We start from the raw sequence: 144,179 nt of genomic DNA on the forward strand, positions 1-144,179 counted from the left end.
GAGATGATCTGATGCTAGATTGAGATTGTGTGATTGTAATAGTAATATTAGACATAATAGACACCCCCTTTTATTGTTATTTTGGGGTAATAACTTTTGACATGTGGCTCATTCACATGGTACTGTAAAGCAGACTAGTATTTTAGTATATGAGATGGTTTTGTGGTTATTACTGAGTACTGCCTTGTCAGGCACCGTTAGGCCAGCTAAGAGGTTTTAGGGGTCGTCACTAATTACCAGAGCCACACAGTCATAAACCCTGCCCATTTCTTCAATTTCTCTTATTAAAATGTTATTTTAAACCTAACCTTAACCACACTGATTTCAGGTGAGCAAAGATGTCCTTAAGTGCATAAAAGTGTTAATACATTCACTTGACATGTGTATTAGCAAGTAAGGGTATCAGGGAAATATGTGATGCTGAGAAATAGAGAAATATACCTACAGATGTAGGATCTTAATTTGACACCGTTTACTACAGCGGGGAAATAATCCTGCAGCAACTGGAAATGTGAATTATTATGTGTATTATAATTAATGGACATTTTATGAAGGGGTTGATACATTTTTTGTTAGGGCAACTTTAAAGTGGACATGACAAACTTTAGAAGCCTTTTTAAATCTTGAATACACGACAAGTTTGCATTTCCTGCAGCGCAGGGAAATTCTCAGCAACAAAAGAGTGATCAAATTAAGATCAAACAGCTGTACTGTGTTTTATCCTAAGTGCCTAGCTAGCCAACTGGCTAGGTGGTACGTCATAGTGAGTTATGAAATTAGCCGTCTGTAACCTAGAATTTGAGTGGAAATATATAAGTTTAAATCCTTTAAGAGAATGAGAATTGACATATTTGTGATTGAGATGATTGACCATCAGTAGGAGACCTAGTGATGATAGAGGCAGCATGTCTGATGTACCCCGTCTGTCTTGGGATTTCAGAATAGAGAAGTACACGTTCTAAACTGCGACAATAGGACCCCCTTGCTTCTCCAATAAGGTCGACATGTTGGATGAGAGTAGAAGAGGTTTAAGACAAGAATGTTTGCTCTCTCTCACAGGGGCTATGCCAGGAATGTGGGGAATCCCATTGATCCCAGTGTGTCCCGGTATGGCTCCGAGCATTCCCGCAAACGTCATGGGAAACCCAAGCCAGCTACCTGACTGGGTGAAACGTGACACCTGTTGGAACATGGTAGACAGAGACAGGAGAAACTGCACTACGGGTCCTGAGAGGAGAGTTACCTGGAGGAAGGGCTCTCTCGTTCCTTTCCTTCTTTGTCACCTTGTTTTCTCTTTCTCCCTCTCTCCCTGTGATTCCTCTCTCTCTCTCTCTCTCTCTCTCGCTCTCCCACTGCATGGAGGAGGTGGAGGTTGCATTTGCCCTCTGACCCCTCTCTAACTTCATGTGACGGGGCCACTCAGTAGCAGCAGGGGATTGTGACTGTCGGTGGAGAGGCCAATAAGAGCCCTCCTGAAACTCCTCCAGATCAAGAGCATCACTACCCGAACGCCTGTTCTTCATCCGTTACCCTGGCAACAACACAGCACGAGTTCTTCTCTTGGCCAGAAAGTGTGTGTATGTGTGCGTGGGTAGCCAAGGTTCTCCCGAGCTGTTCAGCAAGCCTCCCTGCTGTACGTTGCCATACAATTCTAGCAACCGCTAGATAGATAGAGATGGAGTAAAACAAAAGAGCTGGAAAAGTAAATGTTTACTGCATGGCCTAAATGCAGAATTGATGTTTCTCTCTGTCACTGAAGTTAATCTCAAACTGGTCCTTGGACAAGATTCTGTCATCTATTTTAGAAATGCTTAGAAGATCCGGAATGGTTTGTGTGTGTGTGGACAGCAGTAGCCCCGTTACATTGGTGTGGGTTGTATTTGGTGTGGGTTGTCTTTGGTGTGGGTTGTCTTTGGTGTGGGTTGTCTTTGGTGTGGGTTGTCTTTGGTGTGGGTTGTATTTGGTGTGGGTTGTATTTGGTGTGGGTTATATTTGGTGTGGGTTGTATTTTGTGTGGGTTGTATTTGGTGTGGGTTGTATTTGGTGTGGGTTATATTTGGTGTGGGTTGTATTTGGTGTGGGTTATATTTGGTGTGGGTTGTATTTATTCATAGTTGTGTTGATCCACAGGCTTAGATGGTCTCATCTCCCTCTCTCCCTTCTACACTTGTGAATTTGGAACACGTCTGGGCTTTTGTGTTCTGTTCCGACAACCCACGTGTGTGTGTGTGTGTGTGTGTGCCTGTGTGTGTCTGAGAGAGAGTGGCCCCATGTTCTCCATCCCTCCTCCTCCTCCTCCTCTGTCCACTGAAGACACTTCTCCTTCTCTTAAAATGAGTGGGCTTTAAGGCTGAACATTGAATGTTGTAGGATCAGGCAAAGTTCGACACATGCACAGGTGTAGGCAGGATAGCGGGCTAGAATCACTCATGCAGATCAATGTCTAACAAGACATATTATTCAAATGACTCATTGTCGATCACTCATATTGTGTAACACCACTAGTCACTGCAAAAAAGTACTCTTTCAACAACTTTTTGAATGTATCATTGTTTAACTTCCAAAACATACTTTGTGACTTCAGCTGTATGACAACCCAGGGCACATCTTGATGCTGTTAAGAGCCAGTCACACCAACCCCTGGCATGACTTAGCCCGGAGCCCTCCATGAAGATCACAGCCCCCTCACCAGGTGCTTCAGAAAATGAGGGCGTCTTCTTCTTAGCATTTTAGCAGCGTTGCTTGGCAACCGAAAATTAGCCCCGGCTCTGTCAAACACAACATTGTGATTGGGCAAAAATGGTCACTTGTTGTCAGTCGAATTCTGATAATGCCTGTTGATCCAATGACAATGTTTCTCTGCTCAGAACATGTGCTCTTCAACAGGAGCGGGGCTTGAGGGGGGCACTGATTTGTGTGTGTTCACATGAAAGATATGTCTGTCTTGCTTTGTGTTGTATCTATTCATCCATGAAAATAAAGGAGAGCCGCACACTCTAGGATACACGCACACACACACACACACACTCCTTGCTCCTTGTGCATTCACACTTCTCCTTCGTTGCTATGGCTTCGGGAGTCATATCTCTTTGTGTACAATTGATGTCTGCCCGTCAAGGCTGTTGTCTGACAAAGATATTGTCTTGAAAAGATGAATCATTTTGCTCCACACTGTATGTGCTGCCTTGAGACTACTGATGGAGAGAGACTCATATGAGAGTCCAACACAATTCTCCTCAAATACAGCAGTTCAAACAACTGAAGACGATCGGAAATCTTTGTGGCTCAACCTTTTTGATCGAAAACATTGACATCCTCAACATCGACGTCGTATTTATGAAATGCTCAGACCTGAACTAAATTACATTGTTGTCGTGTACAGCATATGATACTTCACATCACAGCTGTTGAGGGTTTGCAGTGTTACAATTCTGTCCACGTTTCATTTTCAATTTCATTTTGATCAAGTTGATCATGTTGATTGTGCTTATAGACAGCAAAAGGCAGTACCTCCAATATTTCCTGCTTTTTTAAATCCAGGAGTCAAGAGAGTGGTTCTTTGCCAGTATACGCCTACACACCCCATGTGTTCTTTCTCCCTCTGAGAACACACACACACACACACACTGCATGTTCACAGATACATATACACACATTCATACATAGCATGCATTTCAAAAAGCGATTGAATAGGCTGTTCAGGGTCAGCTCCCCAAGGCAGAGATACATCCCATGGTCTTTATATGGTATGACAGAGCAAATACTACTCACTTACTTTAGATCCTATTCTAATATCCTATACCAACTTAAGATATGTTGTATAAAGCACACGTGGGAATTAATATACATTTAAATTGTGTCCTTGTACTTAGTATTGTTTTGTAATGTATCTTTCAATGTGTCCTTCCATTATCCATCTATTACATGGTAGTTAGTGTTTGCAGCAGTAACAGTAGTAGTAGTAGTAGTAGCAGTAGTAGCAGTAGTAGTAGTAGTAGTTGTGACAGTGTAACTACTGATATCCAAATAAAGGGATATATTTTTCATATAACATCAGTATTTATGCTGCAATTAAAGTAATACATTATTATTATTATTACCAGCCCTATGAAACCGTCAGTTCCATTTCAGGGTGATTCCTCCTCTGCCTGTAGCAGTGTTCTCTCCACAGACCGCACTGTGAGTCAGTATCACACAGAACCCACGCCTGCACCCACACACACCCACCGGCCGTATGCACACACACACTCGCATACGTACGCACACATACACACAACGTGTTCTCACACACACACGTACTCTCCAACAGTTATGTTACAGAACAGTGGCTATGTGAAATCCTTCAACGAGACTCATTTGACTGTTACTAAGGTTTCAGCTGCAGCAGTCATCCTCCTGGGTCTGGTGGGTTCTTGGCCCCTCACCAACTACAGATGCAGGTTGTGGAGGTGGCCAGAGGGGGATTCCCACACATTCCTCTGTGTGTGTGTGTGTGTGTGTGCGCACGTATAATGTGATTGTGTGCATGTGGTATGCATGTGTGTGTGCGTTCTTGTGCATGTGTGTGCATGCATACAGTATATGATTGTGTGTGTGCAGTACCTGGCTGACTCTAGCTTTACGTGACAGTTGCGGACCTTTAAAAAGGCCTCTCTCTGAGGTCACAGGGTTCTCCTGAACAGTACATCTCTGCTCCTTTTGTCCTGGGCGTTGTAAAGCACATTCCATAGCAAGAGGCTGACCACTCAGCAAGAGGAACTGGATTCGCCGCCCGCCCGGGGCGTCCACCAAAATGCCTGCAGAAAAAATACCAGCCCACCTAAAACCAGTAGGATGAGTGTTCCAGCGCACCCAGCAGGATGAGTGTTCCAGCAGGATGAGTGTTCCAGCGCACCCAGCAGGATGAGTGTTCCATCAGGATGAGTGTTCCATCAGGATGAGTGTTCCAGCAGGATGAGTGTTCCAGCGCACCCAGCAGGATGAGTGTTCCAGCAGGATGAGTGTTCCAGCGCGCCCAGCAGGATGAGTGTTCCAGCGCGCCCAGCAGGATGAGTGTTCCAGCGCACCCAGCAGGATGAGTGTTCCAGCGCACCCAGCAGGATGAGTGTTCCAGCGCACCCAGCAGGATGAGTGTTCCAGCGCACCCAGCAGGATGAGTGTTCCAGCAGGATGAGTGTTCCAGCGCACCCAGCAGGATGAGTGTTGCAGCGCACCCAGCAGGATGAGTGTTCCAGCAGGATGAGTGTTCCAGCGCACCCAGCAGGATGAGTGTTGCAGCAGGATGAGTGTTCCAGCGCACCCAGCAGGATGAGTGTTCCAGCGCACCCAGCAGGATGAGTGTTCCAGTGCACCCAGCAGGATGAGTGTTCCAGCGCACCCAGCAGGATGAGTGTTCCAGCGCACCCAGCAGGATGAGTGTTCCAGCGCACCCAGCAGGATGAGTGTTCCAGCGCACCCAGCAGGATGAGTGTTCCAGCAGGATGAGTGTTCCAGCGCACCCAGCAGGATGAGTGTTCCAGCGCACCCAGCAGGATGAGTGTTCCAGCAGGATGAGTGTTCCAGCGCACCCAGCAGGATGAGTGTTCCAGCAGGATGAGTGTTCCAGCACACCTAGTCCATATTATTGTGTACTTTGTGTGCCGGTGTGGGAAGTGTATCCTCTCTTGTCTTCTATTGTTTCACTGTCGCTGACTGTTTTTTGTAAAGAGGGAGGCCGCCCTCAACAAGACTCTCCAAGCTTTGCCGCAGAAAAGAAAACATTGGAATGATTGGCAGAGTTGTCTATTGCAGTTGCAAAATACAATGTTCTCTTTGGAAATGGACTACCTCTCGAGAATGGCAGGAATTGTACTAAATCGGTCAAATTCTTCCAATCATGACACTGCAGAATCTCTAGAAGGACTATTTATATACAGCTAGTGCTGTATTGAATTGACTGTTTTTGGAAAATGATATTAAAATAGAATAGTGAATCATCATGAACCATACTCCAGATGTAGAGAAGACATAAGAGAGTGAACCGACCCTCCGTCTTTATCAAATAAAAACAGGCTGCACATCTACTTCAGCAGTAAAGTTTGAGGTTATGCATGACACACCACAGGACATGGTGAAACTGGTTCCTTGTTTGCCCTTCATTTTGAAACACCTACACATCTCCAAGCCAGAGACACAAAAGGGATGGTGTAATTAATACGGGGCAATATTAACAAGCCCCAAAAATGATACTGTCTAAAATGGGTTCTTGTTGTGCTCTGTCAATGTTCTGTGCTTGCATGCAAAGCATTCTCCCTAAACACATGATAACACTCCTCTTCTCATTTTGCCCAGTGCCCAACAACTACCTCTTAGAGAGTACTCTTTCCTTCCCAGCGGTGATTTGAAATGTAATTATTCGTACATTCTGAGTGACTTAACTGTCTGATAGCCTCCCCCCCTTTCTCTCACTCTCTCCCCCCTCTCTCTCCATCTTACTCTCTCTCTCTGTCTTTCTCTCACCCCCCTCTCTCTGTCTTATTTTCTCTCTTACTCTCTCACTCGATCTCTCTCTCTCTCTCTCTCTCTAACAGTCAGTCTGTTTTCATATTCCGGTGAAGAAGTGTATATTTTCCACCCACCCAGATTTGAGCCCTTTAGACACCAATACATTACCTGAATGTAAATGACTATGGTGTGAGCCAGCCACTCTCTGGGAATATTGCTAAAACATTCAGTGAGATGATTCAAGCTACACCGCACAGAGACTCGATAACGCATACTTTCATTACATAAGTCAGAGTTACTGTCTTTTTCCATACAATTGTCACATACTGTAGGCTGTACAGAAAAACATTGGATTCCTTACATCTAGAGTAGCTTCAATAACATTGGTCTAGTTTCACCCGTTTGGGTCGAGGCACAGCAGGTCTTCTGATCCATGGATTTCTCCCCAAACTGCTGGTTAATTCATTCTAATTAGATTTGACCCTTGTGACTCTTGAGGTTAAATAATTCCCATTGATTGTGTGCTGGTTGCTGTTGCTCAGATAGTGGATGGAGCAGAAAGAAACTGTGGCTGTTATATAATGGTTATAGCTAGTCAAAAATCAAATAAAATGTATTTATATAGCCCTTCTTACATCAGCTGATATCTCAAAGTGCTGTACAGAAACCCAGCCTAAAACCCCAAACAGCAAGCAATGCAGGTGTAGAAGCACGGTGGCTAGGAAAAACTCCCTAGAAAGGACAAAACCTAGGAAGAAACCTAGAGAGGAACCAGGCTATGAGGGGTGGCCAGTCCTCTTCTGGCTGTGCCGGGTGGAGATTATAACAGAACATGGCCAAGATGTTCAAATGTTCATAAATGACCAGCATGGTCAAATAATAATAATCAGAGTAGTTGTCGAGGATGCAGCAAGTCAGCACCTCAGGAGTAAATGTCAGTTGGCTTTTCATAGCCGATCATTAAGAGTATCTCTACTGCTCCTGCTGTCTCTAGAGAGTTGAAAACAGCAGGTCTGGGACAGGTAGCACGTCCGGTGAACAGGTCAGGGTTCCATAGCCGCAGCCAGAACAGTTGAAACTGGAGCAGCAGCACGGCCAGGTGGACTGGGGAAAGCAAGGAGTCATCATGCCAGGTAGTCCTGAGGCATGGTCCTAGGGCTCAGGTCCTCCGAGAGAGAGAAAGAGAGAGAGAATTAGAGAGAGCATACTTAAATTCACACAGGACACCGGATAAGACAGTAGAAGTACTCCAGATATAACAAACTGACCCTAGCCCCCCGACACATAAACTACTGCAGCATAAATACTGGAGGCTGAGACAGGAGGGGTCAGGAGACACTGTGGCCCCATCCGATGATACCCCCGGACAGGGCCAAACAGGAAGGATCTAACCCCACCCACTTTGCCAAACCACAGCCCCCACACCACTAGAGGGATATCTTCAACCACCAACTTACCATCCTGAGACAAGGCCGAGTATAGCCCACGGCACAACCCAAGGGGGGAGGGGCGCCAACCCAGACAGGAAGATCACGTCAGTGACTCAACCCACACAAGTGACCCACCCCTCCTAGGACGGCATGAAAGAGCACCAGTAAGCCAGTGACTCAGCCCCTGTAATAGGGTTAGAGGTAGAGAATCCCAGTGGAGAGAGGGGAACAGGCCACGCAGAGACAGCAAGGGTGGTTCATTGCTCCAGAGCCTTTCCGTTCACCTTCACACTCCTGGGCCAGACTACACTCAATCATATGACCCACTGAAGAGATGAGTCTTCAGTAAAGACTTAAAAGTTGAGACCGAGTCTGCGTCTCTCACATGGGTAGGCAGACCATTCCATAAAAATGGAGATCTATAGGAGAAAGCCCTGCCTCCAGCTGTTTGCTTAGAAATTCTAGGGACAATTAGGAGGCCTGCGTCTTGTGACCGTAGCGTACGTGTAGGTATGTACGGCAGGACCAACTCGGAAAGATAGGTAGGAGCAAGCCCATGTAACGCTTTGTAGGTTAACAGTAAAACCTTGAAATCAGCCCTTGCCTTAACAGGAAGCCAGTGTAGGGAGGCTAGCACTGGAGTAATATGATCAAATTTGTTGGTTCTAGTCAGGATTCTAGCAGCCGTATTTAGCACTAACTGAAGTTTATTTAGTGTTTTATCCAGGTAGCCGGAAAGTAGAGCATTGCAGTAGTCTAACCTAGAAGTAACAAAAGCATGGATTTTGCATCATTTTTGGACAGAAAATTTCTGATTTTTGCAATGTTACGTAGATGGAAAAAAGCTGTCCTTGAAACAGTCTTGATATGTTCGTCAAAAGAGAGATCAGGGTCCAGAGTAACGCCGAGGTCCTTCACAGTTTTATTTGAGACGACTTTACAACCATCAAGATTATTTGTCAGATTCAACAGAAGATCTCTTTGTTTCTTGGGACCTAGAACAAGCATCTCTGTTTTGTCCGAGTTTAAAAGTAGAAAGTTTGCAGCCATCCACTTCCTTATGTCTGAAACACAGGCTTCTAGCGAGGGCAATTTTGGGGCTTCACCATGTTTCATTGAAATGTACAGCTGTGTGTCATCCGCATAGCAGTGAAAGTTAACATTATGTTGTCGAATGACATCCCCAAGAGGTAAAATATATAGTGAAAACAATAGTGGTCCTAAAACGGAACCTTGAGGAACACCGAAATGTACAGTTGATTTGTCAGAGGACAAACCATTCACAGAGACAAACTGATATCTTTCCGACAGGTAAGATCTAAACCAGGCCAGAACTTGTCCGTGTAGACCAATTTGGGTTTCCAGTCTCTCCAAAAGAATGTGGTGATCGATGGTGTCAAAGGCAGCACTAAGGTCTAGTAGCACGAGGACAGATGCAGAGCCTCGGTCTGACGCCATTAAAAGGTAATTTACCACCTTCACAAGTGCAGTCTCAGTGCTATGATGGGGTCTAAAACCAGACTGAAGCATTTCGTATACATTGTTTGTCTTCAGGAAGGCAGTGAGTTGCTGCGCAACAGCTTTTTCTAAAATTTTTGAGAGGAATGGAAGATTCGATATAGGCCGATAGTTTTTTATATTTTCTGGGTCAAGGTTTGGCTTTTTCAAGAGAGGCTTTATTACTGCCACTTTTAGTGAGTTTGGTACACATCCGGTGGATAGAGAGCTGTTTATTATGTTCAACATAGGAGGGCCAAGCACATGAAGCAGCTCTTTCAGTAGTTTAGTTGGAATAGGGTCCAGTATGCAGCTTGAAGGTTTAGAGGCCATGATTATTTTCATCATTGTGTCAAGAGATATAGTACTAAAACACTTAAGTGTCTCTCTTGATCCTAGAGTTGTGCAGACTCAGGACAGCTGAGCTTTGGAGGAATACGCAGATTTAAAGAGGAGTCCGTAATTTGCTTTCTAATGATCATGATCTTTTCCTCAAAGAAGTTCATGAATTTATTACTGCTGAAGTGAAAGCCATCCTCACTTGGGGAATGTTGCTTTTTAGTTAGCTTTGCGACAGTATCAAAAATACATTTTGGATTGTTCTTATTTTCCTCAATTAAGTTGGAAAAATAGGATGACCGAGCAGCAGTGAGGGCTCTTCGATACTGCACGGTACTGTCTTTCCAAGCTAGTCGGAAGACTTCCAGTTTGGTGTGGCGCCATTTCCGTTCCAATTTTCTGGAAGCTTGCTTCAGAGCTCGGGTATACCAGGGAGCTAGTTTCTTATGACAAATGTTTTTAGTTTTTAGGGGTGCAACTGCATCTTGGGTATTGCGCAAGGTTAAATTGAGTTCCTCAGTTAGGTGGTTAACTGATTTTTGTCCTCTGACGTCCTTGGATAGGCAGAGGAAGTCTGGAAGGGCATCAAGGAATCGTTGTGTTGTCTGAGAATTTATAGCACGACTTTTGATGCTCCTTGGTTGGAGTCTGAGCAGATTATTTGTTGCGATTGCAAACGTAATAAAATAGTGGTCCGATAGTCCAGGATTATGAGGAAAAACATTAAGATCTACAACATTTATTCCATGGGACAAAACTAGGTCCAGAGTATGACTGTGGCAGTGAGTAGGTCCAGAGACATGTTGGACAAAACCCACTGAGTCGATGATGGCTCCGAAAGCCTTTTGGAGTGGGTCTGTGGACTTTTCCATGTGAATATTAAAATCACCAAAAATTAGAATATTATCTGCTATGACTACAAGGTCCGTTAGGAATTCAGGGAACTCAGTGAGGAACGCTGTATATTGCCCAGGAGGCCTGTAAACAGTAGCTATAAAAAGTGATTGAATAGGCTGCATAGATTTCATGACTAGAAGCTCAAAAGACGAAAACGTCATTTTTTTTTTTTGTAAATCTGAAATCCGTAAATGTTAGCAACACCTCCGCCTTTGCGGGATGCACGGGGGATATGGTCACTAGTGTAACCAGGAGACGAGGCCTCATTTAACACAGTAAATTCATCAGGCTTAAGCCATGTTTCAGTCAGGCCAATCACATCAAGATTATGATCAGTGATTAGTTCATTGACTATGACTGCCTTTGAAGTGAGGGATCTAACATTAAGTAGCCCTATTTTGAGATGTGAGGTATCACGATCTCTTTCAATAATGGCAGGAATGGAGGAGGTCTTTATCCTAGTGAGATTGCTAAGGCGAACACCGCCATGTTTAGTTTTGCCCAACCTAGGTCGAGGCACAGACACAGTCTCAATGGAGATAGCTGAGCTGACTACACTGACTATGCTAGTGGCAGACTCCACTAAGCTGTCAGGCTGGCTAACAGCTAGTCTCTGTGTCCATACAAGGCCGGAATTAAGAACACATCTTCCTAGTATTAAGGCTGTCAATATAATAGCTGATGAAGGAAGGGAAATGGGTAATGACGTTCAATACTAAGATGTGAATTGTGTGTCGGCGCTGGAGTGCTTTGCGTGGGGTATGGAGTGGTCAGCTGGCGAGTGTTTTCTGGGTAGGTACTGTGGAGGCTAAAAGCTCTGGAAAGCAGTGTGTGGGATGGAAGTCTCCTCTCTCTCACACACACGCCGACACGCACACGCCGACACACACGCTCGGGAGTGTTAAGCTGAGGGTGGGAGGCGCTAGGTAGTTAAGCTTGCTTGCAGCTAGCCCATTGATCAGTATGGACTGGGACTGCCACAACAGACACTGCTCACAGACAGACTGACCAACAGACAGATGGACAGACAGACAGAGGACAGCACCTATACTCTGTAGGCTACTGCAGAGAGAGAGAGAGAGAGAGCAAAAGAGAGTGAGATTGCCACAACAGGTTTCCATAGACTGCTCCATAGAGAGAGTGAGAGGGAGACGGAGAGGTGAGAGAATTGAAGATCAGATAATGAAAGAACAGTGACCAGTGAATGGAGAGAAGAGATAGAAGATAAATAATAACAGAAAAAATATGCAAAACAAGACTAAGAGAAAAAACGACATTGTGAAGAGAGCGAGAAAGAGAGAGAGAGAGAGAGAGGAGCCAGAGCACGTTGTTCGGAGTGTTCTGAGCAGACACTGTCTGGACCATGTGCACAGGTAAGAACTCACAATCTCAGCTGTGCATGTGTCTGTGTGTGTGTGCATACTGTATGTGGATGTATATGTGTGTCTTTGTATTTGGAGCACTGCAGACGATTCACAGCTACAGCTGTGTTAAATTTGCCTAGATATCGCTCTGCAGTCAAACAGTCACGCTGCTGATTACTCTGAAATCCTATCAGTACTGTTCTGCTTACAGTACTCTTTCAAAATGAGCTCTACCGATCATGTTGTAGGAATGTGATAAGGATATTTGTCTTACCAATGTCTCCAGTATTGTTGAGATGAAGGAGAAGGAATAATTTACCATTGACAACAGCTGCTAAGGAAAAAGATGGTGTTTGTGCGTGTGTGCGTGTGCATGTGTGTTCACTTATGATTTGTTCCCGGACATTTCTTTCGGAAGCAATGATATTGGGAAAGTCATGAGAGTGCCGGTGTGTGTGTTGGGGGGTATGGTGAAGGCTGAAGAGGGTGGGGCCCAAGATAGGTGGTTGATATTGCCTTTTTTTTTTTTAAATATACTTGTCTAAGTAGATTTCACGTTAGTGTTCCTTATAGCAGAGTTTTGCCACTTTAGAATCCTTGATGTCTTTTGTGTTTATGAGTGTCTGTGGGTTTAGACTTGGCAGTGATAGCGCAGGTGTGTTAGGGGGAATAAATAACAAGTAGTCTGCCACTCACCCAAGAAATGATTGAAGAAGAAAGGCTGTGACTCTGCAGATTGACTACACAAATAATTATCACTCTCTCTCTCCCAGTCAATTGCTGAGATGTTGACTCACATCTCATTACCTTTTGACTTCTTTGATTTTCAATTTCTAATTTATTTGAAGCAATCGGTGTGTCATGTACTTGCGACAATATACTCACATTCTCGATGAACCGTCTGTCTCCGTCTTCATTACCAGAAGTCGAATAACCAACCATGGCATGAAAAACACATTTGATTGTGACATTGGTTAAGCCTATATTGACCTACAAGAGACCCCTCCCTCGACTGGCCTGGGGGTTTCGGAAGTGTTTGCGGTAGACAATGAGATCAGCGGTAATTATGGAGAATGTATGTCTTCTGTGGATAGGCACCAACTTGCCTTCGCTGAAGGCATTGCGAAGCGCGGCACTTCCGACCCATAGCCTATTGGTGTGCGGTCCATAAAAGAAAACCCTCGAGGCGCAGGGCGGGCAGGCTAAGGATATGGACGGGGAATAGACACGAGGAGGAGGAGATGGGAGGATATTGGTAAGACATCATGAGGTAGCCTTGGCTACATTCTCGATAATTCACTTTTTACGCATTTGTAAGAACTTTCCTGTCCACTTTCTCCTGGCTGCTTCTTGGAAACAGAAGTCAGTTTGTTTCTCAATGTTTTCTCAGATCGGCTACAACTCGACGTGGACCGTTCAACACATGCAGTCACAAAAGGTAGGCTGGTTGAATGGATAACCCATTTTCTTTAGCTTAGGGGTTGAGCTACTTTAGTGGTGAGAATAATGGCTAGATTTTCTGAAATCTGGTTGTTCTGAAAATAATGTTATATAATGTTTGCTTGCAGGGCAAAATAGAATGACACATTCCAATGCACTTATCACATTTGTTTATTCTGTCAATTAAACTGATGAAAGTTGTAAGAGTATTCTACTTTATCATTAAAGTTGTTAAGGCAATGCTATAACGAAGCTATAGATAGGCTACTGCAGAATTATGGGGAAAGTTGTGGTCCGGTGTGTGTGGTAGCGCAACAAAGTGTGTGGTCTCGCGGCTTGGCGCAGCCAGGGTCTCACGGTCGGCGAAGTTGGCTCCAGATCACTGGAATGCTCCTAGCGTTTTGATCTCTTTTATAAACACAACGGTCGCTCATAAACTAAATGACACTTGTCTATTTTAACATAGAACCGTGAACCAACCATAATGTTAAACGAAACGGGTTTTGAGAAAGGTTTCTGTAGTTAGCTGTGGGTTTTTTGCCTTTTGGAGGAGAGAATGGACAGCCTGGTCTCATAGACTAGACGTAACATATCAACACTCAAATCAGAATATGTTAAGTTTGAACATATTAACACTCAAATTAGTATATGTTAAGTCTGGTATGGTTATATAAGATAGAAGGCTACTTAATGCAAAAAACAAAAGGAGGGTGGTATAACACAAACCCAAAGGTTCATCCCAAAGGTTGCGTTCGAATCCCATCACGGGTGTCTAGCAACAAAGGTTGTGTGTTCGAATCTCATCACAGACAACTTTAGCAATTTAGCTAATTAGCAACTTTGGAACTACTTACTACTTTATAGCTACTTTGCAACTACTTAGCATGTTAGCTAACCCAAAGCCTTTAACCTAACCCTAACCTTAAAGGAAAGATTCGCCCATTTCTGAGTGATGTTCTATCCATTCCTGGGGTCATTTCATGTTTTCATGTGTATCTGAGCTATTGCCATTCTAGCAGGCAGAATTTAGGCCGGTATGACGTAGCATTGTGATAAAGTTGCTCTCACAACACTGGAAGTTAATAAGAATACAACTTTTTCGATTGCGAAAACGTCTAACGTACATGTCCGATTTCGATACAGGTCGATGTCAACGCGGGAGGTTGTCTTCTCTTGAATGAGCCATTACAGTATTCCTACCTTGAGAAATGTGTAATTTAACAGAGGGTTCACCACATTGTCTGCCTCTTCAGTCCAGGGTGCATTGCATGGTGCCATCGCATGGCCATTGTGAATGTCAGACTCCACTCTGTGAGGCACATCGATCTGCACGTTGAACATGGTGAGATTGTAGTCTCCTAAATTGATAGTGCAGTTTGTTTAGGCTATTTTACAGCCAACTAGCTACTTCACATGCTGATATTGACTTTGGTATTATTGTGTGTGGCTACGTTTGCTAGCTAGCCAGCTAGCCAGCCAGCAAAAAGAGAGGATTGCATTGTGGGTTTTGTAGTTGACTTGAGCTGCAACAGATTTCCATAACGATTTTCACATGTTGCTACCAACCTTATTATAACGATAAAAATAAACATTTGTTCACAAAAGATATTGTTCTCGCATATAAGTGTTATTTAGCACTGCAAATTATAGGAATTAGTGGTTTTGGTGGATTTGTCTTTTAACCCTAACTTTAACCCATAGCCTAGCTAATGTTAGCCACCTAGCTAACGTTAGCCACAACAAATTGGAATTCGTAACATCATACGTATTGCAAATTCGTAACATATCATACGAATTGTAAATCATAACATATACGAAATGGATGATTGACTTCCACAAATTAATACATATCATACTAATTTGAGTATCTCGGATGTTCGTTTACTATGTTACGTCTACCCCTGAGTCTAGGTTGGAAGGGTGGTATGTGAGGAGAGGGGGAATTCTTGTGTGTTTTGGAATGCGATTACCCAGGGGAGAACCCATGACTGAAAAGAGGGAGAGAAGGGGCCAGAAGGAAGAATGAGGCAAGTTCTGAAAGGACTACACACATTCCTCGGCTTCCTCATTAGTTCTAAACGGCATTTGGGTTGCTGACATGTTGTTTCGTCTTCACATGATACTGTCTATGCTGATGGATCTGCTGACTGACAGTCCAGTGTCCAAGGGAAAGTAGTCAGATGACGAAGACTAACTAGGCTACTAGCACTCTCACCTATTTTACACCAAAACTACTGTTTCTTTCACTCAAAGGTCAGCCTTTTAAAGAAATAGAAAAAAGCACATGATTATGCTACCACCAGCACATTTCTTTGTTTGCACTGCAACCTTGTAGATATAGCCCGAGCCTAATGTAAATGCTGTCACAGTTAGAGGTTAGTTTGGATTTCCGGCCTGTTTTTTTCCAATCCTTTCCAACAGGTAGAGAGGTATGGTGGGCTACTGAGCTACAGGTATAGGTTATTAATTTGACCAGTTTCTCACAACAGGAAAATAATCCTGCAGCAACAGGAAATTTATATTATTGTGTGGATTATAATTAAAGGACATGTTTGTAGGTGTTGATACAAACTTTAGAAGTATTTTTAAACCGTGAACACATTACATGTTTGCATTTCCTGCGACAACAGGGTGGTCAAATTAAGACCCTACACCTGTACAATGGTTTTCGCTAAGGGTCAAAATACCTGACAATGGAATCTCCTAAATATCCCAACTATCCACTGTCATAAAGAAGGTAGACAAAATGGACATTTTATCAAAGCATATTGACAGTTAGCCTATGCTCAGTGGTGTACTTAAGTAGTACTTTAAAGTATTTTTACTTTAGTTGTTTTTTGGGGTATCAGTACTTTACTATTTATATTTTTAACAACTTTTACTTCACTACATTCTTAAAGAAAAATAATGTACTTTTTACTCCATACATTTTACCTGACACCCAAAGTACTGGTTACATTTTGAGTGCTTAGCAGGACGGGAAAATGGTCCAATTCACGCACTTATCAAGAGAACATCCCTGGTCATCCCTACTGCCTCTGATCTGACGGACTCACTAAACACAAATACTTTGTTTGTAAATTATGTCTGAGTGTTGAAGTGTGCCTCTGGCTGACCGTAAATGTAAAAAACAAGAAAATCATGCCATTTGGTTAATATAAGGAATTTGAAATTATATTTTAGCAATTACATTTACTTTTGATACTTAAGTATATGTTAAACTAAATCAAATCAAATGTATTTATATAGCCCTTCTTACATCAGCTGATATCTCAAAGTGCTGTACAGAAACCCAGCCTAAAACCCCAAACAGCAAGCAATGCAGGTGTAGAAGCACGGTGGCTAGGAAAACTCCCTAGAAAGGCCAAAACCTAGGAAGAAACCTAGAGAGTAACCAGGCTATGAGGGGTGGCCAGTCCTCTTCTGGCTGTGCCGGGTGGAGATTATAACAGAACATGGCCAAGATGTTCAAATGTTCATAAATTACCAGCATGGTCAAATAATAATAATCACAGTAGTTGTCGAGGGTGCAGCAAGTCAGCACCTCAGGAGTAAATGTCATTTGGCTTTTCATAGCCGATCATTAAGAGTATCTCTACCGCTCCTGCAGTCTCTAGAGAGTTGAAAACAGCAGGTCTGGGACAGGTAGCACGTCCGGTGAACAGGTCAGGGTTCCATAGCCGCAGGCAGAACAGTTGAAACTGGAGCAGCAGCACGGCCAGGTGGACTGGGGACAGCAAGGAGTCATCATGCCAGGTAGTCCTGGGGCATGGTCCTAGGGCTCAGGTCCTCCGAGAGAGAGAGCGAAAGAGACAATTAGAGAGAGCATACTTAAATAAACACAGGACACCGGATAAGACAGGAGAAGTACTCCAGATATAACAAACTGACCCTAGCCCCCCGACACATAAACTACTGCAGCATAAATACTGGAGGCTGAGACAGGAGGGGTCAGGAGACACTGTGGCCCCATCCGATGATACCCCCGGACAGGGCCAAACAGGAAGGATATAACCCCACCCACTTTGCCAAACCACAGCCCCCACACCACTAGAGGGATATCTTCAACCACCAACTTACCATCCTGAGACAAGGCCGAGTATAGCCCACAAAGATCTCCGCCACGGCACAACCCAAGGGGGGGCGCCAACCCAGACAGGAAGATCACGTCAGTGACTCAACCCACTCAAGTGACGCACCCCTCCTAGGGACGGCATGAAAGAGCACCAGTAAGCCAGTGACTCAGCCCCTGTAATAGGGTTAGAGGCAGAGAATCCCAGTGGAGAGAGGGGAACCGGCCAGGCAGAGACAGCAAGGGCGGTTCGTTGCTCCAGAGCCTTTCCGTTCATCTTCACACTCCTTGGCCAAACTACACTCAATCATATGACCGACTGAAGAGATGAGTCTTCAGTAAAGACTTAAAGGTTGAGACCGAGTCTGCTTCTCTCACATGAGTAGGCAGACCATTCCATAAAAATGGAGATCTATAGGAGAAAGCCCTGCCTCCAGCTGTTTGCTTAGAAATTCTAGGGACAATTAGGAGGCCTGCGTCTTGTGACCGTAGCGTACGTGTAGGTATGTACGGCAGGACCAACTCGGAAAGATAGGTAGGAGCAAGCCCATGTAATGCTTTTTAGGTTAGCAGTAAAACCTTGAAATCAGCCCTTGCCTTAACAGGAAGCCAGTGTAGGGAGGCTAGCACTGGAGTAATATGATCACATTTTTTGGTTCTAGTCAGGATTCTAGTAGCCGTATTTAGCACTAACTGAATACTTTCAGACTTTTACTCAAGTGGTATTTTACTGGGTGACGTTCACTTTTACTTGAGTCATTTTCTATTACGGTATCTTTACTTTTAACTCAAGTATGACAGTTAGACAGTTAAGGAAGCCCCCCGCACCTCTCTGGTGGAAGTCACATTTCAGTTGAATACATTGTTGGACAACTGACTAGGTATCCCCCTTTCCAATTGGGTACTTTTCCCACCACTGCCTACGCTTCCCCTAATATTTCAAGTAGATAAATGCAGAAATGAAAATATGAGACACACGTAATAGATATCAGTAATGAATATAATAGTGTAGCATCAAAGGCATATGTCTACCAGAGTTTACTGTGGTTAGAGCAGTAATGGCGGTGCTGGATTAGCATAAAATCATCTGAGATTGTCCACTCTTCGACGCCTGCCTACAAAAGCAATCGCCCACTCACAAATGACAATTATTCCAATGAGCAACCCAATCCTGAAGTGGGATTCTATCAGCTCTCAGCACCCACATCAGATTGGAATGACTAGTCTACCACACATTCCTCAACATTTCATGTTGCATTGAAAAGAGGAGAATTTGTGTGTTGACTTGTGGATGTGTGTTGCAGTTAGTGATGTGCAGGCTGCAGTATCTCCTGTACTGTAGGTGTGTTTGTCAGATGTTTGAGGTGGATGACTTGTTTGAGAGGACTAGTGAGTGTCCATGTGGGCAGTGTTTAACTGTTTCCCTCCCCATAGAGGCAGTGTTTAACTGTTTCCCTCCCCATAGAGGCAGTGTATTACTGTTTCCCTCCCCATAGAGGCAGTGTATTACTGTTTCCCTCCCCATAGGGGCAGTGTATTACTATTTCCCTCCCCATAGGGGCAGTGTATTACTATTTCCCTCCCCATAGGGGCAGTGTATTACTATTTCCCTCCCCATAGGGGCAGTGTATTACTATTTCCCTCCCCATAGAGGCAGTGTATTACTGTTTCCCTCCCCATAGGGGCAGTGTATTACTATTTCCCTCACCATAGGGGCAGTGTATTACTATTTCCCTCCCCATAGGGGCAGTGTATTACTATTTCCCTCCCCATAGGGGCAGTGTATTACTATTTCCCTCCCATAGGGGCAGTGTATTACTATTTCCCTCCCCCATAGGGGCAGTGTATTACTATTCCCTCCCCATAGGGCAGTGTATTACTATTTCCCTCCCCATAGGGGCAGTGATTACTAATTTCCCTCCCCATAGTGGCAGTGTATTACTATTTCCCTCCCCATAGGGGCAGTGTATTACAATTTCCCTCCCCATAGTGCAGTGTATTACTATTTCCCTCCCCATAGTGCAGTGTATTACTATTTCCCCTCCCCATAGGGGCAGTGTATTACTATTTCCCTCCCACATAGAGGCAGTGTATTACTATTTCCCTCCCCATAGGGGCAGTGTATTACTATTTCCCTCACCATAGGGGCAAGTGTATTACTTACTATTTCCCTCCCCATAGGGGCAGTGTATTACTATTTCCCTCCCCATAGGGGCAGTGTATTACTATTTCCCTCACCATAGGGGCAGTGTATTACTATTTCCCTCCCCATAGGGGCAGTGTATTACTATTTCCCTCCCCATAGGGGCAGTGTATTACTATTTCCCTCCCCATAGAGGCAGTGTATTACTATTTCCCTCCCCATAGGGGCAGTGTATTACTATTTCCCTCACCATAGGGGCAGTGTATTACTATTTCCCTCCCCATAGGGGCAGTGTATTACTATTTCCCTCCCCATAGGGGCAGTGTATTACTATTTCCCTCACCATAGGGGCAGTGTATTACTATTTCCCTCCCCATAGGGGCAGTGTATTACTATTTCCCTCCCCATAGGGGCAGATGAGGGCGGCGCACAATTGGCACAGCGTCGTCCGGGTCAGGGTTTGGCCGGGGTAGGCCGTCATTGTAAATAAGAATTTGTTCTTAACTGACTTGCCTAGTTAAATAAAGATTAAACAAAAAAATCCATCTCTACACGCACACACACACATAACTCCTTCACTTTGAACAGCCAAGTACCCTTGGCTCCAGGTTTCCATGGCAACATACTGCAGAAACGCAGCACGGGAAGAACCAATGGAAAACCACCTAGGTCACCTGATGGCCAAACTCAATTTGACAGAACTACCGTAGATGAATTGTATTCATTTATTTGATTAAAACACTGACACAATGAACGATCAAGAGTCAGATGCAACACAATATGATTGCTCTGTACTTCAGATCATGGCACCATCATTCTTTTCATGGCACTTTCTCTGGGTCAGTTGCTACACTGAAAACCAACTCCCTTAGTTTTTCACAATGAGTGTCCTCTTCCAAGCCTCCCCATTCACAAACATGTCAGAGTTACTTGCGCCTCCGGACCAGTCATTGGCCAGACTGAGAAAGCCCAGCCCCCTAATGCTACCGGCTCCTTTTAAAGAAGTCTGCCATCTCCATGTCACACTGCGTGACTGAGTGACTTTCTGTCACACATGCATACTGAAGTATGTGGATTCATTGAGAGATAAAAGACTGAGAAATATAGGATAGGAGATGTACACGATGGACACAGGTGAGAAAAGAGCCAAAGAACAGACAAGTAGAAAGAAAAAGAGAACACTGGGCCCTGCCTCAAGAATGACACATCTACAGCTCATTACTTATTGAACACACTGGAATGCTGTTTCACATGGAATCTCTCTCTTTCTTCCCCTCCCCCTCTCTCTGCCCCCTCTCTCTTTCTTCTTCCCCTCCCCTCTCTCTGCCCCCTCTCTCTTTCTTCTTTCGCTTCCCCCTCTCTCCTCTCTCTTTCTTCTTTCCCTTCCCCCTCTCCCCCCTCTCTTTCTTTCTTCCTTCCCCTCCCCCTCTCTCTGCCCCCTCTCTCTTTCTTCCTTCCCCTCCCCCTCTCTCTGCCCCTCTCTCTTTCTTCCTTCCCCTCCCCCTCTCTCTGCCCCCTCTCTCTTTCTTCTTTCCCTTCCCCCTCTCCCCCCTCTCTCTTTCTTCTTTCCCTTCCCCCTCTCCCCCCTCTCTCTCTTCCTTCCCCTCCCCCTCTCTCTGCCCCCTCTCTCTTTCTTCCTTCCCCTCCCCCTCTCTCTTTCTTCCTTCCCCTCCCCCTCTCTCTGCCCCCTCTCTCTTTCTTCTTTCCCTTCCCCCTCTCTTTCTCCCCCCCCCCCCTCTCTCTCCCCCCTCTCTCTTTCTTCCTTCCCCTCACCCTCTCTCTGCCCCCTCTCTCTTTCTTCCTTCCCCTCCCCCTCTCCTGCCCCCTCTCTCGTTCTCCGCAGAGGAAAGAAAGGTGACAAGGAAAAGAGCTGCCACTGAGAGAAAGAAGAGAAGAGAGAGTGTGAACGGTGAAGCTGGACTGAAAGAGATGCCAGGAGCCCTGGGTCTGGGAATCACACACATCAAACACAGTGAGTACAAAACCTGTTGGGGTGAGTGTGTGTCATCGTGGTTATGTATCCGTCAGATGTTTTACTAGTTGTACAGGTCTCTCTCATGTGTGCAGCAGTGTGTGTGTGCATGTGGTTGTAACTATTGTTATGTATGGTAATGTTTAGGGCTTGGTGTCACTCGTACACCCTCTGAGCATATGGCTGTGTTATGAATGAATGGACTTGGCCTCTGGAGGAACAGCGTGTGCCATGTTCTATAGGACCCTGACTTTATCAATGGGCTACATGAGAGAGACCTGGCATTGGCTGGGGACAGGAGCCAATCAAAATACAGCATGTTAGTTGTAGAAGTCAGGATGAATGAATGAGTCAGAGATGATGAAGGTGAGTGTGTGGGTGTACGTCTGTGTGTTGGTGTGCGTGTGTGTACGAAGAGAGTTGTCCGACTGACCCCAGCTCACACACTGAACCAGTTGGTTGATTGCAGGCCCATAGCTGTGAGAAACCCATCGGGACAATGAACAGGGCTAAAATTAGCAGTCAAGGCCACCTGTCTGCAACACGGCCAGAGAGAGGAAACAGGAAGGAAACGAAGAGGGGGAGGGAGAAATGGGAGCCATTAAGGGCACAGCTCACACTTACCCCTGCAGAAAAATTGCCTCTCTCTTCAAATACCTCTCACGTCGCCAACTCTCACAGAGGAGAGAGAGGGGAGTGAAATGGGCCATGACCGTTGGTTAGTGCTCACATGGTGGTGGAAAGACATATTCAGTGTTATGAGTTCTGCTAACTCTTTAACATCGTATCATGCCCCGCTACTTTCCTGTCTACCTGATAGCAGACAAGCCAGGGAGTCTCCTCTGTCTCTCACCTGCTGCCCCTACCTTTCCCCCAGTCTCTACGACAAGGGCAAGTCTAGGAGAATTCAATCATCATGGGTAGTAGGAACCTAGCCATAGACTGCGTTTGCAGAACTGGTTGTAAATGGAACTAGCATTTAAAGCCTCCATTCTAAGAAGCCTGCGAGTCACATGATCCATCTCATGGTGGACTTGACTATTCATTTAGTGCTCTATTCAATCAGATCCGCTTTGGCCGACATCTGCATAGCGGTTGTTTTGGCGGTGTCGGTGGTGGAGCTGTCAAATCCACAAGCGGCTCCTGGCATTATACCAGAAGCGGACATTGCCATTGGCTGAACGGAGTCGCATTAACAGAAATCCCATGCAGCCTTGTTTACAAGTTCGAACACTGGATTGTGTATTACGTTGAATGATTTTTAATTTGAGCGTAATTATTTCTATATAGCCTAAATGTTCTCCTTCTGAATTTCTAATGCGTGGGTGTGGCTTCGTGACAATTATCGCAAGAGCAGCTGCTCCCCGATTTGAGGGCTCCAACCCAGTTCCACCTCAACACCGCCAAAACATCTGCTATGCGGGTGTCTGCAATCGCTGTTTAACCCTGGATCTAGGCCTTGGTGTTGTCTGCTCTGTCCATTATAGCTAGACAGGTCAGAGGGGAAAACAGAGAAGTCAGTGGATAGCAGTTAAGTTGTCTTGACATTTCAAGGTCATTTCAGATTGAGCCAACATCTGCAGCGTTTAACATGAATTGTCGGCAGCACTCTACCGGCGCGATCGTATTGAATCCTAGCCTGTCACAAGTGATAGTCCCTCAACACACAAGCCTGACTGTTTAGTGTCTCTATACCCATATATGGCAGTTGACCACCCAATTCCCTTACCTGGGCCTCAAGATTTCAACCAAAGAGATACAGTAATAGAGGGGGCCACCCCATAGAGATAGATAGAGGACTCATCATGGATATAACCCGTTTTAGCATGGACATTGTCACTGCTATTGGACATTGCCATCATCCACCATTTTAAAGTAGTCAAGTAGTAAACTGGGTGGGCATTCCTATGGGTTGTAACCTCAATGGCGCTACCCAAGCTGTCACAGATGCTATAATGGCACAGATATAAAGATGAGTCCTCTATCAATCTCTATGGGCCAGCCAGGTTCAGTAGCGTCATGCAAAAGTGCTTTGTCACTCTAGTGACTAGTCTACTTAACAACTGCACCTGGATCAGTGTCATAATGATTAAATCAGCAGTTCAGAGCAGACATGTCTAGGTCTAGGGCAGGGGTACTCAACTCTTACCCTACGAGGTCCGGAGGCTGCTGGTTTTCTGTTCTACCCTATAATTCATTGCACACACCTGGTGTTCCTGGTCTAAATCAGTCCCCGATTAGAGGGGAACAATGCAGTGGAACTGGCTTCGAAGTCCAGAGTTGAATTTGAGGGGTCTAGGGCATCATATTGTATAATCTCCCTCCTAGTGCGACCTATAGCATGTGTAAAATTCACTCAGACCCCATCACAGTCACACTGCACAAACATGTGGGGGAGGGGCTAAATGTGTGTGAAAAGAACAGGGTTTATCACTAAAACCTGGGGATTGGGGTTTATCACTAAAACCTGGGGATTGGGGTTTATCACTAAAACCTGGGGATTGGGGTTTATCACTAAAACCTGGGGATTGGGGTTTATCACTAAAACCTGGGGATTGGGGTTTATCACTAAAACCTGGGGATTGGGGTTTATCACTAAAACCTGGGGATTGGGGTTTATCACTAAAACCTGGGGATTGGGGTTTATCACTAAAACCTGGGGATTGGGGTTTATCACTAAAACCTGGGGATTGGGGTTAGGTTAAGGTGGGGTAGAACTTTGCTCCCGTTTGACTTTCCATTTTCTTCGATCTTCTGTTTCCATGTCACAACAGGCTGATTAAAGGAGAATCAATCTCCCTCCAACCAGAAGTCCTCAGTATAATAATAAAACAGGAACTATTCACCTGGAAGAGATGTGGTCAACTGAGCTCCATTGACTGCATGTCAATTTCTGCATTGTAATGTCAGTTCTATGCAACTGACCTCTCTTCTCTGTATAGGTATGAAGCTGCCTGGACCGGATGACGGCGCTGCTATACAGACTGGCCATGCAGAAAAACTCCCTCTTTTTAGGTGAATGAGTGGCCCAGTCAGGATTACTTACTGCAAGGGTCTTAACCCGCCAACCAGCAGTACTCCATCTCAGAGGCTAAAAACAGACACGGAGACACACTTAACAAGGCCTTATTAGATTACTAGTGATCCTCTGCTGAATGTGTTTAAATAAGTCACAAGCTCCCAGGTATTCAGTGCTAACCCAGTGACAAGAGACGGCCGTCTTTGCTTGGACTGTGCCAAGCAAGGTTGTCCTTGTGGGCAGCCGTGTCGGTGTCTGTCAGCTGCTCAGTAGTCAGTGTAGATCCTGTGGGGCAGTCAGCAGCTACATCTGGCTACTGGGTCGCTGATGGCTACCATGTTCTTCGTGTCTCAAATATTGTGCATGTATCAATTACATGTACTGTGATTGATTTAGTATAGCTTGTATTCTAAATTTACGTTCAGTGTGCTGGTAGGTTGTTGACCTGGCATACAGTGTAGAATTCTGTGTGGGTGATTCTACAGCTACATTGTCTGCTGGGTTTTAGGCCCTACTCAAATAACTCACTCAATCTCACGGTAAGTATTTTCTCCCAATTCAGAGACCGTGTGACAATGCTTTTGTATCATCAAATAAATACAAGTTATAGAAGTATTGTTGTGATTTCTAATGCGTTAATGAGGTCCGCTGTATTTGGATTGGGCCCGGTTGTCTAGAAAGTACAATATTTTACTGGGATCCTTTGTTCACCGTGGCCTTGAAATGTACATTATGTCGTACATTATGTCTTAGAAGTTGCAGCACAAAATAAATGAATGCAAAACAATTCATTATTTCTGCAGACATACTGTACATATGTCTGCACTGGTGAAAGTAATTACATCCATGGATTATTTGACAATTGTGTTTAATGACTCGTCATAAAACATTCTTCAAAACAATAAAACAATTTTAAATGTCAGTTTCTGTACAACGCTTGCTAAGCAGTTTTATTTATATATAGAAAATGTACGAGGAGTTGTGTTAAAATGACAACTCCTTCAAATTTAATGGCAGGTACTCTGGAAAAAAATAACAGCATTCCATCAACAAATATTTTCAAGCAATAAATATGTATTTATAAATAGTGTAAATTTACATCAAGATTAGAAACATAACAAAAATCACAAATCAAACTTTAATCCTTAAAAAGGAGAAGTTAGCTCTTCTTTTTTTTTAACAACCAAATCTGTATTTTGATGTAAATGGCATGTTATAGAAGTCCACATTTTTATGCGATTTCACTTGTTTGAAAAACTTAACACAACCAGCGAATCATTTCCTCATCCTGGTTGTGCAGTATGGGGGCCCTGAAAAAACGTGAAGCAGGTCTTTGAAATTGTGTCATGCCGCAATACTATATTCCATTTTGTGCGTCTCAAGACGTTTCCCATATCCAGCTGTTTCATTCTCCGTGTAGACTGCTGTTACAGGTAACTGCCAAAATAAAGGAAACACCAACATAAAGTGTCTTAATAGGGTGTTGGGACAACAAGAGCTGCCAGAACAGCTTCAATGCACCTTGGCATAGATTCAACAAGCGTCTGGAACTTCCTGTGTGGAAGCATCTCCTTTCAATACTTTGTATCCCTCATTTACGCAAGTGTTTTGGCTGTGACCTGTAGAATGGACGGAGGTATCGCTTGAGTCGCAACAAAATGGAATATAACATTGCGGATAAAGCTCAGAATGACAACGTCATCTGTCCACTATCTAAAGACCTGCATCACTGCTGAGCGTTTCCGTTTCAAAAAGGACATATTGGGGTGTTTTTGGAGCCTTTGTTCATTTTCCAGAGCCCACATACTGCACAACGAAGATGAAGGAATTCAATCGCTGGTTGCGGTAAGTTTCTCAAATCCAAGTGAAATTGCAAAAAACTGTCTGGACCCTTCAATAACATGCCATTTACATCAAAAATATATTTGGTTATAAAAAAAAAAGCTAAATTCTCCTTTAGGTCAATGTGCAACCCATTTTTCTTTGTGACTTGGCTATTGATTTCACCCAACATTTTTGCTCTTTTTTTAAATCTAATAAACAACCAAAAACTGAACGTCATAGCTCCAAAATAACAAAGATAAAACATAAAAGCTGTAAAAAAAAAAAGAAAGGATAATCACCTAAACTCTTCACATTACAATTTTTTTGTAGATTTTGCCATCCAAAGAGTCTTAAAATTACTATCTACCATAGAAAAAGACCAGTTAGGCTAGTGCTCCTTAGAGGGAAGGAAAACACCTGGAGAATTCAGGAAAACAAAGGGATCACATCTCAGCCTGTTAACAGAATAAAAAAAAAAGAGAACAGGTTGTCCAGTCAGTAGTCTTTTAGGGTGGTGTTGCCAGTTGTGACAGATACAATATCTACAAAACATCTTCACTCAATAATAATTCCCACCCCTTTCCCAAATGTTTTTGGATTAAGTCCTCCATTAAAAAGAGCTGAACCATTGTTACAAGGAGGGGAGTCCTGTGTTGGGAAGTGCGCTCTCTGGCGCCCCCCAGGGGGAAGAGGGGGGTTGACACGGCGCACTTGACAGGTTGCATAGACACACGCAGCCGCTGCTGCCTCCAGCCGTCGCTGTGGAGAACAGCCATACGGGGAGACTGTCTCGACTTTCCTGAATATCAGAAATGGTCCATTTTTCCTTTGAAATGAAAGTTCCTGTAATGCTTGGTCGCCCCACAGAAGCCGAAGGGATGTCTAATGTCAAGATGAAGATGAATGCAGAGGGGCCTGGTGAGAAAAAGGGGGAGAGTTCAATACCGATTCAACGCATGAAACAGGAAACAAAATAAGGTATTTTTTAGAATTCCATTTAATGAAATGCACATGGAACTCACGATACAAACACTGGCCAGTATACCAATCAAATGAGGAAGTAGTCCTTTAACAGGATCTATGTACATCCCAACAATGTCAATAGAGCCAAATCAAAGTGTGACTTACTAGTGTGAACTGGTCGTAGACCTGCATGAGATCATCCATCCGGTGTTTTTCTACAACCACAAAGTTGTCCAGCTCGGCGCTGCCTTTCCGGGCACAGTCCTGGCAGTGAACCACATACTGCTTCTGCTTCCTGGAGAGGAGCTCGCTCCGCACAAACAGCAGGTTAAACACCTCCACCTTGAACACAGTCAACCAACACACACCAGTCAGTAACGCAGTCAACCAACACACATCAGTAACTAGGGATGGGCATGCGTAATAGAGTAGTGGACCTGAGGTGAAAACTCCACCCTGAAGCTGTTCAGTCATATCCCTGTAAGCCGGGGGAGGGTTCTACTGAGCTGTAGGGAATTGGTGTAAGGTCATACCAAGGACCATCTAGCTATTTCATTTAGAATTTTAACACCCCTCGAAGTACATACTACCGTTCAACAGTTTGTGGTCACTTAAATTCCCTTGTTTTCACTTAAAATATACATGAAATGAGTTGCAAAATGAATAGGAAATAGTCAAGATGTTGACAAGGTTATAAATAATGATTTTTAATTGAAATAACTGTCCTTCAAACTTTGCTTTCGTCAAAGAATCCTCCATTTTCAGACCTTTGGCATTCTATTTGTCAATTTGTTGAGGTAATCTGAGATTTCAGCCCATGCTTCCTGAAGCACCTCCCACAAATTAGATTGGCTTGATGGGCACTTCTTACGTACCATACGGTCAAGCTGCTCCCACAACAGCTCAATAGGGTTGAGATCCGGTGACTTTGCTGGCTACACCATTATAGACAGAATACCAGCTGACTGCTTCTTCCCTAAATTGTTCTTGCATAGTTTGTAGCTGTGCTTTAGGTCATTATTCTGTTGTAGGAGGAAATTGGCTCCAATTAAGCGCAGTCAACAGGGTATGGCATGGCGTTGCAAAATGGAGAGAGTCTTCCTTCTTCAAGATCCCTTCAACCCTGTACAAAGCTTTACCACCACCAAAGCACCCCCAGACCATCAGTTTGCCTTCACCATGCTTGAGATGGCATCAAGCACTCCTACAGCATCTTCATGTTTTCTGCGTCTCACAAATTTTCTTCTTTGTGATCCGAACACCTCAAATTTAGATTTGTCTGTCCATAATACTTTGTCCAATCTTCCTGTGTCCAGTGTGTGTTCTTTTGCCCATCTTAATATTTTTGTTTTATTGGCTAGTCTGAGATCTGGCTTTTTCTTTGCTACTCTGCCTAGAAGGCCAGCATCCCGGAGTCACCTCTTCACTGTTGACATTGAGACTGGTGTTTTGCGGGTACTATTTAATGAAGCTACCAGTTGAGGACTTGAGGCGTCTTTCTCAAACTAGACACTAATGTACTTGTCCTCTTGTTCAGTTGTGCACCGGGGCCTCCCACTCCTCTTTCTATTCTGGTTAGAGCCAGTTCTGTGAAGGGAGTAGTACACAGCGTTGTACGAGATCTTCAGTTTCTTGGCAATTTCTCGCATGGAAAAAACATTTCTCAGAACAAGAATAGACTGACGAGTTTCAGAAGAAGTTCTTTGTTTCTTGCCATTTTGAGCCTGTAATTGAAACCACAAATGCTGATATTCCAGACACTCAACTAGTCTAAAGAAGGCCAGTTTTATACAACAGTTTTCAGCTGTGCTAACACAAATGGGAAAAGGGTTTCCTAATGATCAATTAGCCTTTAAAAATTATAAACTTGGATTAGCTAACAACGTGCCATTGGAACACAGGAGTGATGGTTGCTGATAATGGGCCTCTATGTAGATATTCCATAAAAAAAAAAAAAAAGTAGTTTCCAGCTACAAAAGTCATTTACAACATTAACAATGTCTACACTGTATTTCTGATCAATTTGATGTTATTTTTTATTTTTTTTAAAGGCAAAAATGTGTTGCTTTTCTTTCAAAAACATGGACCTTTCTAAGTGACCCCGGTAGAGTGAGAGCGCGATAGATATATAGCCCATACAAACACAATGAATAACAGATTCACTACATGGAACAGTTCCCAAAAATAAACCCAATGAAGTTTGTTCTGTAGTGTCTGTCCTATATCTGAGATATAAGATCAGTCAACAATTAAAAAATAAAAATAAATTTAAACCTTTATTTTTGGCACTAAACTGTCTCCATATATACTTCCATTCATTTTTTCAACTGGTACCGGGGCACATTCAGTCAAGTCTTGTGAGGCCTGTGGGCATCCTAGAGCAAAACCTTTCCACAGAGGGGTCATATTAGTGTGTAGCCCAAACAGATGGGCTACAGACAGACGTTGGCATAATCGGCTGTACAGACTTCAGACGAGTCAAGGTGCTTTTGGGGTCCGAAAAGCAAAACGGAGAACACCATGTTTGTGAGTCTTATCTTTCCATATAGGGGCTGTGTCCCGCAAACAAAAATGTGCTTAAGGTTAGGCATAAGGTTAACAGTGTGGTTAGGGATAAAGGTTTAAAATAAGAGATTTTATGAAACTAAATGATGACTTTGTGGCTGTGATAACTAACTAATGACAACCCTACCTTGCAAACTGCTAGAATTGGTTATTCAACACTATCACCCCCTAAACATAGACAGGTTCCACACTAAAAACATGACTTTGATAAAGACATTTATCAGAATCATTAAGCCTAGGCCTATTCACCAAACAGATGTCCTGGCCATAATTCATCCCCATGCAGTGTTCAATGGAGAACTATTAACCCATTAAAAACATTCCAAAGAACAGGCATAATAACTAAATAGAACTTCTGTATATCCAAAAGGTTTGGGTCTGTAACCCTGAACTGGCAAAATTGAGCCCCGTTTAAAATGATCCCTGAGAATAACTGTTCCAGACGCAAGACGCAATTCACACTATTCTGTTCTATTTTATTCTGTTAAATACATTATTTTTAACTATAAAATACACATGGCCAAACAAGTCAGTTCATCAAATTTCTGCCCTGCTTGGGCTGCCCTGGTCAACTGTAAGTGCTGTTATTGTGAAGTGGAAACATTTTGGAGCAACAACGGCTCCGCTGCGAAGTGGTAGGCCACACAAGCTCAGAATGGGACCGCCGTGTGCTGTAGCTCGTAAAAATCGTCTGTTGCCGGTTGCTCACTACCAACTTCCAAATGGCCTCTGGGAGCTACGTTAGCATCTGTTCATCTGGAGCTTCATGAAATGGGTTTCCATGGCTGAGGAGATGCACACAAGCCTAAGATGACCATGCGCAATGCCAAGCATCGGCTAGAGTGGTGTAAAGCTAGCCGCCACTGGACTCTGGAGCAGTGGAAACACGTTCTCTGGAGTGATAAATCACGCTTCACCATCTGGCAGTCTGACGGACAAATCTGGGTTTGGCGGATGCCAGGAGAACGCTACCTCCCCGAATGCATAGTGCCAACTGTAAAGTTTGGTGGCGGAGGTATAACGGTCTGGGGTTGTTTTTCCATGGTTCGGGCTAGGCCCCTTAGTTCAAGTGAAGGGAAATCTTAATGCTACAGTATACAGTGACATTCTAGACGATTCTATGCTTCCAACTTTGTGCCAACAGTTTGGGGAACGCCCTTTCCTGTTTCAACATGACAATGCCCCCATGCACAAAGCGAGATCCATACAGAAATGGTTTGTCGAGATCGGTGTGGAAGAACTTGATAGGCCTGCACAGAGCCCTGACCTCAACCCAATCGAACACCTTTGGGATTAATTGGAACACCGACTGCGAGCCAGGCCTAATCGCCTGATCTCACTGAGGCTCATGGCTGAATGGAAGCAACTCCATATTAATGCCCATGATTTTGGAATGAGATAGCCGATGAGCAGGCGTCCACATACTTTTGGCCATGTAGTGTAGGTGTCTTGACTTTGATAAGCGCGCGGGAAAGAAGAGTCTTGTCTGCTAAATTAACAAAACAAGGCTATGCCATTCTACAAGCAAGCGCCACATTGCTGAGGTTACTACTTTTTCGAAGACTGTGTTCCATGATATAATATAACCTGTTGATATTACAGTTAACAAACTCATCTTAAATGGCACTTGGTTTTTTTATTCACTGAATAAATATAAGGCAATTTAGCAATTAGGATTCGTTATCTGTAATGGTTATGTTATTAGGAATTGTTGTTCACTGTTTGCAAATAGATAAATGTGCTTTTTCCCCATTTGAGTACTCAAAAAAAATATGAACAGTCAAAACATGTAAAATGTCCATTCCTATCTGTAATACAATCAAACCAACACACGCACACACGTCAGTAACAGTCAACCAACACACACACTGAAGTCAAAAACTGTCATTTACTCAGTCGTCAACACATAATCCTGTCAGTTACTCATATGATAGTCATGGTCTGTAGTCAATTTCTCAGTCGTCAACCAGAACATTACTGTCAGTTACTCAAAACAAACGTATCAATAGTGACAATGTAACGACTGTGTGGGGTAGCAGCTTGGGTAAGGGACTAGGGGTTGAAATGGGCCGGAGCCCCTGACGTACCTCACAGATGGTGCAGTAGTGCGCAGGCTCATCCCTGTTCCTGCCCTGCAGTACCGTCTCCTTCCCTGCCGCGGCTAGAGCCTCCTTCACCGACTGACACTGCTTCAGCGTCCTCAGCAGGCAGTACCTACATCAAACACACCATGACATTAAAAGAAACTCAGACACCTACACGTTTTAAGGTTACGTTTTCCAGCAGCCACGTCATCAAAATGCACGTCATCATCCAATCTGAAGCCCCGTCTCTCCAGGGATGCAAACTGCTGAAGGCACAAAAAGGTAACAAATCCCTGCTAAGGGGAAATGCAGGTTAACTAATTAAACAACAAAAGAACATGATCAGTCTCTGTGTGTAAAATAAGTGGTTAATGTGAACCTAACACAGCAAAAAAATGTAAGGAAAGCAATGCAATATTATTTGTTGCCTAGACTTTACTGCAAACGACACTCGAAGTCTTGAGGGAAAAAAACAATACACTAATATTGCAGTTAGCCATGACAGCCTTTATAATAGAACGCTTGTGAGCACACACACACCTAAATATTGCACGTGGGGAAAAAACTATGTAGAAATAGAATGAAACAGGCATACTATTTTTGCTCTAATATAGTGGCCAGTCTAGTAGACGTCGATCAAGGTCACAAGGCTACATTTGTACAAAAATAACGTTCACTGAGTAAAAAATGTAATATTACCCCCTCACTCACAAAAGTTTTACTGTCAAATTCAACACAACAAAAGCAATATCTTTGGGTTACACTGCACGTTATTACATTGTACACGTTCTGCCTGTGGACATCTGTTCTACAATGTACCAGCAGAGCATGATACTCTTTGTTGACATAATTGACCTCTTTCAGGCAGAGAGTACACCTGGCATACCTCTTTTTATCCACTGCAAGGAGTTATGTACCAGTTAATACTACAGCGAATTGGTTAGGTTACTAACGTTAGCTCATCTGATGTAACGTTATCTAGCTAGCTATCGGACTTCATCAGGCAGAACATTTTCAAAACAAACTCAATTATTTGATCAGTTAAGTTGGCTAATGTTGCTCAACATTTTTCTGGCTAGCTAACGGAGAAGTCGATCCAGCTACCACAGCAAGATATTTAATAATGCTTACAATTCTTGATCCACCACACTTCTCCCTCACCTCAAAAACTTTCCAAACGCCAGCTGTTTTTCAGTTTTGCTCACCCCGTCTCCGTGGTCAAACTTCTCACCTACCTCTTCGTTATCGTTCAGGGATGCGCTACTGTAACTGGCAAACTGCCTTTGCACCCTACTGCTGTCTTTCCAGAGCGCGCGCTGATTCTGTAACTAGCAAATTGATCATCTCTTCTCTCTTCAGTCGCGTGCTGCGCTGCATTCTGTTGTTATGTGAATGATTGGCTGAGCCTTGGATACAGCCAGTATTGCGCCTAACGCACATCACTCGTTCGCTTACAGCCAGTAGTGATCCAAAGCACCCCCCCCCTCATCGGATCTACACGAATCACATAGGTCACCTATTTTGGCGTATTTCGCAGAGAGGAAACTAGTTTGCATCCCTGTCACTCTCCACCCCTCATGACAGAGTGGACACACAGTTCTAACATGTGGCAGGAGAGATGCTCACAGTGTGAAAATAAACTGTAAAATACGGTGACTTACTTGATCATCTGGAAGAGCTTGTGGTCGGACACCTTGATGTTGCGGGCCATGTTCCAGGAGAGGTGCACCATGGGTACATGGGACTTGACGCTCTGGAGCTTGTTCCACTCGTAACGCTCCACGGCCAGCTTGTACTGGTGGGCTGTGGATGTTGTGAAATTAATTACAACACTTTACAGGTCTAGAAACAGCTGACAAACTGATTCTGGAGTCAACTATCACTTTAAGAGATAATATCCATGTATTAAATTGTATTCATAAATACATGTCTTTTTAAAATTACTAAGTGTTTTTACAGTAACTGAAGGCGCAAGTAAAAGCTGCATCAGAGGCTTACCACTGAGGGGTCCTACGTTCCAGGCGATGTTGTTGCACCAGCCGATGGCCTGGACCCAGTGGACGGTGCCCGTGTTGAGCCACACCAGGTCCCCCGGCCGCTGGATGAACCGGTAGACAGGCACATCTGCCTCATACAGGTCCTCCAGGTTAGGCCACCACGAACCCATCAGGAAGTTGATGTTGTTTCTGATGGAGAGCGAGGGGGAGGAAAAGAGCGAGGGGGAGGAAAAGAGCGAGGGGGAGGAAAAGAGCGAGGGGGAGGAAAAGAGCGAGGGGGAGGAAAAGAGCGAGGGGGAGGAAAAGAGCGAGGGGGAGGAAAAGAGCGAGGGGGAGGAAAAGAGCGAGGGGGAGTATTTATTTTCAGTCTTTTCTCATTTCTGTAAGAGATGTGGAATTAGGACTCGCATTAAAGACCATCTAATTTCAGTATTTTCTGTCTTCTGGGCCATTCCTTTGTCTGTATTTAAAATCAGAATAGTTTTGTTGTGGAAGGCCAGAGAGAAGAGATGGGTTAGTTAGATCTCCCTTGTTTCATTAATGCCCTCATTCCTGGATTCAATTCAGCTCCTTTCCTTCCTTTCACTCAATATCTCCCTGAATCACTCCTTTTTCATTCAGACAGTTTGCTCTTCGTGTTCAAAGCGAGGCACAAAAGAAGCCAACCCTCACCTTGACACCCCATCTGATGTCGTTCCTTCTTTTGTATATATTATTTTCTCGCAGACCCCCCCCCCCATTTCTCATTCACTGACAACATCACTATTGTGTAATGTATTATCACTAGCCTCTATGGTTGTTAGGTCCTTACTTTTCACAGAAGTTGCTCATCACTCCCCAGTAGGGTTCTGGGACAGCAAACCACTCACAGTCCCCAGGGCCGATGTTGATGTTGACAGAGCAGAAGTTATTGTGTTCCTGATGACCTGGACCACGGAGATAAAGCAAGACCGAGTTAGAACTGTATTATTTAACTTTTTGGGCGACCCCCAAAAAATAAATCACAGAGAAATATATGTCATTTATATGTCATTCTCACTGAATGCAAGTCTAGAACGCGCTAGGTCTGTTATGTGAGACATTTCCATGCTTCCCATTCTTAACTTATGTTTTTGCCTCTTACTTTCAGTTTTGTACACCAGCTTTAAAATAGCTGAAAATACAATATTCTTGGTTATGGAAAATATCATTTCACAGCGGTTTAATGATTCTCTACACTGTATTTGCTTGTCTTGGCACACAGTGAATTAGGCAAACTATTAGAATTTCAACCAGGAAATGGTAGAGGGATTTCTGTATAGTGCATCTTTAACAATCTGGTCTTTGTAACTCGTAAGTATCAATATAAAAAAAATCACTAGAAACTGCAACAGCTTGTCCTATAAAATTGTATCTCTGTACCGTGCTCTTGCCGGTACAGAGTGTGTGTGTGCGCGTGCGCATCTACCTGGTATCCTGCTGCCGGGGACCTTCATGTAGAGCTGGACAGTGTTCATGCCCAGGATGGTGTGTCCTACGTGGCTGAGCAGATTGCCAGCAGACACCACCCTGGCGAATGCAGGCAGCTTACTCAGCTCCTGCAGCTGTAGCTTCCACCTGGGGGACGAGGAGAAAGGGGGTGTGTTCAGAGGAGGCAATGGGGTTTAGCAAAATTTTGCAACGTGTGACCAATGCCATGTCTGACCACACAAACACGTACTTTCTTTCGTCCGACACGTCGATGTTGGTCCCAAATTTGATGTGCTTTAGGGGACCCCTCCTTTTGCGTGCCGCACTGAACACAGCAGGAAGAAATTATGATTAGAAAAAGGTTCAAAGGTTGTGAATATATCAGTGAGAAATCCTGACAGGTGTGTGTTGCTCACCTCTCTGCTGATGCTGGTTCAGTGTCTGAGGGCTCCTTCAACGCCTTCTTCTCATTCTCCTCCTGAGAGTAAAGAGGATCCCATTCAAAAAGACACCGAGCATTGGGAAACAGGTCTGTGTGTGTGTCAGGGTTTCCGTTAGCCTACAATTGACGGATATTGCCACCCCAAAAAAAGAAAAGACGATAAATAAAACAGCTGCCGGCCAAAATAAATCCCATGACAAAATGTTGCCATTTATTTTGATGGAAATACATTTTTACCGTCATGCTTATTGGTCTGTAGATTTGAATAATTTTGTTAGCCATCGTGTATCTTATTTATCCAACAACTATCACATGCACACAGAGCCTATTTTGAGTGAGATTTCCTCAGCTGGTTGCTGCTGGAGTAAAACATGTGATTTTATCAGCCCATTCAACGCACAACAATTTCTAAATGCAATCGCATGTTAACAGTTTTAGTAAATTATTAAAAAGAGCTACTATTTGTATTTTTCAACTGGTAGTTGAAGCGCGCCTCCCATTCACCATTCAAGTGCAGGTCAACAGGCTGTCAAGCACGTCACCCACCACTTTACAATGTGAGCTGGAGGCAATATGCATTTTGAAAACATACTTAAAAATGTTTGAAACCTGAATGTTTATTTCAATAATAAAGTTGTTTCTCAAAACCATTGTCACATGGTTAATCAAAAATCGGAATTAAAATGATACAAATCTAAAAGTGAAGTCAACTAAGGTGAGATCACCAGCCTGCCATATGGACACTGATACCCCGTGATCCATTGGCAGCTAAAGAAATGACTATAACGTCCATTGCTCTTTCACACCGAGGATTGGTGATTATCGAGGGGGAGATTGTCAGAAAGATTGATCAAAATCACTTACTGCAAGGAACTACAGTATAGTTTTAATGTATTATCATTCACAGTGGATGTTAAAAACAACGGCAGCAGGACAGGTACGTCTATGCATCCTCAGGCGAGTGCTCCCTCAACATTATCAGGACAGAGAAACCAGACATGCTCACATGGAGGACTCCAAACAAAACAGAATTAAAAACATTTACAAATCTCGTAATTGTTTACGAAATAAACCAAAACTCGTTTCTCACAAGTGTAGCAGGTTGTGAACTCTGCAAACAACGTTCCCACTCTTGAGAATGGTAAATGACTCATTAATACAAGCTAGGGCTGGGCTATATGACAATATACACTGCTCAAAAAAATAAAGGGAACACTTAAACAACACAATGTAACTCCAAGTCAATCACACTTCTGTGAAATCAAACTGTCCACTTAGGAAGCAACACTGATTGACAATAAATTTCACATGCACAGACAGGCCAGTACATACGCAGACGTGGAGGAGGCCGTAGGAGGGCAACAACCCAGCAGCAGGACCGCTACCTCCGCCTTTGTGCAAGGAGGTGCACTGCCAGAGCCCTGCAAAATGACCTCCAGCAGGCCACAAATGTGCATGTGTCAGCATATGGTCTCACAAGGGGTCTGAGGATCTCATCTCGGTACCTATTGGCAGTCAGGCTACCTCTGGCGAGCACATGGAGGGCTGTGCGGCCCCACAAAGAAATGCCACCCCACACCATGACTGACCCATCGCCAAACCGGTCATGCTGGAGGATGTTGCAGGCAGCAGAACGTTCTCCACGGCGTCTCCAGACTCTGTCACGTCTGTCACATGTGCTCATGTGCTCAGTGTGAACCTGCTTTCATCTGTGAAGAGCACAGGGCGCCAGTGGCGAATTTGCCAATCTTGGTGTTCTCTGGCAAATGCCAAAAGTCCTGCACGGTGTTGGGCTGTAAGCACAACCCCCACCTGTGGACGTCGGGCCCTCATACCACCCTCATGGAGTCTGTTTCTGACCGTTTGAGCAGACACATGCACATTTGTGGCCTGCTGGAGGTCATTTTGCAGGGCTCTGGCAGTGCTCCTCCTTGCACAAAGGCGGAGGTAGCGGTCCTGCTGCTGGGTTGTTGCCCTCCTACAGCCTCCTCCACGTCTCCTGATGTACTGGCCTGTCTCCTGGTAGCGCCTCCATGCTCTGGACACTACGCTGACAGACACAGCAAATCTTCTTGCCACAGCTCGCATTGATGTGCCATCCTGGATGAGCTGCACTACCTGAGCCACTTGTGTGGGTTGTAGACTCCGTCTCATGCTACCACTAGAGTGAAAGCACCGCCAGCCTTCAAAAGTGACCAAAACATCAGCCAGGAAGCATAGGAACTGAGAAGTGGTCTGTGGTCACCACCTGCAGAACCACTCCTTTATTGGGGGTGTCTTGCTAATTGCCTATAATTTCCACCTTTTGTCTATTCCATTTGCACAACAGCATGTGAAATTTATTGTCAATCAGTGTTGCTTCCTAAGTGGACAGTTTGATTTCACAGAAGTGTGATTGACTTGGAGTTACATTGTGTTGTTTAAGTGTTCCCTTTATTTTTTTGAGCAGTGTATATCGTGTGACAATAGAAAACCGTCTATCGTTTCATATTGTGCTCTATCGTTTAGTCACAAATCACTGTTTACGGCAATATTTTTTGTCAATTGGACGACGCTTTGCGTCGTGTGGAAGGAAATTTGCAACACAAACAAACATGGAAGAGAGTGAATGTGATGAATGTGATCGAGCACGGAGACACGGAGCTCGTACCTAAAAGAGGGTCAACGTTGGTCGCATGGACGTGGTTTGGGTATGAAAAGTCTGACACGGACCAGAAAACCATCCAACGCAAAATATGCCGCAGGACGGTCCCGACAAGAGGCTCAAACACCACTAACCTCTTACCACCTACGCAAGAATCATGTGAAACAGTACAGAGAGAGTCTACGGATGAGACCCCAAAAACTTTCTCTAAATTGAATTTACAGAAAATGTGCTATATCGTGATATGTATTGTTATCGGGATATGACATTTTGGCAATATCGCCCAGCCCTAATACACGCAATACCATAAAACAATGTTACCAAATGACAGGGATTAACAGTACATTGACTACTGGTGATGGCATATCACTGCAGAGAATGCCAAGAGTGTGCACAGCTGTCATCAAGGCAAAGGGTGGTTACTTAGAAGAATCTCAAATATATTTTGATTTGTTAAACACTTTTTTGGTTACTACATGATTCCATATGTGTTATTTCATAGTTTTGATGTCTTCACTATTATTCTACAATGTTGAAAACTGTCAAATTAAAAACCCTTGAATGAGTAGATGTTGCCAAACTTTTGACTGGTACTGTATGTAATGGGGAATTGCAAAAAAAAAAAAAAAAGTCAAATATTCACACAATGAATGCGTAAGATTTGGCGGGAAACAGCCGAGTCATTCTGGAGAGCGACTTGCCTCTATCTTCGCCACACACCCCTCCCCTTCTTCTTGTCTAAACATTTAAAATTATACTCAATACACATTATCTTCATATTTGAGATGTTTTTCTACTGACAGCCACAACTGAGGCTCATTGCCACGCGCGTTGCCCACATTACAGGCTCCCGAATAGGCATAGGCCTAGAAGCTTATGATTTGAAACAATCAGATATTTTTGTCAAAATATGCTAATGATCCTCGGTCCCTCTGTGGCTAAGTCATGCTTTCTGGTGAAGCATTTTGAATGATTACAGACAGGTGTCATTATTACATGTATTTCCATTTACTTCCCTATTGGACCCACCACTATGCCATCTATCTATTGGTTTTCAGATCAACTTTCTTTAGTTGTCCAGAAGCCAAGGCACCATCCTAGTCATATTAACAACCCATCCTAGTTGTTGCCTCTAGATCCCCTCCCTTTCTAAGTTTCTAACAGAGATTTTCATCGGTCACATATGGAACTGCTACCAGGTGACCTGTTTAGAATGGTGTTTCCCAACAAATTCCATTTTGGCAAATGTTTGAAAATTATGTTTTATTGTCTGCTTCATTACAGGAGTTGCATGTTCTGTTAAGCTGCATTACCATAATCTACATGTGATTTCTGTCATTCTGAGCACCGTGGGTGGATGCCTTAATGGACTACGCACCCAATGCATATGGATCCGGTAAATTTAAATCTTTCCATTCACGTTCTCCAGCGCCACATTTTCCTAACGGAAACCCTGTGTGTGTATGCATCTCCCTCTACTAACCCGTAGTGACTCCTGGAAGGAGGCAGCCTGGTACTGGGCGTATTTGGCGATGGTGGTGTGAGCTCGGCCGCTCTCGCAGCGCCACATCTTCTTGGTGCCACTCAGGTCCCAGTTCTCGTCAGCGGGCTGAGACAGCTGGGTACGACACTCAACCAGATGGTCTGGGTTAGCCTCCACTAGGGTCTTAGTAGAGAACAGACCCAGGTCTGAGAGAGGGGAAAAGAGGTAGGAGATGGTTATTAAAAAGAGAGCGAGAGAAAGAGTGAAGGGGTGGAAGCGGGCACTCACTCAAATAAAGGACATGGAAACCAGCTAATGCTCAAGCTGCATTGGGGCTTGCATAAGTGCAACATCAAAGTTAATGGTCGACACCAAGGACTCCTTCATGGGGCATTTCTCAATTGAATTGGTTCAACTCCTGCGTCCTCTCTCGCCTCCTTTCAAAAAAGGTCAAAGGTAATTGAGGAGAGGGAGGATTTTAAAGCTCTTTGAAGGAATCAGGTAGGATACTCATAACCATTTATTTTATTTAACTAGGCAAGTCAGTTAAGAACAAATTCTTATTTACAATGACAGCCTACCCCAGCCAAACCCTAACCCGCTGGGCCCTACGGGACTCCCAATCACGGCCGGTCATGGTCAGCCTGGAATCGAACCAGGGTCTGTAGTGACGCCTCTAGCACTGAGATGCAGTGCCTTAGACCGCAGTGCCTTAGACCGCTGCACCACTCGGGAGCAGCAGTTGATGAAAGATGGCTATTGAGGAGGTGAGGACTCATCTGTTCACCTACTAACATCTCCTCCACCACTTATCGGTTTCAAGGTCACTGAGGAGAGAGGGTGGTGGAAGGACTTTTGCCCAAATGAGAAAAGGCAAAACCGGTATTGTAATGACAGTCCTAACCAGCAGGTGGCAGTAGAAATGGTAGACTCACCCAGTTTGAGCGCCCCGGCCAGCCCTCTGATGACGGTGACAGGGTTGGAGGGGTTTGTGCAGAACTGGTGCAGCGGAGGGAAGAAGGCATCCCTCTTATTCTCCAGCTGGGGATCAAACACACAATAACATTTTATTTTTATTTTTAAAAAGGACATTCAATATTATTTCAATTGAAAATATATATCTCATGTCTTCAAAACACCACCTTTTGAATGTTGAGTGTATATACATTTGTAAGATTCTCATCAGAATCACAACATTGACTAAAACATTCCCCTTTCATTATTATACTATGACGAGAAGTCTTTCTTCCATACTCACATAGATGCTTGGTGTGGGGGGGTTGAGTTTGTCCTTGGGCAGGACTGGGGAGGGAGGAGGGGGCAGGCGAGGAGGGGGACACTTATCCAGCAGTATACTGCTGCTAGACAAACCGTTCTTCCCCAGGTTTCTGAAAGAGAGAAAAACAGGGAAAGGAGAGACGGACAAAGAGAGAAAAAGGTACAAACAAAATTAGCCTCTTGGTTTTACAGTATAAATATCTGCTCTGACAGTTCCCTCTACCAACAAATGCAATACTACATCTTCCCAATAGAGGGAGACAATCAAAAAGTTCCTACAGCCCAAGAAGAAATGGTACTGGGTCCCCCCCAGTCTAACCTGCAGGCCTTGAGCACGTCAGTGGAGGAGGGGTAGATGGACACGGAGGAAGAGGATGATGGGGGTGTGCGGGCATGGGGTGGCGTGGGTCTGCGACACGTGGCAGGGGGGTCCGCCTTCAACGGGCTCTGGGAGTCCTCGGAGATGCCCCCCTTGCCGTTGCCATTGATGACGGTGGCGGGGCCGGCTGATGATAATGCTGCGGTGGTGGTGGAGGGGCTGTTGAGGCCGTGCGGGCCCGTCGACTGGCCGGGCTCGGTGGATTTGGGCGAGGGAGTTGCGGTGGACATTGCAGAGATGGGGGAGGAAGCGGCCGAGGAGACGGCCGGGTGGATGTTGTTGATCTTCTTGTGGGGGGCGGAGGTGGTGGGGTCGCCCCCCTTAGGATTGTCTGAGCTGTGGTGAGGGGACCGGTTGCTCGTCCCGCCGTCTCCCGCCGCCGACTGTACGTGATTGGATAAGCTTTCCGCCGCGGCAGTGCTATTGGCCGTCGTCGTCTCCCCAGGCCCCTTTGTTGCCGTGGCTGCGGGGCCGTTGCCGAGGGGCGTGCTCTCTTTGGTAGCAGGGGTGCCAGATGCTCCACCTGAGGTAGCAGAGTGAGGGGGAGAAGGGGGGGACGGGAGGTGGTTGAGAGCCTGTTGCCGCGGCGACGGGGCGGCGGAATGTCCAACCTGATTGTGGGGCGTCTGTGGGTGCGAGAGGGGGTGGGTTGACACCCCAGAGGAGGAGAGAGACCCATCCCCATTAGGACCCGCCCAATGTGGAGCGGAACCCTTCTGAAGCCCCTGTAGGGAGAGGGGAGCAGGGAGGGAACCCCACTGTTAGATCAGAATAAGGACTATAGCTAAAGAACACATAGTAGGTCTAGTTCTCTCCTCACTAAGGAACATCTGAGATAACTAAGCAAGAACTAGCACAGAAAATAACAGCAGTTCACTCAGAGCCTATATGAGCTTCACATAGACCTGAATAGAGTGAACAGGTCCTACCTGAGTGGAGTTTAGGTGCAGGGCCCGGCGCGCTGTGTCCTGTGATTGGGTGCTTGTGCAGGTGTGAGGTAGTAGTGCGCCAGGCTGCAGGTAAGGCACGTCTCCGTTGGGTCCTGTGGCCGCCACCGGGTCATCATCATTATTATTATTGCCCACAGAAAGAGTGTCAGAGTGTCCGTGTGGTGTCCCGCCTGCCAGTGGCCCGTTGGCCAATGGTCGAGGGGAGCAGGGGGGCCGCAACGAGCCCTGAGGGGCCAGGTGGGGCCGGGAGGGGGGCAGGCTAGAGTGAGGAGGGGGAAGAGAGTTGGTAGCTGAGGGGCCGTTGGAGAGGGAGGGACGCAGCTGCCCAGATGCATTCTGTCTCATCTGTAGAACACAACATAATCACAACATCAGGGTTTAGTCTAATTAACAACAGCACTTTCAGTGGATTAACATGAATTAGTCAATATATTACTCTACATTAGAATAATTAGAAGAGACATACAGTATACTGCTTGCAGGCCATCAGGTAAACATCTGGGGGTAATAAGCGTGTGTGTATGTGTGTACCTGCTGCTGGTGCTGCTGCATTAGGTTGAGTTGTGCCTCCAGCTGCTCCAGCATCTGCAGCTGCAGGGGCTTCAGACTGGCCCGGTTACTCCTCAACTGGTCCAGGAGCTGGGAGCACCGAGGATGTACAGATTAGTGTGTGTAGAGACGGAATCAGCAGGGGGACCCAGGTGTGAGTGGCAGGGCAGGGTGTGTTAAGTGTGTTTACCTGCAGTTTCTGTGGTGACAGGTACCAGTTGGGGACTGGCTGCTGTGCCGAGTTACTAGCCCAGGAATCTGGCTGGCTCTGCAAAAGGAGTGTTTGAGAGTTAGGAGTGAGAGATTCCTCATCTTCAGCCAACCTAAAATATTTAAATGGATGCGAGTGGTATTGTAACATACTGCTCACACGATTTCCTATGCTACCTGATAGACAATCATGTCTGTTCTACAAAAACACATCAGACCTCCATCTGAATATAGTGTAATGTACCTTGGCTGGGCTGGAGGCCCTCCTCCTCTTGGCAGGGCTGGACTGGTCCTCCCCCTGGCCCATAGGGCCCACGTGTGGGGGCAGAGCCTGGCCCGATCCCCCTCCCTCCGAGCTGTGCTGGGGCTTACACGCCTACAGAGAGGGTGGGAAGGGGAGGAGAAGGAGGAGGGAGAGTGAAGGGGTTGCAAGAGGGCAGTGAAGGGTGTTGAAAACATGATAGAAGGTAAGGTAGTGAGGGAAAGTGCACAGAAAGACAGGGAAATACAGGAGGGATGCAGGAGAAGAGAGAAAGGGACAGGAAGGGGTAGATCTCAGGCAGAGATAGAGGGATAAAAGGAGAGAGCAATAGAGGAAGAGAAGAGCGTCGCAGGGGAAATTAAAGGGCAGGTAGCAAGGAGCAGAACGCAACGTGAAGGATGGAGAGGAAGTGACAGAAAAGGGATAGGCAGTTAGAGAGGGAGAACAAAAGCAGGAGGGTGATGTCGGGACTTCAAAACACATACATATTTCTTCCCTGCATTTTTATTTTTTACAAACAATCTGCAATGATACCCTGAAGACGACCGGTAGAGTGGAATTTCTCATCACAAACTGTCAACCCTTCCACGTTGACGGAGTGTCATCGCCAACAAAGACGCTTGGCCATACAAAGGCTTTGCCTGCTCATACCACAACGCCAAGCCCTTGGCAGATGCAGCTTTTAAAACAAAATAATCAAAATGTTCAAAAAGGCAACTCCAGGTGTGAATTGTCATCCTCCATTCTACATGAAAATGGATTTGTGGAAAACATGGGTTGTGGTCATAATCAGAACACCTGAAACCATGTCAACCTGTTTTCTTATGAATACAAGTGATAACAACCCTCTCCCATCTCCTCCCAAAAACAAACATCTGAAGACGGCTTCAGTTTGTATAGTCTGATGCTGAGAATTACATTGTACTCAACGAACACACACACACACACACACACACACTAGAACTAATGTTGTCTATAATGAAAGTGAATGAATGGTACTGCAACACTAGGGGGCGCCGCTAGGTTTCAGAGGCAGCAAGGCACCTGATGACCTCAGGATGAATGAGAGGAAGAATGTCAACCTGGAACTATTCTACTGAGGCACAACCTCACCAATCACAACGACAATCAACTGACGTCTTGCTAATCGTCTTAGTGTAGAATAACACATTTTATTTTTAATCTGGTAAAAATACATTAGTATTTTTTTTTAATATGTATTTTTATATTGTGTAAAAACTCTGGATGTCACAATTAAAATATATTATTTTTGAATGGAGAAATTAAATGAAACCAATTTAATTTAACCAAATTGGTTCTTTGAGCTGTGAAGCCATGATAACAGATACTGGTAGACAGTGGGTAGTGAGGTTGGCCTGTGGCTGTGTCAGGGAGATTGAGGAAGGGAGGAGGGGATTGGGATGGGCAACACTTCCCTTGATCCTGTCAGTCATAACAAAAGCCCTAAGCAGTCATAACAAAAAATTGTGGCAAATCACGTCATAACATTTGCATGTCATGTCTCAAGCCACTGTATGACTAGTTTGCCAACCATGACTAGATCGCTGCCTTAACAAGCTACACCTAAAAATCCCACCAGGTACAGCTATATGAATGACTTTTACCAGGGGTTTTCCCAGTCACTAACTTTTCCAGATTGTGAGCATAACTTGGTTAAATTGGTTCTTATGACTGCTCTAGGGCATTGGTTACTCCACAGGAAGACTCATGGAGAAGCTCCAGGTGATGTGTTGCCCGTTGGCGGTGGGGGTGGTGTGTGTAGAGGGTTGTGTGTGGGGGGAGTGGTCTATCTGGTCTCACCTGCGGTGCAGTGTTCAGGCCACCCTGCCTGGAGGTTAGCTCTGCTGGGATTGGTAGACTCCAGGCCTCATCAATAAGAGGAAGCATTTTACTTTTACTCTGTAGACTAGTGACCTGGGGGTTACTCAACTGAGCCTATGGAAATGAAAACGTGTGAAAACAACATTTTAATGACTTAAAATGATCTTGCGATCAAAATATTATTGTCTTGTTACGGTCGCTCTCATGTAGCCAGTTAGCTACTAGCTTGGCATATCAGCGGCCCCATCTGTTAGTGAGGATTGAATATGTTTGCCCGTTATGGTCTTTAGTAGAGTGGTCAACCAAACAGGGAAGTCATGTTGGGGGTCATATGTGCACTTTGAATGAATTTACACAACACATAATCATTAAAACAAACCATCACGTTGTCTTAATGCCAGGGAATTATGCTCAAATTACTGGTGACTGGAGAATGTTCCCTCATTCATACATACAGATGAATGTGGGGTAATGTTTTTACATCAAAATGGACAAGACACATGGGGTATGGAACTGGAGGAGCCAGGTTCCACTGTGAACACACACAGATTTGCCTTCTGGTATTCAGAAAATGGTTTCCACAATCTGTAGTTCAGAATAGTCAAGTTTGAGTAGCCCAGCAGCTCGGATCATAGGTCTCTCCAGCAGTGAGATTCAAAGTGGTTCTTCAGACCTCTCCCACCCAGTCCAAAATCAACTCTTAGCCCCTGAACACCCATTTTAGTTCTGAAAGGATGGGAGCAAACATGGTGATAACCTAGTCAACAGAGGGCTAGATTAAACCATTTCCACTTTGCTGACACCTGTCCAAATTCTTTCAGATCTCCAACAGGTAAAAAAAAAAAAAAAACACCCAACCAGTGGTCAGTGAACTCAGGAGTATCCCCTCCCTAGGGAGCTAGAGGTTGATTTGGGACTGAACACCTCCCTCCCGAGTCTCTCCCCCTCTCCTCACCTGCAGGCATTTGATGCGTTGTGTGAGCGCGGTGGCGTTGGAGCAGGCCTTGCTGCGCATGGCGTTGATGTAGCACTTGATGGCGTCATGCGGCTGGCTGCAGGACTCGTAGAGCGTGCCCAGGTCCATCCAGGCGGCCGCGTGGCCGTGGTCCAGCTGCACTGCACAGATGTACGCCTGCAGAGCATCCATGGGCTGGTTCTGTTGCTGGTACAGAACCCTAATGGAGAGAGGAAATGATTGAGGAGAGGGGAACAGGGAGAAAAAGGGATGGGGAGAGGGTTGAATATAGAAAGAGGTGGAGAAAGAGGGGTGGAGAAGGTTAAATATAGAAAAAGAGGGGTAGAGAGGATAGAGCAGTGAGAGGTGGAGGGTTAAATATAGAAAAAGAGTAGAGGACACAGTAGTGTGGGGTGGAAAGGGTTAAAGAGAGAGTGGAGTGGAAAGGGTGACAGACAGAATGACAAAGGAGGAAGAGATATGGGATGGTGAGAGGGAGAGGAGTGGAAGAGTGATAGCAGAGCAAAACAAAGATGGATCGAGAGAGAGAGAAGACGTACGGTCTAATGCGTACCCTATTGAACACCAAGTGTCTGCACTGGCTTCTGATTTGTCTATGGACTGCCTGTAGGAGACGAACGCATCCTGGACCTTGCCAATACTGGAGTAGCACCTGCCCAGGAAGTACCAGGACTGTCCCGAGTTGGGGTCTGCCTCCAGTGATTTCTGCAGACACTGGATGGCATAGCTGTCCTTGTTGGCTCGGTCTCCTAGCTGCTCCACCGTGTGGTGCATCCAGCCTAGTAGAGGGGGAGGGGAGGACACAGAACAATAGGTCAACCTTCCCTTCACTAGCCATCATCTCATCCATCCATTTATTCAGTGCCAGACCCAGTCATTCTTTTCATCAGCTGTGTGTGATCTTACCTAGCTGCTGCAGGGTAGTGGCCTTCACCTGTGCTGGAAGATTCTCCGTCTGCAGAAGGCTCTCGTACGCCTCCTTGGCAGCCCGGTATCTCTTCTGCAGAAAACGGGAGAACGAGAGCGAGGGAAGGAGAAAGAGGGAAAAAAGGAGGGTGAGAATAACAAATGACGTGCCATATTTGACAGATTAAGCAGTGTCCCTAGCCTAAACCAAGACATTATACTCCCAACAGACTGCTGGATGAAATGACTCTGCTGCAGCAACGTCCTACTGACACAGCAGAACACTGACTGACCCACAGCTCTGCACTCCTGTGGTGCTACTGCAGTCAGTCAGCCAACATGGTCCGATTATTAAGAGCTGCTGCTTAAGCCAAAGCAGTGTGAAAGACAAATCACACAGGCATACGAGAGATAGGGACTCCTGTTACCATGGCAACCACACGGAACTGGCCGATAGGGAAACCCATCCATTTTCTATGATGCGTGGTCATTTGATCACAACACAAGGCTCTCTCGGATCAATTAGCCTAGCTGCTAAAACGCTAGCTAGCAAAGAATAGTTGTATAGTTAATATTTTAGGGTAAGTTATTCTTGAACAGCGTTGTTGAATACTTACTGAAAAGGAAAGCACGTAGATACAGTACAAACACAATTCAATGAGATGAGAGGAAAAGGACAAAGCTTACCTGAATCTCATACAAATGGGCGATGTGGAACTGAACTGAGGAAGAGAAGGACAAAAAAAATACAAATTGTTGGCTACTTCGGAGAAAAATTCCAACATTCAGCATCAAAATTCTGGTCAAAATGGAACGACTCCAATAAACAGAGAAACGATTGCAGTTAATCCACTGTGTTGAACAGATGAGCTGCTAGGCTGTCTCCTCCGGTGGCAGCAGGTTGACTTGTCTGTAGAGCAGTGCTGTGTGTCTCTGAGCAGAGTGAATGAGCCCAACCAGACTGATACACAGAGGTGAGACTGCCCTTGATGTACCCGTGTGTGTGAGAAAGACCGAGAGAGGATGTGTGTGTAACAGAGATAGAAAGGACGGGTGTGTGAGAGAGAAAGAGAGGGAGGATGTGTGTGTTTGTCCGTGTGCCTGATTGGAAACACTCCAGCGGGACGGGTATTGGGGTCTCCTAGGTAACAGGTTCCAGGCGATAGGAGCCAGTAGAGGGGGAGAAAGCTGAATGAAATAACAATAATATCATGCAGTGTAATGTATTCGGTATGCTAGATAAACCCTACCACGCCACCTCCTTTCACTCTGATCAAATACATTGTTACACGGAAACCAAACTGGCTGCGTGCGTGCGCCAACGTGCGTAAATGTATTTTGTCACCCTACACCAAACGCAATCACAACACGCAGGTTAAAATATCAAAACAAACTCTGAACCAATGACATTAATTTGGGGACAGGTCGAAAAGCATTAAACATGTATGGCAATTTAGCTAGTTAGCTTGCACTTGCTAGCTAATTTGTCCTATTTAGCTAGCTTGCTGTTGCTAGCTAATTTGTCCTGGGATATAAACATTTAGTTATTTTACCTGAAATGCACAAGGTCCTCTACTCTGACAATTAATCCACACATAAAACGTCCAACCGAATAGTTTCTAGTTCTCTCCTCCTTCCAGACTTTTTCATCTTTGAACTTATATGGTCATTGGCATCTACACTTTCATAGTATTACCACGACAACCGGCAAAACATTGTCTTTCAATCACCCATGTAGGTATAACCAATGAGGAGATGGCACGTGGGTACCTGCTTGTATAATGAGGAGATGAGGCAGGACTTGCAACGCGATCTGTGTCAGAAATAGAAATTACTTCTATTTTAGCCCTTGGCAATGCAGATGCTCGTTGGCGCACAGGAGCAGTGTGGCTGCAATAATTTGAATAACATAGATGTCTACATTTATTTTGCGACGCTCGCGCATGCGACGTGTCCGGTCTGGTCAGCATGTTACAGTTGTTGGGTTAGCTACAGTGCCTTCTGAAAGTATTCACACCCCTTGACCTTTTCCACATTTTGTTGCATTACAGCTCAAATTTAAAATAGATTAAATTGAGATGTGTTGTCACTGGCCTGCACATACATGTCACGTGGCGGCAGGTAGTCTAGTGGATAGAGCGTTGGACTAGTAACCGAATGGATGCAAGATCGAATCCCCGAGCTGACAATGTAAAAATCTGTCGTTCCGCCCCTGAACAAGGCAGTTCTTTTTGCCATGTTTTGAAAATAAGATTTTGTTCTTAACTGACTTGCCTAGTTAAAAGGTAAAAAAAAAATATGGATATCAGTTTTAACAAATTCATTTTAAAAAATGGCACTTTTTTTATTGCCTGAATATGAGGCAACTTAGCAATTTGGATTCTTTATCAGTAGGGATGCACAATATATCAGTGAACATATCGGAATCGGACGATATTAGCTAAAAATGCCAACGTTGGTATCAGCCCGATGTCTAGTTTAAAACAGATGTCAAAGCTGACGTGCATATACCTATATAATGTATAAAGACGTAATGATGCCAAGTAAAATTGTGCATGACACACGCAACACAGCATTCCTAACCTAGCCCACAATGTCTGCTGTGTGGATCGAGCAGTTATTTGAAAGAGTAAGAACATTTCAGCGAGACAACTCAAAGGCCAAATCCATTAACGCCAAGATTATGGAATTCATTGCCCTTGACAATTAACCATTCTCTGTCGTGTGTGATGTTGGCTTTCGCGACTGGTCGAGCACCGGTACACACTACCAAGTGCGCTATTTTTCAGATGTTTCCCTACCGGAGTTACACAGTAATAGCATCACTGCTATTAGCTTGACGACATACTATGGATCACTGTTTGGGTCTTGGCGTGTCAAAAAAGATGCACGTTAAATAACAGTTCTATTATAGAATGTTGTGTTGTGAATTTGCACGTGCAATCCAAGTGCCACCACTACCATCAGTAGCACTGTCAAAGCTGTACAAAAAAGCAAACACCGGCCACGAACTATGTGTTTACAATACCCCTTTGATAAGAAAGCATTATTTGTTCGACTGCAACTTCTGGGGTAGCTAGCTAGCACCAATACAACCAGCCTGAAAACAATGACCAGTAAAAACTGCAGTCATTTTTACTATTCTTAGCAATGATTTAGGAATCCTTTTAAGTAGTAGCTAGGTAGCCACTTGTTGTTCACCTATTGAAATTGAACTTCAGTTCATGAAAATAAATAGCTAGCCAGCTACTTAACCCGGTTGCCCAAAAGCTAACTTTATAAGCAGCCAGCTAGCATCATCTGCCTTTTGACGCTCGACCAGATCGGTTTGTGTTGTGAAGCTAGCCACAATAAGGATTAGGCACAATAGTGTAATTTGCAATTTGCCTTAAAAATAAACGTACCTCTTTGAAAGTGATGTAGAAGGTTACAATTGGTGGAATCATAACATATTTATACTAGATAATGTTAAACAAGGTTGGAATGTGAAGCAATGAAATGCAGTATCAGTCTACTCAGTGCCACCCACAGAACACAACTGAAGAGTTTAGGCAAACATTGGCGTTGTAGCTCTTATCGTGGGACTGTGACTGAAATCACCTCCCCAGTCAGCCTATTGTATGTATTGGCATTCATATTGCACTGTACAGCTTTACCTAAGGATTGGGGATCAATGAAATGGTGTATCAGTCTACTCAATACCCAATATATTTTTTCCCAACGTCCTCCTCAGAGTTATCAGACTCCAAAATATCCACCCAGTTTTGTTTTCCCTCGGGAATAGTGTTCAATACACGTAGGTTGACAAACCTGTGGCTCAATTCATAGTTGTTTCAGAGTCCCGCAATAAGAGCTAAGACGCTAATGCTCTCTGGGTGTCACTGAGTAGAATGATACCACGTCATTTATCCACAATCCATAGGTAAAACCGTACAGTGAAATAAGTATGCCCACAATGCAATTCTAAAGTATAATACATCCAGTGATTTCAAATCAACAAGTTGATTTTATATAACATTCCAACCTCGTTTAGCATGATATTAAATTATGGCCTAATTCCACAGTGATGCAAATGAATACAATGACATACTTTACGTCAAACACGTCATACAATAATTTAACGCGTTCATAATTTTTTTACATAGTCATTACACCATCACTAATATTTCATTTGTTTACAACGATTCATCAATACGCATGCTATGATGCCGGTAAAGAAAAATATTGCTAGCTTGCTAACAAAGTCCTTCCCCAAAAACATAGCAAAACGACATCCGTTTCAGTAGCTATAGTTACCTAGCTATATAGTTAGCTAGCTGTCAACATCTAAAATAACCCTAACTTATAAGACAGTTCTTATTTGATTAAATGGTGGTCGGACCCATCTATGTGAAGCTAGCCACAATAAGGATTAGCCACAAGTGGCTTTTGCGGTTAGCCTTCAAAATAAAAAAGTAGCGCATAATTATACTCTGTATTCATTTGCATCACTGTCAAACTTTTATTTTGAAGGCAAACATCAAATTCCACTATTGTGCCTAATCCTTATTGTGGCTAGCTTCACAACACATAACCCGGTCAGGTGGAGCCTCAAAAGCCAGCACTCCTACGTTGTCTTGGCTGTGTGCGCTTAGGGTCATTTTCCTGTTGGAAGGTGAACCTTCGCCCATCTGAGAACCTGCTCCAGAGTGCTCAGGACTTCATCAAGGATCTATCTGTACCTTGCTCCGTTCAGCTTTCCTTCAATCTTGACTAGTCTCCCTGTCCCTGCCACTGAAAAACATCCCCACAGGATGATGCTGCCACCACCATGCTTCACCGTATGGATGGTGCCAGGTTTCCTCCAGACGTGGCATTCAGGGTTCGGGGTGGCAGGGTAGCCTAGTGGTTAGAGCGTTGGACTAGTAACCGAAAGGTTGCAAGTTCAAATCCCCGAGCTGACAAGGTACAATCTGTTGTTCTGCCCTTGAACAGGCAGTTAACCCACTGTTCCTAGGCCGTTATTGAAAATAAGAATTTGTTCTTAACTGACTTGCCTAGTTAAATAAAGGTTAAATAAAAATAAATAAATTCAGGCCAAATAGTTTCATCAGACCAGATAATCTTGTTTCCTCATGGTCAGAGTCCTTTTGGCAAACTCCAAGCGGGCTGTCATGTTCCTTTTACTCGGGAGTGGCTTCCATCTGGCCACTCTACCATAAAGGCCTGATTGTGGAGATGGGAGAACCTTCCAAAAGGACAACCATCTCCGCAGAGGAACTCTGGAGCTCTGTCAGAGTGACCATCGGGTTCTTGGTCACCTCCCTGACCAAGGCCCTTCTCCCCCGATTGCTCAGTTTGGCCGGGTCGCCAGATCTAGGAAGAGTCTTGGTGGTTCCAAACTTCTTCCATTTAAGAATGGAGGCCACTGTGTTCTTGGTGACCTTCAATGCTGCAGAAATGTTTTGGAACATTTCCTCAGATCTGTGCCTCGACACAATCCTGTCTTGGAGCTCTATGGACAATTCCTTCGACCTCATGGATTTATTTTTTGCTCTGACATGCACTGTCAACTGTGGGACCTTATATAGACAGGTGTCTTTCCAAATCATGTCCAATCAATTAAATTTACCACAGGTGGACTCTAATCAAGTTGTAGAAACATCTCATGGATGCTCAATGGAAACAGGATGCACCTGAGCTCAATTTCGAGTCTCATAGCAAAGAGTCTGAATACTTATGTAAATAAGGTATTTAAGTTTTTATTTTTTAATACATTTGCAAAAATATTAACAAACCTGTTTTCGCTTTGTCATTATTGGGCATTGTGTGTAGATGAGGAATTTGTTTTATTTAATCCATTTTAGAATAAGGCTGTAACGTAACAAAATGTGGAAGTCAAGGGGTTTGAATACTTTCTGAATGGACTGTTTTTAATTGGCATTTATTTCTGTAGGCGCACACAGCATGCGTCGGTACGCAATTGAGTGAGAGAGACACAGGGGAAAGGGAATTTAGCGAGCAGAACTGTGTGATGCTTGGTTTTGTTTATTTTTTGTTGTGTCCTGCAAATGCACAAATGGAACACTAGAGTCAAAGCAAATTAACGTTGTCCTCAAGACAAATATTTCACAAAATAGTATTACAGTATATATATATATTTTTTTTTGACATCAGTTTGAGTACTCCCTTACGCATGGCCATTCCTACTCTCAATCAACATAGTTGGCCAATTTGTCCAGTACATTTCTGTAGTTAAATCTCAAATGAACATCAACATGTGTTTAAACATGCATATTTAAAAAATGAAACTTGCATTACCAAATTAGCTTTATTCACACTACTTACTTTCCGCTTTGGACAAAGTGCAGGGGTTGGAGTCAATCAAAGCCAGCTGGAAATGCTGTCGACAGAACAGAATATCAAGGTATTAACATCCACTGAAAGACAAGAAATACACAGAAACAAAAGAACAATGCAAAAGGTAATTCCTTTACATGAATCCCCATGCACTGAGACACTCCTTTTCCCTGACAAGGAAATCAATTCTTCAGCAAGCTGCCTCTCTCCTTGCTCACTTTCTGCACTGCAATTAAAGAGCAGGAGAGAACGAACAAGGGAGAGGGCAACTGATGAAGAGATTGCACACTGCAAGTCCTCTTTACAGTCCCCCATTGATTTTGTTTGTCAGTCTCACTCAGATATCAAAAACTGCAAACATTCCTCTCCGCCCCATGGCAAAATGAGTAGAATTGCATGAAATTAACTACTTTGTGCGTAGGATCCCCAAAAGGCCAGGGCTGTCTCTGACTGCATGTGTGGGTATGGATGTGGGTACACAGAACCCCATAATGAGTTCAGATTTTTGATGGCCCCCACCCCCATCAGTGGCCCATCCCTGATCAATAGAATAAGGTGCCAACCTAAAAAAATTAAAAATAATTCTACACTAATGTTCCTCTCTGGATGTCCTAACTGTTGGAAATGTTGTGGTGGCTCCACTGGTGGAGGAAAGAGGCAGGCAGAGTACCTTTAGGCTTGACTCGTAGTCGGTGTTGACCTTAAACATGAGGCCGAGTCGCAGGTGGATCTCCTTGGCTCGTGAGAAACTGGGGTCGATGTAGAGCACCTCCTGGAAAGCTTTAATCGCCCTGGGGGAGGGGAGAAGAGATAGAGATAAGTATATTCCAAGTTAGAAATGGGAGACGCCACTCAGAGAAAATGCAGAATCAGCGCTGCAGTGTTGAACAGAGACCACAGTCCTCCAGAGGAGAGAATATCACATGACTAAAACAGGAGATTTTCCTGGTTTCTTCACAACATGACTAAAAAGGAGATCTTCCTGGTTTCTTCACAACATGATTAAAACAGGAGATCTTCCTGGTTTCTTCACAACATGATTAAAACAGGAGATCTTCCTGGTTTCTTCACAACATGACTAAAAAGGAGATCATGGTTTCTTCACAACATGATTAAAACAGGAGGTCTTCATCATGGTTTCTTCACAACATGATTAAAACAGGAGATCTTCCTGGTTTCTTCACAACATGATTAAAACAGGAGATCTTCCTGGTTTCTTCACAACATGATTAAAACAGGAGGTCTTCATCATGGTTTCTTCACAACATGATTAAAACAGGAGGTCTTCATCATGGTTTCTTCACAACATGATTAAAACAGGAGGTCTTCATCATGGTTTCTTCACAACATGATTAAAACAGGAGATCTTCCTGGTTTCTTCACAACATGACTAAAAACAGGAGATCTTCCTGGTTTCTTCACAACATGACTAAAAAGGAGATCTTCATCATGGTTTCTTCACAACATGATTAAAACAGGAGGTCTTCATCATGGTTTCTTCACAACATGATTAAAACAGATCTTCCTGGTTTCTTCACAACATGATTAAAACAGGAGATCTTCCTGGTTTCTTCACAACATGACTAAAAAGGAGATCATGGTTTCTTCACAACATGATTAAAACAGGAGGTCTTCATCATGGTTTCTTCACAACATGATTAAAACAGGAGGTCTTCATCATGGTTTCTTCACAACATGATTAAAACAGGAGATCTTCCTGGTTTCTTCACAACATGATTAAAACAGGAGATCTTCATGGTTTCTTCACAACTGGCTCCCTATTCACTACATTATGCGCTACTGTCCACCAGGGCCCGTTGCGGTCATGGTCAAATCTAGTGCACTATAAAATGAAATAGGGTGCCATGTGGGCTGCAACTGGTGACGGTGTCACCATGGAACCATACACATCTTTCCCCATGCTCACACACAACAGTTATAATACCATCATAATCTAGTCCTCCATACTTAGGTTGTATAAGACAGCTACTCACCACTGAAAGGCGTTGTAATGGAAGTAGACCATGCCCAGGCCATATAGGAAGGCAGCATTCTGGAAGAGGCAGATGCACACGGAGCACCATTAAGACTAATTAGTTACAGGCCACACACACGCCTACACATAAAACAATGCTTTCAAAATGGCTGCAGCCCAGACATGTCGTCTGCAACGGAGCCCTTCCAGAAACCCACTCTGCAAGGCATCCGTCTTAATCTGTCGTCATTAGTTATGGACCATTCATTTTAACCACAAACAATAGAAGTCTTTCTTTGTGCAATGATTGGTTACTGCACTACAGATGCCTTTAGGGGATCGTCTCTGCTGGCCGACGCTCAAATGGAATCACCATGTAGGCCTACCAAATGCTCACATTTTACCACAGATTTCTCGACTCAAATAGAAAACGGCAGAGAATGAGTCTAATCTGAAAGCCACAACCCACAGCGTGCCTCCAGACAAACCCCTGAATCATAACCACACACTTCCTGTGTCTGGTTGGTCGGCGCCATGTGAATGGGTTAATCTATCCCATGGCAGGTTGAGGATGAACATGAGCAGAATATAATCTGCAGTAGAAGTAGAATGGAGACATTACTACTATAAGAGCTCCACAGATAAGAGCGTGAGTGTGTGAGTAAAGGTGTCCGCATGCTTCCCCATCAGAAACTGTTGGGAACAGTTCGTTCATATATTACGACGACATTTTGTGACGTGTTTGTTCATTGTGATCTTTGGCAACGGTGGTTCAGCTATTCGTGCACGCTACATTTTTTCTCCAGGCAAGCTGAAGTTGAGCCAAAGTCTACGCCTCTTCGTCCGTCTTTGGTCAATTGTAGGAATTCTTCAATTAAGTGTTTGTCATCAAGGATAGACGACTTGTTTTCATGCACATTTCACTTGAGAAACACTGCACCAAACATCTTAGATGTAAATTACACGACTAAGATCTGACAAAAACATCAAATGAAAGACCTTGAGTTAGCTTAATTCTGACAATTTTGAGGAAGTGTATACTGGGTACTGCATCTAAAGAGGGACAAACAGAGCTATTGTCACCTTCTCTATTTTTTCCAAGCGAAGGTCTTTTGAGTTTGTGAGCACATTTGTTCAGTTTGAATAGGCGCTAGCCGAAACCAAAGCATGCAGAAGCTTTCAGAGTGTGTGTCCGTCAGTAATATTTTCTCACCTTCCAGTAGTCGGACTGTAAGCTGTAGTACCTCTGGTATGCTGATAATGCTGTGATTAGAGGGAAAGAAGAGGGATATTAAATACCAGACATACCAAAAGGTTAACACCGACCAGCTTTGTTTTCAGCAATGCCAAGTTGGGGTCAACTGCATCTAACTGAAATGAAGTTTAAGTTTAATAAAGTTTAACCCAGGTGGGGGGACTAGGTAAAAATAACAAATAAAGGAAGGAAATCGAGTGTGACAGAAACCATGTTACCATACTGTTTTTATGCACAATTCAATACCATTTTATAAACATGGATAGATAACTTGTTCTTTCAACACGGTGGGATCTTCTTGTGTCTCTAAAATGAATTATGCGAGAAATGCTGGTGGAAATGCCTTTCTGCACAAATACTGATTTTATTAACATTCATATGGAAGTAAACTTGGGAGTCATGCGATGATATGGTCCTCCCACTATGACTCGAGAAACTATGCAGTTTATTAGGCTACAGATGAAATAATCCACTGGGCACACACTGGTTGACTCAACGTTGTTTCCACATAATTTCAATGAAACGACATTGAACCAATGTGGAATAGACATCTGTGCCTAGTGGGAACTCCAGATGAACTTCACAGGGTGCTGACAGTGCACGGTGATCTTCATGCTCTGTTACAATACATTTCAAGGGGCTTGATCAATGCGTGACTGCCGTTTGACAAATATTCTCATCGGGTAGACTAGCCTACCTGCACTCTATCTGCCAGCTGTTGGCTGGAGCCCATGTGCCAAGACCAGAGTATACACTGGTGTTGCACGCTATACTGAAACTTCTGGACTTTTTCCAATACTACAACATGAAAAATGGTTCGGAACTATCATTTTTGTTACCGTTGGTACTTCTGTCAAATGTGTCTCACGGTTCAACAGTCTATCAGTGCAGCCGATGTCCACCTTATTAAAGTGTGAAAGCACCCTGCCTGCTCCACTTGACTTTAGGCTGCACTGGGAATCTGGAAGGCATCATGTTAGCTCCCCGCTGATGCTGCACAGAAGTTAACACACTTGAATAATGCCACACGGCATGTAGAAATGTTGACTTAATGTTCGCAAAACAATGTGCACACAGTGGGGGGGGGGGCGAGCAAGGGAGGTAAAGAGCACGAGGGGCGTCATCTCACCTTTAGCGTACTCCTCCAGGAGGAGGTTGAAGTGGCCTAGCTGGCAGAATAACTCTGGCTCCACTTTTCCTTCAGCCTTCAAGATGAGAGAATCGTAGGAACGAACGGCCTGGGGACAAATACAGCAAGAAGAAACTCAGCATGAACACAGACAGCAGTGTCTCTTACCAGGAAGTCTCACATGGGATGCGTCACAAACGGCCCTCTATTCCCTACATGTGCACTAATTTTGACCGGAGCCTCATATGCCCTGGTCAAAAGTAGTGCACTATATAGGGGATAGGGTGCCACTTTATTTTCAATCAGTTATCAATGTCCATATAAATGGGAGCGATGGTATGGATTTCCGTTCATTGTGTGTGTTGGGCCAAGGTTTTCATTTGGACTTCTTCCACTGGAAAATAAAAAACACAGCGAGATGCGCATCACTCACAGGGATGGCTCTGCCTGAGGCCTAATCACACACATGAAACACACCCACTCCTGGAGGACTACTGCTGAACTCTAGAAACCCATAAACAGCGTTTCCCTGCACTCTGAGTAACAGCTCTCTGAGGACATGGCTTCTGAAACAGAGCACAATCACTAAATATACACAAACAGCAACTAAGAAATGCACCAGAACATTCCTTCAGATAGTCTGTCATACACACCTGCAGAACACACACACTTACAGTTGAAGTCGGAAGTTTACATAAACGAGTTAATGACTCCAACCTAAGTGTTTCAACCACTCCACAAATGTCTTGTTAACCTCTCTAGGGTATGTGGGACGTTAGCGTCTCACCTCGTCAACAGCCAGTGAAACTGCAGGGAGCCAAATTCAAAACAGAAATCCCATAATTAAAATTCCTCAAACATACATGTATTTTACACCATTTTAAAGATACACTTGTTGTAAATCCAGCGACAGTGTCCGATTTCAAATAGGCTTTACGACGAAAGCACACCAAACGATTATATTAGGTCAGAGCCAAGTCACAGAAAAACACAGCAATTTTTCCAGCCAAAGAGAGGAGTAACAAAAAGCAGAAAGAGATAAAATTAATCACTAACCTTTGATGATCTTCATAGGACTTCATGTTACACAATACATGTTTTGTTCGGTAAAGTTCATATTTATATCCAAAAATGAGTTTAGGCGGGACGCTACTGTCTCACTTGGCCAAAAGCCAGAGGAAATGCAGAGCACCAAATTCAAATAAATTACTATTAAATCACACATGAAAGATAAAAAATTAAAGCTACACTTGTGAATCCTGCCAACATGTCAGAATTCAAATAGGCTTTTCGGCGAAAGAAAACGATGCTATTATCTGAGGATAGCAACAGAGTAAACAAAGACAGGGAAGCATATTTCAACCCTGCAGGCGCGACACAAAACGCAGAAATAAAAATATAATTCATGCCTTACCTTTGACGAGCTTCTGTTGTTGGCACTCCCAATATGTCCCATAATCACAAATGGTCCCTTTGTTCGATTAATTCCGTCGATATATATCCAAAATGTCAATTTATTTGGCGCGTCAATTGGAAGTGTACCTGTGGATCTATTTCAAGGCTTACCTTCAAACTCAGTGCTTCTTTGCTTGACATCATGGGAAAATCAAAAGAAATCAGCCAAGACCTCAGAAAAAAACATTGTAGACCTCCACAAGTCTGGTTCATCCTTGGGAGCAATTTCCAAATGGCTGAAGGTACCACGTTCATCTGTACAAACAACAGTACGCAAGTATAAACACCATGGGACCATGCAGCCGTCATACCGCTCAGGAAGGAGACGCGTTCTGTCTCCTAGAGATGAACGTGCTTTGGTGCGAAAAGTGCAAATCAATCCCAGAACAACAGCAAAGGACCTTGTGAAGATGCTGGAGGAAACAGGTACAAAAGTATCTATATCCACAGTAATAACGAGTCCTATAATCGACATAACCTGAAAGGCCGCTCTGCAAAGCCACTGCTACAAAACCGCCATAAAAAAGCTAGACTACAGTTTGCAACTGCACTTTTTGGAGAAATGTCCTCTGGTCTGATGAAACAAAAATAGAACTGTTTGGCCATAATGACCATCATTATGTTTGGAGGAAAAAGGGGGAGATATGCAAGCCTAAGAACGCCACCCCAACCTTGAAGCACGGGGGTGGCGGCATCATGTTGTGGGGGTGCTGGCATCATGTGGGGGTGCTTTACTGCATGAGGGACTGGTGCACTTCACAAAATAGATGGCATCATGAGGATGGAAAAAAGTGTGTGGATATATTGAAGCAACATCTCAAGACATCAGTCAGGAAGTTAAAGCTTGGTTGCAAATGGTTCTTCCAAATGGACAATGACCCCAAGCATACTTCCAAAGTTGTGGCAAAATGGCTTAAGGACAACAAAGTCAATGTATTGGAGGGCCATCACAAAGCCCTGACCTCAATCCTATAGAACATTTGTGGGCAGACCTGAAAAAGTGTGTGCGAGCAAAGAGGCCTACAAACCTGACTCAGTTACACCAGCTCTGTCAGGAGGAATGGGCCAAAATTCACCCAACTTATTGTGGGAAGCTTGTGGAAGGCTACCCGAAATGTTTGAACCAAGTGAAACAATTCAAAAGGCAATGCTACCAATTACTAATTGAGTGTATGTAAACTTCTGATCCACTGGGAATCTGATGAAAGTAATAAAAGCTGAAATCAATCACTCTCTCTACTATTATTCTGACATTTCACATTCTTAAAATAAAGTGGTGATCCTAACTGACCTAAGACAGGGAATTTTTACTACGATTAAATGTCATGAATTGTGAAAAACTGAGTTCACATACACCTTAGCCAAATACATTTAAACTTCCGACTTCAACTGTAAGTGCATATTAGCCATAAACACTCACAAGTGGAATGACTCTTGCCTAAGAGATCCGCTTAACTTTTCATGTTTAATTCACTGTTGCCAATTCTGGTGTCATTTACAGTTAGGCCCTATATCTGGGTGGCTCTTAAATCAGTCACTCACCAAGCGAGAGAGAGAAAAAAGTATGTTTGAACAAGACCGATTCAAAACTGTTTGCAGATCGAGCACTTAAAGAATGTTGATAATGACCAGCCAATGATTAACTCGATGACAGCATTAGGTATTTGTCTCTGAAACGTGCGTGTCCGTGTGTGTTTGGGGAGGGTGAGGTGGATAGAACGTCCACTTGTCACTCAACTCGACTACCAAGTTCAGGGGAGTTTGTGATATGACAGTGAACCAATAACACTAGTGAGTGACAAGATTCACGTATGCCCTTGGCCTACTCAATATTCATCAACGTTGAGGGATAGTGGGCAATACTGAGGTGTGTTAGATCACTCAGAAGGCAAGGAATGGGGACGTTAGGTTCTGTTCGTGGGAATACTATCTGCGTACGGCAACTAACTCCATTACAAAAGGAGTTCCCTCTGTGGGACCAGTCATTTGGTTACATCCTGTGTGCTATGCAGACCAGATGAGATACGTGCTTCAATAGCTGTGCAAAGTAGCAAAATATTGGCAGGAACTGGAAGACAATATCGTACAGGTCGATCCAGAGCATCTCAAACACACTCAATAGGTGACATTGTCTGGTGAGTATGCAGACCATGGAAGAACTGGGACATTTTCAGATTCCAGGAATTGTGGACAGATCCTTGCGACATGGGGACATGCATCATCATGCTGAAACATGCTGATGGAGACAGATGAATGGCACGACAAAGGCCTCAGGATCTCATTACGGTATCTGTGCATTCAAAATGCCATCGTTAACTTCTTATGGCTGCAGGGGCAGTATTGAGTAGCTTGGATGAAAAGGTGCACAGAGGTGCCCATAGTAAACTGCCTGCTCCTCAGTTCCAGTTGCTAATATATGCATATTATTATTCATATTAGATAGAAAACAACCTGAAGTTTCTAAAACTGTTTGAATGATGTCTGTGAGTATAACAGAACTCATATGGCAGGCAAAAACCTGAGAAAAAATCCAAACAGGAAGTGGGAATTCTGAGGTTGGTCGATTTTCAACACAGCCGCTATTGAACACAGTGGGATATGGATGAGTTTGCACTTCCTACGGCTTCCACTAGATGTCAACAATCTGTAGAACCTTGTCTGATGCCTCTACTGTGAAGTGGGGCCGAAGGAGACAGGAAATAGTCAGGTCTACCATAACCTGGCCATGCGCGTTCACATGAGAGGGAGCTCTGTGTCAATGTAACTCTGTGTCAATGTAATTCTCCGGTTGGAACTTTATTGAAGATTTATGTTAAAAACATTCTAAAGATTAATTCAAAACATCGTTTGACATGTTTCTGACTGTTACGGAACTTTGACATTTCATCTGCTTTTAGTGAACGCGCTTCCTGACTTTGGATTTGTTTACCAAACACGCTAACAAAAATAGCTATTTGGACATAAATGATGGACATTACCGAACAAAACAAACATTTCTTGTGGAAGTGGGAGTCCTGGGAGTGCATTCCGACGACGATCAGCAAAGGTAAGTGAAGCTTTATAATGCTTTTTATGAGTTTTGTTGCCTGCACAATTTGGCGGGTAACTGTATGGCTTCCTTTTGTGGCTGAACGCTGTTCTCAGATTATTGAATATTGTGCTTTTGCCGTAAAGCTTTTTGAAATCTGACACAGCGGTTGCATTAAGAACAAGTGCATCTTTAATTCTATGTAAAACATGTATCTTTCATCAAAGTTTATGATGAGTATTTATGTTATTTGACATGGCTCTCTGCAATTTCTCCGGATATTTTGGAGGCATTTCTGAACATGGCGCCAATGTAAACCAAGATTTGTGGATATAAATATGCACATTATCGAACAAAACATACATGTATTGTGTAACATGAAGTCCTGTGAGTGTCATCTGATGAAGATCATCAAAGGTTAGTGATTAATTTTAACTCTATTTCTGCTTTTTGTTAATCCTTTCTTAGGTTGGAAAAATGGCTGTTTTTCTGTGGCGATGTACTGAGCTAACATAATCGCAAGGTGTGCTTCCGCTGTAAATCCTTTTTGAAATCAGACACTTTGGCTGGATTAACGAGAAGTTTATCTTTAAAATGGTGTATAATACTTGTATGTTTGAGGAATTTTAGCGTCCCACATATCCCAGAGAAGTTAATTTAAAATATATTTTATATTTGAGATTCTTCAAAGTAGCCACCCTTTGCCTTGATGACAGCTTTGCACACTCTTGGTATTCTCTCAACCAGCTTCATGAGGGAGTCACCTTAAATGCATTTCAATTAACAGGTGTACCATGTTAAAAGTTCATTTGTGGAATTTCTTACCTTCTTAATGCGTAAAGAGCCAATCAGTTGTGTTGTGACGACGTAGGGGTGGTATACAGAAGATAGCCCTATTTGGTAAAAGACCAAAGCCCTATTTGGTAAAAGACCAAATCCATATTATGGCAAGAACAGCTCAAATAAGCAAAGAGAAACGACAGTCCATAAAAACAATAAGGTCAGTCAGCATGGAAAAATAAGAACTTAAAGTTTCTTCAAATGCAGTCGCAAAAACCATCAAGCTCTATGATGAAACTGGCTCTCGTGAGGACCGCCACAGGAAAGGAAGATCCAGAGTTACCTCTGCTGCAGAGGATAAGTTCATTAGTTACCAGCCTCAGAAATTGCAGCCCAAATAAATGCTTCAGAGTTAAAGTAACAGACATATCTTAACATAACTGTTCAGAGGAGAATCAGGCCTTCATAGTCAAATTGCTGCAAAGATACCACTAAAGGACAACAATAAGAAGAAGAGACTTGCTTGTACCAAGAAACACGAGCAATGGACATTAGACCAGTGGAAATCTGTACGTTGATCTGATGAGTCCAAATTGGAGATTTTTGGTCCCAACCGCCGTGTCTTTGTGAGATGCAGAGTAGGTGAATGGATTATCTCTGCATGTGTGGTTTCTACCGTGAAGCATGGAGGTGGTGTGGTGGTGCGTTGCTGTTGACACTGTTAGTGATTTATTTAGAATTTAAGGCACACTAAACCAGCATTGCTACCACAGCATTCTGCAGCAAAACGCCATCCCATCTGGTTTGGGCTTAGTGGGACTATCATTTGTCTTTCAACAGGACAATGACCCAACACACCTCCAGGCTCTGTAAGGGCTATTAGACCAAGAAGGAGAGTGATGGTGCTGCATCAGATGACCTGGCCTCCACAATCCCCCGACCTCAACCCAATTGAGATGATTTGGGTTTGAGAGAATGCCAAGAGTGGGTAAAGCTGTGATCAAGGTAAAGGGTGGCTACTTTGAAGAATCTAATATATATTTCGATTTGTTTAACACTTTTTTGGTTACTACATAGGTGTTATTTAATATGTTTGATGTCTTCACTATTATTCTACAATGTAGAAAATAGTAAAAATAAAGAAAACCCTTGAATGAGCAGGTGTCCAAACCTTAGACTAGTACTGTATATGTTTTTGTATTTTACCACCCTTTTCTCCACGATTTCATGATATCCAATTGCAATCGCATAGCTACATTTTCCTAAACAGGCTCTGGAGAGGTGAAGATCGAGTCATGCATCCTCCGAAACATGACCCGCCAAACCACGCTTCTTAACACCCACCCACTTAACCCGGAAGCCAGCTGCACCAGTGTCTGAGGAAACACTGTTCAACTGACGACCGAAGTGAGCCTGCAGGCACACGGTCCGCCACAAGGAGTCGCTAGAAAGCGAGGACCCAAGTAAAGCCCCTCCGGCCCAAAAAAATGACAAGTTCTTATTTACAATGACGGGCTACTTGTAAAGCCCCCCTCGGCCAAACCCTCCACTAACCCGGACGACACTGGGCCAATTGTGCGCCACCCCACGGGACTCCTGGTCACGGCCGGTTGTGACAGCCTGGGATCGAACCTGGGTCTGTAGGTGATGCGTCCCTCACTGAGATGCAATGCCTTAAACTGCTGCGCCACTCTGGAGTTTTTATAATGTTTGAATTTGATTCTCTGTTACAAAAATGTATTTACCTATGCAAGTCAGTTTAAGAACAAATTCTTATTTACAATGACGGATTACCCCAGCCAAACCAGGACGACGCTGGGCCAATTGTGCACCGCCCTATGGGACTCCCAATCACGGCCGGATGTGATGCAGCCTGGATTCGAACCAGGTAGTGCAGTGACGCCTCTTGCGTCGAGATGCAGTGTCTTAGACCACTCAGTCACACAGTCACTGGCAACTCAAGTGCCCTTGTTGCAACGGTAACCTCCCGACCTTAAAACGGACAGCTGAACATGTTTGCCTCATGTGATATTTTAGTTAAGACAGGTTACAAAAAAATATATAAAATTGAGCAATGTACCACATCACTTCTTACTAGTAATACATTTGTTTTAAAAACATTAAAGCATGCTCATCTGTTTTTTGTTGTTGTAAAAAGACATGAGTGGCTGGTAGAGATATATATATATTTTTTTAATCTATCTGCCACAGTGTCTGATGGACCAAAAATTTAGTGTCGGGCCCTGGTACTTTCTCTTTGAACAGCTGAATAGTCTCGGCGTGATTGTGTGCTTGGGGATGTTTGTCTATGCCTTCTTATGTTGCCATTCAGACTGACTGGAGGTTTGTTTATGGTGGAAAGGGGGAAGGGCCAGGAGAAATGACAGACAGCACAGCTGAGGGAAGCCAAGCCCAGAATTCAACTATCATCACAGATGACGAAATCAATCTAATTAAATTTAGCAGCGGCTCAGGCTTTATGAGAATGCGCGCACACACCACACAGTAGGCCTAACAAGCGTTCAAGTTCATATGACAACAAACTAGATGAAAGTTTGCTGTTTACTCCACTAAAGCGATGATGCCTAATGTGGCACTGATACACAATGCTGCAGGAACCAACATTGGTGCTTGGTAATGAGCTCCCACAATGCATCTGTTATTTCCTAACGAGCAAAACGTCTCATGAAAGTAAAACACAATTACAATGATATTGGACTAAGCAAACAAGTTGTAAATGTGATTTTATACCAATAAACAAACTGCAATTGATTCCATAACATGTTAGCGCTCCACTTCATATCAAACAGTCACAGCTGCTGCAAATTAAAAAAATATATAAATTGATTGTATACCCATTTGTAAGTGTGTGTGAATGTGGAGGGGGATGTTCATTCATTGATCTAAAATCAGTTTATTCTCAAAAAAGTGTCAGGATGAGGGTGGCATGAAACATTGATTTTGTGTACTTGGATGGGGACACTAAAAAACTCCAAAAGGAAGTACCCGCTCTTATGCTTCTTCCTTTTGATGTCATCCTCGTGCATTGAAGTTAATATGCAACACTCATTCAATGGTAGTTGTGCACATCCCAAACATGTGGTCTCATGTTTCATGAGGTGAAATAAAAGAACACAGAAATGTTCCATACGCACAAAAAGCTTATTTCTCTCAAATGTTGCACAGAAATTTGTTTACATCCCTGTTAGTGATAATTTCTCCTTTGCCAAGAAAATCCATCCACCTGACAGGTGTGGCATATCAAGAAGCTGATTAAATAAGCCGCATGATTATTACACAGGTGCACCTTGTGCTGGCGACAATAAAAGGCTACTAAAATGTGCAGTTTTGTCACAACACAATGCCACAGATGTGTGCTGACTGCAGGAATGTCCACCAGAGCTGTTGCCAGATAGTTGAATGTTAATTTCTCTATCATAAACTGCTTCCAACATAATTTTTGAGAATTTGGCAGTACATCCAACAGGCCTCACAACCGCAGACCACGAGTAAGCATGCCACCGCAGGACCTCCACATCCGGCTTCTTCACCTGAGGGATCCTCTGGGACCAGCCACACAGACAGCTGATGAAATTGAGGAGCATTTCTGGCTGTAATAAAATAATTTTGTGGTGAAAAACCCATTCTGATTGGCTGGGCCTGGCTCCCCAGTGGGTGGGCCAGGCTCCCAAGTGGTTGGGCCTATGCCCTCCCAAGCCCACCCATGGCTACACCCCTGCCCTGTCATGTGAAATCCATAGATTAGGGACTAATTAACTGCACCATAGAGAGCATCCTGACTGGTTGCATCACTGCCTGGTATGGCAACTGCTCAGCCTCCGACCGCAAGTATGGCAACTGCTCGGCCTCCGACCGCAAGACACTACAGAGGGTAGTGCGTACGGCCAAGTACGTCACTGGGGCCAAGCTTTCTGCCATCCAGGACCTCAATACCAGGCAGTATCAGGGGAAGGCCCTAAAAATTGTCAAAGACTCCAGCCACCCTAGTCGTAGACTTCTCTCTGCTACCGCACGACAAGCGGCACCGGAGCGCCAAGTCTAGGTCCAAAAGGCTTCTTAACAGCTTCTACCGCCAAGCCATAAAACTCCTGAACAGCTAATGAAATAAATGGCTACCCAGACTATTTGCATTGTCCACCCCCCTTTTACACGGCTGCTACTCTCTGATTATTATCTATGCATAGTCACTTTACCCCTACCTACATGTACATATTACCTTGACTAACCTGTGCCCCAGTACATCGACTCTGTACCGGTAGCTCCTGTATATAGCCTCGCTACTGTTATTTTACTGCTGCTCTTAAATTATTTTTAACTTAACTTATTTTTCTTAAAACTGCATTGTTGGTTCATTAAGGGCTTATAAGTAAGCATTTCACTGTAAGACCTGTTGTAGTTCTACTCATTCTATTTCTATGTAGTTGCCACTTAATCCAGTGGCGGCGATACAGTGACCCAGTTCTGTCAGTGGAGTTGAACTCTGCGTTATCTGGGCGTAGATAGCTGTGCAACAGAGCGACTGTGCACCGTTCCAGACAGGGCAGACACTCAAAACTAATAAAGCTATAGAAGAAGATAATGAGGTGGTAGAACACCTCACAGCAAAACATTTTTAAAAAATAATAAAAAAATCAGGAGACAAGTGATATAAAAATGGAACTCAAACCAATTGAGGAAAAAGGTCACTGTTTAAAAAACAAAGTGACACTGTCTTACAAATGTTAAGTCAGTAGCTTCACATAGGCTACTGGTTTTATCATCATAATGTCCAAACTTATCCCTGGAGGTCAATGCGCCATATAAAACAGCTGATGGAGGTGGGCTACATCAAAATAGACATTTTAGAGAGTAGCAAGACAATTGCAAAACCAGGTGCAATGCAGCAGAAACGCATACGGGTCATTCATTTAGTGCATGAAAAATATGTTCCATTAAGGTCAAGATTTAAATTGACCACATCCCTAGGAGTGTGTCATGTGATGGCTGGGGTGAATACCAGGGTGTAGGGTAGCTAGTAATGTTACATGGGGCAGTTTGGCCAAGGGCTGCATTCCCCAAAGTGCAAGGGGCTGGTTTTAGTATGTGACATCCCGCTAGCATCTGCCCACCCACTTCTCAGAGTAGGGATATAAGGAGTACCTTTAACCTATACAATATGAATCTAAGCAACCTTTAAAGTGAGACCTAAAGAGCAACAAAAAACCGACATGACATTTTAAAATTAACTGTATCTCGGATATGAAGAGACAACGGGGTCATTCCTTCATTGGACCCCTGCATCACTTTGGAGATAATAAATGTGGACAGAATGCATGGGTATAAAGTCCCAGCTAAATGCTGAGACAGTGCAGTCTTTCCCTTGTATTCATTATTATTAAATATTTATATATAATTATTTATCGGGATGTTAAACATTCTCAGTGTAAAATTAAAGATGACTAAACCCAGATATAAAGTACGTAAAAAAAATATATATATTTATTATTATTTTTTAAATAAGATCACCTTTGATAACTAACAATCACCAAAATACAAACTAGACAGTCAGGAGAATCAAATTCTAAAAATGTCATGGCATGGGGTCCCCATTGATTTTGTTACATTTGAGTCACTCAAATAGCGTAAGAACACAGGATAAGCTATAGCAAAATGTCTAGAATTGCAGGAAATTAGCTTTAAAACTGCATTTCTCTCAGCCACATGGCAAAACATGTAGAATTGCAGGAAATTAACTTTAAAATATCAACATAGTCTCTGCGGACAAGCGGGACGCTAAGATTTCAGTCAGTGACAGCTCCATTAGCCACGCTCCCACTACAAAGCCAACTTTGCCACCGCTGCTGAAAAAAAATACCAGGGGAAATAATGCAGGGAGAATGGCTGAATTGGTGAGGGTTTGAACTGGCTGGCATAGTGGTGTGGCCAGTTTGCCATCATCTCTCCAGTGATTTGAATTTGCAATAGATTATGCGTTTTTGTTTACGTTGCCAGCAAGCCTACTTTCTAAGCACCCTAGGAGGCCAATCCCTTCTTTTTGGTGGCAACATAGTATGGGGATAGAAGCTTCCTCCAATTGTAAACACCAACTGTGAAAATAAAAAATTCAATATAAAGAGCAAAAATGTATAAATCTGTGTGCAACTTTGCCCTTTGTTCACTGTCCAATGTGCTAGCTACAGGTTGATGCTGGGATGCAAAACCTAGCTACGAAGGGACCCATCCACAGAGGGTCAATGAAAACTGTCAACAAACCAACATAAGCCCCACGGCTAAAGGGGTCAATCAAAACCTGCTAACGAATTGCATATAATTTCGTTCGATAGATGTTTTAATTGAGCTCACCAGATAGCTAGATTTCGGTGTCACTACTCCCTGTCCCGCCATCTTGGACCGGCCCAAGCAGCCATTACTAGCTAGCTATCCAAACAGCTAACGCGTTAAGCTAACGTTAGTTAGCAGCCATTGGAACATAGCGAAAGCCCGTCTCGAGCTCTACACAATCAACACCAACTCCGGGGTACGAGAACGGCTCAAATTCATGCATACATTTTGCACGAGCCAGACAGTGCAGCAAGCAAACATACTTTCCTGGCACCATGGGAAGTCTACTCCATGATAGAACGTTAAATAGCCATTAAAACAAGTAAGGTCACTTTATCATGCTCGGTAGATTTGGCTAGCTGGCTACAAAACGTTACCTAACGCTTATATCACAGTAATGATGTTATCTGTAAAAAGCCAAATTCTATATGTCCCTGACCACTGTATCTCTAGCTAGCTAACATTCAGAATGAGCTGGCCAACTCCAGAGTCCAACAACGCACGTTCCACAAGCTAGTTAACGTTATCAAACTAACAGGGGACTAGTTAGACATTTGCTAGCAGGCTAAATTAAAAGGTTAGCATGTGGTGGTTCGTCTTATCAATATAAATGACTAGCCCGCAAGTATGTACTTGAGATGTTATATTACACAGCCAGCTGGCTAACGTTAATTTGCTAGCTTCTTCAGCTACCAGGCTTGTTAGCCATTTCTACTGCACCCAATACAAACCAGCTCGGTAGAAACATTTGATATGATAAGCCTGTGACTAACAAATAGCTAAGTTGACGAGTTAGATAAATGGAAGGCCACCCTAATAACGAAAATAGCCAGTTGGGTTACTAAAATGTGTTTATGCAATGGAAAAGCCGTTCATTTTCACTATTGGATTAGCTAGCCAGGGAAAGAACTCGGGTAGGAACCCTGCGTAGCCGCAGGGTCGCTCTGCGCACATCGTGTGATGGGTGTATGGTTAACCAGAGTCCGTGCTCTCACCTGAGAGTGGACTGGCTATGTTAGTTACACATAGTTACACGTATTACTATGTGGGCAAGAATGTACAAGGTGCAAGTGTTGTGGTTCAAGGACCGGCTGGTCCTGTGTGTTTGCAACTTAGCGAGCTACCTTCAACAGTAAGGCCTTCGTTCTGGCGCCATCTTCATGAAGCCTCTGAAATCCAAACAGTGAGCTGCAAGCAAGAAGACAACACAGGCGGTTCAGTATCACTTGCACTGCCGTGCAAATGGATTTAACGTATAAAAACGGCAAACGCGTGAACAGAATATTAAGAATACACCAGAGGTGTGTGCAGGGCTTTGACTCCGACCTGTCAATTCCGACCAAGCTGTCCCTCTCTTGGGCTGTCAGCGTCGGAAAGTCCTCCTCGGTTTCACTGGCTTTTCCCGCCGCCATTTTCTTTTCCTCATCACCACCAGAAGCCGAGCCGAGACTCCGAGCAGCAGCGCAGGCAGCAACAGCGAGCGAGACTCCGCACGATTGCATGGAATCGCGACGAGAGGGCGAACGAAATACTCCACCAAATCAAAGAAGGAAAACTAAAAATGTATTAAGATAGAATAAACTTTTCTCCACGATCAAAACGCAATTCAAAATGGTAAATCCTTTCAGGAAAACAAGTACCCCTCCAAAAAGTATTCGCGTCACATTTTTAGGCACCGTTTATGCAACTAATCAAATGTAATGCATGAAGTTCAATTCTTGCAGTTTGAAAAGAGTATTATTTGACCATAAAATTCCCCACAGCCACCAGCTTAAAGTTGTTATAATTGTGTCACACAAGCAAGCGAACCCACGCGCCGCCGTAGTCACGCCTCCCCTACCTCTTCAGCCAATAGATATGTCTGAATATCAGCATATGACATGAAGTTTTTTTTACCCATCTTCATTTATCTTTTTACAAACCACAGAAATCAATTATACATGTTCATTATTTTCTCAAAAGCAATAATGGTTATATTGTATAGGTATTCAAATTGATTGATTTGTTTTGAAAAGTGCATAAATAACAATGTTAAATAGCTACATGCAAACTGTCATATTACTAAATACATTTAAGAGTGTCAACTGAGAAATTTGTGCAAATACTTGATACCAGTATTATTTGCTGTTGATGGGTAAGCATGTCTAAATAAAACGTTGCAATGTTGTGTGGAGGTAAAAATTCTGATTAGGACTGTGTAACTACTTGTCAAATATTTCTCACCCTGCAATGTTCACATCATAATAATCATCATCCTTGCCCTAGGCCCCACATTCCTATACATTTTTGTGGTTGATACCAATTAGATCTGTTTGCATTTTTAAAAATGTACTAGCTAGTTCTACTGTATTTATGTGCAGTATATCTACTGTGTTATGAATTACATTCTCACTTTTGTACATGTCTTGAAAATGAAATGAATAGCAATCATTATTGTTGGTGTCCCCCCCCCCTCCCCCCCCCAGCTGTAGACATTTTCAAAATACCCAGACTCAATACCCAGACAAGACATATCCATCCAATGTAAAATCCTCAAATCTAATTATCCAAATAGCTTTTTTGATGTATCATAAAACCCTCTGAACATATTACTTTATAAAATCTTACTATTTATTTTGATATCAATTGATTATATATAAGTTACAGTATTTGATGTAGATTTGAATTACATTCAAATCAATTTAAATGTTCAAGGGATAAAGTGATAGCTATTTTGGGCAGAAATTGAATCTAATATGAGGGAAATCGAATCTTATTTTTTATGGAACATTTTTATGCTTCCAAATGAAATTATCAACATCCTGCAACATTTCAAAGAAAGAGCAAAGTGTTAAAATACTGATGTGGCAAAGCATCATTCTGTAGGCGGGGCCAGCAGAGGTTTATAAAGCTCAGGGGCGGGGCTTGCATACAGCAGTCAACATCCTGATGTAATTTTCTCCAAAATGGCGGATCGCAAAGAAGGTTAGTGATAGTCCATGTTTATGGATAAAATAATCTCGAATTATAACAACGAATCAGCTATACTATATATAGATAGCTCCAATATCAAGAAATCTAAACACTCAAATATTGCTATTCGTTCAGCTGCGGCTTTTGACAGGTGGACTTTAGTGACTAGATGGCTAGCTTTGTTGCTAGCAATTTAGCCTAATTTTTAAACAATGGCATGCAATCGCCCATCGACCCAAATACCAGCCATTGGCATTGTGAACCTATTTGTTTTTGTCACCCATGGCTCCTATCCCGACTACTGTACCGTTATCGCAGATATACACTTTATAGTAATGACGTGAACGGGATTACCAACTGAACAAGTATTCCAGTCATGTTTTAAATCAATATTCAATTAATTAATGTGTTTTGTGAATCCTATCAATACTACTATGAAGTTACAGCAAAGATGTAGATGGATGCATTGGAACTGTTTCTTGACTGTGAGGAAATTGGACTGAATTTGGACCTGAAACCTGCACTAGGTTGCCTAGATGATAGAAAGTGAAAGCAAAACAGTTTAAATTCTTTGTATGTCTTTACTTCATCCCAGATGACATCTTATCAGAAAAGGATGAGCCGGAGAGTGAGGATGAGACCTATGAGGTGGTGGACCTAACAGAGTACGCCCGGAGGCACCAATGGTGGAGCATGGTGTTTGGGAATAACTCTGGTCCCCTCGCAGAGAAATACTCTGTGACCACGCAGATCGTGATGGGAGGGGTCACTGGCTGGTATGCAACCCAAATGTCTGGATCTTTGGCCCCTAGGAAACACATCAACACATTTCACTGATGAAATGCATGGTATGAGTTGGTGATGTAGTCAAGTCACTCAACCTTGAGTCCCAAGTCCCTAGTAGAGGTCGACCGATTAATCGGAATGGCCGATTAATTAGGGCCGATTTCAAGTTTTTATAACAATCGGTAATCTGCATTTTTGGACACCGATCATGGCCGATTACATTGCACTCCACGAGGAGACTGCGTGGCAGGCTGACAACCTGTTATGTGAGTGCAGCAAGGAGTCAAGGTAAGGTGCTAGCTAGCATTAAACGTATCTTATAAAAAAAACAACCAATCTTAACATAATCACAAGTTAACTACACATGGTTGATGATATTACTAGTTTATCTAGCTTGTTCTGCGTTGCATATAATCGATGCGGTGCCTGTTAATTTATCATTGAATCATAGCCTACTTCGCCAAATGGGTGATTTAACAAGCGCATTCGTGAAAAAAGCACTGTCGTTGCACCAATGTGTACCTAAACATCAATGCCTTTCTTCAGGGTCGGGGTATATGCAACAGTTTGGGCCACCTAGCTCGTTGTGAACTGTGAAGACTATTTCTTCCTAACAAAGACAGCCAACTTCGCCAAACGGGGGGTGATTTAACAAAAGCACATTTGCGAAAAAAGCATAATCGTTGCACGAATGTACCTAACATTAAACATCAATGCCTTTCTTAAAAACAATACACAGAAGTATATATTTTTAAACCTGCAGATTTAGGAAAATTTTGTCACTTCTCTTGCGTTCATTGCACGCAGAGTCAGGGTATATGCAACAGTTTGGGCCGCCTGGCTCGTTGCGAACTAATTTGCCAGAATTTTACGTAATTATGACATAACATTGAAGGTTGTGCAATGTAACAGGAATATTTAGACTTGTGGATACCACCCGTTAGATAAAATACGGAACAGTTCTGTATTTCACTGAAAGAATAAACGTTTTTTTTTTCTTTGAAATTATAGTTTCCGGATTCGATCATATTAATGACCTAAGGCTCGTATTTCTGTGTGTTATTATGTTATCATTAAGTCTATGATTTGATATTTGATAAAGCAGTCTGACTGAGCGGTGGTAGGCAGCAGCAGGCTCATAAGCATTCATTCAAACAGCACTTTCGTGCGTTTGCCAGCAGCTCTTCGCAATTGCGCTGTTTATGACTTCAAGCCTATCAACTCCCGAGATTAGGCTGGTGTAACCGATGTGAAATGGCTAGCTAGTTAGCGGTGTGCGCGCTAATAGCGTTTCAAACGTCACTCGCTCTGAGACTTGGAGTAGTTGTTCCCCTTGCTCTGCAAGGGCCGCGGCTTTTGTGGAGCGATGGGTAACGATGCTTCGAGGGTGGCTGTTGTTGATGTGTTCCTGGTTCGAGCCCAGGTAGGGGCAAGGAGAGGAACGGAAGCTATACTGTTACACTGGCAATACTAAAGTGCCTATAAGAACGTCAAAGGTATATGAAATACAAATGGTATAGAGAGAAATAGTCCTATAATTCCTATAATAACCTCAACCTAAAACTTCTTACCTGGGAATATTGAGACTCATGTTAAAAGGAACCACCAGCTTTCATATGTTCTCATGTTCTGAGCAAGGAACTTAAAGTTAGCTTTTTTACATGGCACATATTGCACTTTTACTTTCTTCTCCAACACTTTTTTGCATGATTTAAACCAAATTGAACATGTTTCATTATTTATTTGAGGCTAAATTGATTTGTTTGATGTATTATATTAAGTTAAAATAAAAGTGTTCATTCAGTATTGTTGTAATTGTCATTATTACAAATAAATAAATAAATACAATTTGGCCGATTAAATCGGTATCGGCTTTTTTTGGTCCTCCAATAATCGGTATCGGTGTTGAAAAATCATAATCGGTCGACCTCTAGTCCCTAGTGTTCCAGTCCGAGTCCTTTATTGTCGAGTCACAAGTCCCTTGGTAATGCTAAAAGCTGTGGTCCAACCATTTAAAAATCTAAATTCTCTTCAACTGTTGGCACATTTGAAGAATATCTTTAACATTTGCTGTTGTAGCTAGTAGGCCCCCTATTTTAAATGATCCATCAGAGAGATTTTCTGACAACAAAGTCACTTCTGGTCCAGTCCGAGTTGAGCCATGAAAATTGTGACTTGAGTCAAGTCTGAGTCCTGGACTCGAGTACTACAACACTGCTATCAGTCACTCCTCTCTCTCACATTCAGGTGTGCAGGATACTTGTTCCAGAGAGTAGGGAAGATAGCTGCTACTGCCATAGGTGGAGGGTTCCTGTTGTTACAGGTAAGAGATGCATCATATTTGTATTGAGTCGACGCTAGGTAGTTACATAATACACATCTCTATTCCATTATTATTATTTTTTTTTAACTAGGCAAGTCCGTTAAGAACAAATTCTTATTTACAATGACGGCCTACCCCGGCCAAACCCTAATCCGGAAGACGCTGGGCCAATTGTGCGCTGCCCTATGGGACTCCCAATCACTGCCAGTTGTGATACAGCCTGGAATCGAACCAGGGTCTATAGTGACGCCTCTAGCACTGAGATGCAGTGCCTTAGTTCACATCAACTAAGGCGCCACTCGGGAGCACCAATGAGATTTACATTTAAGTCATTTAGCAGACGCTCTTATCCAGAGCGACTTACAAGTACATACATTCATACTTTTTTGTACTGGCCCCCCGTGGGAATCGAATCCACAACCCTGGCGTTGCAAGCGCCATGCTCTACCAACTGAGCCACACGGGACCCACACATGTGAGATCACATGTTACAAAGTGAACGGAGTGCCACTTCAAATGCAACCCAACAATCCTCACTCATTTTCCTTTCTGCACCTTCTCCTGCAGATAGCGAATCACAGTGGCTACGTGCAGGTGGACTGGAAGAAAGTGGAGAAGGACGTGAACAAAGCAAAGAAACACCTGAAGAAGAGAACCAAGCAAGCAGCCCCTGAAATTAACTCCTTCTTCGAGGAGGTAAAGGTATTAATAACACTGCCTGACTTTCCTAATCATAACTCTATGGTAGGCTATTGTGCCTATAGGATTGTGTGATTCTAAAAGGTGAACATGTTTGAGATGTGTGCGTGCTCATTGGTCCTTTATCTAACTGTTCATTTATTCCGTGAGACCAACACCAGTACCTGGGTGTGGGAGCTGCTTTTTAATTCAATTGGATTTCCAGTCCGCTTGACTCTCAGTGCCTTGCATTGCATGTACTTATGAGAAAAAAAGGTATACTTAATTATCATATTTGGGGGGAAATAGCTAAGTTCATAAATACCTGAGTCATCCGCAGCCATTTGATGGACTAATAATGTAGCAACAGCGCCCTCTAGCGAACTCACACTGTAAAAGCACATTCCTGGATTTATCACAAGCAGAAACTAAAGTATACCCTGCGTATAAGAATCTTATTTTTCCATCTATTATCACTTATAACCCTTCAGTTATTGGAGGTGACCTCACAGTCTGCTTGTTTTCTCTCCTCCTTCCACTCTCTGCAGGCCACAGAGTTTGTCAAGAAGAACATTGTCCTGTCCAGCGGGTTTGTGGGTGGATTCCTCCTGGGCTTGGCCTCCTAAGGGCGTCGGGGCCAATTCACGACTGAGGAAGTCATTACATAGGAAGAAGGAAGCTGTCATTACTGTGAACTGAGTCGCCACACGGGATGTTGTCATTAACTGTGAATCGTTGTCTTTCTCCCAGCACGGAACTAGTCATGAAACGGGTTTGGGAGGAGGCTGAACATGTGAAGCTGCCACTTTATGCCCCCCTGGGTGCTCTCTTCCTGTTACTGCCCAACTGATCTGAGTCTAGCTTGTCCACCCTCTTTTTATTCTATTTATCTGGTGGTTTCTGATCCAGGATCAGTTGTTTGGGCCTGTTGAATATGGAATCTTTATACTTCATAATCAGCACTACCTCCAACATCAATGTATGTGAAAATGTCACGTTTCGAAGTTTTCAATCAGCTATATTATATATATATATATTTGTTCACCGTCATATGGTGTGCATCGTGTGATTTGAGTCAATTAGTGAGCAATGCCTACTCATAATTGGTTGAAATCACGATGCACACCAGATGATGACATTAGAAAAACTAATTTTGACTTCAAAACATAGAAACATGGCATTTTCACATACGTTGATGTTAGGGTAGTTCTGGAGATGATGAATGCAATGTTGAAAATGTTAGAAATGTCCCTTTAAGTGCACAACGTGACACCTCTTGATACACTATGATATACTACTAATATACTGTACCACACACTGAACATAGGATTACTCGGCCCCTGTCTATCTTGTGCCCTCTTTTACCTGGAAGAACAGGTCTAGGATCAGGGGTGTGTCCCAAATGCCCATAGTGCACTACATTTGACCAGAGCCTTATGTAGGAAATAGGGTGCCATTTGGGACACAGCCCAGCTCTCCCTACACTCAGACCAAAGTTTTACCACCCTGTGCTATTCAACAAAATGTGTCTGCAGACCTGTTGTTACGGGGTTAATATACCAACACCTGATCACTGCACCTTCGCTGGCTAATGTACTGTAGGTATATCAGTGTTCAGGTTAGCGTTTTTCATAATGAATCTTGTTTTGGAGGCAGCTCTGCAGAGTGGTCACTAGTTGGCACAGCCACAAAATCTGATTTTAAAATCTAACTGTAACCACACTGTTAACCCTAATGCTAACCTTAAATTTAGACCAAAAAGTTAAATGTAGTTTTCAATAATTTTTTACAATATAGCCAATTCTGACTTTGCAGCTGGCCCATCTAGCGGATTCGCTTAGTTCTGCCTCCAGGACAAGACTCATTCCAAAAAATGTGAACCTGCTATCAGTGTAGTAATAGGAAAACATGTGATTTAGTCACGTGTAGAATATACTATCAGTTTTATAGATAGAAGGAAATGCACAGTATAAAGTCAGTGTTCAGTTGCTCCATATTGTGTCTTTAACTATTTAAATATTACGTGTCAGGAGTATGATTTTCCATTTGTTTCTGTACTTCACCAAGTGCACATTAACTTCTTACTGCCGTTAACCTCCATTTTTTATGTTCTGACTTCCTGAATGCTGTTTTGAAATCTTGATAACCAACTAACCATAACTATGGATTTGTCTTATGTTTCTGTTTTGTCAAATAAAGTTGCCTGATTTTTGTTGGTTAGCAATGTTAACAGTTGTGTGTGTGGTCACTGGACTGCATGGTAGACATGCATACAATCAGGGCTTGGTGTGTACACTGAGTGGATTAACAGTCTATCTTGACACGTTTAACTTCTCAACAATATACTTATTTTGATTATTAAAGCCAGCATGACTTTTCAGATTTCAGTAGCTCTATGGCTGCCTTTACACAGGAAACCCAACTCCGATCTTTTGCCAAATTATTGGTATTTTGGCCGATCAGGTCAGATTTTTTGCCAGTAATTTCGGCAAAAGATCAGAATTGGGCTGCCTGTGTAAGTGTAGTCTATGAGTTCCGGTAATGCAAATGTCCAGATTTTATGATGTGAATAGAAATGGATGCTTCCTTGTCTCAGCATGGAGGATGGGTTTGTAATAACTACCATGCATGTCACAGCAACAATGAATGAGCATTGTCACAATACTAAGATATTTCACCACTATGTCTGTGCATTCATCTACACTGTGAAATCTGCTTTTGAAAGGTACTGCATGTAGAAAGAGGCAAAGGATACGCACCAAATCAATCTGAAATAAGTACCAATTGTCAATTTTTTGTGTTTACCTCTGTCACAGAGTACAATATCAATTAATAAATTAAAGATTTTTGGGATTATATTAAATGCACATTGAATTGGAGTTTAGTCCTGATAGGCTTTCTGTAGCTAGGGATTTAGTTCTGGGATTTATGAAGTACTCTTTGTCAATTGACTTGACAAAAAACCTTTTAAATAAAATTGTATTGATTTATTGTAATTTCATAATGTCCTGTCAGAGGCATATTGATTTGTGTAAATAATGACTTCACTGTCTATTGAGCTGAATGAAGCTGAAAACAGAGGCAGTCGTGATGTTACCTCGCCAGAGTGCCTCCCTCTACTGTGTGTTACTGTAGCTGCCAGCACCACACTACCACAGGTCCCTCCCTGTTGCTATGGAAACTGCTCTTTTTCTCTTTCTCTCTTCCGCTTGCTCTCTTGTGGTGTGGTGTGGCCTTCCCTCTTTTCCACTCTCTTTCTCTGTTTCTCTCGCTTTCTCTTTCCAGTCCTGGCTTTTTCTTTGTTTTAACCTCTATCTCGCTCCCTCATTATCTGTGAGTGTGCCCATGTGTAATGGTATAGGGATAGAGGGGGATATTAGAGTGGGGGGAATGAGATGAGACCCACTCTCCACCATCCGATGACCACATCACCAACCAATCAGATCATCAATAGCCCCCAATAGATCCAACCAATAGTAGGGTAAAGCCAGAGTATGAGCGCCATGGAAACTGCAAGGGATGTTTTATAATAGCAGCTCGCCCTAGTGGCACCAGATACCGGTACACCTCAGTCAGGCTGTTCAAAGCAATTGTGTTATTAATCCATTGATCGTAATCTAAGGGCTGCATCTTCATACTTAAACCTCTCCTCATATCTCCTTTATCTGCACTGATCTGAAAAAAATAGGAAAGGAAAATTCGATATGGTGCATGCATATACTAGGTACTGGCTTTCACCAGTTACTTCATATTAGTAGAGGAAAGACAGGAGACAGGAAACAAATTATAGTATTGAGATACAACCTAATCCATGCCTTCAGGCAGCTGGCTCCAAAGGGTCCAAACCATACAATAGTTAACTCTGTCACAATCAGTTTGTTGAGAGCTGTCATTAGTATGGTTACGCAACACCCTCTCTGTAGTACTAGTCAGTGGACAAAGCCAGAGATGAAACGTCAATGCATGTTAGAATAGCAATGTTCATTATTCATAGTACGATAATTCATAGTAATTAGTACAGTGAGAAGCTGCCTTTTTATACGAAGCATGGCTTATTAAACAACTGATAGATAGAGACCATTTTAGGCCTATCACACAAATTATTCATGAGAGAAAATTGAAAATTGATCAAATGGGACCATTTCTCCCTGAGTTGGAGTGAAATTGTCATCATAATGCTAGCCTGGGTAGACTGAAACATATTTTTGTGTCTGAAGGAAGATTCTGTGTGAAAGTACATTTATTTATTGTGTATTTGGGGTATAATACAGAGCCTATGACTAGTGAGTCTTGGATATGATCATATTATTCCTGCATTGCATCTAGATTTGGAGTTCTGTATCATATAATTAGGAATTAGAATACTAGAATGGCTATGAACCTTCTTATGATGGCAGTGAGGTCAGCCATTTTGGTCAGGGAGTTGGTCAACCATGGTTTGCCAGTGCTGTTGTAAGATATTGTGTAAAATAATGAATTTGAAGAAAACTGTATTTATAATTACATGACTATATTTTAGGTTAACAATAATTCTATTACACAATTTCAGATATATCATGTGCCTTACTTTTATTTTCCTGCATAAGTAAAATCAGGATAGACATTCATTCCAATTAGACTGGTTTGGATTTCTCCCTGGCTGCCATTTTCACCCCATTCTGGAACTTTTAGGGTTTATGACATAACCCCTCTGGTCATTTAATAAGATCTATTTTTTTCTGTATGACCACCTCAAGGGGGCAGTGTCAACCAATCCAGAGTGACTCACTCACCTGTGACGTTGTGGCCGAATAATACAAATAGATTGGCGCAAGTGTGTCAACAATGTGGCCCAGGGATCAGTCAAAAGCAAAGCAGTGCATTCACTGCCATTAAGCCAATGAATTACCAGGTATTTACTGAAAATGGTAGAATGGTAGTTATATTGCAATAACCTATGACTTAGGCTACATGGTTGTTTCTTTGGGATTCAATAGTACAAGAACCACTAGGCACCTTATTTTAATGTTTTATTAACCCATCCATCACCCCCCTCTTCGGAGGACACATATCTTTTAAAATTTTTACAGCTTTTCTGCTACATATACATACATTTTATATACACTTTTATAACAACAAGTTAGCAATTTTGTTTAATTCTTATCAGACAGCATCCGATGCAACTCCACAGATAGAACCAGCCCCTCCCTGTAAGCACTAGGCTGCTGGATACATTTAGCAGAGAGGCAAATGTGACAGATCCAGGATGTGGCTGTGACATGACTATGCCTAACAGGTCTAATATCTGTCAGGTCTCTTATCACTTATTATTAGAAAGTATCTCTCGATGCACACCTGAACAACAGACATCACTTCAAATCTCATCTCCTGCCGGGTGTAGAATGCATAGGTCAGTTTATGTTGAGGCAGAGCAAAATAATGTCCAGCCAATGTGATGCCATCACTTGCAGGAATCTGGTTGTACTTGCTTTTTTAATGCATGGCAACAAGGGCTTATAGAAATAGGGCATTTGCTAATATTCAAAAATGTTCATATATTTCCAATAGTCAACTCCTGTGTTTCCAATGCTGTTATGGATGCTGGTCCTTTTTTGATACCCTTATTTATATACGTGCAATACTGGTCCGGACAATTCTGTATCAGATGGAAAGTAATAATTAATACACAATACAAGATAAATATTATTGCGAGGGCAGTGAAAGGATTGTGGAAACGCTGACGTAAGGTGATGGGTTTTTGATGGTGTCAACGCGTGCGCGCGGTGCATTGAATGCGACCGTGGATTGGTGGAATGGGGAGTGTGAAACCGATTAGGAAACTGCGCCTTGGGGGACTTGGAGGGTGGCGCCCTGAACGTCATGTTGGCTCAAGTGGCATTGGAATTAGCAAAGAGTCTGAGCGCGCCTACGAAGCCATTATGGCTCTCCACATACCAGTTTCATAACCTAGAGAGGGAGGAGTCTTCCATTTCTGGAAGCCGGAGGAGCAGCATCCGAGACAGCGTAAAAATTGGAGTAACGGTGCTCGAAGGAGACTGGAATACGAAATAATATTATTTTATTTTCAACATACCAACGAAATATACATGGATGCACATTTTACGAGATAAGCATAAAGTCTTTGATTTAAGATCATGTAGCTGCAACCTTGTTTTGCATGTGCGGTAATATTCCAAGACATATGTGATACGTTGGGTGTGCTCAGCGCAATAACGGCGCTAGCAAGCTATTTCAAACGGTAAAATAAATCCAGATTGCTAGGAGATAGCCAGCTAGTTTGCGGGGGAGCAAGCTGCCTACTCGGGCAGAGGCATCATCGGATGCATCGACCAAGAAGAGGCATCTGGTAGGCATTAACCGACAATACAATCTCGGGGCATGCAAAGCGGTGTGTTTTGTGCAAACGGTTGATAAATCCCGCGTCCTCGGGTCTGGTCGTGGGATTAACCAGCCGGGAGAGAAGGAGAAGGTGGGGCCGAGGAGTGTCAAAAACGGTCGAGTTAAACCCAGCGCATGTAACTTGGCGCTCTAGCTAGCGGGCTAACATTACCTTCTCCATCGGTTTTCCATTTGGGAAATTAATTTAGGAAACTATAATTATTCGACCATTGGAATTCTGAGAGCTTGCTGGGGTATTCCGTGGCAGTTCCCCCTCTCCCCCAACAAGGATCAGTCAGAGCTGTACACTTGAGGCCATTGGCTTCTCTACAAATAATACCGTGTGGGGCGAATTTCACGGGGGTAGCATCCCCGTTTGCTTTGGACCATGGCGGACGACGACGTGCTTTTCGAGGATGTCTACGAGCTGTGCGAGGTGATTGGGAAGTAAGTGTCAGCAGATGTTTATGAACTGAACAATGATAATAAATGAAACCTCTTGTTTGCATTGTATTGCGTGTCTGCCTGCCTGTTTTTTCCCGAATGGAAGCATTTGCCTTACAAATATGAATTGCCACCACCATCATGACAGCTGTTTTACTTGGCCTACTTGTAGGTGAGTTGGTCATACAAAACCTCACACTACCCATCTATTGTCAGGCCTATGTAAAATCACTTACACAGTAACTAGTTCAATAAGCATGTAACACGATTGCATAAACTGTTCAATATATGGGAAACCAGTTAGGCCTACTGACTTGTTAGTTTGATTGGGTGAGGCCCAATAATGTATGGTGAAGCCCCTGTTTAGATCAAGAGCCGAGTGCATTGTTTGAGCTGGGCAGGATATCTTCATTTAACATGGCAGGAGAGAATATATCTGATCAAAACGGAAGTTCATTGGCTCACACATATTCAAAAAATGTCCATATCTAGATCATTTTCATTCATGTTTTGTGCATCCATTCAGCTTTGTCAGATAGACACATTATTTTGATGAGGCGGTACTGGGCGACAGGTAGCCTAGCGGTTAGAGCGTTGGGGCAGTAACTGAAAGGTCACTGTTTCCTTCGAATACCCAAGCCGACAAGGTGGGAAATCTGACAATGTGCCCTTGAGCAAGGCACTTAACCCTAATTTGCTCCAGGGGTGTTGTACTACTATGGCTGACCCTGTAAAACAACACATTTCATGGCACCTATCTGGTGTATATGACAATATAACATATTATTTTACTACACATAGGCATAGTGACTCATTAGTGGTTTGGAACAGAGGTGCTATACGTTTAAAAGCTGGGCCATTCATAGTTTTGGGTTGAAATGTAAACGTGCTTGGCTACTACAACTAGGTCTATAACGATCTCCACAAGTACTACTGTCAACACCACTACACTCTTCTCTTAGATTCAGATGCAGGGTAATTATAGTCAATCATTTAGTATCATTGGCCATTTGGGACAAGACACAGGCTGCAGATTGTCATTGTGATGACGTCACACACTACTTCTTGATCCTACTTTAAGAGAAGGAGCATAGGCTCCTGGGGAGGATGGAACTTGTTCAACAGAATAGTCACATTCAGTGTTTTGGGTATACTGCTGTGTTCTATGTCTGCACCGGTGTTCTGATATCACCATGCACTGCTAGTCATTGTCCCTGCCCTGGCAATTGCAGACCAGTCTATTGATCCCCACCAACCAGAGGTGGCCAATCCTATTGTTGATGGACTTTTAAGCATTGCACACGCAGTTAATGATCATGTTTATCCCTGATCTATTTAGCCCGGATTTGTCTTACAAAGAGATTTAGGAGGCAACCTAATTTTACCCTGGATTGACAATTAGTCTAAAATCTAAAGAGGCAACTCTGGGTTTAGGCCGATTCAGTAAAAACCGGTTATCAGATTTCCAGAATAAGTGAACAAATGTTTAAAGCATTCCCAGTTCCAACACTGAGATAATTGATAGGCCTAGAAGCAGTTCAGTTTTCTATCTATTTCACACTATTAACATTGATTTATAAAGCACATAAATCCTAACACGCATTCGTGCAGGAAGAAGGTTGTTGATTGGAGAGGGCCTCTTCTATTTGGTGCAGACCTCGTTTGCCCTCACATAGCTTACAACAATGTCATTTTCACAGATTAGTCTGGAAATCCAGATTTAAATGTATTGAAACTACCACCCACACCAACCAATACCCCCTTTACCCCGGATTTCTATTGTTGTGGCTGATGATCACACCCCTTCATATGAAGACCGGGCAGGCAGGCTGCTGTAGTCTTGGAGCTGGCCTAGCTCCCCTCCCCCTCTACGCTCAATCGAGACCCGTGGGTCCATTAGGGTCCAGGCTGAGACACATGCTGATTGCTCTTCAGCCCCTCAGGCTCTACTCTTTGTTTGGGGAGCTCTCTGCTTCGGTTTACTCCTCACTCAGTGACGGATCTAGGATCTGGTCTACTTTACCCAGTCCTGGTGTTAGACGTCATGTGGTGGGTGACAATACTGGTCTTGGGACAGCTGGTAAATAAGTAGCCGCCCAGGGCCTACCTTGGTGCAGTAACACAGAGAGGGCCTCTAGTCAGAGGAGCCTACACCATGACTATGTTATCACCATGATCAGAAAGGGCTTCATGGCCTCCTACCTTCCCCTTCCCAAAGTCATTTGTTCCTCCTTTCATCTTTCCTTTCTCACTCATAGTTGTCAGGGCACAAGGACGTCTTTCACCAAAACAGCTACACTACCTTATTTATTTCACTGTACATCACCAGGTTCTGTTTAGTGAAGCAAATCTTTTCCAATAAACGTGATTTATGTCCCAGCTTTGTGAAATAAAGCCGAACAAAAAGCACGATTCCAAATGAATCCTCTCCACCAGCGACGCAGCCTAGTTTCTGACAGTGAAGTGATTGTCAGACAAAAGCACAGAGTACCAGCCAGTGTCTTTTAGGTAGAGAACTCTGCCAGCCTCTCCTGCAGAAAGCTGGGGATCATTTTCCTCAGCCCAGGATGAAGGGAGGGGATGCTGAGGAAGATCGTTGGAGACAATGGAGGGTTCGAAATAGGATTGCCCCGAGGCTGGATATATAACTAATGCCAGCGGACTCCAGGGCTGACCTCCAATTTTTGTAAACCACACTCCCTGTCAAGAAGAGCTAGGGCACCAAAGAACAGAGGCTTAGAAGAACTCCTCTCCTGCTATCCCTTGCTCCCTTTGGTTCACATTGGTTCAGACGTTTTTGTTCCCTTGGTAGTTCATGGGGAGTGTTCAATGAACTGAAGACGTGCTGTTATCGCGGCTCAAGGGTCTGTATTGTCAGGGACGTCTAAAGCGGCGTTGACACGGCAACAAATGTTTGTCGCCAAGTGGCAGCTGTGCTTAGTAGGATGCGATTTTACAGCCAGTCATTTTTCTGTTTCGCTTCTAGTGTTGCCTATGCTTCCATGCATGGCTCTGAGAATCACCATTTCCATAAGTAACTAATATAGTCTAGATGTGTTTTTACGAGATCTGTAGCCTTAAAAATAACTGTCAATAGAATGCTCACTTCACACGTGGCCTGTAGCCCTCTGAGGAGGTTTGTGAGCTATAACGAGACATTTTGTTTGACGAGAGAGACATTTGACTGACACTGTAGATCTGTGAATGATTGAAATGGTGTGGTGACACTTCCCAAAGTAGGTGTGACATGCTACCGACAGCGGCTAGTATAGTGTAAATAGACATGTCAACCAGCGACATATGCAGGTGTTCGTGTTAGCTGATGAGGGAATAGTTTCGGGCTACTACACGCACACATCCAAACACCTCTGCTATAATTTGTCTAAGGTTGGCAGACAGTGTGGAGGTTTGGGGTTGGCAGAAGGCCTTTGGGACGACTGAGCCTTTGTTTCGGCTCAGTTCCTGAGCTGGAGGAGTCGTTTAATCTCTCTGTTATTTCTACCTAATCTCGTTTAAGAAACTGGGTGGTTCGAGCCCTGAATGCTGATTGGCTGAAAGCCGTGGTATATCAGACCGTATACCACGGGTATGACAAAACATTTAGTTTTACTGCTCTAATTACGTTGTTAACCAGTTTATAATAGCAATAAGTCACCTCGGGGGTTTGTGATGTATGGCCAATATACCTCTGCGTTGCGTCGTGCATAAGAACAGCCCTTAGCCATGGTATATTGGCCATATACCACACCTCCTCGGGCCTTATTGCTTAAACATAGCACTTGCTTCCAGATCCTGTTCAGTATCTCACAACATTTAATCTATGAAAACCCCCAGTACAGCATGTCTAAAGCATCTGGCAGGAAAAGGGATCCATTCTGAAGAATGAGAATGAGCGCTCCCATTTAGACATGCTCATCTCTTGTCTTTACTCACCAGTTGACCCTTGATATTTTCCCCTTGTAAACATATACGTCAGACCAATTATCCCCCACCAACACAGACACTTCTATTGTAGTCCCTGCCTGCACTCCCCTCTCAGATCCTGCTTGTGTAGGAGTCAAGGGAGATGACTGGGTGGGTGGGGAGGATTGCCAGTAGGGTCAAGCTCTGAGGATGACCTGCAACCTGCTAGTTGACTACTACACTAAGTTAATTGTTCTCTGAGGTGTAGCTTACTGTACGCTTAGCTGAATGGGGTGTTCAGTCTCACTATCTAGAACATTCTGAATCGACCAGAATGGAACCCTTCCCCCTCTTCCCCCCTGGCTCTGTAGGAATCCTCCGGATCCATACACAGTTGGCTGACAGCCAGCTAGTGCCAGGCTCTCCTCTCCTTTCTCCTCTCCTCCTTTAAGAAAGTAAAAAGGAGATGTGGAGGGACACCCTTTTGAGAGTATTGTTAGACATTATGAGTAACTCAGACCTATTGCTAAGCTATTTGTCTACTGCAGTACCATTGGTAGAAGCCTACTGGGGCTTTTGGAAGCGAACCTTTTTAAAATGTTATATCTTCCAATTTAGTTTGAATCATTTCGGTAAAAACAAATGCACAATCAGCATAAACAGATTGAACAAATCACAGTAGTCAAGGCGTGACCCTGTAAATGAGCAGTGAACTAAGGCCCATTGCCTATTCAGACATTATTCTAACAAAGGATGGCACAAGGCCTTACTCTCCACTGCATCCTTATCTATCTGAGGGAAGTAAAGCTCACGCAAACAGGTTATGCAATCCTACTTATTAGCCCATTGTGTGTGTTAAATTTCAGTAAACACAGTGACGTGCTCAGGCCGGGCATTTAAGCTCCAGTTGAAGGGGATGGGCGAGGCGTGGGTAATTTGAGCCGTCTCTGCTCATAATGATTCTCTCTGCATGGGAATAGTAATGCAGACAAGTGCAACTGGAATCACACGCGGCTCTTCATTCTGGCTCTGGGGTACTCATTAGAGCCAGGAAGGATTGGAATATTGTCAAAATGGCTGGGAACTGGTGGAGTGATCAGTACTCTGACTCGCGTTGGCTCAGCTAATTAAACATCAACTCCTAGCCTACGTTTTAATGCTTTGGATCGCATTGAGCTCATTAAATGTAAGCATTTTTTTAAATGATTTGTTTGCAGTTTTTCTTAATTCATTCGTAGCTCTACATACAATACACACACTTGCTACATGTTAAGCTAACTACCATTTGTGTGTGTTTTATAGCCTCTAATGGGTTCTCTGAGCAACCATAACACTCAGTTCATTTGTTACTGATAGAACATACGAAGGCTAAGCTATCCCTGAACAAGCATAACAAACCCTTCACTGTCTTTCCCGTACTGTGCATGTGTCTTGGGCCCAGTCATTCAGACAGTTTAGCCTACACCCTCATCTACAGGTCTACGATCTGTTCTCCCTCCCTCCAGCCTCCACCTCAGCCATTATGATGAGATGATGTAACTGACTCTAGGCATGCTGGCAAGAATCTCCGTCTGCCCACACCTCCCGAGGCGCTTCTCAGAATTCTACATTCCATCTAAATTTCTCTTCTCTCGTTGTTTCTTGTCCTCACTATTTCTCAGGAAGTGTGTGGTCAGCTCCTAAAGGAGTGTGGACTCTGGGGAGTTTGGCCTGGCTGATTTATTCTTACAGATGGGTTTGTTGACTGCTTTGAGAACAGGGGACTCGGAGGTGATATTGAATTTGGTCTCTGCTTGTCTAAGGGCTCCTGGGCCTCCAGTGTCTGACTCTGGTTATTTCCCAAAAAGTGCCCCATTTTTATTTATTTCCTCCTAATTTCTTCCTTCCTTCCTCTCTCTCTTTACATCCCTATGTACTTTCACCTGCTTTCCTCTTTCCTTCGTTCCTCCTCCTTTCCTACCTACATACTATCCCCTCTTACATAACACAATCGGATTCTGAAAGGGATGGTGTAGGTTAAAGAAACATGATGGTTGGGTGCATCTAATTGGTAGTTCGGCTCTGACTACATGAGTGTTTGGGGGTCCCAAGTTCCTCCTCAGGCCCCCTACCCTACTGGAGTCTGGGAGAGAAGTGGAAATCTCTGCTCCGAGACTGGCTTAATGTCCTGGAGGTATTTTGGCCTGTGAATTTCAGATGCACTCCGGTACAGCAGGAGGAATCCTAATTGCCCTCTATAAATATTCAAAAGGTTGTTCTCTTCAAGTAACCAGTAAATTAAACCAAGCAAATATTTAGGGCTGTGTGTTTTCTTCCACAACAGCCACTTGGCATTTTTAGAAGCTTTTCGGTGCAATTAGTGTGTACACAGTTTTGGCATCCGGGGACGAGTTAAATGAACTCCGCCTCGTTGTTTCTAACACCATCATTGGACTGTAATCGGACTCTGACACGAAAAGAGTAAGTATGATTCACATTCTTAGCCTACCTCAATGGACAGTTCCCTTCCTACTCACTAGGGGTGTGACAAATTGACAATTGTGCTTAAGGGTTAAACTGCCATTTAAACATCAGTTCTTTAAATCGGGTTTCCGTTAAAACGATAAGGGAAAAAATCATACACATTTCACAATGTAGAATAACGGTCCCAATTATGACCGCTAGTGCCGGGCAATGACATTAAATCTACCGCAGTCATATACCATTGAAAGCGCCTCGGCTACGGCATGTTTGTATGTAAGGGTACACTACAGCTTTTTAAATACCGACACGAAACCTTCTCTGGAGATGGTTTCGAAGCGCTACTGAACGGGAATTGTATTTGTAAAGGATCTATGCTTCTGAATGGGGGCTAACATCCATCACTAGGCCACCAGAACTGTCAATCAAATAATATCGAGCTGCCTGCTTGCCTACCTACTGCCTGCGAACAGATCACTCCTAAATAAAGTACTTTAAAGTTTGTTAAATACCGTGACATTTACCGAGACATTTAGTAGAAAGAAAACAAGACTGATTAGTTGCCGTACTTGTGAGAACAAACACTCGCATCTTTCATAGCGAGCTAGCGAGGGACGGAGAGAGATGGGAGGGGGCACTGTATAGGCAGGTCAGCCACCAGGCAGACGGAGTCAGAACCGTCTTCTAGGCCTATCTATCGGCAATCAAAAGCAGTATCTCGCAATAGAATGCTGTATTTTGCGATTTCTTGTAAAGCAGGGCCTATCCTCAATGAATAGGCTAGGATATTCTACATGCAACAGACCGAAGAGAGAACTCGCATCATTAGCGAAGAGAAAGAGTAGGCGAGCCAGCTGCACCACGATTATAATTTTGTGGGTAATAAAACGTATTGTTATTCCGTTTAGGGATTTTTATTAACGTTAAGGATCCAAATTTCGTTTAAACGTTCCTACTCACGACCTGTCTCGACTCTTGGCTTTCTTCGGCTACTAGGCTACCTCAGTTCCTTCTATCTCTCCCATTCGCTCTCGTTTCTCTCTAATGGCATTCTAGTTCCCATCCGAGGTAATGTGAGAAGGTGGTCAGGTGCTAACGGGTAATACTAACACTGCAGGGCATTGCTGAACGTGGGAGGGGGCCCATGTTGTGAGCACAGCTGTGCCTATATCATCAAAGCGTGCCTACCCTCTCGCTCCTTTCTCACAGTCCTTCTCCGTGGAATGACACTCCTGCGTGTGATCGCTTGCCTTGGCGCCTTCCAGGGGTGGTGGGTTTGGCGGGGTCAATTCCATTTGAACTCACTCAGTCTACATATGACAACTAGGGAGATGAATTGTAATTCGATTCACAAATTCAAATTGGGCAGCTAGTCTATCATCTTCTGTGAGGATATTTGAATTCTTGATCTTATTTAAGATGAAATTGACCTCAAACCCAACTGAGTTCACCTGGCTTTTGGCTCGTCACAGTGTCATGGAGATAATGGGAGTTTTATTGACATTTAGGCTGGGCAATACTAGTCCAGTCCAATACTACACCCATCCCCTGGCCTCCATTCCATACCACTTCAGTATTTGCAGACCTAGGTGTTAACTCTATGGTAGAATGAAATCAAAACCCATATGAAGGCTAGGTGTAGCTCACACCTTATTTCTTACAACCTATCCCTTCAGTCTGCGTACACCATAGGAGGGCTTAGGGTGGAAGGGAGCCAGTGTTACACCTTAGGGAGGAGCTAGGGGGGAAGGGAACCAGTGTTACACTGTAGGGAGGAACTAGGGGGGAATGGAACCAGTGTTACACCTTAGGGAGGAGCTAGGGGGGGAGGGAACCAGTGTTACACCTTAGAAGGAGCTAGGGGGGAAGGGAACCAGTGTTACACCGTAGGAAGGAGCTAGGGGGGAAGGGAACCAGTGTTACACCGTAGGAAGGAGCTAGGGGGGAAGGGAACCAGTGTTACACCGTAGGGAGGTGCTAGGGGGGAATGGAACCAGTGTTACACCGTAGGGAGGAGCTAGAGGGGAATGGAACCAGTGTTACACCTTAGAAGGAGCTAGGGGGGAAGGGAACCAGTGTTACACCGTAGGGAGGTGCTAAGGGGGAATGGAACCAGTGTTAAACCGTAGGGATGAGCTAGGGGGGAATGGAACCAGTGTTACACGTTAGGCTGGAGCTAAGGTGGAGGTGAACCAGTGGTTGTTTTTCGGCTTGCGCCTTTGTCTTAAGGAGATAAACGTCTGTCAGCCAGGGCTGTCTTTCAACTAGAGGTCGACCGATTCTGATTTTTCAACGCCGATACCGATACCGATTATTGGATTACCAAAAAAAGCCGATACCGATTAATCGGCCGTTTAAAAAAAGAATTAAAAAAAAGAATTAAAAAAAATTGTAATAATGACAATTACAACAATACTGAATGAACACTTATTTTAACTTAATATAATACATCAATAAAATCAATTTAGCCTCAAATAAATAATGAATCATGTTCAATTTGGTTTAAATAATGCAAAAACAAAGTGTAAAAGTGCAATATGTGCCATGTAAGAAAGCTAACGTTTAAGTTCCTTGCTCAGAACATGAGAACATATGAAAGCTGGTGGTTCCTTTTAACATGAGTCTTCAATATTCCCAGGTAAGACGTTTTAGGTTGTAGTTATTATAGGAATTATAGGACTATTTCTCTCTATACCATTTGTATTTCATATACCTTTGACTATTGGATGTTCTTATAGGCACTTTAGTATTGCCAGTGTAACAGTATAGCTTCCGTCCCTCTCCTCGCTCCTACCTGGGCTTGAACGAGGAACACATCGACAACAGCCACCCCCGAAGCAGCGTTACCCATGCAGAGCAAGGGGAACAACTACTCCAAGTCTCAGAGCGAGTGACTTTTGAAACGCTATTAGCGCGTACCCCGCTAACTAGCTAGCCATTTCACATCGGTTACACCAGCCTAATCTCGGGAGTTGATAGGCTTGAAGTCATAAACAGCTGCTGGCAAAACGCACGAAAGTGCTGTTTGAATGAATGCTTACGAGCCTGCTGGTGCCTACCATCGCTCAGTCAGACTGCTCTATCAAATCATAGACTTAATTATAACATAATAACAAACAGAAATACGAGCCTTAGGTCATTAATATGGTCGAATCCGGAAACTATCATCTCGAAAACAAAACGTTTATTCTTTCAGTGAAATACGGAACCGTTCCGTATTTTATCAAACGGGTGGCATCCATAAGTCTAAATATTCCTGTTATATTGCACAACCTTTAATGTTATGTCATAATTACGTAAAATTCTGGCAAATTAGTTTGCAATGAGCCAGTCTGCCCAAACTGTTGCATATACCCTGAGAAGTGACACAATTTCACCTGGTTAATATTGCCTGCTAACCTGGATTTCCTTTAGCTAAATATGCAGGTTTAAAAATATATACTTCTGTGTATTGATTTTAAGAAAGGCATTGATGTTTATGGTTAGGTACACGTTGGAGCAACGACAGTCCTTTTTCGCAAATGCGCACTGCATCGATTATATGCAATGCAGGACACGCTAGATAAACTAGTAATATCATCAACCATGTGTAGTTAACTAGTGATTATGATTGATTGGTTGTTTTTTATAAGATAAGTTTAATGCTAGCTAGCAACTTACCTTGGCTTCTTACTGCATTCGCGTAACAGGCGGGCTCCTCGTGAGGCAGGTGGTTAGAGCGTTGGACTAGTTAACCGTAAGGTTGCAAGATTGAATCCCTGAGCTAACAAGGTAAAAATCTGTCGTTCTGCCCCTGAACAAGGCAGTTAACCCACCGTTCCTAGGCCGTCATTGAAAATAAGAATGTGTTCTTAACTGACTTGTCTAGTTAAATAAAGGTGTAAAAAAAAAAAAAAACGGCAAAATCGGCGTCCAAAATTACCGTTTTCCGATTGTTATGAAAACTTGAAATCGGCCCTAATTAATCAGCCATTCCGATTAATCGGTCGACCTCTACTTTCAACCCCACCGGAGTGGGGGGTTTAGGGAGTCTTGCACTGTTTTCACAGATCGAGTAATGTCTGGGGGATATTTTCTTTAGCATATGGGTCAGTCTTCACAGAGCCTCCACTCTTCCCCCCACCCAGAGGCAGATAGCCGGGTTAATCATCATAGTAGGAGAGGCCCACACATGGTGGCTGTAACCCCCTACCTATTGGTTAGTATTTATAGGATTTCGAATTGTAGGCCAATTCTATTGGATACTTTTATGAATTAGCCTTAACTCTGTTTTGATGGAGTTGAAATCCCTGCCACTGAGTTTTATGCATTGCTGTTTAGTGATGGCTCTATTTCTGTGTGTGTGTGCTGACAGATGCCTTTCAGTCACGCGTCTCTGTCAGCATCAGTGCCACAGCCTTTAAGATTATACTGAGTGGAACAGCTGAGCACTGTGTACAGTGGGGACTTGATTGCGAGGGTGTATGTGTGTGCACAAGTGTGTAAATGTGTGTGTTTGGTCTAGGTTTATTTCCTCTACTACTGTTTTTCCTGTGTGTGTGTGTGTGTGTGTGTGCCCCACAGTCCCTTTGGGATTTACAACCTTGCCCAGTACACTTCCCTGCCTTATCATATCCTCAACCCTAACCCACCACCCTGGTCCAAGGCCCCTGTCAGCAATGCTATTTCTCCCTGCCTCGAGGCCTCTGTAATGGGGCTTGTATTTTCGTCTTCACAGCTGTGCTCACCACTGCTCTGTGATTCCCCAGGCAGAGGAGAGGAGGCTAGGCTACGTCGCTAGCTGCTACATCTCCAGCATTAGGCTCCATCATATCCAGGGCTGTGCCCACTGCCACGACCTACTGTTCATGGCTGTTGGGTTACAGTTACTGCACTGTGATTACTGAAGGCCTACAGGGACGAAGAGAGAGAATGTAAAGGTGCCAGATATATCCAAGGATGAATTCCAAATCGACCCCTTCTCCCTATTCCCCAGGCACTGGTGTAGATCTGGTGTGTGTGTGTGTGTGAGAGAAACATGACTAACCCACTATGGTTTCTGTCTTCCAGGGGTCCCTTCAGTGTGGTGAGGCGCTGTATCAACAGGGACACAGGGCAGCAGTTTGCAGTGAAGATCGTAGATGTGGCCAGTTTCACCTCCAGCCCTGGCCTCAGCACAGAGGGTAAGGAAGAGTCACACTCGTGCACTGTGTGTGTGTGTGGGTAAAGCGCTGATGCATACTAACTTTCCATGCAGTTTCCTGCCGTGTCATGCTGTTCTGTGTGTGTGTGTGTGTGTGTGTGTGTGTGTGTGTATCACACTGTGGTGGCAGTGCCCTGGGTTTTGGCGTTCATGGTGTGCCATCTGTGATGCTCTGGTCAGAGCTGGGCCAAGGACAGGATCATAAGGAAATGGAAAGACAGAATTGTGTGTGAAAATATTGATAGCGTAATAAAGAGGGATTGTTGAGTAAACTGATATAGAGTCTGGCTCTGGAAGAGCCTAGTAAACTGATATAGGGTCTGGAAGAACCTAGTAAACTGATAGAGGGTCTGGAAGAGCCTAGTAAACTGATAGAGGGTCTGGAAGAGCCTAGTAAACTGATAGAGGGTCTGGAAGAGCCTAGTAAACTGATAGAGGGTCTGGAAGAACCTAGTAAACTGATATAGGGTCTGGAAGAGCCTAGTAAACTGATATAGTCTGGAAGAGCCTAGTAAACTGATATAGTCTGGAAGAGCCTAGTAAACTGAAATAGGGTCTGGAAGAACCTAGTAAACTGAAATAGGGTCTGGAAGAACCTAGTAAACTGATATAGTCTGGAAAAACCTAGTAAACTGATATAGTCTGGAAGAGCCTAGTAAACTGATATAGTCTGGAAGAGCCTAGTAAACTGATATAGGGTCTGGAAGAACCTAGTAAACTGAAATAGGGTCTGGAAGAACCTAGTAAACTGAAATAGGGTCTGGAAGAACCTAGTAAACTGATATAGTCTGGAAGAACCTAGTAAACTGATATAGTCTGGAAGAGCCTAGTAAACTGATATAGTCTGGAAGAGCCTAGTAAACTGATATAGGGTCTGGAAGAACCTAGTAAACTGATAGAGGGTCTGGAAGAACCTAGTAAACTGAAATAGGGTCTGGAAGAGCCTAGTAAACTGATAGAGGGTCTGGAAGAGCCTAGTAAACTGAAATAGGGTCTGGAAGAGCCTAGTAAACTGATAGAGGGTCTGGAAGAACCTAGTAAACTGAAATAGGGTCTGGAAGAGCCTAGTAAACTGATATAGGGTCTGGAAGAACCTAGTAAACTGATAGAGGGAAAGAATACCTGCTAATCAGAGAGTGAGAAGAAGAGAGGGGGAGAAAGAGAGTTAGAAGTAGAGCAACAGAGAGGGAGAAGAAGAGAGAGGGAGAGGACCTCCAGTGTGTTTGAATGCTGAGAGGTTGATTTCTAGCTGTAGAGTTGGGCTGGATGGAACTCGTAAATGTCACTTTCATTTAAAACCCCACAGCGCTGGCAGAAAAGACAATTGGACCCCCGATGAAACGAACCTCTCCCTCCCCTCCCGCTGTAGTTTTACAGAAACTCACAGAAACCATTCGTGTTAATTGTGAGCAGTGACATTTTGAGTTAGCAAGCAGACTGGGCTTCATTGAACAATGATGAGTCCGTATAGAGAGCACATCTATCCTGCTGCGCTATCCACCAAATCCATACTGTTAGACTATACCCCCCCTCAGTTACTACCATGTATCATCATCTGTTGTTTTCCTCTCTCTGACTCGTACTCTTGGTCTTCTGTGTATGAGAGAGAGAGACAGAGAGAGGGAGAGACGGAGATCGAGGAATGCAGAGAGAGAGGCTCAACACAGAGATAGTGAGAGAATAAGGACTCTGTCTCTGGGTCTTACGTCATGAGTTAGGCCCGTCACAACACCGCACACACGTTTGTAGTCTCTGCAGACTAGTAGACTGGAGGGGAGTGTGTAAATGAGGTCTGTATTGGGTGATGTGAGCTGCAGAACAGAGGAGAACAACAGTGCAGTGTGTCTGACTGGGTCCAACTCCAGACGACGCCTCTAGTACCACATGAGCTCCCACAGCTTCACTTTCCCTCCCAACGCTTTTTCAACTATTTTGCTCCTCTTCGGGGTGTGTGTGTGTGTGTACTGTGTTCTTCGCTCTTTGCTGCTTCCTTGTGTGTGTGTGCTTCCCGCGCTGCAGTCAAGCCTCTCCCTGCCTGCACACGTGCACCCCTCCATGTTGATCTCCTTTGATGTTTATGTGGTTGGGGAAGACATGCGCCGGAGGTGTTTCCTCTTCTCTTAACTCCCTCCTGCTCTCCGCCTGGAGTCTGCCAACTGGGTCAGCGCGGTGGAGAGGTCAGGAGAAAGAGAGGGAGGGGACACACCTATAAGCTATGGGGCAAGATGAGGAGGAGTGTGTTGAAAAGGGGAAACGAGGACAAACGGATGCATTTCAATACTGAAAAAATGGTTTCCATCTCTTATCTCTCCTGTTTCCTCCACAGATCTGAAGAGAGAGGCCAGTATCTGTCACATGCTGAAGCACCCTCACATCGTAGAGCTACTAGAAACCTACAGCTCCGATGGCATGCTCTACATGGTCTTTGAGTTGTAAGTTGGTTGTGTTTCGGCCATTTTGTTTCTTGAATGGTCACCTATTGACTTTCTATTCTAGAATGGACTAAATTCTAGAATTTCTGTTCTAGATTTTACTTGATATTCTAGAATGGCACCTCCCTGTTGACTTTCTGTACTAACGGTGTAATTCAAATTCAATAAAGTTTTGTTTTATGTGATTTCTACCTCTCTGACATAGTATGGATACAGCTGACCTGTGTTTTGAGACTGTGAAGCGGGCCGATGCTGGTTTTGTCTACAGTGAAGCTGTAGCCAGGTAAAAACTTGACTCTTAGGTTCTCTTATTTCCTCTCTGCCTCTCTAGTATGGACGGAGCTGACTTGTGTTTTGAAATTGTGACGCGGGCTGATGAGGACTTTGTCTACATTGAAGCCGTAGCCAGTTACACGCACGTCACATTGACATTTTCAACGAAGGCCTCATTTGAAGTAAGGGGCCTTGTATTCAGTGGTAGGACGATGAGAACCTTGGGGACTCTACATGCCTATAATGAAGTGCTTTTAGATGGAGCTCTCTAAGAAGTAGTGGCGTTGCTAATTCCCTCACTCTCCTCCTTCCACTTCATTCTCTCTCCCCCTTTCTCTTCATTCTCTCTCTCTCTCCCCCTTTCTCTTCATTCTCTCATTCTCTCACTCTACCCCTTTCTCTTCATTCTCTCTCTCTCCCCCTTCCTCTTCATTCTCCCCCTTCCTCTTCATTCTCCCTCTCCCCCCTCCTCTTCATTCTCCCCCTTCCTCTTCATTCTCTCTCTCCCTCTTCATTCTCTCTCTCTCCCTCTTCATTCTCTCTCTCTCCCTCTTCATTCTTTCTCTCTTCATTCTCTCTCTCCCCCTTTCTCTTCATTCTCTCTCCCTCTTCATTCTCTCTCCCCCTTTTTTTCTTCATTCTTGTCTTTTAGTCACTACATGAGACAGATCTTGGAGGCGCTGCGGTATTGCCATGACAACAACGTGATTCACCGTGACGTGAAGGTAAGCTCCCCTACCCCAGATCTCCAGTCCCACTTACCCCTTATCGAAACAGCACTGTTGTCAATGGCATCTATTGATTTCAAACAGAATGAAGTAACCATTGGTGATCCACCGTCTGTCCCCTTGTATTGAGTGTATATCGACTAACCCAACGATAACTGACCCATCAGCTTAGCCCATTGGGTTGTAGTAGTAGTAGGCTAACTAGTAATGAAGGTGAGTTAAGCTGGGGCTGGATTAGTGTTTAGTGTAAGGGGAAACCCTGCTGAAACCCTGTTTGACAGGCCAGACAGCACAGCTTCAGTGATTACTATAGGATTACCTCTCTAACATACAGTATGCCACAATGCCAGACCAGATGGGGCGAGCCCTGCCCACAAACAGACACATTTGGTGACTCCCAGAGGGGATAAGGGGAGCTTTTGCGTGTGTGTTAATACCAATGTCAGTAAGTCAGTCTGTGTGTTTACACAAAGTTACACCTTCCCCCTGTGTTGAGTGTATGTTTCATGAAAGATGTGTGTTTATTGTTGTGCGTGTATTTGTCTGTTTGAATACTTGTGATTTGGGTTGTAAGAAGTGTGTGTGTCTCTGTCTGTCATGGTGCCTGTGTGTGTGTGTGTGTGTGTGTGTGTGTGTGTGTGTGTGTGTGTGTGTGTGTGTGTGTGTGTGTGCGCGTGTGCGTGTCATGGTGCTGGTGTGTAGTAGACTGCTGTAGTGGTAGTACCTAATACCATCAGTAGAGGGGACTGTGTGACACTTATCAGCCATTCAGTTTTCACACCAAGGTGACATATATACATGTGAGTTTAATTCGTATATATTTATTTGCTTTGTACAGTGTTATATCAGATATGATTGTGTCACATACTATTGACAATATTAGTTAACAGACAGACACAGGCATTTACACTACCATTCAAAAGTTCGGTTCGGGGTCCCTTAGAAATGTCCTTGTCTTTGAAAGAAAAGCAATTTCTCAGTGCATACATTGTTAATGTTGTAAATGGATTTTTTTATTTTTTTTAAATATCTACATAGGCGTACAGAGTCCCATTATCAGCAATCATCACTCCTGTGTTCCACTTTATATAATGTTTACATACCCTACATTACTCTTCTCACATGTAGATGTTAGATATTACTGCACGGTCGGAACTAGAAGTACAAGCATTTCGCTACACTCACATTAACATCTGCTAACCATGTGTATGTGACCAATAAATATTGATTTGATTTGATGGCACGTTGTGTTAGCTAATCCAAGTTTATCATTTTAAAAGTCTAATTGATCATTTAGAAAACCCTTTTGCAAGGGTTGCACAATTGAGCAAGAGGACAAGTACATTAGTGTCTAGTTTGAGAAACAGTTTGAGAAACAGACGCCTCACAAGTCCTCAACTGGCAGCTTCATTAAATAGTACCTGCAAAACACCAGTCTCAACCTCACAGTGAAGAGGCGACTCCGGGATGCTGGCCTTCTAGGCAGAGTTCCTCTGTCCAGAGTTCCTCTATCTAGTTGAGACTGGTGTTTTGCGTTGAGACTGGTGTTTTGTGCTGAGACTGGTGTTTTGTGCTGAGACTGGTGTTTTGCGTTGAGACTGGGGAGACTGGAGTTTTGCGTTGAGACTGGTGTTTTGCGTTGAGACTGGAGTTTTGCGTTGAGACTGGAGTTTTGCATTGAGACTGGTGTTTTGCATTGAGACTGGGGTTTTGCACTGAGACTGGTGTTTTGCGTTGAGACTGGGGTTTTGCGTTGAGACTGGGGTTTTGCGTTGAGACTGGGGTTTTGCAATGAGACTGGGGAGACTGGTGTTTTGCGTTGAGACTGGTGTTTTGCGTTGAGAATGGGGTTTTGCGTTGAGACTGGGGAGACTGGGGTTTTGCGTTGAGACTGGGGTTTTGCGTTGAGACTGGGGTTTTGCAATGAGACTGGGGAGACTGGTGTTTTGCGTTGAGACTGGTGTTTTGCGTTGAGAATGGGGTTTTGCGTTGAGACTGGGGAGACTGGTGTTTTGCATTGAGACTGGGGTTTTGCGTTGAGACTGGGGTTTTGCGTTGAGACTGGGGTTTTGCGTTGAGACTGGGGTTTTGCGTTGAGACTGGGGTTTTGCGTTGAGACTGGGGTTTTGCGTTGAGACTGGGGTTTTGCGTTGAGACTGGGGTTTTGCGTTGAGACTGGGGTTTTGCGTTGAGACTGGGGTTTTGCGTTGAGACTGGGGTTTTGCGTTGACTGGGGTTTTGGGTTGAGACTGGGGTTTTGGGTTGAGACTGGGGTTTTGCGTTGAGACTGGGGTTTTGCGTTGAGACTGGGGTTTTGCGTTGAGACTGGGGTTTTGCGTTGAGACTGGGGTTTTGCGTTGAGACTGGGGTTTTGCGTTGGACATTTCTAAGTGACCCTGAACTTTTGAACGGTAGTGTATATCACTTTGATTCAGGACATCTGGTCAGTTCCATTCTTGGAAACTGAGTCTAGTTGAAGATGTTGGCCCTTGTCACATGCATCAGTTGTTGAGTACATGGTATACATTATAATGTAAACAGAGCTACAGTCCATGAAGTAAAACAATGAAGTCTGTAAAGTCACTGCTTTGCCACTACGGCTGCACCAGGGCGGAGGGTGGGGCTAATCAGACAGAGGCTGGTCCTGGGCTTGTGGGAGGGGTTAATGACGGTGTTGGGGGAGGTGACGGACAGAGAGGTCCGTCTGAACTCTGATACCGAGCTGTTGGAGGTCCCGTCGTTAAGGAAGTGGAGCCGGTTGCCGAGGCTCTGTCCGAGGGCTTTCACGGCGGCCTTACGCACCGAGCCCGACAACAGGAAGTACATCACAGGGTCCAGGACGGCGTTGAAGGCAGAGAACAACAACATAACCTCATTGGTCCTGTCCACCAGGCGCAAGTAATCGCAGGATGGGGATTTGCTGACCTGGGAGAGGACGTAGAATGGGCGGAAGGCGTGGTAGGGTCCGAAGCAGACGGTGAACAGGAAGAGCACGAAGAAGGACTTCCTGGCGGCGCTACCATAGCGGTGGGCGTTGGGGAGGTCAGGTTTATCCCTGGACACCTTGAGGAGGCGCATGGCTATCTTCCCATAGGAGACCACCAGCAGGCAGAACACCCCCCAGAACAGCAGCACCAGAGCCATGTTGAAGTAAGCCTTCCCCTTCGCCCCACGTCGCTGCTTATACTGGAAACACTTCCCAGGTTCCTCGTTTCCCTCCGACATGGCGATCATGGGCACGGCCGCCGCCAGGGACAGCCCCCAGAGCGCCCCGCATGCCACCCAGCTCCATCCCCCGCCTCTCAGCCTCCTGGCCAGGCCCCTCCCCGCTCCGCCCCGCCCCTTCAGCTTCACATACCTATCCAGACTAATGAACCCCAGCAGAGTGATACTGATATACATGTTCATGTAGAAGAGGTTGCCCACCACTTTACAGACCAGGGGGCCGAGGACCCAGCGGTTGCCATTAGCATGGTAGAGGACTCTGAAGGGGAGGCAGGCCAGGAGCACCAGGTCAGCTATGGCCACGTTGATGAGGAACACCCGGACAGAGTTCCTCCTGGAGTGGAGGAAGACGAAGACCCACAGGGCCAGGAGATTACCCACCAGACCCAGGAGGAAGAAGAGGGAGTAGAAGAAGACCAGGGGGAGGCGCAGGGCACCGTCATCTAGATTACATAGGGTCTGGTTTGGGGAGGAGGAGGTAAAGAGGGGATAGGTGGCATTGGAGAGGGGGAAGGAAGAGGAGGACAGGGGTAAAGAGGTGTTGGAAAGGGGGGAGGAGGGAAGAGTGGTCATTGTGTTGAAGCTGGGGTGTCTTTAGGACCGGCAGATCTTCAATGCTGTGTGGGGGGGGGGGGGGGGGGGGGGGGGTAGTAGAGAGAGAGGTTTTTGTTATTGATAAGGATGAAAAACAGAGAGATGTCAATGCATAAAAGAAGAGTGGGCTGTTACCAGGAAAGGACTTTGGCGGTTTGCATTGAAAAAAACACTGTACAAGCACTTAAAGAACTCATCTGTTTTTAAATGTCACCACTTCCTTTTTACAATGTTGTATTTCAAGTATCTCCCCTGTAGCAGGGATGAAGTCATGAAAAATCTACCACTACTTAAATAATGCAATTATTTTATTGTACCTATGACCTATTTTGGATTCACCACCTAGTAAAGAACATGCCTTGTGGTTCTGACAGATTCACACACACAGGTTCACTGATGTTTTTATTAAGACAGGATCTCACTCACCATCCAGATTCCCTCCATGTCAGAGACTCTGCAGCTGTAGTTTGACTGTCCACTGTCCAGAATGTGTGTGTTGTTACATGTCCTTTAACAGCCCTGGTCCTGCTGTGCCTTGGTTGTCAGGTTCAGTGGGATACTGTTCTCTGGTTACTCTCCTACACACCTTTTTCTTTCTTTGTCTCTTTTGCTCAAAAGTATGAGTGTTACTCTGAGCTCTGCTCCCTTCTCTCTCTCTTTCCTCCTCTCTCTTCCTCACGCTGGTCTGCTCTCTCTGTGCCTCGAGATGTTCTTCTCTCACGCCTCCCCCAACCACTCCCTTGTCAGCTGTTAGCAGCCGTCAGAACCCTCAGACCACAGACCCCATCCTCCCCCTCCAGTGTGAAGTGCAGAGTAGGGCAGGAAACCAGCGCTGTGAGACCACACACCCTGACTGTCACATACTCCAGCGCTGCGCTCTGCTCCTCATCCTCCACCTCTTCTTCTCTCTATGTTCTCCTGTCTCCTCTCTTCCTCCTTTCTCTGGTGTTCTCTCTATCTGTCCAGTGTCGTCATCCTCCTTTCTTCTCTCCTCTTCGCTATCAGTTGGAGTGTTTCTGCAGTAAAGCAGGTGGCCCTCTGCCTTTGTCCTGTCTAGGAACCCTTTAGGTCCATCACTACCAAGGTTGTACTACAATAGGATGGTACAAAATGGAGCACTTTTTTATGAAGCTTGAACCCAATCCCTCTCTCTCTCTCTCTCTCTCTCTCTCTCTCTCTCTCTCTCTCTCTCTCTCTCTCTTTCTCTTTCTCTTTCTCTTTCTCTTTCTCTTTCTCTCTCTGTCTCCCTGTCTTGTAGCCTCACTGTGTCCTGCTGGCCTCTAAGGAGAACTCAGCTCCTGTCAAGCTGGGGGGGTTTGGAGTGGCCATACAACTAGGAGAATCAGGCCTGGTGGCAGGAGGTACTCTATATTCACTCTGGGACTGTGTATTTGTCATTCTCTCCTCTCTCGCTCTCTCTCGTATCTGTGTGTAAACCCACACTCTAACCCCCCATTTCTCCCCAGGTCGAGTAGGCACGCCCCACTTCATGGCCCCAGAGGTGGTGAAGAGAGAGCCATATGGTAAGCCTGTAGACGTGTGGGGCTGTGGAGTCATCCTGTTCATCCTGCTGTCTGGCTGCCTGCCCTTCTACGGTACCAAGGAACGCCTGTTTGAGGCTATCATTAAGGGGAAATATAAGGTAGTAGTTGATTTTCCAAAACTGCCCTCTAACACACACACACACACACACTACAAAGCAAAGAAAAGCTCCAGGTATGTACTGTGCCCAAGGTGATAAACGTATCTGGCATACCCTCGGTTGCTGCAGCCCTACATCCATCTGAGAGCGTGTGTGTGTGACACTCCCCTCTAGATGAACCCACGCCAGTGGAGCCACATCTCAGAGAGCGCCAAGGACCTGGTGCGTCGCATGCTGATGCTGGACCCCGCAGAGAGGATCACTGTCTACGAAGCCCTCAACCACCCCTGGCTTAAGGTGGGAACAAACATGCACACACACTAAAAGCCCTGTCTGCAAGATGCTGAATATGCAGACACACACTTAACCCCAACTGTAACACATGATTAGAACCAGATGTGAAACTAACATTGGGTTTGTTGTTTCCTCATAACTTCCTCCCTGTCAGGAGACGGAGTCCTGCATCAGCTACTTTCACAACCCAGAGAATACAGTCCACTTTATTGAGTGGAAACTGTGTTGTAGTGTTTTGTCTTTATTAGTGTGCTATTCACCTGTCTGTGAGGGACAAGTATTCACCTGTCTGTGAGGGACAAGTATTCACCTGTCTGTGAGGGACAAGTATTCACCTGTCTGTGAGGGACAAGTATTCACCTGTCTGTGAGGGACTAGTATTCACCTGTCTGTGAGGGACTAGTATTTACCTGTCTGTGAGGGACACGTATTTACCTGTCTGTGAGGGACACGTATTTACCTGTCTGTGAGGGACACGTATTCACTTGTCTGTGAGGGACACGTATTCACCTGTCTGTGAGGGACAAGTATTCACCTGTCTGTGAGGGACAAGTATTCACCTGTCTGGGGACAGGTATTCACCTGTCTGTGAGGGACAGGTATTCACCTCTCTGTGTGTTCTCCCTCCAGGAGAGGGACAGGTATGCCTACAAGATCCACCTGCCAGAGACGGTGGAGCAGCTGAGGAAGTTTAATGCAAGGAGGAAGCTCAAGGTACACACACACACACACCATTGATGCTCTTCAATCAATCAATCAGTCAATACATTCTTGTTCTTTGTGTTGTGTCCTAGGGGGCCGTGTTGGCTGCTGTCTCCAGCCACAAGTTTAACTCCTTCTACGGAGACCCACCAGAGGAGATGCCTGACTTCTCTGAAGACCCCACCTCCTCAGGTAAGACCCGCCCCTCTCCTCCTGTTGCCGTTCCCACGTCAACACCCAAGCCGAGCTGTGTCAGGGGAACGGATGTCATGGCAACAATCGCTTACGTGGTTTGTGTTGCTAGCTCATTGTCCCACGGGCAGTCCTGAAGCACACCCCTGGCGATGTTGCACATTTTTGACTAGTTCTAGTTTTCTACAACTATAGCCAACTTCCGCGATAACAGAAAAGGATTCTCGTCATGTAAGACCGATAATGATGATTTGACCTTTCTATCACTGTTGTAAGCGTCTCAGCCTCAGCATGATCTCATTTCCTGGTAATCAGATGACAGATAGTCAGTAGCTAACCACACAGCCAATCCAGTGTTCAGATCAGCAGTGGAACATTCAGGCCCTGGTCTCTGTGCTAGCCTCAGCCTTCTTATAAATCCCCCTGATTGCTGGAAAAAGGAAACAGAAGTGCCCAGGCTAGCGTTGCCCAATGCCCTCACTTCCCTGTCTGTCTCGGGGACGCACTGGCACTTCCTAGGGATCTTATCAATGGGGGAACAAAGGGTGGGTCATAGAAAAAGCATTGGAGACAATGTAGATGATAGTCTGCTCTTCCTCTTATGAGACCAGACAGCCTCATTGCATCACTCTGTGTTTTGTGACTATTTCTGCCCTTGTTTAAAAAAAGAAAATGCTTAGGGATGGAATTCACTTTCCTGTGGGGTGTGGCTGTGTGTGTTGGGAGAGGAGGGGGAGAGCAGTGTATGAGTAAATGACCTATTTTCCTCCAAATGGTATCTTTGAGACTTTAGCCAGATGCCCACAGCTCTTCTAGATTCAACACAGCCTCTGCTTTTTGCTTACTCTATCTCTCTCTCTCCTGTTTTGCTCTCTGTCTGTCTTGTCTTTCATCCTTCCTGGCCTCCTCTTTTCTCTCTCTACAAAATCCCTCTCTTTCTTGTCTGCTGAATCTTTCTCCTCTCTATTGTCTTCTCTGTGGTGGTGTTTCAATGCGGCGCTCTCTGTAGGACTGCTAGCCGCTGAAAGTAGGTATCCCCAGGTAGCTTCCTGGTGTGACATCATAACATCATCACCATCTATTAAACCCCCCCCCCCCCTCCCCGTAGCACCCTAATGACTCGCGTCCCAATACTCTAAAACAGCTTCCTTACCTATTTGGGGGATGAAACAGTATGTGACTTGGGGTCAGTTGATGGGGGTGAATTGAACTCCAAGCTGAGATGGACAGAAAGCCAATCAGAAGTATTGGGAAGTAGACTCTGTGTGCATTGTGATGTCACTCACCACCGACAGCTAATGAGGTGGACTGCACGGCTTCCATTTGATCCAATCACAACCGTTGTCAGTGGCGCGTGTAATCTGGACCTGTCATGGCCTTGGAGGACAAACTGAGTGTTCAGTCTTCAAACCTCTTTCTATGTGTGCAGTGTTTTTCTATTTTATACAAACAGCATGGCAACTAACTTTAGTCTTCCATACAATCTCTAGATCCAGCCTTCACTAACCTGAACTAACCAATCACATGACCTGACCTCCATCCCATGTGATATGCTTTAATCCTTCCTGTCTAATCTGTCATATTGATGATGGGACATACCTGTTCTGTCCTGCCGTCTCTGTTGCTTTCGCTGCATGTAGCAGGTACTCTAGCCTGACACCTTCTGTTTCTAGCTGTGTGTGCGGTGTCTCTGTCTGTGTGCTGTGTCTGTGTGCGGTGTGTCTGTGTGCGGTGTCTCTGTGTCTGTGTGCGGTGTCTCTGTGTCTGTGTGCTGTGTGGCTGTGTGTGATGTCTGTGTGTGATGTATCTGTGTGTGTTTGTGCTGTGTGTGCGGTGTGTCTGTGTGCGGTGTCTCTGTGTGGCTGTGTGCAGTGTCTCTGTGTGGCTGTGTGCAGTGTCTCTGTGTGGCTGTGTGTGATGTCTGTGTGTGTTTGTGCTGTGTGTGCGTGTGCGGTGTTTCTGTGTGCGTGTGCGGTGTCTCTGTGTGTGCATGCGTGTGCGGTGTCTCTGTGTGTGTGTGTGCGGTGTCTCTGTGTGTGCGGTGTCTCTGTGTGTGTGTGCGGTGTCTCTGTGTGTGCGGTGTCTCTGTGTGTGTGTGCGGTGTCTCTGTGTGTGTGTGTGCGGTGTGTGTGTGTGCGGTGTCTCTGTGTGTGTGCGCGGTGTCTCTCTGTGTGTGTGCCGTGTCTCTCTCTCTCTCTCTCTGTGTGTGTGTGTGTGTGTGTGTGTGTGTGTGTGTGTGTGTGTGTGTGTGTGTGTGTGTGTGTGTGTGTGTGTGCAGTGTCTCTCTGTGTGTGTGTGTGCAGTGTCTCTCTGTGTGTGTGTGCGCAGTGTCTCTGTGTGTGTGTGTGCGCAGTGTCTCTGTGTGTGCGCAGTGTCTCTGTGTGTGTGTGTGCGCAGTGTCTCTGTGTGTGTGTGTGCGGTGTCTCTGTGTGTGTGTGTGTGCGGTGTCTCTGTGTGTGTGTGTGTGTGTGCGGTGTTTGTGTGTGCGGTGTTTGTGTGTGTGTGTGCGGTGTTTCTGTGTGTGTGTGTGTGTGCGGTGTTTCTGTGCTTGTGTGTGCGGTGTTTCTGTGTGTGTGTGTGTGCTGTGTCTCTGTCTCTGTCTGTGTGTGTGTGTGTGTGCGGTGTCTCTGTCTGTGTTTCTGTCTGTGTGTGCGGTGTGTGAGTGTCTCTGTCTGTGTGTTTGTTTGTGTGTGTGCGGTGTCTCTGTGTGTGTGTGTGTGTGCGGTGTCTCTGTCTGTGTGTGTGTGTGTGTGTGTAAATGTGTTTGTCCTTGTGTGTTTTTTGTGTGTGTTAAATCTAAATGTTTGTGTTTTTATGGTACTAGCTACTTATAATTGGTGTGTGTTTGCGTGTGTATATGTTATAACCTGTGTGTGTGTGTGTGTGTGTGTGTGTGTGTGTGTGTGTGTGTGTAGGGGCAGTATCCCAGGTGCTGGACAGCCTGGAGGAGATCCATGCTCTGACCGACTGCAGTGAGAAAGATCTGGACTTCTTACACAGCGTCTTCCAGGACCAACACCTACACACACTGCTGGACGTGAGTGGGCTACACACACACGCAGGTTCACGTCAAGTCCACTAGGTGGCACTTTGACACAAGTAAAGCGCTATGCATGCTCAGACACACCACATTATTCACTGGGAAAATCCTTTGTGAATAAAAATGCATTTTATTTCTAGAGCAACATTTAGTACAAAAAGTGATATGTGAGGAGGGATATGTAAAAGATGAATAATAATGTCTCCCCCTGGTGTTGCAGCTCTATGACCAGATCAACACCAGGTCGTCTCCTCAGATCAGGAACCCTCCCAGTGATGGAGTACAGAGAGCCAAAGAGGTGAGTGGCCTGGTCACGACATCAAGGTGGGACACACCTTTTCTTCTGGGACTAGAGCTTGTCAACGTTTTCTATTAAGTGTTGATGCTCTTATATGATGCTGTAGTTGTACTTCCTCTTATCCTGTAGGTACTGGAGACAATCTCCTGTTACCCTGACAACATGGAGGCCAAGGAACTCCGGAGGATCCTCACACAGCCACACTTCATGGTGGGCCATCTCCATCTCTCTCTTTCTCTCTCTCTGTGTGTGTGTGTGTGTGTGTGTGTGTGTGTGTGTGTGTGTGTGTGTGTGTGTGTGTGTGTGTGTGTGTGTGTGTGTGTGTGTGTGTGTGTGTGTGTGTAAACAAATGATCATGACTGGGTCAAGCTTTAGTTTGTCCACTATAGACCCCAGGTAGAGAGAGAGAGGGAGTAATCGGTTAGATTAGCAAGACTGAGGGGAGGGGCTGTCAGGTATAGCAGCCAGGGTTATGGGTGGGGCTAGTGAGGCTGCAGACATCCTGCTCCGCCCACCCAGCCCTAGCTGTTACTGCCAAGAAAAGAACAGAATAAAAAAAAGCTCCCTCTCTGCTTTTCCTAATTTTTCTCTCTCCTTTCTCTCTTCATCTCTTCTCTGAGAGTTTTGCATTTTTAAGACAATTTCCTGCAATACTACCAATTTTTCCATGGAGCTGAGAGAACATTTAGGAATTTTAAAGCAAATTTCCTGCAATTCTATGCATTTTGCCATGGCTGATGCTGTGTTCTTTTGCTCAAACATAACATCTATACTGCTAAATTAATTGTTTTGGGAATTTTCCATTCTTCCTGACTATCTAGCTTTTATTTTGGTGATTGTTAGTTCTCAAAGATTATAATGTAAAAATATATTGGTCCATTATCTTTTCTAAATAGTTTATCTGTTTTTAGTCTGAAAGCTTTTTCCATAACGAAAATGTATTTGGACTTAGGCGACCCGAAAAAATGCTTTGGTGGCCCGCGCAAGGATTTCAATGGCAGAAAGATCTGTGCTTGTCTGTTTCAGTTTAAGCTGAAATATGTAACTTTTGGGTGACCTGACCAAATCACATAGAAATGTTAGTTATAGATCTGTCATTCTCATTGAAAGCAAGTCTAAGAAGCGTTACATCTGTTCTATGTGCACTATTTCTATGCTTCCCGTTCTTAAGTTTCGTGTTTGCATCTTTTACGTTTGTTTTTTTTACACCAGCTTCAAACAGACGTTTTTGGTTATGGAAAATATATTTCACAGCAGTTTAGATGGTACAATGATTCTCTACACTATACTTGCTTGTTTTGTCACATAAACTGAAATTAGGCGAACTATTCGAACTTTAGCAACCAGGAAATGATTTCTGCATAGTGCACCTTTTTAAAGCTGAGTTGTGTTTGGTTCGCCATCCTCTTACCTCAGCTTAGTCTCTGACCCACAGGGTATTTCTGTACTGACACAAATACTGAGCCCTCTGCTTTTCGCTCAGCCTACAGACTGACACAGTGGCCTGGATATAAAGAAGGGGGGGTCCCCCTTCCCTGGTGATCAAGATAATAAAAATAAAAAACATATATTCCATCTGGATACAAGTCTTTTTGTGTAGAGCCATAGTAGTTTACCCAGTCCTTTAGTCACTCATGTTTCATTTAGGAAGACCAAGCAAATAAGTCTTAAGTAGAAACCAGCTAACACTGTTACACACTTACAATAAGCCAAGTGTGACCAATAATAGTGTGAATTTAGTTAGTGCCTTGTGTGCCCCCTGTTGTTTAAAAGGCCATATTACACACTCATTGTCTGCTGTAGATGTCTGTGTGAGGATGTGACTTAGTGTGTGTGTGTGTGTGTGTGTGTGTGTGTGTGTGTGTGTGTGTGTGTGTGTGTGTGTGTGTGTGTGTGTGAGTAGGCCTTGCTCCAGACCCATGATGTGGTGGCCCATGAGGTGTACAGTGACGAGGCTCTGAGGGTGACCCCCCCGCCCACCTCACCCTACCTGAACGGAGACTCTCCCGAGAGCACCAACGGGGACATGGACCTGGAGAACGTGACTCGAGTACGCCTGGTTCAGTTCCAGAAGAATACTGACGAACCTATGGTACGACACACACACAAACACCGACCACACACATTTACTGACTCTTCCTATTTGACCTTTCACCAATGACCTCTTCAGGGCATCACTCTGAAGATGAACGATCTGAACCACTGCATCGTGGCCCGTATCATGCACGGAGGAATGATCCACAGACAAGGTACAGTACACTTTTGGAATATGCCGTACACCTTACCACAAACAAACCCACATTCACCCTCTGTCTTTTTTTAGGTACGCTGCATGTCGGCGATGAGATCAGAGAGATCAACGGGATCAGCGTTGCCAATCAGACCGTAGAACAGCTCCAGAAGATGCTGGTGTGTTGTCCAATCAGATTCTCTCGTTCTCACCATTGTCCAATCAGCTAGTTTTGTCTCTACACAGTACTACAGTACGTGTGTATCAGTGGAAGGCTCTTATTGGTTGTGATCATTTGATGATAATGTTGTGTCCCCACAGAGGGAAATGCGAGGGAGTGTTACCTTTAAGATCGTACCCAGCTACCGGTCACAGTCCATGTCTTGCGAGGTATGGACCGATTCTCTTGTGTCTCTAGAAAATCAGGTAAATGAGGTAAAGAAGCGTTCTATTCTTCAGTTATAAGTCATTTTTTGTTGGGATGTTTTTCACGTTTTTTTGTTCATGTGTGTCTCAGAAAGAGTCCCCCGACCCATCCAGACAGTCGCCAGCGAACGGCCATGCTAGCGTCACTAGCTCCATCCTGGTGAGGATCTGTGGCTCCATATCGCTTCTGTCAGATCTATTGTGCTGTATTACACGTGTGTTAACTCTGTGTGTTAACTTTGTGTGTTAACTCTGTGTGTGCTTGTAGGATCTGCCCTCTACCATCCAGCCTAAAGGACGACAGGTGAGAGCTATAGACTTCCCTGACTCCTCCTCTCCCTCTCTTCTCTGATGTCTGACTCCTCCTCTCACATGGCTTTGTCTAGACCAGGGACACCATTTGCTTGTTTTTGTGTTTGTGTGTGGGTGTGTGTACGTCTGTGTGTGTGTGTGTGTGTACATACGTCTGTGTGTGTGTACATACGTCTGTGTGTGTGTGTATAAATCTGTGTGTGTATAAATCTGTGTGTGTCAAACATCATTTGGATCCATGTCATCTTAAATAACCCCTGCATGTATTAAAGGGATACTTCGTGATTTTGGCAATGAAGCCCTTTATCTACTTCCCCAGAATCAGTGGAACTTGTGGATACCATTTGTATGTCTCTGCATGCAGTTTGAAGGAAGTTGCTAACAAGTGTTAGCGCATTGACTGTAGACTTCCAGTCATTGCGTTAACGCTAGTTAGCATTGGCTCACAAAAATACCTCCATCTTCCTTCTTATGATATCCATGACTGTGTAGAAGTAGATAAAGGGCCTCATTGCAAAGTCTCCCTGTCGTAACCTGTCTCCCTGTCGTAACCTGTCTCCCTGTCGTAACCTGTCTCCCTGTCGTAACCTGTCTCCCTGTCGTAACCTGTCTCCCTGTCGTAACCCGTCCTCACTCTCTCACCTCCTTTGTCAATGTCCCATATGTTTTCTACTGCATGATGTGTGTGTGATGCTCTCAACCCCCTAGATCTCCAGACCTGTCATCAAGGACAAAATGTCCATCAAGGTAAGATCTCTCAGTGGATCCAAGTAGCAGTAGATCCCATGCAGTATGTCCCTCATTGTAGTTATTGTAGATCCAACATTAGCTGGCGTCCATAATACCCCTCCCCCTCCATTAAAATGGTTGGTCGTTTGCGCGTAAGATGTAGCCAATCGGGGGCAACCAGAACGATTAAAATGGTAAAGCTTTCTTTGATGTTGCCTTATTTGCTTTCTCTTTTTCGCCCGACTCTTCTTCTTCCCTCCTCCGCCTCTTTGCTTCTTGTTTACTTTGTCGATTGTGGCCATTTCGACCAATCAGTGTCCCGTACAGCTCTCGTCAGGAGCTTGACCAATCAAAATCACCTCTTTCCTCCATACCTCCAGCTTGATCAATCAGTCCCCCTATTCCCTCCCAGATCAGCGGGCCTGACCAATCACATTCCTCGGTTTCCTCCCTCAGATCTACGTGCGTGCCCAGTTTGAGTACGACCCCGCCAAGGATGACCTCATTCCCTGTAAGGAGGCCGGGATCCGCTTCCGGGTGGGTGACATCATCCAGATCATCAGTAAGGACGACCACAACTGGTGGCAGGGCAAGCTGGAGAACACTAAGAACGGAACCGCAGGGCTCATACCGTCACCAGAACTACAGGAGTGGTGAGGACAGAACCCATGGAACCCATACTGTAAAACCCAGCAGGGTTGGTGCTTCTGTTCCAATTCCATTTCTAATTCAGAAAGTGGATTGAAATTACAATGCAAGAATTGCAAAAAATCCTCATAGAAAAATATGCAGTACTTTTCCCAAATGTTAAGCAGAAATTTGACTTAATCTCTGGTCTGTGGTTTTGAGGGCCGTTACCACATAATTAAAATAACTAGGAGTAATCAGTGAAGTATCTTTATTTCCTTACATTTTACCCCCCCCCCCAGGCGTGTGGCGTGTATCGCCATGGAGAAGACCAAGCAGGAGCAGCAGGCCAGCTGTACCTGGTTTGGCAAGAAGAAGAAACAGTACAAAGACAAGTACCTGGCCAAGCACAACGCAGGTACGCACACACACACACACACACACACACACACACACACACACACACACACACACACACACACACAGCATGTTTTAATAATACAATCAGAAACCAATTCTTTATTCTGTAGAAGTGTGTGTGTGTGTGTGTGTGTGTGTGTGTGTGTGTGTGTGTGTGTGTGTACACAAGTGTTTGGCTTGACACGTTGGCTGTAAGATATTCCAAGTGTTCCAGATGTTTCCGTTGTATTTTATATTGTATGATGCATTCAGATGTTATATCCCAGATATTCTCTTGCAGCTTTATTCACTGGCCAAAATATAGTCTCAATTCTGAATGTAGTATTTTCTTTATTGCATAATAAAGACATTCCCAGGCTGTAGAGCTAAATGCCTAGCTTACTGCTGTACTGTCTGTGGAATGGATTCCAAATGAATCCGACTAATGCTGCATGTTCTTTCCTCAGAAAGGGCCCCTTTCCTCCCTCAAAGAGCTCCTCTCTAAACGTTGTCTCAATGTTGACTGAATGTTACATGTCTAACGCTCCTGCCATTAACAACCTGGCCTCCGAGTCCAAGCTATGTACTGTAATGTTTGTATTCTACGTTTTCTTCTATTAACCCTCCCGTCCCTCCTTCCTCTGTTCTGTCCGTCTTCCACGCGTCTCTTACCCAATGGCTTGGCTGCATGTAAGTAACTCTGAACGATGCCCAACGATGCCCTGCTCCGTTTCTCTCCCTCTATCCTCTCTACTTTATTCACGCTCTTTTCCTTGTTTGACGTCAGAACACAGTTTGAACTTCTATCTCGCCGTTTCATTTGTTCTTCCTCGTTTTGGGTTTTATGTGTCCTTGTTTGTCCGTCTCTCACAGACCTGAAGTATTGAACTTGTGATGTAAAATAATTCTAATCACACGTAAGCCCTTTAGATGGCAAAAACAAACCACAATATTTTTCACACAGTTATCAGTAAACTTATTTCAGCGGTTTATCCATTCTTTATTTAAGCCATTCATTTGATTCACCTTCCTGTGCTGTGCACTACAGACGACCCCCTTCCATTGTGTCTGTGTTCCATTATTCCTATGGCTCTCAGTGAACATCTCTAATGCCTTTCACCTTCTCTGTTTCAGTGTTTGACCAACTAGACCTGGTCACGTATGAAGAGGTGGTCAAACTGCCTGCATTCAAGAGGAAAACGCTTGTTTTGTTGGGTACGTTAGACAGATGGTTCTTAGGTAGTGTTAACTAAAGGGGAACAGTTGACAACACATTATTTAATGTCTCTGTCTCATTGTCTTATGTGTGTCTCTCTCCCCAGGGGCCCATGGAGTTGGCAGGAGGCACATCAAGAACACGCTCATCACTAAGCACCCAGACCGATTTGCCTACCCCATTCCTCGTAAGAGACCCACTACCACTACTACCACTACTACCACCACTACCAACACCACCACTACTACCACCACCACTACTACCACCACTACTACCACCACTACCACTACTACCACCACTACCAACACCACTACCACCACTACCAACACCACTACTACCACCACTACTACCACCATTACCAACACCACTACCACTACCAACACCACTACTACCACCACTACCAACACCACTACTACCACCACTACTACCACCATTACCACTCACCCTTTCCCTCTCCTCTGCTCTGTCCCTCTCTCCCCCTCCCTCCCTTTCCCTCCCTCCCTTTCCCTCTCTCTCTCTCCCTCCCTCCCTTTCTCTCTCGCACACTCTCTCTTTCTCTCACTCCCCCCCCCCCCCCCCCCCCCCCACAGACACAACCAGACCTCCAAAGAAGGACGAGGAGAATGGGAAGAACTACTACTTTGTGACACATGACCAGATGATGCAGGACATCAGCAACAATGACTACCTGGAGTACGGTAGTCACGAGGACGCCATGTACGGCACGCGGCTAGAGACCATCCGCCAGATCCACCAGCAGGGTATGATCTCCATACTGGACGTGGAACCACAGGTAGGTGTCTGTGTGAGGTGGGGATGGGTGGGGTTGTCTGTGTGTGAGGTGGGGATGGGTGGGGTTGTCTGTGTGTGGGGTTGTCTGTGTGTGGAGTGGGGGTGGTTGGGGTTGTCTGTGTGTGAGGTGGGGATGGGTGGGGTTGTCTGTGTGTGGAGTGGGGGTGGTTGGGGTTGTCTGTGTGTGAGGTGGGGATGGGTGGGGTTGTCTGTGTGTGAGGGTGGGTGGGGTTGTCTGTGTGTGGGGTGGGGTTGTCTGTGTGTGAGGTGCGGTTGTCTGTGTGAGGTGAGGGTGGGTGCAGTTGTCTGTGTGGGGGTGGGAGGGGTTGTCTGTGGGGGTGAGTGGGGGTGGCTGGGGTTGTCTGTGTGTGAGGTGGGGTGGGTGGGTGGGGTTGTCTGTGTGTGGGGTGGGGGTGGAGGTGGTTGGGGTTGTCTCTGTGGGTGGGGTTGTCTGTGTGTGTGTGTGAGGTGGGGGTGGGTGGGGTTGTGTGGGGTGGGGGTGGTCTGTGTGTGTGTGTCCAGTATTTATTAAGCAATATATATTCCACCGGCAGAAAATCTGTGATGGCAGAACGCTGATCTAATGTGACTTTTATGCCTTTCCCTTAACCTTAATATACCTGACCTTAACCCAAACATTAACTCTAACCTAACCCTCTCTCTTAAACCTAACCTTCATTCATCTCTTCAGTTTTTCTTCTGCCAGTTGAATATACACTTCCTGTTTATTAATACTGTGGAGAGTTTTTAAATGTAGCTCACTAGTCAGTTTTCTGTCAGTCATCTCTTGTTTCTCTTCAGGCACTCAAGGTGTTGAGGACGGCGGAGTTTGCCCCTTACGTTGTGTTCATCGCAGCTCCCACCATCACCCCTGGAATGAACGAGGTTAGGGCCAACACACACTGCTACTGTGTCCGTCATGTTTTGGGTTGTGTCTCTGTCATTTTGCTGTGGTGAAAGTCCATCCCACTGCCTGTGTCCTGTCTGCATTCCTGTTGATTTTTCTTTGGCATGCCTTTCTCCTTGCACCCAAGCTTCCCAAGTGGTGCAGGAAACTGCCTGTAAGTACTGGAGATGTACAAGTAGTTTAGCTCATATACACTCCTTTCATAGGTGTGTATTGTGTTTGTGTGTAAATGGTTTGTTTTTGAGTATACTAAGACATTCCCAGAGTCCCATTTCATCTTTCTTTCCATTGTGTGACTCGACCCTTCCCACAATGCCTGGAACGAGGGTATTTTCTTCCCCTGTTATTCTGACTCTTTCTTCCCTCTCCTCCTCCCTTTAGGATGACTCCCTCCAGCGGCTGCAGAAGGAGTCCGAGGGCCTCCAGAAGACCTACGCCCATTACTTCGACCAGACCGTCATCAACAACGAGATCGACGACACCATCCGTCTGCTGGAGGAGGCTGTGAACCTGGTGTGCACCACCGCCCAGTGGGTTCCTGTGTCCTGGGTTTATTAACCCCTGAACCCAGACCAACCAACACCAAACTCTGACTGTCGTCCCCCATTCCCCAACAAACTCCGGTTTTCTTTTACAATGCATCTCTGTGGAACATCTCTGTGGAAAATCTCTGTGGAAACCGTGTGGATGAAGGAAAAAGGTCTGATACCGCCTCTGAAACCTCAGTCAGTCCTCCTGAAGAAAAACAGTGACTTCTGTCGTCTTCCTCTCCACTCCTTACTGACTGCCTTAAAGGCACATCGTTGTGTGTGTATATATATACATATACATACATATATATAATAGAAAAATAATGAATATGGTCCTGTTCTTAGAGTTGAATGAAAGGAAGGTGGGGAGGGAGGGGGGGGGTACATTTTCTACCTTTTTTCTTTTTGTATCGTTACAGCGCCAGCTGTCTGAGGCGAGATAGTGAGGAGGACAGACGTGACACACGGTGATGGGTGTCTGTTGCTGTTTACCTTGTATAAGGCAATTCCTATGGTCATCAGTCGGAAGCTTGCCGTGTGACCCCCTGACCCCTTACTCCTATTGGCCGCCTCATACTCTTCGTGCTCCGCCCCTCAGAGACAGCGGAGGTCCCTCTCGCACAGTCGCCGCTGCCGCAGTGACACCACGTCCTATTGGGCGAATAGAAAAGCACAGTGAACACCCCTCCCCCTATCCCTTTCCTTTTATTTATTTCATAGGTCCCTGTATCTGTCAATCAAATTGTTGAAGGAGCACCCCCCCGAACTCTCTTCATTCCCTACATACCCTGTTTGTTTACATCTCAGTTTGCACAATGGAGAGAACAGGTGCTCTCCCCCCTCTGTTTCTTTCTCTCTCTCTTTCTCTCTGTAAAGCGATGACTCTCCTCGGTCAGAGCGTGTGTTTGGTCATCGCCAAAGCACGGGTGTCCAAGCCAGAGGGCATCCCTCTGAATGGACGGACAGGAGGAGGGAAGAAACAACAAGATCCAACACGGTCACCCTGCATGCGGCTGGGGCAGAAGACTCTGACTCCTATGCACACCCCCCAGTCCTGCAGGCCCATAATAGTGAGCCGTGTATGTAAATTGTCCCTATTTGATATGTTGTGGGAATGGGAGGGGAAGAGGATACGGAGTGGGACGTCCAATCCTATAGGTCCACCATTTCAGAACTGTGTCGTCTTAAAAGAGTATTACTGTTTTAAGTTCAATGGAAGGAGATGCATTTTTATGGTGTGTAAATGTTTCAATGGTTCGTAAGTCATATGAGTGATGCCAAGAGCCAGTGTGTGTATAATAATAATAATACTAAAAGAGCTCATTGTGACAAACTCTTCCTAACACTTTACTTGCGGTGACATGACATAGCGCCTTATGAGCACTGTCGTAAAAAGGGCGTAGAGCCTGTCTTGAACTGTCGTAGCATAAAAAAAGAAAAATGCTTTGTCATGCTTCTGACAGTGTGTTATGTAGGGGTTATGTCTCTGCCTGGAGTAAAGTGTTACCATTTAAAGTCCTGTGTAAAGTTCCCTCTGCAAATGACAAGCAGCTCTACGGTATGAAATGTTGTTCTTTTTCTTTTCTGTTTTGTAAAAAATATATTTCATTTTAAGTGTTGACAAAGTAAACTGCCTTTGGGTTCTGTCTCATATAAGTCTCTAGTGTACACCTCTACTATGTGTGTGTGGACGGGTTTGGCCCTATGTGTGGACTGTGGCTATAGGTGTGGATGGGTGGTTGTGTGTGTGATGCAATGCAGTAGTCTGCTTATACTGAACATTATGGTCATGCAAGTGCTTCCATTGACCACAAGATGTCAGTCTCTGTCCTGTCAGACATTGTCCACTAGATGGTAGTCTCTGTACTGTCAGATTGTTTATTTATTTATTTAACCTTTATTTAACTAGGCAGGTCAGTTAAGAACAAATTCTTATTTACATTGACAGCCTACCTCGGCCAAACCCTCCCCTAACCCGGACGACGCTGGGCCAATTGTGCGCCGCCCTATGGGACTCCCGATCACAGCCGGGTTGTGATACAGCCCGGGATCAAATCTGGGTCTGTAGTGACGCCTCTAGCACTGCGATGCAATGCCTTAGACCGCTGCACCACTCAAGGAACACCCTCCCCCCCAAAAAAAAAATTGTGAGCCAAGACCTAAACATATGTCACCCAATTTCCATTTGTCTTCTGATCCTATCAAATAATGAGCTGTGATCGAACCCTTCAAATACTTTAAATAGCTTGCGGACTTAAGATGGCTTTCTCTAGTCTAAGTTCAAATGTAATGCTTTGTCCATTGTTCTGAAATAGCAGGGAAGTCCATGGCCCTGTCCAGATAACCCCCTAGGCCTAGCTGCTGGGAAATGGTGTAGTTCAGAGACCATGTAATGGGTACAGTTCTGGGCCTAAATAATGACATGGATCATGATGGTGAAACCACGTTCACTCTTTTTATTGCGGTTAGATTTGTTGTTGGGTATACAATCAGACAGTCTGTGGATATACTGCAGATTCACATTGACATCCCATACAAAATGGCCTTCAATTTGCTAGTAAACAACCCAAGTAATATACATTGCCCCATACACACAACCTCTGTAGTCTCTCGTTTGGGTTAATGCATTGATGAATGCATTCATAGGACTGACCAAATGACAATGAAAAAGGAGTTTACTAATGGTAATTCATGAAGCCCTAATAAACAGTGTTTATATCCCGTCTCAAGGAGACTGAGCCCGCAAGGCAGAAATTAAAAAGGGATTGAGGACACTAATCCATGTGGGGTTTGTGGTGCGCTCCGTCTATGAGTAACATTTACATGATGGCCGTGGACTGTGAATCTACAGTGTGCTTGTGGCTGTGCAGTGTGCATGCTATCTCCACTAGCATTAGTACAAATATGCCGCCGGGCAGTAGTCTCGTTTAAATATGCCGCCGGGCAGTAGTCTCGTTTAAATATGCCGCCGGGCAGTAGTCTCGTTTAAATATGCCGCCGGGCAGTAGTCTCGTTTAAATATGCCGCCGGGCAGTGGACACGTTTAAATATTCCGCCGGGCAGTAGTCTCGTTTAAATATGCCGCCGGGCAGTGGACACGTTTAAATATTCCGCCGGGCACTAGTCACGTTTAAATATGCCACAGTTTGCAAAATACTTTCCCAGCGCATCCTAAAGTGAAAGGGCTGGTTTCCCAGACACAGATATCCTAAACCTAGTCCTGGATTGAAAAACACCTCCAGGAGGTGGCCTGGGCTTAATCTGGGTCCTAAATGTACTAATTAGTATCTTTGTCAGCGTTCTTAGTGGTTTGGTCATTCTTGAATTATGGTGGCATTTGGGTATGGCATTCTGAATAATGTATTTGGGATCAACTTCCCATTCTAAATCAACTAATATGGTAGTTTAATGACTTGAAATAATGTTGACCATTATGATAACATTGTGCCACCAGTAAGGGTGGGTGTTGAGCAATCAATCAAAATGTTGCTTATCTGGGGGGTTTTGAACAACTAATTCAATGATGTTGGTTCAATTATTTGAATTCCAGATTTTTTTTTCTGTGAGCTACAGTTTCTGTAGAGATAAATCAGATCAGGCCTGAGCTGTGTGATGTAGTAGTGAGTTAGTTTCCAACAGGCCAATAATCCATATATACTGACCAAAAATATAAAAGTAACAGGTCAAGTGTTGGTCCCATGTTTCATAAACTAAAATAAAAGATCCCAGAAATGTTCCATCCGCACAAAAAGCTTATTTTTCAAAAATGTTGTGCAGAAATGTGTTTACATGTCTGTTAGTGTTTCTCCTTTGCCAAGATAATCCTTCCACCTGGCAGGTGGCAAGAAGCTGATTAAACAGCATGATCATTACACAGGTGCACCTTGTGCTGGGGACAATAAAAGACAACTCTAAAATGTGCAGTTGTCACAACACAATGCCACAATTGTCTCAAGTTTTGAGGAAGTGTGCAATTGGCATGCTGACTACAGGAATGTCCACCAGAGCTGTTGCCAGATAATTAAAAAATGAGAAATGCTCACTAACAGGGATGTAAACACATTTCTGCACTACATTGTAGAGAAATAAGCTTTTTGTGCTTATGGAACATTTCAGGGATCTTTTATTTCAGCTTATAAAACATGAGACCAACACTTGACATGTTGCGTTTATATTTTTGTTCCGTGTAATCACTTTCTAGATTTTCAATAACCCCAATAAGTTTGCCACTGGAGAGAATGATCAAAGTGATTTCTCAAGGTGGTACCAATGACACACAACTGAGGGACAGACATTATACTACTAAATACTTAAGCAATAAGGCATGAGGGGGTGTGGTATATGGCCAATATACCACAGCTAAGGGCTGTTCTTTCGCACGACGCAACTTGGAGTGCCTGGATACAGCCCTTAGCCGTGGTATATTGGCAATATACCACAAACCCCCGAGGTGCCTTATTGCTATTATAAACTGGTTACCAACGTAATTAGAAAAGTAAAAATCTATGTTTTGTCATACTTGTGATATACCATGGCTGTCAGCCAATCAGCATTCAGGGCTCGAACAACCCAGTTTATAATACACATGATACAACTTTGCATTTATTGATCTATACAATATATACAATTCTAGCATTTCAAATCCTAGATATCTCTAAATCACAACTACACACATCACTACTGGGACAAGCCAATTTGCTTACCCTAAGTACTTTAAATAATGGTTCAACAAAGTTTTGCAGTATAAAGGACTTGCAGTGTTTTATGATTGATAAACAGTTCAGTATAAACAAAAACATGTGTAACTATGTGTCACTAATGTGTTTTCCATGGTTGCAAAGGCAAGGGATGGAAATGCCACCGCACTTCAAGAACAACCCTGTTGCCATGACATCATCTTTGTCATTGCCGTGGTCGTCATACTTCTCTACATCAACAACCTTAAAGTCCTAATAAACCCCTTTAAACTGAAGATGATTTCTAAAGATTCAGGACACAAATGCTGACCTTCGTCAATGCTGTATAGTCTGCTCCATATCCAGGGCTGATTTCCTGCTGTGGTAGGAATGTTCTGACTGGACTGAAGTTGTCTCACTGGAACTTTCAAGGCTGAATTTTGTGTATGTGTTTGGCTCCATTCAATTACTTGGTTTGACATTGACAGTGAGTTGATTCAATTCACTACTCACTCTTGCAGTCTATGGTAAATCCACTCGGAATAAAATAGATCAATATAGCTCTAAGTATATGCACTGAAAATACACTGAGTGGACAAAACATTAGGAACGCCTGCTTTTTCCATGACACACTGACCAGGTGAATCCAGGTGAAAGCTGTGATCACTTATTGATGTCACTTGTTAAATCCACTACAATCAGTGTAGATGAAGGGGAGGAAACAGGTTAAAGAAGGACAATTGAGACATGGGTTGTGAATGTGTGCCATTCAGAGGGTGAATGGGCAAGACAACATTTTTAAGAGCCTTTGAATGGGGTATGGTAGTAGGTGCCAGGCGCACCGGTTTAAATGTGTCAAGAACTTTAACGCTGCTGGGTTTTTCATGCTCAACAGTTTCCTGAGTGTATCAAGAATGGTCCACCACCCAAAGGACATCCAGCCAACCCAACTGTGGGAAGCATTGGCGTAAACATGGGCCAGCATCCCTTGTAGAGTCCATGTCCAACGAATTGAGGCTGTTCTGAAAGCAAAAGGGGTTCAACTCAATATTGGGAAGGTGTTCCTAATGTTTTGTACACTCAGTGTATATTGTATGTTGACATAAGACTGCAGGAACAATCCCACACAGGACCTGTAGGACTTTGTTTTAAGGGTCAGGGTGCAACTTTATGCTTCTGATTCCACACTTTCAACAGCTCTGCCTCCGTCACACATTTTTAATAGCTCTGCCTCGTCACACTTTCAATAGCTCTGCCTCCGTCACACTTTCAACAGCTCTGCCTCGTCACACTTTCAATAGCTCTGCCTCCGTCACACTTTCAACAGCTCTGCCTCCGTCACACTTTCAACAGCTCTGCCTCCGTCACACTTTCAATAGCTCTGCCTCTGTCACACTTTCAATAGCTCTGCCTCCGTCACACTTTCAATAGCTCTGCCTCCGTCACACTTTCAATAGCTCTGCCTCCGTCACACTTTCAATAGCTCTGCCTCGTCACACTTTCAACAGCTCTGCCTCCGTCACACTTTCAATAGCTCTGCCTCGTCCCACTTTCAATAGCAATGCCTCCATCCCACTTTCAATAGCTCTGCCTCCGTCCCACTTTCAACAGCTCTGCCTCCGTCACACTTTCAACAGCTCTGCCTCCGTCACACTTTCAATAGCTCTGCCTCCGTCACACTTTCAATAGCTCTGCCTCCGTCACACTTTCAATAGCTCTGCCTCCGTCACACTTTCAACAGCTCTGCCTCGTCACACTTTCAATAGCTCTGCCTCGTCACACTTTCAATAGCTCTGCCTCCGTCACACTTTCAACAGCTCTGCCTCCGTCACACTTTCAACAGCTCTGCCTCCGTCACACTTTCAATAGCTCTGCCTCTGTCACACTTTCAATAGCTCTGCCTCTGTCACACTTTCAATAGCTCTGCCTCCGTCACACTTTCAATAGCTCTGCCTCCGTCACACTTTCAATAGCTATGCCTCCGTCACACTTTCAATAGCTCTGCCTCGTCACACTTTCAACAGCTCTGCCTCCGTCACACTTTCAATAGCTCTGCCTCGTCCCACTTTCAATAGCAATGCCTCCATCCCACTTTCAATAGCTCTGCCTCCGTCCCACTTTCAACAGCTCTGCCTCCGTCACACTTTCAACAGCTCTGCCTCCGTCACACTTTCAATAGCTCTGCCTCCGTCACACTTTCAATAGCTCTGCCTCGTCACACTTTCAACAGCTCTGCCTCCGTCACACTTTCAATAGCTCTGCCTCCGTCACACTTTCAATAGCTCTGCCTCCGTCACACTTTCAATAGCTCTGCCTCGTCACACTTTCAATAGCTCTGCCTCCGTCACACTTTCAATAGCTCTGCCTCGTTACTCGTTACTCCTAACAGGGTCGTCTTCATTAGCGCACACCTTAGCAAAACAATAGCTCTGCCTCGTTACTCCTAACAGGGTCGTCTTCATTAGCGCACACCTTAGCAAAACATTTTGCAACAGGAAACGAAAGCAAATGTTTATTATTGGAAAATATCAGGTGGCCCCTCCCTGTTTCAGTCCGTTTTCTTCCGTCCAGGTACCTAATGAATACAATGCTGCTAATGCAGACCACATATCCTCCCTCTCTCATTCACTGACTGGCACAAATGGACTACTGCACAGCCTCCTCTCTCATTCACTGACTTACACATATAGACTACTGCACAGCCTTCTCTCTCATTCACTGACTGACACATGTAGACTACTGCACAGTCTCCTCTCTCATTCACTGACTGGCACATGTAGACTACTGCACAGCCTCCTCTCTCATTCACTGACTGACACATATAGACTACTGCACAGCCTCCTCTCTCATTCACTGACTGACACATATAGACTACTGCACAGCCTCCTCTCTCATTCACTGACTGACACATGTAGACTACTGCACAGCCTCCTCTCTCATTCACTGACTGACACATATAGACTACTGCATAGCCTCCTCTCTCATTCACTGACTGGCACATATAGACTACTGCACAGCCTCCTCTCTCATTCACTGACTGACACATGTAGACTACTGCACAGCCTCCTCTCTCATTCACTGACTGACACATATAGACTACTGCACAGCCTCCTCTCTCATTCACTGACTGACACATATAGACTACTGCACAGCCTCCTCTCTCATTCACTGACTGGCACATATAGACTACTGCACAGCCTCCTCTCTCATTCACTGACTGGCACATATAGACTACTGCACAGCCTCCTCTCTCATTCACTGACTGACACATATAGACTACTGCACAGCCTCCTCTCTCATTCACTGACTGGCACATATAGACTACTGCACAGCCTCCTCTCTCATTCACTGACTGGCACATATAGACTACTGCACAGCCTCCTCTCTCATTCACTGACTGACACATGTAGACTACTGCACAGCCTCCTCTCTCATTCACTGACTGATACATATAGACTACTGCACAGCCTCCTCTCTCATTCACTGACTGGCACATATAGACTACTGCACAGCCTCCTCTCTCATTCACTGCCTGACACATATAGACTACTGCACAGCCTCCTCTCTCATTCACTGACTGGCACATATAGACTACTGCACAGCCTCCTCTCTCATTCACTGACTGGCACATATAGACTACTGCACAGCCTCCTCTCTCATTCACTGACTGGCACATGTAGACTACTGCACAGCCTCCTCTCTCATTCACTGCCTGACACATATAGACTACTGCACAGCCTCCTCTCTCATTCACTGACTGACACATGTAGACTACTGCACAGCCTCCTCTCTCATTCACTGACTGACACATGTAGACTACTGCACAGCCTCCTCTCTCATTCACTGACTGACACATATAGACTACTGCACAGCCTCCTCTCTCATTCACTGACTGGCACATATAGACTACTGCACAGCCTCCTCTCTCATTCACTGACTGACACATGTAGACTACTGCACAGCCTCCTCTCTCATTCACTGACTGACACATGTAGACTACTGCACAGCCTCCTCTCTCATTCACTGACTGGCACATATAGACTACTGCACAGCCTCCTCTCTCATTCACTGCCTGACACATATAGACTACTGCACAGCCTCCTCTCTCATTCACTGACTGGCACATATAGACTACTGCACAGCCTCCTCTCTCATTCACTGACTGGCACATATAGACTACTGCACAGCCTCCTCTCTCATTCACTGACTGGCACATGTAGACTACTGCACAGCCTCCTCTCTCATTCACTGCCTGACACATATAGACTACTGCACAGCCTCCTCTCTCATTCACTGACTGACACATGTAGACTACTGCACAGCCTCCTCTCTCATTCACTGCCTGACACATATAGACTACTGCACAGCCTCCTCTCTCATTCACTGACTGGCACATATAGACTACTGCACAGCCTCCTCTCTCATTCACTGACTGGCACATGTAGACTACTGCACAGCCTCCTCTCTCATTCACTGACTGGCACATGTAGACTACTGCACAGCCTCCTCTCTCATTCACTGACTGACACATATAGACTACTGCACAGCCTCCTCTCTCATTCACTGACTGACACATGTAGACTACTGCACAGCCTCCTCTCTCATTCACTGACTGGCACATGTAGACTACTGCACAGCCTCCTCTCTCATTCACTGACTGACACATATAGACTACTGCACAGCCTCCTCTCTCATTCACTGACTGGCACATATAGACTACCTGCACAGCCTCCTCTCTCATTCACTGACTGGCACATATAGACTACCTGCACAGCCTCCTCTCTCATTCACTGACTGGCACATATAGACTACTGCACAGCCTCCTCTCTCATTCACTGACTGACACATATAGACTACTGCACAGCCTGCTCTCTCATTCACTGCAGGTGCAAGCAGACAGCAGATTGCAGTAGAAAATATGCATCTCCACATCTACAAATACATGTATTATTACTAAACAGCAAGGGCTCTGTGCATGCAGACAGTTACCTGGAGGTCACATGATCATCCAGACACACAGATCAGGAAAAAAGGAGAATTGTGAACTTTTCTGAATGTGGAAACACACACACACACACACACACACTTGCCTCTGTATTCACCATGCTGAAGGTCTCCTCCTATTGTCCCTCTGAAAGGGAGAGAACAGATGGAGCAGCACCACATACAGGTAAACTCAGTTCAAGGCCAGACAGACTATTACATTAAACATCAATGTGCACGCCAGAGCCTGTCTGTGTTTTGTAACAAACTGTTTATCACTTGTTTGTAATTACATGAGCAGAGGACCTGGGTGCAGTCCAGTGAATGGTTTTATTCTGCACCTGTGTTTTACAGAGAAAAGTGCATGAATAATGCACACTTCTCTTCTAGTCAATGATAGGCTCAAGGTTCCCCGCTACCTACAGAATGACGTTTGCTGAGAGACAGAAGCCCCGTTTATACCTGGTTCTAAAATGCTTCCATTGTCCTGATCTTGTCCACATTCGGATTGTGGCCACCATTTTGAGATACGTAGAAAATTAAAATACGCATTTTGATCTGATTGTGATCAGATCTTCCTGACCACCTCCGGAGATAGTCAGACATGCGTTGTGTCTGGATACCTTACTAGTGTAGACGGACCTGGACAGTGAAACCATTTCAATCATCATTATGCCGTCCTCTAAAATCAATGACAGGTGGTGCTACTGACTTATGGCATTAATATGTCTTAAAATAAATAAATATTATTTTGAAATAATATCAGTCAAATAATTTGTGTACAGCCTCCCGAGTGGCGCAGCGGTCTAAGGCACTGCATTGCAGTGATTTAGGCGTCACTACAGACCCGGGTTTGATCCCGGGCTGTGTCGCAGCCGGCCTCTACCGTGACACGGTCACAGTTATACGGTGTTTCCTCCGAGCAGTGTGTCAAGAAGCAGTGCGGCTTGGCAGGGTTGTGTTCCGGAGGACCCATACAGGGAGAGACCAGGAAATTACATCACATTGCAGACACAGTGGATGGATAAAATACACATTTTAATACCATGTGTAGATGCATTTCTGAATATGTGGGCATAATCCAAATGTGGACTAGATCAAGACACAGGATGCATGTGGCAGCGGCAGGAATGAACCAGGCTAGAGAAAGAGATATGTAGAGTTGCAAAATGATGGTAATTTCCCCAAAATTCCCTTGATCCCAGTTGGAGGATTCCCGGAATCAGGAAGAAATCCAGAATCATCCAACCAGCATTTCTGGAAAACTGGGGAATTTAAGGAAAGTTCCAGTAATTTTGCAACTAGAGATGGGCCACAGAGGGAAACCTTTGAGACAGATAAGGAAGATTTCTCCTGGAAAATTAAAGCACCTGTAGCCAAAAGGCTCAGACTGTACAGTTTGTGAAGACTTCAGGTTAGATTTCTTACATTAAAGACACAAAGACAGACGCAGACACAGCTACACTACATGACCAAAAGTATATGGACATCTGCTCCTCAAACATCTCATTCCAAAATCATGGGTATTAATATGGTGTCGGTCTCCTGGGATCCGTCTAAGCCAGATTCGTCCTGTCGGACTGCCAGATGGTGAAGCGTGATTCATCACTCCAGAGAATGAGTTTCCACTGCTCCAGAGTCCAATGGCAGCAAGCTTTACGCCACTCCAGCCGACGTTTGGTTTTGTGCATGGTGATCTTAGGCTTGTGTGCTGCTGCTCGACGAACAGTTCTTGTGCTGACGTTGCTTCCAGACACATTTTGGAACTCGGTAGTGAGTGTTACAACCGATGAAAGACAAATTTTTTGGTGCTATGCGCTTCAGCACTTCATGTCCTGTTGTGTGAGCTTGCATGGCCTACCACTTCGCGGCTGAGCCGTTGTTGCTCCTAGACATTTCTACTTCCCAATAACAGCACTTACAGTTTATGGGGGCAGCTCTATCAGGGCAGAAATGTCACAAACTGACTTGTTGGAAAGGTGGCAACGGCTGTGGCTGAAATAGCCGAATCCACTAATTTGAAGGGGTGTCCACATAATTTGGTGTATATATAGTGTATATGTATATGAAACATGTTAAGTAAAGCATTTGTCTGAAACAGTGTTCAGGTTACCACTTCATTTGGAGCACTGTTTTAACACAAAACACTGCAATACATGTCACAACACGTCTAAATATATGTGTCATGTTATGACAGATTATGACCCATTATGTCAGCAGTTATGACATGGTTATGACCGAGTTATGAGTTGTTATGGCACTATGCTTCCAATAAAGAGTTACCCGTTCAGAAAATGCCAGTGCGTCTGTAAAACCAAAGATGGTACATATTCAAGGACAGCTATTAGCATCTACAAGGCAGTGGCATACAATGCATGTAGTTTGAGTAACACAGTGACATCGGCAACCATTTTTGTCAACAGTTTAGTCTTTGGGATTAATCGATTAATCGTCTTTCAAACTTTTCTTCTGCTCAGTCAAGGTCACCTTTGGAGTGTGTGGCGCACGGCAGCTCCGCCCTCACATCCATCGTTCATTAAGAGAAAATAAGTCAATCCAGTGCTGAAGGGCTGTCAATCACTCACGCTATTACTCTCAAATGTCTGCTCTCTCCATGGCAACACTATTACACCCATCATTTGACCTTTTATGCAAACACGGCTCCAATCCCTCTACCTGTGAAGGCAACATAAACATGGCCTGTTCAGAGCACCTCCATAAAAGGTGATGAAAGACACATAAACTACAACTGATGGGCCCGTTTAATATTTCCCTAAACACACCGGACCCACCCTCTTCGCTCAATTATAACTCTTCAGGACATAAATGAATATGTAAAAATTGTCTGTGCAGGCTGCCAGTGTCCCTGTGGCGAAGGCCGTTCCTATCAGTTTTACGAGAGAGGAGAGTGTTCTGTTAGTGGCTGATGTTTTACCTCAGGAGGCTTGCAGGCTTGGTTGAAAGGCTCCGTGCCAGCAGCAGCCCAGGGTGCTATCCGGGTTCAAATATTATTTAAAATCTTTCAAATATTTTCAGATCGTTTGCTTTAGTTTGCCAAGAGTGCCAGGTGGGCTGGGTTTGGGAGTTGTCTATTGGTTCCATTGCAACAGGCAAGCTCAATAAAGTCCAGATAAAGTATTTGAAATGATTTCCAGTAGTATTTGAAGCCAGGTCTGATCTATAAGCCTTTACTGAGTCCCTATGGCCGCGTTTTGGAATGTACCGCACATATTAACTGCCAGGACGGGAGAAGATGCATGCATCTGATATGGGATTCTGAAAGAGAGCGGAAGAGTTGTGAATTATTTAGCTGGCCTTGACAATGCAGCGCCCCCATTGTGTTCTATCTCCCCCTGCTTCATTAACTGCAGTAGGTTTGATCTTGGGGCTGGATAATGGAAACATTCACAAGGACACTCCTCTCCTGGCTGCTTTAGCAGTCTCATGGTTAGACTGTGCTGCTCCAAGGCTTTGTGCTTGTTGTTAAATATGAAATCAGATTATTAATGGTTCTTATTGGTTGGCTTGGTTTCAAAATGTGTATTCCTTTGCTAATAACCACACATTTCCATTTCTATAAACTTCTGATTCCACAAAATACAAAGTATGACACAAATATTTGAAAAGATAACTTATTAACCTTTTACTGCAGTGGGCTAAATCAGGGTCACAGAGTGATTCTTGGTAGTCTTAAACAAATCTACTTTGAAACAAAAATATCCACCTCACACACATGATTATGGGCTTAAAAAAAGAAGACACCTGTACCATGTCAGATATAGAGATGAAATGTATTCCATCTTGAGTTTGCATCCCAATATTACACTTTATATACATCACAGAAGACTGAAATATAACAAAACTGTTATACATAGAAACACCAGATTTTTATCTGTTTATTTAACAAAAATAATCTTTATGAATTATGAAATTATGAAAAATATGAATAACATTCCACCCATGAAGCCAAAGAGGGCGCTTTTGGTCATTGACTGCAGGAACGGACTACCAGAGAAAAAAAGCCTTCAGAAAAACAATTGCCCAAGTAATGAAGCCAACAAAAATGAGTCTGTGTACCGGTAGGAAGAGAGGTCTGTCACAGCTGTTGGAACAACATATTCTCCATAATGAACTGGGGACAGCATGACCTTGTGTTCAGCACAAAGCATTGGTTCACTTCTGAGAAAGAGAGAAAGGTAAGGGGTTGTGTGTGTGGGTGGATAGTGGAGATGTACTCACAGGCATGGATTTGACATTTCAGTGTCAGTAAGTAACAGGATGTACTTGCTGTGCCCTGACAACAATGTCAGGAGGAGGAACAGGGCCACTGCATCACTATAGCTGGGCTTGTGCACTGTTCTTTTGCACACCTTTCTGAATGACCTAAACTGATTCTAAAATCTTTTCACTGTCTTTTTACTGTTGTTTTTATTTCTTTACTTACCTATTGTTCACCTAATACCTTTTTTGCACTGTTGGTTAGAGCCTGTAAGTAAGAATTTCACTGTAAGGTTGAAATACTGTATTCGGCGCACGTGACAAATAAACTTCGATTTGATTTGATTCGTGATTCTATATCAATGTTTCATAACCCCGGTCCCCAGCCATTGCACATATTTCTTCAATTACAGTACTATTGTACAACACTATTACAACATTTAATCAAGGGGTGGATGGTCAGCTGAATCAGGTCTGCTACTGTTGAAATGGTACAAATATGTGCAATGTCAGAGGACTGTGTTTAATTAAATCATATCTCCTTCTGTCATGACCTTTAACCTATGCCAAAGTCCACTAGCTGCTTTATTATTGACCGGGTTAAGGCTGACAGCTGGAGCTGTGCTACTGTTCAGTTTGCTTCTAGTCTTGAGCCTGGCCTTCCCTACTCTTTTCCTATTCACACGGCAAGATGATGAGAGAGACAGAGAGAGAGCTTTGGCAATGTTAACATATGTTTCCCATGCCAATAAAGCCCTTGAACTGAACTGAACTGAACTGAATTGAATTGAGAGAGAGACAGAGAGAGAGCAAGAGAGAGTAAAAGAGAAAGAGAGGTGCTTGAAATCAGCAATCAAGGCACACATAAAATAATATTTTCATTCAATTCAAGGTAACCATCGGAGACAAAGGAAAATGTAGTCCAACATTGCATAACTTGATTGGTATACTCTGGTCTGTCTTTATGAGTTCAAGCTCACACTGAGGTGCATGGAACCTCCCTGAGAGAGATGCACATGATAATCACACATCAAACCTCCCTGAGAGAGGTGCACATGATAATCACACATCAAACCTCCCTGAGAGAGGTGCACATGATAATCACACATCAAACCTCCCTGAGAGAGGTGCACATGATAATCACACATCAAACCTCCCTGAGAGAGTTGCACATGATAATCCCACATCAAACCTCCCTGAGAGAGTTGCACATGATAATCACACATCAAACCTCACTGAGGTGCACATGATAATCACACATCAACCTCCCTGAGAGAGTTGCACATGATAATCATACATCAACCTCCCTGAGAGAGATGCACATGATAATCACACATCAACCTCCCTGAGGGAGTTGCACATGATAATCATACATCAACCTCCCTGAGAGAGATGCACATAATAATCACACATCAAACCTCACTGAGGTACACATAATAATCACACATCAAACCTCACTGAGGTGCACATGATAATCACACATCAAACCTCCCTGAGAGAGGCACATAATAATCACACATCAACCTCCCTGAAAGAGATGCACATGATAATCACACATCAAACCTCCCTGAGAGAGTTGCACATGATAATCATACATCAACCTCCCTGAGAGAGTTGCACATGATAATCACACATCAAACCTCACTGAGGTGCACATGATAATCACACATCAAACCTCCCTGAGAGAGGTGCACATGATAATCACACATCAAACCTCCCTGAGAGAGATGCACATGATAATCACACATCAACCTCCCTGAGAGAGTTGCACATGATAATCATACATCAACCTCCCTGAGAGAGATGCACATGATAATCACACACCAAATCTCACTGAGAGAGGTGCACATAATAATCACACATCAAACCTCCCTGAGAGAGGCACATAATAATCACACATCAAACCTCCCTGAGGGAGAGGCACATAATAATCACACATCAAACCTCCCTGAGGGAGAGGCACATAATAATCACACATCAAACCTCACTGAGGCGCACATGATAATCACACATCAAACCTCCCTGAGAGAGGTGCACATAATAATCACACATCAAACCTCCCTGAGAGAGGTGCACATAATAATCACACATCAAACCTCACTGAGGTGCACATAATAATCACACATCAAACCTCCCTGAGAGAGGCACATGATAATCACACATCAAACCTCTCTGAGAGATGCACATAATAATCACACATCAAACCTCCCTGAGAGAGGCACATAATAATCACACATCAAACCTCCCTGAGAGAGGTGCACATGATAATCACACATCAAACCTCCCTGAGAGAGGCACATAATAATCACACATCAAACCTCCCTGAGAGAGATGCACATGATAATCACACATCAAACCTCCCTGAGAGAGGCACATAATAATCACACATCAAACCTCCCTGAGAGAGGCACATAATAATCACACATCAAACCTCCCTGAGAGAGATGCACATGATAATCACACATCAAACCTCCCTGAGAGAGGCACATAATAATCACACATCAAACCTCCCTGAGAGAGGCACATAATAATCACACATCAAATCTCACTGAGGTGCACATAATAATCACACATCAAATCTCACTGAGAGAGGCGCACATGATAATCACACATCAAACCTCACTGAGGTGCACATGATAATCACACATCAAATCTCACTGAGAGAGGTGCACATAATAATCACACATCAAACCTCACTGATGTGCACATGATAATCACACATCAAATCTCACTGAGAGAGGTGCACAAAATAATCACACATCAAACCTCACTGAGGTGCACATGATAATCACACATCAAATCTCACTGAGAGAGGTGCACATGATAATCACACATCAAATCTCACTGAGAGAGGTGCACATGATAATCACACATCAACCTCCCTGAGAGAGTTGCACATGATAATCACACATCAACCTCCCTGAGAGAGTTGCACATGATAATCACACATCAAACCTCACTGAGGTGCACATGATAATCACACATCAACCTCCCTGAGAGAGATGCACATGATAATCACACATCAAACCTCACTGAGGTGCACATGATAATCACACATCAAATCTCCCTGAGAGAGATGCACATGATAATCACACATCAAACCTCCCTGAGAGAGATGCACATGATAATCACACATCAAACCTCACTGAGAGAGGTGCACATGATAATCACACATCAAATCTCACTGAGAGAGATGCACATAATAATCACACATCAAACCTCCCTGAGGTGCACATAATAATCACACATCAAATCTCACTGAGAGAGGTGCACATGATAATCACACATCAAATCTCACTGAGAGAGGTGCACATGATAATCACACATCAAACCTCACTGAGATGCACATGATAATCACACATCAAACCTCACTGAGAGAGATGCACATGATAATCACACATCAAACCTCCCTGAGAGAGATGCACATGATAATCACACATCAAACCTCCCTGAGAGAGATGCACATGATAATCACACATCAAACCTCACTGAGAGAGGTGCACATGATAATCACACATCAAATCTCACTGAGAGAGATGCACATAATAATCACACATCAAACCTCCCTGAGGTGCACATAATAATCACACATCAAACCTCACTGAGATGCACATAATAATCACACATCAACCTCCCTGAGAGAGGTGCACATGATAATCACACATCAACCTCCCTGAGAGAGATGCACATGATAATCACACATCAACCTCCCTGAGAGAGATGCACATGATAATCACACATCAAACCTCCCTGAGAGAGGTGCACATGATAATCACACATCAAACCTCCCTGAGAGAGATGCACATGATAATCACACATCAAACCTCACTGAGAGAGATGCACATGATAATCACACATCAAACCTCACTGAGGTGCACATAATAATCACACATCAAACCTCCCTGAGAGAGATGCACATGATAATCACACATCAAACAGAAACAAGCAAAATGTCGACACAACTGATAACATTTCTATGAAGGCGCACTCCCACTCATTCTCAAGGACCCAATTTGAGAAAGAATAAAAGCAACACAGTCCTAGCTAATGGCTATCGTGTAAAGTCCTAGCAAGGTGCAGGTCGTATTTGTTTATCCAGGGCTAACTCCAACTCAATGGCCTCTGGTCTGCTTTACAGCTACCTCATATCCATGGCAGACTGCAGACATTTATTATTTAAAAAAAATTCACTAGGCAAGTCAATTAAGAACTAATTCTTATTTACAATGACTGCCTACTCCGGCCGAACCCTAACGACACTGGGCCAATTGTGCGCCGCCCTATGGGACTCCCAATCACGGCCAATTGTGATACAGTCTGGAATCATACCAGGGTCTGTAGTGACACCTCTAGCACTGAGATACAGTGCCTTAGACCGCTGCGCCACTCGGGAGCCTTAATGACAGACCGTCTATATATCCATGGCAGATGGCCAGACTGCAGACCTTAATGATAAACCGTCTATTCTGATTTAACCAGCAGTTGCTGCCCCACACACCTCATCAACCCTGGTGTCCATCCCTGCTACGGTAGACCCAGGATTCAAACCCGTAGGTCTCATCTTAAAGGCCCAGTGCAGTCAAAATGATGTTTTGCCTGTGTTTTGTATCATATTGTATATCAGCTGATGAAACTAGGACCGTTGAAGTGTGAGTTAAGGCTTGCCTGGTGACATTACCATCACCAAATTGATTAATAGACCAATAAGAGTTCCAAACCTCTCTGCCAATAACAGTTAGTTGTCAGTTTTCCCCTTCGAACTCACACCACTCCCAGACAGTCCTAGAAAAATTCTTAGTTGAGAAATAGTTTTTTGCTAAAAAGCTATTGTTGTACATGTTAATGGAAAACTATTACTGTAAGGTACTTAATTGTTACCCAGACATGATTTGACATTGATACAAAAACGGCTACATTGGGCCTTTAACATCCTCTTCATCCTTTTTAACCCCTGTAAGAGAAAGGATATGAAGCTGGACACACACACACACACACACACACACACACACACACACACACACACACACACACACACACACACACACACACACACACACACACACACACACACACACACACACACAAAAAGTGTTAAATGAATGTCCTCCATCATACCTCTTTAACAGACAGACTGATAAAAGGCCTTGAAAAAAAGCATCATGCATTTTGTAACTCTCCAATAGACAAGGCCACCCGTTATTACAAGTCATATCGCCGTTGTCGAGGCAGTATCCATGGTAACAGTCAGTTCTTCATAACATACTTTCAAGTATGTTCCCACAAATAATTATCCAGGGTCATACATCCAAACTTATAGGGAGTCATTTTGGGTAAAGAACGGGTTCGGTTGATTAAACCTACAGCTATTTCTTATGGTTCCAATCATGGTGCCGCCTAACTTTGGATTGCATAAACTAACACTAAAACAATGAGGTAATCTGTTCTGGCTATTCCGTTTGCTCACATCATTACATCAGACTCTGATGAGGACGACGCTGGACTCAATCACTCTGACGTCATACAAGGCATGAGCTGGCCAATCAAGTATTACGACACAGTTCAGATAAACCACTATGCATTGCATCACAATGGATATTTAACAGCATACTAAACCCTCAGGAACAGCCTTGAAGTTAAAATCTGGGCTGTGATTAACTTTAATACAGAGAAAACCTTGTTGATGAACATTCCATTAACGCCACTCCAGAATGTAGCCCTTTTCAAGGACCATCGATTCCTCACCATGAACAAGTGGCTCGCCGTTCCCAACTTCCTGCGGTTCTAAGGCTGAACACATCCCCCTCCCTTACAGTAGCAATAAGGCCTTAGTAATGAATGAATGCAGGCCATACAGTAAGTATTGTCTTTGATGCCATGCCTGTGATGTCATAGCTGGCTTTCAAACCCAGGCTTTCAGTGTGGGCGGTACTTTGTGGATATCTGACACTTAAGGCTCTACTTAAAACTTATTCAGGATCGGTGGGTCCCCCATGGGACGGTTGAGCTAACGTAGGCTAATGTGATTAGCATGAGGTTATAAGTAACAAGAACACTTCCCAGGACATAGACATATCTGATATTGGCAGAAAGCTTTAATTCTTGTTACTTCTTCGGGCTAGGGGGCAGTATTCGGGAAGTTTGGATGAATGAGGTGCCCAAAGTAAACTGCCTGTTACTCAGGCCCAGAAGCTAGGATATGCATATAATGGTAGTATTGGATAGAAAACACTCTAACGTTTCCAAAACTGTTAAAATAATGTCTGTGAGTATAACAGAACTGATATGGCAGGCAAAAACCAGAGGACAATCGATCCAGAATTATTTCTTTTTTTCAGCTCACCTCTGATTACAATGGCTGGGAATGGGAATATAAAAGGAAGTCCTCCCAGATTGCAGATCCTAGGGCTTCCACTAGATGTCAACAGTGTTTAAAAAGAGTTTCAGGCTTGTCTTTTGAAAAATGAGCAAGAATTTGTTTTTCTAAGTGGCTCCCATTTTGTCTGTAGTGTTTGTTGCGCGTTCCGGTGAGGGCGTGCACTTCGTTATTTATCTCCAGTAATGTTCTCCGGTATTCTCCATCTTAAATTTTATTGTTTATTTACATATTAGGGTACCTGAGGATTGATTAGGAACATTGTTTGATATGTTTGGAAGAAGTTTATTGGTAATTTACGGGATTCATCTGTATGCATTTTGAACGAGGGAAACCGGTGGATTACTGAGTCAAGCGCGCCAATGAAACTTACTTTTTTGTGATATAAAGAAGGACTTTATCGAACAAAAGGACCATTTGTTATGTAGCTGGGACCCTTGTGATTGTAACCAGATGAAGATCTTCAAAGGTAAGTGATTTATTTTATCGCTATTTCTGACTTTCGTGATGCCTCTGCTTGGTTGGAAAATGTATGTAATGCTTTTGTGTGCGGGGCACTGTCCTCAGATAATCGCATGGTGTGCTTTCGCCGTAAGCGTTTTTGAAATCTGACAAAGGGGCTGGATTAACAAGAAGTTAAGCTTCTAAATGATGTATGACACTTGTATTTTCATGAATGTTTAATATTACGATTTCTGTAACTTGAATTTGGCGCTCTGCAATTTCACCGGATGTTGTCGAGGTGGGACGCTAGCGTCCCAATGATCCGTAAGAAGTTAATCTAATTGCACTGTCCAATTTACAGTAGCCATTACAGTGAAATAATACCATGCTATTGTTTGAGGAGAGTGCACAGTTTTGAACTTGAAAAGTTATTAATAAACATATTACGCACATTTGGGCAGTCTTGATACAACATTTTGAACATAAATGCAATGGTTCATTGGATCAGTCTAAAACTTTGCACATACAATGTTGCCATCTAGTGGCCAAAATCTTAATTGCACCTGGGCTGGAATAATACATTATGGCCTTCAAAGTGTTTTCTTTCAAATGGTATTAAGAATATGCATATCCTTGCTTCAGGGCCTGAGCTACAGGCAGCTAGATTTGGGTATATAATTTTAGGCGAAAATTGACGGCGGATCCTTTAGAGGTTTTTAAGCAAAACCAGTGACTAGTGTTTCAAGGTAGGCCAAAAACAATGGACTTTATGTGCTTTGAAAGTGCTGCATACTGTATACTGATACAAGCAATGTTTACCATGTTTACAATGTTTATCATGTTTACAATGTTTACCATGTACCTGCAATACTTTTCAAACATGCACTTTTTTATGTTTACCATGTTTGTCATGTTTTCCATGTTTATCATGTTTACCATGTTTAAAATGATTATCATGTTTATCATGTTACCAAGTTCATCATGTTTACCAACTGCAATACTTTTCAAACATGCACTTTTTTTTGCACAATAAGAATTGATTATTGTAATTGCCAGGATGTCCATTACCTGGTATGGATTGAATAGAGCGTTTACTTCCAACAAAACAACGTCTATCAGTGTGAAACGTCTAGTGTCCGACTGTATGTTTTCATATTCAATATTCATCCTAAATCAAGTAGAATTCATGTACTGTATGTAGGATTAGTGTTGGTCTTTGGGGCTACTTCTCAGAATATCTGCATTATTCTCAAGGTCCAGGCGCAGGAATGTTTCCAAACAGTATGGGAATTAGACTGGGCAGGAGTCCTTGGTTCACTGAAAGCTTTTAGACTTTAGCCTTAAAGGAGTGCAAATCATAATACGGAAGTGCCCTTGTCCTTGTAATCCTGAGAGTTTCACTCTGAAACCAGGCTAGAAAAGTTATATGAAAGTATTGTTGCACTTCGCCTAGTTTCATGGTCAGTTTGTGAGTTCAAAAGCAAAGATGCTCCTAGACAGAGAGAGGAGAGAATCCAACAACTAGACAATTCCTATGTCCAATGATTCACAAACTGTCATCACGCATGTACATCACAAAACGACTGAAACAGGTGGCTAATACAACATACAGTCACAATTCCGTTTCAATTTTATTTTGCCAATGCATCATTAATGTAGAATCTTCAAAGACAATGAGCAGAGGAAGCTAGTTCTTGGAGGCCATTACCTAACCGTGGAGGCTACTCTATAAGAACATGGACTAGGCCAGTGAATAGGTCTGTTCAAAAGGCATAATACATTATGGCCTTCAAAGTGTTTTCTTTCAAATGATATTAAGAATATGCATATCCTTGCTTCAGGGCCTGAGCTACAGGCAGTTAGATTTGGGAATGTCATTTTAGGCGAAAATTGAAAAAAGTGGCAGATCCTTAAGAGGTTTTTAAGCAAAACCAGTGACCAGTGTTTCAAGGTAGGCCAAAAACAATGGACTTTATGTGCTTTGAAAGTGCTGCATACTGTACTGTATATAAGCTATGTTTACCATGTTTACAATGTTTATCATGTTTACAATGTTTACCATGTTTGTCATGTTTGTCATGCTTACCATGTTTGTCATGTTTACCATGTTTGTTATGTTTACCATGTTTATCATCATAATACGAACAAAATCACATTTCACAAAGCAGGAGAACATTTTGTGCAACATGTCAGCAACATATTCTGTCCTTGAGCAGAAACTGGTCAGGATAAAAGACATGGGTGGTGTGAAGAGGTCACTGGGCAGGATAAAAGACATGGGTGGTGTGAAGAGGTCACTGGGCAGGATAAAAGACATGGGTGGTGGTGGGGTGAGGAGGTCACTGGGCAGGATAAAAGACATGGGGGGTGGCGGGGTGAGGAGGTCACTGGGCAGGATAAAAGACATGGGTGGTGTGAGGAGGTCACTGGGCAGGATAAAAGACATGGGTTGGGGTGGGGTGAGGAGGTCACTGGGCAGGATAAAAGACATGGGTTGGGGTGGGGTGAGGAGGTCACTGGGCAGGATAAAAGACATGGGTTGGGGTGGGGTGAGGAGGTCACTGGGCAGGATAAAAGACATGGGTTGGGGTGGGGTGAGGAGGTCACTGGGCAGGATAAAAGACATGGGTTGGGGTGGGGTGTGGAGGAGAGGAGAGGAAGAGTTTCGTGAAGGTTGTTTACACGACTCTGTCCTTGATCTATGCCTTGGAACAAAAATATTAATTTTCAAGAATATCAACTGTGAGAGTTTCTCTTTTGTGAACAATATTGTAAACCCCACCAAAGTACAGGCTTTCATCGGCTGCTACACCATAGCCTTGAGGAAAAAGACAGAGGAAAAACAGCCTGCCTTGATATCATTTTCCAAACAGGCCAGCGAATCAATCATCTTTTATAATCTCCTCTAAGAGAGGATGACATCAGTGTTCCCTTCAAGACGTCTGTGTTGTTCTGTCACATCTGGTTCTGTCAAGCCTAATGCTGTGAGTGACCCTGAATTTCAGGACTTTCATGATAGTTCTTCATTTGTGCTTTTGATTACAACCTTTTGTTCCCAGAGAGTGACCCAGACAGTCAGACATTCACTGACGGTGACACTGAGGCGGGTGAAGTATGTTGACAGTGTGTCATGGTGGGTTGTTGTCATGCAACACTGCTGAAGTTTGGCATCAGTTTTAGGAGGGAAAGAGTTACCCAGTGACACACACTCAAACAGATGTCATGACACACTTGTCATTTCACATTATTGACATTGGTTATTTCTAAAAACTCCACTTCGAAGGAAAACCTTTCACCTGTATGTCGAATCAGACGATGAAAAAATGGACACTCCAATGACTTTTGAATTCTTTTACAATGCTTATTTCTCCCTATCGCTACAAATGAAATTAGATGTTGAACATGCTATGAGGGCCGCCCTATACCCCAGGAGAGCAGAGAACAAGATATCTTTATTCTCTTTGAACTCAGATCTACCTTCCAAATGAGGGCCTTACATTGAGAATAAGGATGACATTGACGGTGTCTAGACAGGAACCTTGCCTGCAGACGTGGCAACAAACCCATCGCCTATGAAATATCAAAGTACACAGCTGCACATAAAGCTTCGCCTCTGGAATCCAATTGATATTTGAAGGAAGAAGAAGCTCCGGTCTCAGAGATAATTACCTGGTATTGAGTTCTGGTGCGCAGGTATTCTTCAGTTGTTGTTTAGTTATTACGTGGAAGATGCCACAGAGTCAGGGTCAAGGTGCGTCTCGGTGGTGCGGATCAGGTGCGTTTTCCATTATCGAAGCCTGAGGTCACTAACTGAGGTCTGAAAGCTTGTAAGACCTGATGCAGTGACCTAACAAAGAAACAGAAATGTAGCACCGCTTGGATATTGTCACATTGCCCAGAATTTCATTTAACATGTGGCAACAAGTCTTCTAGAAGGGGACAATTCCTTGTATTGGTCTCCTCTCTTTCAGTCGATTTGGAATACCTTCCCACACAAGGCCACAACTATTCACACAAGGCCACAGAGAGGGAGCGAAAGACAGAGAGAAAGATAGAGAGAGAAGAGAGAGAGAGAGAAAAACATTTTTTTTTGCAAATAAAAAAACTGGAACCCCCCCCAGAAATACCTTATTCACATAAGTATTCAGACCCTTTGCTATGAGCCTCAAAATTAAGCTCAGGTGCATCCTGTTTCCATTGATCATCCTTGAGATGTTTCTATAACTTGATTAGAGTCCACCTGTGGTAAATTCAATTGATTGGACATGATTTGGAAAGGCACACACCTGTCTATATAAGGTCCCACAGTTGACAGTGCATGTCAGAGCAAAAAAACAAGTCATGAGATTAAAGGAATTGTCCGTAGAGCTCCGAGACAGGATTGTGTCGAGGCACAGATCTGGGGAAAGGTACCAAAACATTTCTCCAACATTGAAGGTCCCTAAGAGCACAGTGGCCTCCATCATTCTTAAATGGAAGAAGTTTGGACACACCAAGACTCTTCCTAGAGATGTCCGCCCGGTCAAACTGAGCAATAGTGGGAGAAGGGGTGACCAAGAACCTGATAGTCACTCTGACAGAGCTCCAGAGTTCCTCTGTGGAGATGGGAGAACCTTCCAGAAGGACAACCATCTCTGCAGCACTCCACCAATCAGGCCTTTATGGGAGTGGCCAGACAGAAGCCACTCCTCAGTAAAAGGCACATGACAGCCAGCTTGTAGTTTGCAAAAAGGCACCTAAAAGACTCTCAGAACATGAGAAACAAGAGTCTGATGAAACCAAGATTGAACTCCTTGGCCTGAATGCCAAGCGTCACGTCTGGAGGAAACCTGACACCATCCCTACGGTGAAGCATGGTGGTGGTAGCATCATGCTGTGGGGATGTTTTTCAGGGGCAGGGACTGGGTGACTAGTCAGGATTTAGGGAAAGATGAACAGAGCCAAGTACTGAGAGATCCTTGATGAAAACCTGCTCCAGAGCGCTCAGAACCTCAGACTGGGACGAAGGTTCACCTTCCAACAGGACAACAACCCTAAGCACACAGCCAAGATAATGCAGGAGTGGCTTCGGGACAAATCTCTGAATGTCCTTGAGTGGCCAGAGCCCAGACTTGAACCCAATCGAAAATCTCTGGAGAGACCTGAAAATGTAATCAATTTTAATTAAGGCTGTAACATACCAAAATTTGGGAAAAGTCAAGGGGTCTGAATACTTTCCGAATGCACCATATAACCTAATTAATTAGAAAATCTAATTCAGGGTGTCTTTTGCATAATCCAGAAATTGGCTATTGTACTGTATGAAACCACTTTGGACTTTGGTGGCAACTGGCTGTCTGGCTCCCTCTAGTCGTGCGCCTGTGGAGAACTGGGTGGGCGGTGTCGTCGAATATTTAAAAAGTCTAAACAAGTTGTCAATGAGGAGGAAGGAAATATAAAACCTCACCTTCCACGTCGCCAGGGTTGTCTTTGCCAGCTATCAACAGAAGGACGGGATGGCTTGCTTTGACAGCTGCCAGTGCCTCGGCGAAAGGGGACAAAGAAGCATCCTTTACAGCATTTTGAAAAACGACAACCAACCGAATCAGCATTCACAGGGGCGGACGAGGTTGGCGGTCCCTCAACAGCAGGCTTGTTCGTGTGGCTCTAAGAAGAAAGTGGTTCTCCGTTCTCCCCAGACAACGTGTAAAGCAGCGTCGGCATCGCTTTTAAAAACGCTGAAGTTTGTTAAAAATGTACTTTGTTTTCGGGAACTTCCAGCGGAGGACCAGTTACAGCTCGTGCGCAACAGCTGGGCCCAGCTGCTGGTTTTGGGCATGGCGCAGGACTTGATCGACTTCGAGACCATGGAGACGCCAGATTTCAGTATGTTACAGAACATACTAACCAGCGGACAAGGAAGACAGGAGACCGCGCACGGGCGCAGTGGCCAAGGCGTTTCTCTCACTGATGTCCAAGGAATAAAAATGTTTTTGAATAAATGTTGGGGACTGGACATCAGCACCAAAGAATATGCATATTTAAAGGGAGCCATTCTCTTCAATCCAGGTTTGTTAAACAAATTGTTTTATGGTACATTTACTCGTTTCATTATTATTAGCAAGCCTATTATTATTATTATTATAGTTGTTTTTGTTATTATTTTTATTATAATAATGATCATCATCATCATCATTATAATTATTATTATCAGTATTATTATTATTGTTTTGATAATTATTATCATTATTATTAGTAGCCTATTATTATTATATTATGAATGGGCTATTATTAACTAAGAGACTGTTTTTGACTCGTTTGAGTTCACCTTAATAGTTTCTGATTTTAACTTCCATTTTATTCCCTCCTTAGACATTGCAGAGCTCCGGTGTCAAAGCTACATTCAGGCACTGCAGAGCGAAGCGCATCAAGCACTTAATGAATATGTGAAAGTCACTCACCGAAGAGACTCTACAAGGTTCACTAAACTATTCATCGCGCTCTCCATGCTACGGTCCATCAATGCAAACGTTGTTGCTGGACTTTTCTTCAAACCTGTCATCGGCACGGTCAGCATGAATGAACTTCTCCTCGAGATGTTTTACGGAAAATAGACTGAATAAACTGTTTAAAGACTGAATATAGACAGGGCTGTGGACTGGAGGCTGAACAGAATAACAACAGGCAGGTGTATACTGTAGGGTTGCTATCCATATGTATTTATTTTGCTATAACACATCCTATTTTTGTAAAATAAAAGTGTTTGCTGAACTTTGCATGTGGTTATTTCAGTTTATCAACCTATATCATCTTTTTTTAAATGATAACCTACAGTTATGTCTAATAACAAACCCATAATATATTCAATCTTATTTCATTGCAATACATTACCTGGATAATGCTGACATAGCTGCATAATACATTCAATATTATTTGTTTGTTTTGTATTGTAACGGTATAGCTTCCGTCCCTCTCCTTGCCCCGAACCAGGGACCCTCTGCACACATCTACAACTGCCTCCCACCAAGCATCGTTACCCATCGCTCCACA

General features: G+C 44.1%; 4 protein-coding genes across 9 annotated transcripts; 3 read left to right on the top strand and 1 right to left on the bottom strand.

The window, feature by feature from the left end:
* Positions 1-25,507: 25,507 nt before the first annotated feature.
* On the bottom strand, positions 25,508-71,571 carry LOC120051481 (lysine-specific demethylase 6A-like). Of its 4 annotated transcripts, none has more exons than XM_038998369.1 (29): positions 71,089-71,571; positions 70,887-70,950; positions 58,158-58,266; positions 56,987-57,036; positions 55,793-55,851; positions 54,469-54,589; positions 53,787-53,841; positions 48,147-48,181; positions 47,460-47,553; positions 47,107-47,332; positions 46,533-46,752; positions 45,557-45,691; positions 43,718-43,849; positions 43,454-43,531; positions 43,246-43,353; positions 42,694-43,059; positions 41,705-42,489; positions 41,366-41,495; positions 41,043-41,148; positions 40,108-40,313; positions 35,955-36,016; positions 35,789-35,863; positions 35,537-35,685; positions 34,901-35,015; positions 34,091-34,278; positions 33,754-33,895; positions 32,096-32,222; positions 27,609-27,785; positions 25,508-27,395 (listed from the first exon to the last, which is right to left on the bottom strand). In XM_038998369.1, exons 1-29 carry the CDS (start codon positions 71,262-71,264, stop codon positions 27,369-27,371), a joined length of 4,317 nt encoding a protein of 1,438 aa, XP_038854297.1. In that variant the 5' UTR covers positions 71,265-71,571; the 3' UTR covers positions 25,508-27,368. The 4 variants fall into 4 exon arrangements, with proteins under 4 accessions (XP_038854297.1, XP_038854296.1, XP_038854299.1 ...); XM_038998368.1 differs by having other exon boundaries at positions 35,955-36,097; XM_038998371.1 differs by lacking the exon at positions 45,557-45,691.
* Positions 71,572-72,670: 1,099 nt separating this feature from the next.
* LOC120051482 (FUN14 domain-containing protein 1-like) lies at positions 72,671-78,731 on the top strand. Of its 2 annotated transcripts, none has more exons than XM_038998372.1 (5): positions 72,671-72,726; positions 73,310-73,490; positions 75,748-75,823; positions 76,391-76,525; positions 77,050-78,731. In XM_038998372.1, the coding sequence occupies exons 1-5, from the start codon at positions 72,708-72,710 to the stop codon at positions 77,125-77,127; spliced, it is 489 nt and encodes a 162-aa protein (XP_038854300.1). In that variant the 5' UTR covers positions 72,671-72,707; the 3' UTR covers positions 77,128-78,731. The 2 variants fall into 2 exon arrangements, with proteins under 2 accessions (XP_038854300.1, XP_038854301.1); XM_038998373.1 differs by having other exon boundaries at positions 76,391-76,519.
* Positions 78,732-82,504: 3,773 nt separating this feature from the next.
* On the top strand, positions 82,505-118,107 carry caskb (calcium/calmodulin-dependent serine protein kinase b). Of its 2 annotated transcripts, none has more exons than XM_038998374.1 (26): positions 82,505-83,326; positions 94,736-94,848; positions 97,195-97,300; positions 97,506-97,583; positions 98,226-98,298; positions 103,379-103,481; positions 103,587-103,765; positions 103,937-104,059; positions 104,687-104,770; positions 104,851-104,950; positions 107,866-107,987; positions 108,211-108,288; positions 108,418-108,498; positions 110,192-110,380; positions 110,459-110,537; positions 110,612-110,697; positions 110,840-110,944; positions 111,036-111,104; positions 111,213-111,248; positions 112,442-112,638; positions 112,915-113,030; positions 114,146-114,226; positions 114,334-114,414; positions 114,818-115,020; positions 115,821-115,904; positions 116,308-118,107. In XM_038998374.1, the coding sequence occupies exons 1-26, from the start codon at positions 83,268-83,270 to the stop codon at positions 116,482-116,484; spliced, it is 2,802 nt and encodes a 933-aa protein (XP_038854302.1). In that variant the 5' UTR covers positions 82,505-83,267; the 3' UTR covers positions 116,485-118,107. The 2 variants fall into 2 exon arrangements, with proteins under 2 accessions (XP_038854302.1, XP_038854303.1); XM_038998375.1 differs by having other exon boundaries at positions 110,840-110,908.
* Positions 118,108-142,645: 24,538 nt separating this feature from the next.
* nr0b1 (nuclear receptor subfamily 0, group B, member 1) lies at positions 142,646-143,743 on the top strand. Its single transcript, XM_038997134.1, has 2 exons — positions 142,646-143,198; positions 143,502-143,743. Exons 1-2 carry the CDS (start codon positions 142,646-142,648, stop codon positions 143,741-143,743), a joined length of 795 nt encoding a protein of 264 aa, XP_038853062.1.
* Positions 143,744-144,179: the final 436 nt, after the last annotated feature.

Source organism: Salvelinus namaycush, chromosome 7 (genome assembly GCF_016432855.1).
Source record: "Salvelinus namaycush isolate Seneca chromosome 7, SaNama_1.0, whole genome shotgun sequence".
Taxonomy (NCBI): Eukaryota; Metazoa; Chordata; class Actinopteri; order Salmoniformes; family Salmonidae; genus Salvelinus; species Salvelinus namaycush.

What these genes read in the sequence shown, in the direction of transcription:
- LOC120051481 (XM_038998368.1), bottom strand. Translation starts at nt 71,264, where the DNA reads ATGCAATCGTGCGGAGTCTCGCTCGCTGTTGCTGCCTGCGCTGCTGCT. An exon ending in CGAAGGCCTTACTGTTGAAG is followed by an intron (nt 58,267 to 70,886) that starts GTAGCTCGCTAA and finishes ATTTGTCCCCAG; the next exon opens with GCCGTTCGTTCCTACGATTC. An exon ending in CCCATTTGTATGAGATTCAG is followed by an intron (nt 47,554 to 48,146) that starts GTAAGCTTTGTC and finishes CGTTTTCTGCAG; the next exon opens with AAGAGATACCGGGCTGCCAA.
- LOC120051482 (XM_038998372.1), top strand. An exon ending in ATGGGAGGGGTCACTGGCTG is followed by an intron (nt 73,491 to 75,747) that starts GTATGCAACCCA and finishes TCTCACATTCAG; the next exon opens with GTGTGCAGGATACTTGTTCC. An exon ending in CCTTCTTCGAGGAGGTAAAG is followed by an intron (nt 76,526 to 77,049) that starts GTATTAATAACA and finishes CACTCTCTGCAG; the next exon opens with GCCACAGAGTTTGTCAAGAA.
- caskb (XM_038998374.1), top strand. Translation starts at nt 83,268, where the DNA reads ATGGCGGACGACGACGTGCTTTTCGAGGATGTCTACGAGCTGTGCGAG. An exon ending in CCCTGGCCTCAGCACAGAGG is followed by an intron (nt 94,849 to 97,194) that starts GTAAGGAAGAGT and finishes TTTCCTCCACAG; the next exon opens with ATCTGAAGAGAGAGGCCAGT. An exon ending in GCGTCACTAGCTCCATCCTG is followed by an intron (nt 111,105 to 111,212) that starts GTGAGGATCTGT and finishes GTGTGCTTGTAG; the next exon opens with GATCTGCCCTCTACCATCCA.
- nr0b1 (XM_038997134.1), top strand. Translation starts at nt 142,646, where the DNA reads ATGGCTTGCTTTGACAGCTGCCAGTGCCTCGGCGAAAGGGGACAAAGA. An exon ending in AGCCATTCTCTTCAATCCAG is followed by an intron (nt 143,199 to 143,501) that starts GTTTGTTAAACA and finishes TTCCCTCCTTAG; the next exon opens with ACATTGCAGAGCTCCGGTGT.